Source organism: Siphateles boraxobius, unplaced genomic scaffold (assembly GCF_051911475.1).
Source record: "Siphateles boraxobius isolate OS27281-9 unplaced genomic scaffold, OSU_SipBor_1 19, whole genome shotgun sequence".
Taxonomy (NCBI): Eukaryota; Metazoa; Chordata; class Actinopteri; order Cypriniformes; family Leuciscidae; genus Siphateles; species Siphateles boraxobius.
The window spans coordinates 10,797,438-10,941,616 of NW_027508799.1; the positions used below are offsets into that span (position 1 = coordinate 10,797,438).

Consider the following 144,179-nt stretch of genomic DNA (forward strand, 5'->3'; position numbering starts at 1 on the left):
TAGAGAATTCTCTTGCTACCTAACCTTGGTAACTAACCAAGGTCCACTTTACTAGCCTCAGTGGGTAAGTAGCAGAGCGATGGGACGGTATGAAAATGTCATATCACGATTATAGTGACCAAAATTATCGTGATTAACAATATCATCACGGTTTTGTTAAAACGAGATGATAGTGTTCAAAAAGAACTTATGCTCACACTGAAAACATTAAAAAAAGTTTTATATTTAATAAATCTAACGTTATTTACATTGTAACAAACAACAAATAAAACAAGCAGAGCACTTTTAAAAGCAAGATTCTATTCTGTGGCAGTTCCTTATAATGACCGTCGTCAATAGAAACGCATTATAACACAGCGCACATCCATGCGCTCTCTCATTTTATTAAAATACAACTTGCCGTCTTGACTCTTGTGTCTCCGTTTTTGATTGTATTGAAAATGAAATCAGATGATTTATTGTTTACAGAGTTTGATAATATTGTTGTGATCATCTTGTCTGGACGAGTTTTGTACGCTGTAGGCCCTATGCCTACAAAATGGATGTAACAGGTAAGATTTAAAACATTAATCTCAATTCGATATGTCCCCGTAATTATGTGGTAAAAACAATCGGTATAATAAGTGTAACGTTAATTACAACATTATTATCTCTTAAATGTCACTCTTAATTGAACGTGTTCGTTCGTCTTTGGCTCAAAGCCACTTGCTGAGAACTTTTCTTCGCGGAAGCTTCACGTTTATTTCAAGTGAGTGAGATAAAATATTTCTACTCAAAATAATATTTTGTAAAATCAACAAGCTAGACGTCAGCTAGCAACTTACATTTATCCATGCACGTCAGCAGCAAACCGTTCTCTATCTCCGTTGCTTCTAGCCGCCACGGTGGTTAAAAATGGTACGGTCCACAATAGGGGTGTCTGAAATCGCTTTACATTAAAATGTTCCTACAGTGAAAATAGGAGTTGACTTGTATTGTAACTGTAATTATATTTTTTCACAATATCATAAAAATTATCTGACCCCCCCAGAACTGATATTTCTGCCCCTTTGGGGGGTACTGGGTCTTCATTGGGGGGTATAGTACCCCCCAGTACCCCCTGTAATTCGCACTATGAGTTTATTTTTTTTCAATGAAGGAAGGGGAATTTCAAGCAGAGTGTGTGTGTGTGTGTGTGTGTGTGTGTGTGTGTGTGTGTGTGTGTGTGTGTGTGTGTGTGTGTGTGTGTGTGTGTACCTGCCAGCTTTTGGTAAATGTGAACCGTTACGCGTAAGGTTACTTTCACTGTGTAAACATTCGAGCCAAAGTCTAAGTGAAAAAAAGAAAAGTTTTTTCTTAGCAAAGAAAAGTTTTTTCTTAGCAAATCTATCAATCATGTTCAGCAGCAGACCTGCTGAACAAGTGTGTTTGTGTGTTTCGCAGACTGTCGACACCACGTGGAGGGCAAAAAACATTTTAAGATTCTGGCCAGTACAGTACAAACTGTCTATCTTTTCTTTATTAAAAGTATTGTAATCAAAAATATAGGTTTTGTTTTTTTTAATAACCAATTTCTAGCCAGTGAATGGGGAAATTACTGCGTGCAAAGTAATGGAGTTGCAAAAGTCTGCAAAAAAAAGCTCTAGGGTTTAAACAGCTTGCCTGAAAGTTCGTCAAAGTGTGTGTCGAAGTAGTAGCTGGGGGGGTCAAACAGACAGGAATGTTGCAGCTGGGTGGGATGATCAATCTCACAGCCCTCGCAGTCGGCCTTCAGCTTGTCGGCGATGAGATGCTGCAGCAAAACCACGGTCGCGGCTTTTATGATTTTGAATCCAATGTCGCTGAAACATCCGTCTGTAGCGTTCGAAACCGGGTTTAGCAAGAGAGACGATGCGGATGATTTTAGGTGTGTCGCGCGAATCCAAGTCTTTGCGGATATTGATGAGGTAAGTCGGGTTGCGAGTTTCAAGGTTTTCGCTGGATGGTTGTGGTGGTGGTGATGAAGGTTTGCTGCAACCGCAGTCGTACTCGATGCACGGATCCCAGTCTAAGCGGCGTTTGATAGTTTTAGTCAGAGGCCAGTCGTTTTCGAGGTCCGATGGTTCACTAGGAGCCCAATCGTTTTCAAAGCACGGTGCCAAGGCTATGCGACGTCTGGTAGTTTTGGCCGGGGTCCAGTCTTTGTGGTGGTCCGATGGTCCACAGTCATCGGTCTGAATATGAGGGGCTGCGTTGTCGTCGGGTGGGTCGAGAATGCTGCCGAAAGAGATGCCGCAGCTGCACACATGCGCTGGTTCTGAAGTGCCTTCTTCAGCCATGGTTTATAAATGATGGTTGGGAGGGTCCGATCGCCGGAATTTATGAGCACTGTAGTAGAGGTGGGCGTGGACCATGGTTTAAAAAAAACGACGCTTGGGAGGGTCTGACAGGCGTGCTTTCGCATGGCTGTACCGAATGGGGGCGGACGGCTTGGTAAATGAACTGCTGCGCACGCATCTCTCAGGTTGGAACAGCTGCACTTTGATTTTGTTGTACCCCTCATGCATGTCGGCCCATTTGAACATTTTGTTGATGGTTGAAAAAACATTACTCATTATATTCAGATCGCCCCACTTGAACAAAAATTGCATTTCATACAGATTGTGATGCTCGTTAGGCAGGATAACTCCAGACCGAGTGCTGCTGAGCTTTGTCTTGTCTTTACAGCAGAATATGTAAACAAAATCATTAGGCTCCTTATTAGTATGGTCACCTACCACACGGTAGCAGACATTCGGAGTTACTCCATCCCACTCTGCAGTGTACAAAGGCTCTTCGTCGGCGTCATTCAGATCCTTCCAGACAAATTTGTAAAATTGAGGCAAGTCTTTTTCAGGAAATACAACACACGGGTCTTCCCCAGGCTGGAACTCTCCTGGTGTCTCCGTCAACAGTGTAGAGCATAACAACTCGTGATGGTTTGTGAAATTTGTACCCAAATACACAGTTACTAGACATCATGAATTCACCTTCGGTCCATCCCGAAATTTCATGGAGAAAATTGGTCAAACGGGTGTGACCGAAAGGCTTTCTCGGAGCCATAGGCAGACTTTCCAAAATCTTGCTGCTCAACCCCGCCTCCGGGGTTTTGGGGGAGGATAAACTGTCCATGCTTGTGTAGCTCATGTTTCTCTTTCTAGTTTTTGTAGAACACGGCTGACCCATTTATACATGCTGCTGCTCAGGAATGCAGGGGCGGTGACTAAATACCAACTTCAAATAATCAAACTAACTGTCACCATCAAAGCCAATACATCTCAAACTAACTGTCACACTTTTTGCTTGATCAAACTAACTGTCACATCACTTTGTAACTGTAACATAAAAGCTTATGTTAACATCAAAGCCCAATACCTCCCTTTTCTTGATTAAATGAACTTCAAACGATCAAACTAACTCACCATCCATCATTTTGACAGAAGATGTAACCGCAAGGGGCGGAACTAGGTCAAAGGTAACCATCCATCATTTTGACAGAAAGTGTAACAGGAAGGGGCGGAACTAGGTCAAAGGTAACCATCCATCATTTTGACAGAAAGTGTAAACGGAAGGGGCGGAAACTAGGTCAAAGGTAACAGGAAGGGGCGGAACTAGGTTAAAGGTAACAGGAAGGGGCGGAACTAGGTCAAAAGTAACAGGAAGGGGCGGGGCAGGAAGGGGAGAAACCGGAAGGGATGGGGGAAGATCAAAGGATAGCCACGCCAACCTGTCAATCAATCATTTTGACAGGTGGTATAGGCTATTTACTACTAAGAAAAACAGGTATACAGTGGCTAAACCATAGTTTTATAGATGATTTTATTTATTTCTTTCCATCTGATGCCACCAATAGATTTCTAAAACAAATTATGTAGAATTAAATGGTCCATAATTTACATATTTGGAATATTGTTTAGTAACTTGTTAATTCCTCCAAATTTCTAAACATTAAAGAAACATTACTGAAATGAAATGTAGAACATTCTTTTAATAAAAATAAAATAATTATACAAATATAATCTTGGGTCTGTTTTGACTGTAAACCATAAGTGTGGGTACAATATAAATTAACATTATTAGAAGGTAAAAAACTTTCTTTACAAGAAAACAAATAATTATATAAATAACAGTGTATTAGATGTACAATGTCAATATATATGTGAAAAATAATTTGCATTATTAATATTTTAAATTTACTAATTATTTCAAATTTATTGAATTGAAATGCTTATACTCGGCTTCAAGCTATAAAAATTGGGTTACCTTTTGTAAGGGCCTCGTTGTTTTGCATTCATTTAAAAATAGGGATAACTTCTTGTTTAGAGGAATCATTTGTGGTCACTGCTGTAGAAAGATTAAATATGTATAAAGTACTGCATATGAAAATAATACTAATAATTCTAATATTTTGGCGTTAGAAAGTCAACATAATAAAAATGTAACGGAAAACAATTTGTATATTCATACAGAGAACACCGCCCACAATTGACATTGTAGGCATGAACATTCAATTGCGCATGCGCATCCTTGCTCACTCACTGCAGCGCAACGGTCAGAGGAGACGATACAACGTTCTTGAAGACGACGAGCTGTGACAAACAATTGTAAGTAACATATTTAAAAGTTTCTTTATATTAACATTTGACACAATCTAGAAATATTTGTGTAAACCTGCGTAAAACATTTTTTCTTAACATTTTAAGCTGTGTGGTAAGTAACGTTAACTTAGTCATAGATCTGCTTTTCGATATAACGTTAACGTTATATAATTAGATGTTTGACGGTCTTACATTTATCAACTACTTACACCATAAGTAGAAACTTTTGAAGTTGAATTAACCATAAGTAGAAACTTAAGTCATTTCTTAAACGTTATTTTTGTTGTTAACATCACAATTCGCCTTTTTCACACGCAACCGGAAACTACGTCATGTCGGGTAAACGGATTTCCGCCACAGCTGAAACTACGGTGTTTTCATATAGAGTGAACATGGAGCATTATTTCACAACTTCTCTCTCGACACTTCCACGACTCAGATTTGAGGATGTTGACAGAATTGTTGGACTGCACTCAACAGTTAAAGAAGCGAGGCTGAGCAAGGGCTATAAATTCTTCGTTGAGGAATTTATTCACAATTATCAAGGTAAGTTGACAACTATCTGGCGCTAGCACTTGCAACATTATGAATGCTAATTGCTAACCATTTTTATGTGTTCAGTCTCCAATGTGGTTGATCGCAAGGTGGTAATAAGAGCTAGGTGTTATTGGTCTATGAGGAAAAATGAGGAGCCCCACACTCTTGAGGTTATATTTAAGGCCTGTTGGCTTATATGAGCTAGTCAGATCGTTCTGATATCAAGTTACTGCGGTTGCAGAATTTATTTCCCTTTATTTTAGTTTCACCTGTCTTAACGTTTTCTATGTTGGTTTTTAGTTATGTCTTTTTTACTGCTTCTGCGGTTGCAGACTACAGCTGTATTTCTTGCTTTTGCTGCTGTTTGCAGCTTTCAATTAACAGCTCTTAAAGGAATAGTTCACTTAAAAATGAAAATTCTGTCATTTACTCACCCTCAAGTTGTTTCAAACCTGTATGAATTTCTTTCTTCTGCTGAACACAAAGGAAGATATTTTGAAGAATGTCATTAACCAAACAGTTTACTGGTCCCATTGACTTTCATAGTATTTTTTTTTTCTACTATGGAAGTCAATGGGATTTAAGGCATAATTGAAATATCTTTCTCAGGGTAAATGATATCAAGACAGGAGCCTTAGTGGGTGTTGACAAATATGTCAACAAATACTATGAGGACAACTTAAACTTTTTCAGTATGAATTTACAATTTTGAAGTGAACTATCCCTTTAACCCTCTGGGGTCCAATGTGTTTTTGGGGTCCTGGAGCATTCTGACATGCTCTAACATTTGTGCTTTTTTCAGTTATTTATAAACATGTTAATGGCAAAGGTGTAAATTCACTCTATATAGCACAAACAGGGCTACCATAATATGTTAGCAAGATGTATGTACATGTTTGTATTTTTGAGAGAATATTGTTTATGCATGGTTATTGAAAAAACTAAAACTTAAAGTCTCTGAAATAAGGCCACAAAACACATACTAAATATGTGTCCACAAGACCTTTGACTAATGGATGTTCTCGCCTAGGATTTTTGCTTCAAAATGATCTGAAAATCTTCCTTCCAAATCATTCACATAAAACAATACATTGATTTAAATTTAGTAAAACACTTTTTGTTTGGAAAGGCAATATGCGAAATGGGCGTGACTCATGTATAATGGTCTGATTCACACCTGTGAAGACAAAAGACCTACTTAATGAGCCTGCATAATGAGCTTTTCACAGGTGTGTCACTGAGCCACAAGAAAGAATACAAGGACACAAGAAAAGAAATGTGTATATATACAACAAAATTGGTTCACAGTTGGAAACATCTATAAAAAAATAGTATTTTTCCACTTGTATTTTTGCTTGCAAATTGTAGCTCACAGCATAAAATTACAATTCATTAGCTAAACTATTGTCTTCTCAAACAGGTGTCATTGGAGAGAGAAGCGTCGTTTGTATTTCTGCCTATATGTGCAGCTGTGCAGCTGGTAAAGGGTTGTGCAACCATCTGACAGCACTTGTGTGACCATCAGACGGCCCACTATGTGCAGCTGAATTTACAGTCTGTCCCACCACCACTGGCCTGCACGAGTGAGCCACAGAGATGGCATCGTCCAAGAACACAGGCATGTATTTTTTCCTTTCTGGAATTGGTAAGAACACTATTGTATCAACTCAAACAAACAAGTAAGTACATGTTAACATCAAAGCATTATGGACTAATAATGCACAAGAGTGCAGATTAAGTAACAAAGGTATAAATGAACATCACCCAAGATTAATACAATCTGTTAACTGTTATTACTCATTATTATTTCATATTGACTAAATGCATAAACTAATTTCAATGTATATAACATTATTATAAAGTGTTTCCAGAATACTATAACACTGCATTTGTTTGTTTTATGCTAAGGGAGTCCATCCAGAGGCAGTGAGTGAACTTGTTGTCCTGAAGCCAAAGTCAGTTGAGAAGACTGGAATCAAGTCTACCCTATACAGGGCTTACACAGGTAATACACAACACTTAAGTGTGTACACGTATACTAAGCTACAACTTAATGTGTTCAAAACTAATAGTTTGTATTCATTTCTTTAGGTCCCCTTCTAGATCCTGATGTCTTGGCTTCTGGTACTAAACTGAATCAGATCCATCCCCGGCCTTTGCTGGCACACATACTAGAGGGCATGTCAAAAATAGAGTTGGTCCCCTCACAGTTTGGTCCTGTACCTCGTGGTAGTCCACTTTCATACCAATGGCCCCCTATAGCTGCAGATGTTCCTGTTGTTAATTTCCCCCCATTACCTGTGCTTGGTTATCAGTTTGGCTGTAATTTTAAATATGTGCCCACACACCATCAATCACTTCATCTGGAGTCTATAAAGGTTACCCATTGTTCCGCTTGTCAGATTGAAGAGGCCACAAGACTACAGTCAAAATGTACTGCTTGGGGACAAATGCGGCAATCAAGGGTTACTGCTAGCAGGTTCTGGGAGGTTTGTCATGTAGTTGGGGATTCAGCTGGTCAGTCATTAGCGGTAAGAATCATCAAGGGCACGAGGCAGACAAGTGCTATGAAACGTGGCCTCGAACTTGAGCCAGATATTTTGAGAAAATATTCTGAGACAGCCAGTGTTAGTGTCCTACCATATGGTTTTATTATCAACCCAGAAGCACCACATCTAGGAGCCAGTCCAGATGGACGAGTGCATGATCCATCTGAAACTTTCCAATTTAGACTAGTGGAGGTAAAAAGCACATCTGCTGATAACATTGCCCAGGTTCCATTTATGAAACTACAAAGAGGACAAGCCAAACTCAAAGAGACCCACAAGTACTACTGGCAGGTTCAAGGCCAGCTTGCAGTGACTGGTCTACAGTGGTGTGACTTTGTGACTGACACAAAATCAGACTTCACAATACAAAGGATGTGGCGAGATGATGGCTTCATAGCATCAATGAAAGACAAGCTAGACATGTACTATTATAATGTTATATGGCTGTGTATCTTTCAGTGGTATAAATGGACCGTTTCTGTTCATATAGTACATGACCTTTTGGATTCATTCTTATGCTTGTACATACAGTATATCCACATTTATGTACATAATGGTGAATGCATGTTTATATTTTGAATTTGATCTTGTGTAATATATATGATTATATATGATTATATGTATGCATACACATTTACTAATTGTATATGTGTTTATATTGTGTGAAATAACAATGAACAGCAGAATTGAGTTGACATTTGTTTTTTTAATAAGAATTCATAAAAAGGCATTTTGTTGTCAACTATTTCGATGTGTCTCTCAAATTACTTTCAGGAAACTTAGTATAAATGATGAGAATACATTTGATCAAATGTTACAATCCAAAGTAAAAACAAAATATTTGATGTTAAATATTGAAAGTCTATCACTACTATTGTAAAAATCAATCGCACTGTCAGTCTAAATATCTAATATATACATGTATACATTCACTGCTCAAGAAACATTGGTCCCTGGTAATTAACCATAAAACAGCAATTATGCCAGATCTGATTGATGCTTCCTGACAAGGTAAGTGGCTCAACAGAATCCCAAATGTGGTTTTCCTTGATCCTTCGAATTACCCTTTCCACCAGAATTCTGAGGCGTGCAATGGCCTGTGTTTTTTCACTGTCCTGCTTGCTGAACTGCTTAGCATGTTCGAAAGGAGGAATGATCAATCTAGCACCAACACTGGAGAGCATATCCTCGATTGTGAACCCCTTGTCTGCCATGACCTCATCTCCAGGTTCAAGCAGGTCCAAAATGCCGGACTTCTTTGTGATCTCTTTGTCGGAGATTGAACCTGTGTAAAGCTGTGAGATGAAAGTCATCGCACCACATGGAGCTACTCCAACCAGACCTTTAAATGTTGTAGTGCTCTTGTAGCTGGAGAAGATCTCTGAGTGGAGTGTCAGAGATGTGGGGCTCTCACAGCGGATTTCTGTGCAATCAAGAATGACTCGCAGGTTTGGACAGAACAAACTGTACTTCCTTGGCATGGAGGAGCATATTTGTTGCCTAGACATCCAAATGGGTACTGAACCCAACACAAAGAACAGGTAGTTAGCCCAGGTGATAATGGCCCTACTCACCGTGGCCACGCTTACCCCGAAAATGTCAGCGATGACTTGTTCCCTCAGTCCAGCAGCTACCCGACAGGAATACATGAACAGTTCATCTATGAGCTGGATCTTCCGTGCAGGGCTTGGGGATGCTTCCTGTCCCATCCTCTGTGCCTTAGTCCAGTACACAAGATTGCTGGCAGATGGACAAACAGACTCCCAGAACACCTGGAAAACTTCCTGTGAGGGAAACTTTGTATAGTACTTGATTGTGTGATCAGAAACACAAAATCTGCTCATTATTGTTTGTTTCTCTAGTGACATTTTCTGCAGCCTAGCCTCCAGCTCTTCAATGTACTTCAGAGCCTCATCTAATGCACCTATAAAAATGTAAATAATATAGTTAGCAACTAAGTATGTGTTTTTTGTTTGTTTTTGTTTTTCACGTCACAGAACAGTGTATACTGTTATCACCGAAATACACAAGCAAAAGCAAAAGTCAACATAAGTGCTTACCGGCAGGTGGGTGTGTCGCGTAGTCATGTTCCTCAATATGACTGGATTCATTGGGTGCATCTTCTGAGACCACCGACTGCTGCAGAACACGTACATCCGCGCCAAGTCGAACGGCAGATCTCTCAAAAGCTGACAGCCTTTGAGGGGGTACATAGAAATTTTTCCAAGGGAAATGACTGGGAATGGCACCAACCTTCAGCCGCGAACTTCCTGGAATGTAGTCGTTGAGGTCCTGATCGAACAAAACCTTATACACCTATAAAACCTTCATGTCTTTTTACATTAAACATCAAAGCATATAATTTTAGGATAAACACTCTCTGTTTTGCCCACACATCAAAAGCATGTGATTGACAGAATATTGTCTATTTTTTTAAATCCTATTTAGAAAATGAGGTTTATGTTAATCCAATGGATTGAAGATCACCCAACATGGGATGTGCTTCCAACTGAAAAAATTATTAATGGACGGTGTGAAATTGGTGGTGTATGTGATGTACAGTACAAAGAAGAATCCAGCCCTGCAAAAATTTTAAACATTGGTAAGTATGTTTTTTTAATATGTCTGTCTATTACTGTAATAAAATTGATGCATGTTGTGATAATTATTATTTATCATTTCAGGAACTAGATCTGCCATGCTTAAGCAGCTTCATTCTATTGAGAAAAATCAGTCCATCAAAAAATCCAGACCTGAAGGGAATGAAGAATTACGGAGAGGGCAGGGCCAGAAATATAGCAGAATACTTTCTGAATCAGAAAGCACTGAGGAATACGAGGTAACCCTAACCCCATTTTGTCTAATATCGAACACGATATTAACTTAATTAAATATCAATATTAATTTATTAAATATAAAAATTGACTGCTGGCGGTAGATCATTTTCCTATTTAGCACCAAAACTCTGGAACAGTCTTCCTAACATTGTCTGGGAAGCAGACACAGTCTGTCAGTTCAAATCTAGACTAAAAACACATCTCTTTGGCTTAGCATACACATAACACATTATAGACTTCTATAATTCAATGTTAGGCTGCATAGATTAGGTCAGCCGGAACCAGGGAACACTTCCCATAAATCCTGATGTACTCGTTACATCATAAAAAGAATGGCTTCCGAAGGACAAGCACATGACAATATATAATGTTGAAACCTGATAGGCTATTGTTGCTTAGACCCAGATGATTGCCACTTTCAGCTAATTTGAAGGTTACATTTGTAATTATATAATTCTCTTTTATTTACAGTCGGTCAGTAAACAAGTTTCTGAAAAGAGAGTCAAAAGGATGAGAGCCAAATCCTTTCTGCAGCAGTATAATCTAGAAAAAGTAAGATTATTTCAACAAAGTTACATATATCAGGGCTCTAGACTCATTCTTTCCACTGCTTTATTTTTCCAGCAACAGTAGATGTATTTAACAGTAGCATACAAAACAGAAATTAAATGAACAAATATAAAAAATAAAACACTAGACTTTACTGTATAAATTATACATTGATTCTTATTTAAGTTCTCACAAGACTCGTATTTTCAAAGCACCCATTCACTGCAGAGGATCCATTGGTGAGTAAATGATGTTATGCTAAATTTCTCCAAATCTGTTACAAATGATGAAACAAACTCATCTACATCTTGGATGGTCTGATGTTGAGTACATTTTCAGCAAGTTTTAATTTTTGACTGACCTACCCCTTTAATAACTACATACAAACTGTACTAACAAATGTTTTACAATTCCAGGAATCAAGCAGGGAGGCAACAACATCAACAAGGACAAGGGATGACAGTGGAGTCAATCAACAAATTTTGGCCGAATTAAAAGAGATTAAGAGTGTTCTTGTGGAAACTCTAACACTTTTAAAAATGGTAACCCTATGAAAAGTTTTTAGTTTTTCTAAGTGATTGCGTCAAAAGATATTAAAACCTATTTTGTTCTAGGATGCACTCCATTAAGGAATGCACCAGTCCAAACTCTCCCTGGACCCACTTCGGGTTAGCCAGCCCCAGAGTCTTCCCCTGTGGTACCTGCCCCTTCCTCTCTACTGCCTCTTCGTGTAAAGGAGACTGGGAGTAATAATGACTGCAAGTCAAGTCACCTTTATTTATATAGCGCTTTTACAATATAAATTGTTTCAAAGCAGCTTTACAGAGAAAACAGGAAAGTAAAGTTGTAATAGGTTTGTTAAATTCAAAATTAAATGTTAAATGTCCCCAACTAAGCAAGCCAAAAGCCAATGGCGAATGAAGGCGAAAAAAAGGCGACAGTGGCAAGGAACCAAAACTCAATCTGGTGACAGAATGGAGAAAAAAACCTTGGGAGAACCCAGGCTCAGTTGAGGGGCCAGTCCTCCTTTGGCCAACATACGAACAGTGTATGAATATGATTTAGGCGGCATAATAGCTCAGAAGTCAGAATGGATCAGAACTTTCACAATATTTATCCAGTTCATCTGGTTAGGGGTCGGAGTCATAACGCCGGTATGGAGATGAGTTTGTTGAGGTGTCCATGAGGCCTTCACAGTGTTGATGAGGCTGGCACTTCAGCGATGCGTTGTTGTCGTGATCTGGATATGGCCTGGATCCGGCGGACTGCGGTAAACCTCGGGATAAACAGAGAGACTAATATTAGCGTAGACGCCATCCTTCTTATGATGTACAAAGTACATCAGGATTTATGGGAAGTGTTCTCGGTTCCGGCTGATCTAAACTATGCAGCCTAACATTGAATTATAGCAATCTATAATGAGTTATGTGTATGCTAAGCCAAAGAGATGTGTTTTTAGTCTAGATTTGAACTGACAGACTGTGTCTGCTTCCTAGACAATGTTAGGAAGATTGTTTTTGGTGCTAAATACGAAAAGGATCTACCGCCAGCAGTTGATTTTGATATTCTAGGTATTATCAACTGGCCAGAATTTTGAGATCGCAATAGACGTGAAGGACTATAATGGGTTAAGAGCTCGCTCAAGTACTGCGGAGCTAAACCATTTAGTGCTTTGTAAGTAATCAGCAATATTTAAAAATGTATACGATGTTTAATACGGAGCCAATGCAGTGTTGACAGAACCGGGCTAATATGTTCATACTTCCTGGTTCTAGTAAGAACTCTAGCGGCTGCGTTTTGGACCAGCTGTAGTTTGTTTATTAAGCGTGCAGGGCAACCACCCAGTAGAGCATTACAATAATCTAGCCTTGAGGTCATGAACGCATGAACTAATTGTTCCGCATTTGTCAATGAGAGCATATGACGTAATTTAGATATATTTTTAAGATGGAAAAATGCGCTTTTACAGATACTAGACACGTGACTTTCAAATGAGAGATTGATATCAAAGAGCACACCCAGGTTCCTAACTGACGACGAAGACTTGACAGAGCAGCCATCAAGTGTTAAACAGTATTCTAGGTTATTGCGTGTGGAAATTTTTTGTCCAATAATTAGAATCTCTGTTTTTTTCTGAATTTAGTAGAAGGGAATTACTAGTCATCCAATTTTTTATATCAGCTATGCATTCCGTTAATTTTGTGAATTGGTAAGTTTCGTTAGGTTTTGAGGAAATATAGAGCTGAGTATCATCAGCGTAACAGTGAAAACTAATTCCATGTTTCCTAATGATATCTCCTAACGGTAGCATGTACAGAGTGAACAGCAGCGGTCCTAGTACTGAGCCTTGTGGTACGCCATACTGAACTTTTGACCGATAAGACATCTCTTCATTTACTGCTACAAACTGATAACGGTCAGATAAGTATGATTTAACCCATGCTAGTGCAATTCCACTAATGCCAACATAGTTTTCTAATCTATCTAACAGAATGTTGTGGTCAGTGGTGTCAAATGCAGCACTAAGATCAAGTAACACTAATAGAGAGATACAACCACGATTGGATGATAAGAGCAAATCATTTGTGACTTTAATGAGAGCTGTCTCAGTGCTATGGTGCGGTCTAAATCCGGACTCAAAATCCTCGCAGATAGCATTTCCTTCAAGAAAGGAACACAGTTGTGAGGATACTGCCTTTTCTAATATCTTTGACAGAAAAGGCAAATTCGAGATCGGCCTGTAATTGACTAATTCCGTAGGATCAAGTTGCGTTTTTTTAACAAGCGGTTTAGTCATAGCCAGCTTAAAGGGTTTTGGTACGTATCCTAGAGACAAAGACGAATTAATGATATTGAGAAGAGGATCTATGACCTCTGGAAGCATCTCTTTCAATAGTTTTGTCGGTATAGGGTCTAACATACAAGTTGTCGATTTAGATGATTTAACGATTTTGCAAAATTCTTCTTCTCCTATAGCAACAAATGAATCAAATTTTTCCTCAGGGAGACTACAATGCACTCCCTGATGTAATACTGTAGTAGACGGTTGCACAGTTATAATTTTGTCCCTGATATTATCGATCTTATAAGTGAAGAAGTTCATAAAGTCATTACTGCTGTGTTTCTTGGAAACTTCTGGGCTTGAAGCTTTCTTTTTCGTTAGTTTAGCCTTTTTTTCAAATAAATACCTAGGATTATGTTTATTTTCTTCTAATAGGGTTGAAAAGTAAGGAGATCTAGCAGCTTTTAAAGCTTCTCTGTAAGCAATCGAGCATCCTTCCATGCAATCCGAAATACCTCTAGTTTTGTTTTCTTCCAGTTGCGTTTCATTTTTCTGGCTGTTCTCTTAAGGGCCCGGGTGTGCTCGTTGTACCACGGTGTTGGACTATTTTCTTTAATCTTCTTTAAGCACAGCGGAGCAACTGAGTCTAAATTGTTGGAAAAGAGAGAGTTAAAAGTTTCTGTTGCAATATCGAGTTCTTCTAAGCTATCTGGGATGCTGAGATGATGAAACTGATCAGGAAGATTATTGATAAAGCAATCTTTCGTGGCAGAAGTGATAGGTCTAACATAATTATAACACGGAGTCGGCTTTGCAGCCTCGGCTACATGTAATTTACATGAGACTAGATAATGATCTGAGATGTCGTCGCTCTGTTGCAGTATTTCAACAGCATCTACATTGATTCCATGTGATAATATTAGATCTAGAGTATGATTGCGACAATGAGTAGGTCCTGACACGTGCTGTCTAACTCCAATTGAGTTTACAATGTCTTTAAATGCCAATCCAAATGCATCTTTTTCATTATCTACATGTATATTAAAATCACCAACAATTAGTACTTTATCTGCAGCCAATACTAATTGTGATTGATAAAAAAATTCTTTATGGTGCCCTGGTGGCCTGTATACAGTAGCCAGCAGAATTCTCAAACGTGATTTATCGTTTACACTATATATTTTTACATTAAGCACCAACACTTCAAAAGAAGTATTTTTAAAACTAGATTTCCTAGTGGTTTTGAAAATATTACTATAAATTACAGCAACACATCCCCCTTTGCCTTTCGGACGAGGTTCATGTTTATAAAAGTAATCTTGCGGGGTGGGCTGATTTAAAGTAATGTAATCGTTTGGTTTTAGCCAGGTTTCTGTCAAACACAGCACATATACGTTATAATCTGAAATCATATCATTAACAATAAGTGCTTTTGAAGTAAGGGATTGAATATTCAGCAACCCAAGCTTTATCGTTTGCTCATCTGTATTATATCTGTTTTTTATTTGTTGAACATCAATTAAATTTTTAACCTTAGATAGGTTTGGAAGGTCTGGAAGTATTTCCTAATTCGGGGAACAGACACAGTCTCTATATGATGATATCTAGGTGAAAGAGCCTCTATGTGATGGGATTTATCTGACCTTGGTGACGCTAGCAGACGGTTGGTTTAGCCAGTCTCTCTGCTTCCTGACCTGAGCCCCAGATTGTCATGTTTTATCTCTAAGACTATGAGCCAAATTACTAGAGAGAAGAGCAGCACCACCCCAGGAGGGATGAACACCATCTCTTTTCAACAGGCCAGGTTTGCCCCAAAAACTTTTCCAATTGTCTACAAATTCTATATTATTTTGCAGACACCACTTAGACAGCCAGCCATTGAGTGAACACAATCTACTAACTATCTCATCACTCCTTCGGACAGGAAGGGGGCCAGACCAAATTACAGTGCCTGACATCGTACTTGCGAGTTCAAACACCTCTTTAATGTTAATTTTGGTGATCTCTGACTGGCGAAGTTGAACATCATTAGTGCCGACTATAATAATAATGAATAATAATCTTAGATAATTTACGATTAACATTAGCCAGCACTTTTAAATTTGCTTTGATGTCAGGCGCTCTGGCTCCCGGCAAACATGTGACTATGCTGGCTGGTGTCTCTATTTTCACGTTCTGTGTAATAGAATCACCAATTACCAGGGCACAATCAACAGAATTCTCAGTGGGTGTTTCACTGAGTGGGGCAAATCGATTTGTTGTGGTAATCGGAATGGAAGAGTGGTTTTTTGATCCGTGACTAGAGCGATCCCTGACTGTCACCCATCTGCCTGGCTGCACAGGCAATAATTCAGCCGGAACCGAATCATGTAAAGGGTTCACTATGCTACGCGCATCCAAAATAGTATCTAAAGCTCTTGCAAACTTACTATCCTCAATTAAAGTTTGGATGCGTGTCTCTAGTTCTGAAATCTTCTCCGTCAGCCTGACTGTTTCCTTGCATTTATCACATATATATCCTATATTGCCGACGGGGAAGGCTATACTAAACATGTGGCATGAAGTGCAGGTGACAATAACAGGACAAGACATTACTCACCGTGTTTGTGCAAAATGGTATCGTTTTTAAGTAACATTCAAAATGCCTTACTAGAGCTGCATTATTTGGTCAAAAACGTATATTATGATTCAGTGTTTCCCACAGGAGTTTATATATTAAAAGAAGTCAGAATTGTTGGATTATGTTCAGTTCATATTTTCAGCCTTTTTTCTCTTTCCCGCAAAAAAACAAAAATGCCATTTTACATGAGACATGATACAGATTATGGTATGTAAAATGGACAGAATTGTAAATCTGAGACTTTAAAGGAACAAAAGTAGACAACATAATTCTGACAGCTTCATCCAAAGTTTTTATTATTATTTTTGTTCTAGAGATATATGCAAATTAGCGCATATTTAAACATAACATTTCAGAAAACTTGTATTACAATTTTTTTTGCAATGTAATCAATCATTTTGAGAAGTATGTCAAAAGAGGGTATGCGTGTGACGTCACCATCGGCTGGATTGACTGTGGTCACGCCCACTGGCACAAAGCGGCAGCATTGGTTTCTCCAATTAAAGGTTGTATGTGTGATTTCAGGCCCAAACAAATGATCACATTCATCTAATCTTTCTTAACGATCCACTAGCTGGCCGTAAAAAAATGCGTCTCTGTAACGCCCCGCCCTCACTCTCGCTAAATCAATCGCAAGCACACACCCTGCACTCTTCTTAAGTGGCCTGTCTGCTCCGTTCTGTCTAATTTTGATGTCTGCTGATTGCAGTACCTTGTTAAAATAAGGTAAATACAACTACTAACCACATAGTCATATTTAAAAACAGGGATTAAAGTTCTCCGTCGCTACGACGGATTTCCGTTAATTGCAGCGAGTCTATGACGGATTTCCGTCAATTGCAGGGTTCCCGTCTGTCCTTATGTTCCTTAATGTCCTAAATTCACTTTTCATAATTTTAAGGCCGTAAATAGGCTTTCATTTCTCAAATAGTGTGATAAATGTCTTAATTTTAGTTTGAATAGGTCTTAAATTAAGGAAAGACGAGGTTTATTCACCCTGCTGAGGGGGATGTGATAAAGCCTGGATTGGAGCAAAAGCACGTTCCTCTCTCCACTCTAAGCATTCTGTAATCACCTCGCTTACGGTCCAGTCCGAGTTTTCAATTCCCGCTCACGGAAAAACCGCTACGTGTTCACTCAATTAATATTTTTGGATAAGTGCATGTCAGGCTACAGCTGGTTTGCTGCGGTCCAAATCCGAGCGCGTTTGTTCCCGGCGCCCCCCGCAGCGTTGGTCTGTTTTCACACTCAACTTGATTCTATCCAACCCTTGTGCGTTTGCGTGCATATAACATCATCGCAAACGTGCACGGCGCATGATAGAAAACAGAACCCGAGTCATAGAACAATACCAAGTTCGACTCAGGAGAACAGGTTATTCTGCAAATGGAACAGCGCGTTCTTGATCGCGTCACTCAGCTTGCTCTGGCTACTCCGGTTATCTCTTTATGTATAATGTTATAGGCAACAATAAAACTAAATATGGTATAAAATACAACTCTGCCTCTTTTCATCAACAATAAAACTAAATATATATAAAAAACCTCTTTTCATTTATAAATGAACATATTATCATAAACAAACATATTAATGCCCAGATAGCAAAAATCATCTGGCCCAGATCTGGCCCCGACACTTCGTAAGTTCTGGGCCAGATCCGCGCAACGGACCCAGGCCGGTGTCTTTTGGCACAACGGGCCAATACCGGCATGGATCCGTTTTTTCCTCATCTCGACCAGAACTGGGCCAGCTCCGGATTCCTTTATGGCGATTTGGCCCAGATGTGGGCCAGATCTGGTCCAGCTCTGTTTTGAATCTGGTCCAGAACCATGCCGGATCAGGGCCAGCTCATTTTGTAGATCGTACACACACACGCTAGTAATATACATATCTAGAATTTTCAAGAATTCACTAGCACTAATTCACTAATCCACTACTTCACAATAATCATGCATTCGGAAAAAAACAAATATGACATTCAAGGACTTTTATTTTGATCCATCGTCCATTTATTTGAATAAACAAAATTCAAAAACAGTGCCACTGTGCATCTTTTCTTTTGATATTTTTTTCACAAGAGCTAAAATCAAAGTTCATACTCAGGAAGATAGGTGGTTTATTAGTGGCTTGTTGGTTTATGAAAGCAAGACATTCCTTGCAATTAGTGTAGTAGAAGTAGTTTCACATGAAAAATATAATAATTTACATTTGATGCAGTAAGTTTTCTAATTTAACAAGACAAAACAGACTGTAACTTATTCTCTAATTCCTCAGATAAGTTACAAAAACAAGCTTTAGATGTTATTTCATAAACCACTTAAGTACTTGCTGGGCTTACAAAGTTTCAAACAGTGGTACAAAAATAGTAAATCTCAGAACTTCTCAATTTACATTATAAAGAATACATTAACATGCTTGTACCACTTTATTTGTCCCAAAAACACAAGGTGATCTTGAGTAGCAAAGAGGCCGCAAAAAGCTGAATCCCAAAAATGTTCATCATACAACAAGAACCAAACAGAACGGGTAGGAAAGCCATGGAACTAAACCCCTTCAGAACTGCCGTTTAATTCCCATGAGGCATCTGCAAACAAAAGACAAAGAAAAAAGCTGTTAGTTTTGTTGAGATCTATTGAAGCAGAGTTCAGAGACAACCTATTGATTGACTATAAATGGACCTATTTTAAGTTGACTTGTATTGTCTGTATTTGGGCTAATAATATAATATTATGACACTGCTGTTTTTTTATTCGTAAACTAGTCTTTAAAGTCCCTGTAAAGTCAAAATTAAGTATGTGTTCTGAGTTTGTCATACCACAGAAAATGTGTTATTAGCCACCCAGCCAAATTTGATTGATTAAAAAAGCCGCCAAGAAAATAAAATAAGCTATCAAAATCTCGAATTAATGAGCAGTAGTCTCTGCTTTCAAACACTGGGGGCATGTCTGCTGGCTGCGCTGAAACCACGCCCACTCGCGTGAAAGATGACTCGCGCAGTCTCGCAGGCATGCTCTGCCAATGATGGCACCAGTTGACGGCGCGACGGGAGGATGAAGGACGAGGCGGGAGATAGTCGGTTCGGCCCCATTCACCACCAGTAACAACGGATCATCATTGAATTCCAGTTGTCTCCTACGAAAGTTTATAAACTATCCTGGGGTGCGTTTCCAAAACCATCGTTGCTAACTAAGTTGACTAACTCCTGATCTCTACATAGGCGGGTGTTGTTGGTGATCATCAGCTCTCAATCAAGGTAACGTTAGCTCTTCACAAGATTAATCCACCTCTTCTTGATATGATAATTTTTCGTAAATTTAAATAAGGACACCGATCTGTTTTGGAAGTGATCGCATTCTGGTTATATGCATTTATGTGACGAAGGCATAGCCAGAGCCTTTGGCATAGTAGCTAGTAAACTGTAGGCTGATAGTAACTCGCTTTTGAGCTGCGATAGGCTGAGTGACTCTAGTGCGTCATCAGGTAGGGGCGTGTCCAAGACCTTGGTGGCTTCAGTGCAGCATTGAGCCCCCGTTTTAGCCCTGCCCAAAAAATCCAGATCACAGCAATGGTGAAAAACTGTTTAACGGTCTAACTCCACAATTCAGTACTTCACAGTTCTCAGTCTTTGTAATATGTTTTAGCAATACATTTCTTGCATTTATAATACGTTTAGAATTTTTTTTATAGAATTGCCTTTACAGGGACTTTAACGAAAACAGTAGATGTAATTACCATTAAATGAGAAATCTGATTGCTGAGGGGCTCAACATGTCTCTGATTGGGCATTGTGTCCATGTGCTCAACATATACTGTATAATGTCTGTGATTGGCTACAATGATCAACGTTTCAAAAACATGTTGTCTTCACCGACCGCTTACCACCGATAGATGGATCCGCTGATAGACGCCTGCTTTCAAACGCTGTGTAAGCGCTGGATGAAAACATGTTTTTGAAACGTTCTGAATTAGACTGAGAAATCTTTCCAATAGTTCTTGGGAACCACGCTAATGGCTTGTAAAATGTGAACTCAGATACTGTATCACAAAAGTAGTTTGATGGGACTGAATTACTAAAGTAAGAAATTAATTTTAAGAAATAGTTATATCTTAGCCATAAATATTATTTGTGGAGATGGTTTACTATAGCCATGTCACCCTGTAGCCCAAGACTTGTTGCCCACTGAAGCTAAGCAGGGCTGAGCCTGGTTAGTACCTGAATGGGAGACCAGGTTGCTGCTGGAAGAGGTGTTAGTGAGGCCAGCAGGGTGCGCTCACCCTGTGGTCTGTGTGGGTCCTTAACGCCCCAGTATAGTGATGGGGACACTATACTGTCAAAGAGCACTGTCCTTCGGATGAGACGTTAAACCGAGGTCCTGACTCTCTTGTCGTCATTAAAAATCCCAGGATGTCCTTCAAAAAAAAAAAAAGAGTAGGGGTGTAACCCCGGCATCTTGGCCAAATCTGCCCCTTGGGCTTTGTCCATCATTTGTCCATCATTGTCCATCAGCTGGTGTGTGGTGGGCGTTCTGGCACAATATGGCTGCTGTCGCATCATCCAAGTGGATGTTGCACATTGATGGTGTTTGAGGAGATTCCCCGTTCTATGTAGAGCGCTTTGAGTGCCTTGAAAAGTGTTATATAAATGTAATGAATTATTATTATTATTATTATTTCTTAAAGGTATTATATCATACTTACTGATCAACAAACTTCTTGTTTGCTTTTCTTTTAAAGACTTCTTCCCATTGACTCCTTTCCAGTTTAGTTGTATAGCTACGGAGTCTGAGAACAGCCTGTGCAGTATGTTCCATGTGATGTTTTTGACGTTTTGTCCTCCCACAGCACCCAGAGCAGATATCTGAAAAGACAAAAATACATGACATAAAACTGTATAATTCTATTTTCTGTTTTGATTAATGATCTGAAAATATAGATGAGAGCAGTGAATACTATTATAGGCACAGAGTAAATTTGCACAGCAATCGTGAAGTAACTTTATGTAACTAGGGTCCATTGGAGGCAAGCACTTAGAACCCAAATGCAGTTTATTGAAACAAAATTAAACACCAAATCATGACACTTTAGATGATAAAAATAAACACACCATGTTTTGTTTAGCCCGTACGTTTTTTGAATCTTTCAGCCACTCCTCCAACTGCTCAACTTCAGGCATAGTGGCCAATGGAACACTAATACCGTGAGGCATTTCAGCCACAGGAGTTTCTGTCCCCAGTCGTGCAGCAAGATTATGGACCGCAAAGGCAAGCTGCGTTTGCTGTTCCTTAAGATTTTCTAACAATGTTAGAATGTGCAGCTGAGCAGCTACAAAAAGAGTTAAGGAAGCATTTAAAGACCAAAAAGTTTTCTTCATCTATATAATTGGAAAAATTTTACTCACAGAATGTTTTAAATTTAAAGGATTTTACCAGAGCGTGGAATAGGTCCAGTGCCCGTCTTCCCCAGTCTAAACGTGGACCTAAAGGAATGCTCGTTTGACGTTTGAGGTGTGGCAGTGATGTGGCCCATAGAGCGTGATGGCAGTTGAGAGGTAGGCATAGCAACTGGAGGCACTGAGACCAGGGAGAGGCAAGATTAACTGTTTTTGCCCATAAGTTATCATTTTGATGAGCAAAGCTTGCAAGCAAAAAAGGTTTACCTGTATAATATCCATCTTCAGGATGAATCAGATCTGGGTCATATCCAACAGAGCAGTGGCGCAGAGGACTGGAAGGCATTGCAGCTGTATTAAAGGGTGGTGGTGCTGCTGCTGTGAAACATGGAAATGACAGTAATTAGTTTTTTTTAAGTGAATAACACATTAACTAACTCTGAAGAACCATTGGGTTATGTGAATGTCTGATGTGTAATTGTTCAAGTTCAGACAGATAATCTTTCTCTCGAAGTCGTTCAATACTGTTTATGCAACAGTAAATCAAGCCAGTGACTAAACTATCAACTTCACGTCATTTCTCTTAGTAGGATGAAAATAATCGTACTTAAACTTTGATTAATATACAGATAGCGATCAAAGAACAATCCCTTTCCAATCACCCAAGCTGTCAATCACACAGCTGGAGTTTATCTGGACACTTGCCAAAACTCGTTATGAAATCAATGACGCTGTTACGCTGCACAGTGAAGCTCTTACTGTATTTACATCATGGGTGCATTGGTGAAATCATTAGCTAGAGTGCAGAAACTGCGTTGCAATTATAAGATATTCATTCACGTGATCAACAGGCTTACACTGAAGTCTCACAGCAGCCAATCACAGCAGTGGGCGTTTACACTGAAGTCTCACAGCAGCCAATCACAGCAGTGGGCGTTTACACTGAAGTCTCAAAGCAGCCAATCACAGCAGTGGGCGTTTACACTGAAGTCCCACAGCAGACACGCCCCTTCAAACAGAGCGTTCAAATCAGAGGCTAAAATCAGGCTAGGAATAATGCCTTTTATTTCTAAATTATAACAAATTTTGATCTAAATCTAACATCTAAAAACATACTAACATTATAAGGGCACCCCAGGAACATTCTAAAATAATAAAATAATCCATGCAAGGGCAACTTTAATGTGACAACTAAACAGCTAGATATTAACAAAAACATTGGTTAAAAAATGATTCAACGGAAATACAGGAATATACCAGTGGAAGAAGAAGATTCACTTAATGGTATGTCAGGAGTAGGTGGAGGAATAAGTGGCAGTAGACAAGTTGAGAGATTGTGGTATCTCCTCTTTATACCACCCTCTGGCTCACTGTCAGAATCTGTATCACCAAAGATTTGCCTAACAAACAAATTACAACGGACCATATTGATTATTTTGGGCATGGTTACAAACATTAACACATTTATTTAAAACTTTAATAACTGCGTACACTCAACTAGGCACACTAAATATTAAATGAGCCTACTAAGTCTGTACTACGAATCTTTGTTTCACCTGAGCTCTGTAGTACTGTAAGAAACAATATTCACTCTACAAAGAATACATTGCTTGCTTTGATAATTAAAGCTAATTACACCATAGCAAAAAATATGTTTGCACAACCTAATATGTGAGCTCTATAGTACTGTTGTCAAAACAAGTTCCGACTTTGGTACCAAGTCGGTACTGAAAATTAAAAAATGTGACGATAACAGCCTTTCCCTTTAGCATTTTGAGGGCTGTTGATCAGATTCTTTGAAGATTTCAATACCGACTTGGTATCAAAGTCTGTACTTATGACAACACTATAATTAACAAATATATTTCTAAATTATGCATATGTGTCAGTCTCGGAATATTATAATAAACCTTGGCTTAATTTTTCTCTTCCTAATGACTTCTTCCTCTTCTTCATCTGTTTGTAACTCAGAGGTATTACAAGTCAGTGAGGCCCTCAGTTTGTCTCTTGCTTTAAGGTAATCACCTGATCAGGATTAACAAAATATAAAAGAAAAAAAAAATCTGTTAAATTGGTTTACAAAGTTGGTGTATTTCATAACATAATTATGTTTCTAAAGCAGATCCTTACCAGATCTTGAGAGGACTCGAACATCAAACTTTGTCCAGTCTGCTCCTGGCTCTTCACATTTTTGGATAGCTCTATTTACACGTTCATCACTTTTATAATTTGGCCACCAAGTGACACCATCCTTGAACCATGACTCAGATGTGATGTTGACAGTCTTTGTTTCCATAAATTCGATGAGAAGAAACATCTAAAAAAAGAAATTGTTGCACAATTTGTTAAATAATTGAAAAGATTGTCCAAAAGACACACAATATTTGAAACACTCCTTTTGACATTTTCTTTCAATAAATGTATTAGCATTTTTGTATAAATCCATATTACTAGATTAACAGTTAGCTACTCTGTGAAGTTTAATCGGGAACAAACAAGTTTACATGTGTACATTCATTCTCAAGGTCTCACAAATACGTCGAAAGCATTTCCTTCTCCATTAATGGTAGGTATTATCAGTATTATCAGTAATCGATTCATCGTTTTTGCAGATAAATCGGTACAGATAGTTGATTGGTGGAACTATCGTTATCGGCAAATACTATTGGGTGAAGCTGGTCATGTGTTATACGTGGTGACGTGCAATACAGACGCGCTATGCTTAAACACTACGTGAAAAGACTCAAGGCCCAGAGAGAAGGAAATGAAAAGTGGAATAAAGTCGTTATTTTTGTTTGTTTTTGAGCACAAAAAGTATTCTCGTCGCTTTATAAATTTAAGATTGAGCCACTGTAGTCACTTGGACTATATTAACAATGTCTTTAATACATTTTCTGGGCCAGCAAGTTAGTGTTCATAAACCTGTGGAGGAGTGATCCAGCACTCATCTTTCATAAAAAATATCTTAATTTGTGTTCCGAAGATGACCGGGTCTTACGGGGTTGGAACAACATGAGGGTGAGTAATTACTGACAGAATTTTCATTTTTGGGTGAACTAACCCTTTAACAGTTACGTTACCTTAGAGCAGACATGTGTATGCTTATTAATCTTCGAGGCATTAAGCTGTGAGTGAGGTCTCCCACTGCTTAACGTTAATCCATTGTTGGCATCTTTCCGCTTGGGTCTTGGGCTTTGGAAAGGCAAAAAAAAACGACCCTCCTTCTAAACTTTTGGGGTACTTGGTGTCAGACTTGCAGGTGCCATAGGCACATTGTTTCACCATCTTGCTGAAATTGCAATGTTTGACGGGGGTCCTTCTCCTTAGTTACGGTTGCTGAGCTAGGATTGGACGAGGACTGTTCGAGGGCGGGGTTTTGCGAACAGTCAATTGTATTGCTCAAATATTCATATATGCAATAAAAATGTAAATTGAATAATGCATATAGTTCATGAAAGCTAGCTTAATACATCCTTGTTAACAAATGGGACTTGCAAATTGTTACCTATGAAGGTTAGGCTATAGCAAAAAAATAAATTATATGTATTTATATATATATATATATATATATATATATATATATATATATATAAAAAATATTGGTTGAATAAACAGTTATCGGGACGTACGGTCAAACCTAAATGTCGGTAAAAAATTCGAATATATATATATATATATACATATATATATATATATATAAAAAAGCACGAATATCACACTCACCAAATCTCAAAACTGTTGCCTTTTAGGATTGTCAAAATCCACAAGTTTCCAGAAAACCTTTGTGGAGTACTACAGCTCTTCGTAAGCTCTTCGTCAGTTCTGAGTGTTAAGTCAGTCTTTAGTCAGCATAAATTTTGTTTTGTCTCCCACCACTCTGCTCTTTAATCCTCACTTTTTACAGCCCCACCTACCCACATAACAACATTGTAACTGCTCAGATCTGGCCCACAGGGAATGATGATCTAGTCCACATGTGGTGTTGAATGACGACCCTTGGGTGGTCCACTCCTGTTTGCCAGATCTGGGCGACAAGCAGGCCATAGCAATGCCACATGTCAGCCAAGAGAAAATAAATAAACCAGACCTGGACTTTATCTGAGCCACAAAATCTGTTCTCATCTCAGCCTTAATATGCCTGTTAACATCATCATTCCATATGTGCCAGATGTGGGCCGGATCTGGGCCGTCACAATGTTGCTATGTCCTAGAACTAATCCATCTGTGCACTATAACTTTGGCTGTAAAAGAAGGGCAGGACAACAAATTTATCTTTGTAAGGAAGGAGCACACACTTGTGAGAGATCTGGGATATGTTGGCTACCCTAAACGGTCCTGTAGGTTGAGAAACAATAAATACTCTGAGAAAATCCATCCTCATTGGATAGTTGTAGAAATATTCCATCTGTGTTAAAACTTTAAATACTATATATATGCCATTGACAGACTGAACAATGTTATAGATAACACAAATGTCTTTGTCTACAGCAAAAACATTATCGCCGGTGGAAACTTTCATTGACCACTGTTCAGTCTACAGCTGCCTGTACAGCTGCCTGTACTGCCTTGTAGCGTGAAGGCCGTCAGGAATAGGTCCAACATAATGTTGCATTCTTAAAGCTTTACAGGGCAGCTCGACGGTCTTGATGTCTTCAACCTCTGATAACCTTCTTATTACCTATGCAAGAGGAAATTCTGGCTTTCTCACAAACTTTTTCAGTTTATGGAGGTAATTTTCATATGGAAAAGCTGAGATAGAGTCTAAAGAACCATGCAGTCGGGCATCAGCTGACAGATGGACCAAGCCATGCATATTATACATTAAGGCATCTTTTCCATAAAGCTCCCCAAAATGACTTACAAATGTTGTAAGTAGCGTGTTTGCATAATTGTTAAACAAAGAACACAGCTGAGGACTGACAAGGATGCAAATACCAGTATACAATAACATAAATTTATTATATACACCACAATCTAAATATGGTGCCAGAGCAACAGAGCCAGTATACAACAGAAATTGCCTTAGTTCAGTAGCTTTCCAACGGTCTAGCTCTCTCAGAGACCTCACCCTGAATTAGACTTTGAGAAATCTGATCAACAAATTTGGAGGACAAGCGAAACTTCACAGGACCCCTGAGCCAAATATTTAACAGTCTCAATGGGACACCTAAACACACAAGGTGCATGTAATCTAAAGGGAATCTAGTCACCATGCCCACATCTAGACCCGAAAATCCATGTGGTCCATGATGATGATGCTCCTCGTCAACTCTGTCTGAAAATGATAAATCAGTCCGTAACACAAAGTCATTTCTGGGATATGTCATTCTGTCGTTAACATAAACACCTGGCTGGCGACACTTATCACAACCATGGTATCCATTGTGAGCTTTTGTGTTTTTTACAAAAGATCTAGCAGGGGTATCGCATATAACAGAATCCAGTTCAATGAAAACCTTTTTTCCTCTAAAAAAGAAGCCTTCCTGCAGCTGTTTTAACTCATCGGTAAAGTCTCTCAAAAATGAATCAGGGGCATTTGGTTTTTTTGTACCACTAAAAAGCCCAATGACAACTGGTTCTTTCAGTTTGAAACCCAAGAAAAGTCCTAAAATGGGGCATAACTGTAAATTAGAACTCTTAAATAAGGTCAATATCCATCAATATTTATCTGCAATCTAAAAGTAAAGCCATCTGCAATCTTTCCAATTAGTTGGTTTAGGGTGTTATGCATAGCTGTCAGGATTGCTCTATAATGATACAAACCACCACATTTCTGCTGGATTTTGTATTCAGTTTTTGTTTTAAGGATGGTTCCCAGCATCCTTGGGCAGTTCTTGGTGGTACAATCTCAACAAACAAAGGAGGGCTGTGAGGGCTACTAAAGAAACACCAAACTGTACAGACCAATTGGCTAAACTTTCAACAAGGCTGACTGGCTCATCTGCAAACTCAGATTCTGATTCAGAGTCAGGCTCTGAAACATGTTGTCTCTCTGTCACTTCTCCAATGTCATCTGTGCAAACAGATTCTAAATGGTCATCTGTCCTAGGGAGTCTAGAGTCATAACTGCTTTGTGTATCATTTGTGATGGAATCTGTGTGAGTTTTGAGTTGGTTCTGATTCTAATACACAGTCTTCTGCAATGTCATGAACTGTCATGAACATGAACTCATGAACATGCACTATTAATGGTTTAGATCCATACGAAATTTGCAACAAAGAGTGGAGCACAGACGATGACTTGCTGCCGCAGTTTTCCATAAACGACATCTTCGGCTACTTTGTTTGTGGTGTGAGCGCATACACTACAGAACAGTTCCGAAGCTACAAGTCGTTTGAGTCTCATGTGCATTTCACAAACGGATGGGTTCAGGAGCTGGAGATCATAAAACCGGCAAACAGTGGGAACACAATAATCCGGACAAAGGTAAGCTACGCTCCACTTAGCTGCTACTTTGGTTGTTAGCACTAACAGTTACTATTAACACATGTACTTTTAACTAACTTATGTGTTTCAAAAGAGTAGTTAGTAGCTGTCAACCCTCCCGTTTTATTACTTTCATAACATTAACGTTAGCCCTTCCATCGGACCTGTAAGTCTCTGTACTGTTGTCCTGTTGCTACCCCCTTGCCCTTCCAGCGAAACAGATGTTTTCAAAGCATCGTTTTGCTTACTTGAAGGCAACCTTAGCGTGATGTTGGCCTTTTTAAGATAACAGCGTGGTGGTTGTGAGAGCACGATTTCACACCAATCTGTAAGCAAAGTCACGTTAGACCTAGCTTCACAACTCGCTTAGTTAATGCAGCAGTTTTTTAATACGAATTTTTGCTGTCAGCAGAGGGATAGGAACAGAAAGATGAATGTTGAAATTTTCACAAATTTTTAGGTGAGTAACTGGGAAATTTCCCTTATTTTTAATGTTGACTTAAGCTATATAAATTAATATTCAGATGTTATACTTTACTGTCGTTATATAAATGTAATTTATATGTCATGTCATGCTTTTTTTTTCAGTTTTAAGACAAATAGACAAATGTGTAATGTATGTATATTTATGTCTCCTCAGGTCTTGCACTCTCAACGCATCAATGAGACTCCTCTGAAGCCATGGGTCATCATTGCCATACCCAACAGCACTGTTAACTACACAAGACACAAGATGGGGAATTGAGCATGAGGAGACTGCAAGGAGTGCTTATCAGGCCAAACAAGCACCACACCACACTGACCTGAAAATTGAGCTGTCTGGATTCTACATCAACCCTGGGTTTCCACAAGTAGGCGCTTCACCCGATGGATTACTTCACTGTATCTGCTGTGGGAAAGGCTGCCTGGAAATAAAGTGTCCAGCAAAGCACAAGAATACCACTGTCCAGGAGGCTTGTGATGGTGACGGGGACTTCTGTCTCCAACTTGTGGACAACACATTTCAACTTAAACGAGGCCACAGATACTACACACTGGTGCAGACACATCTTTGTGACTGAGTCCAAATACTGTGACTTTGTGGTGTGGACACAGAAAGATCTCGTTGTTGTCCGAGTCATGCCAGATGTCAGGTTCTGTCAGTCATGTCTGCAGAAGGCACAGGAATTTTCCCTGAAGGTTTCCCTCCCTGAGCTCATTTGCCGCCACTACACACAAGATGACTCCACACCGCAGCCCTCAAAAGTTTTGGCTGTAAAATCTCGTAACACTGTAACAGTCCCACAAGTAAGAGGGCAAAAGAGAGCGAGGAAGAGGACCACAGAAAATAAAGAGAAAATGTGGTGCGTGTGCCAAGGGCCTGAGGAACTGTATGACATGGTTGCGTGTGACAACAAGAACTGTGCGCTGCAGTGGTTCCACCTTTCCTGCTTTGGACTTGATGCAACCACTGCAGCAGGTGACTCCTGGTTTTGTGATGCATGTAGGTAGTCACACAGCTGTCTAAAGACATATATTGTATATTATATATACATATATTATATATTGTATAGATACCTATTTATTTATAGCATGGAAAGAAATTATAAGAAACTTATATTTACTGTATTATTATATTATTAGTATATTATCCGTTATTGAATTGTTATTGTTTACTATATTTATAATTTGCACTACCTCCATTTTCTGTGTCCATTGTTATTTTATAGATACTTATTTATTTATAGTATTGAAATAATTGATAAAAAATTTTATTTATTATTATTACATAAGAAATTGCGCTGCCTCCAATTCTATTTGTATCCGTTATTGAAATGTTATTGTTTACTATATTTATAATTTGCACTACCTCCATTTTCTGTGTCCATTGTTATTTTATAGATACCTATTTATTTATAGTATTGAAAGAATTTATAAAAAATTTGTATTTATTATTATTACATAAGAAACTGCACTGCCTCCAATTCTATTTGTATCCATTATTGAATTGTTTACTATATTTATAATTTGCACTACCTCCATTTTCTATGTGTCCATTGTTGTTATTTTATAGATACCTATTTATTTATAGTATTGAAAGAATTTATTAAAAAAAATTGTATTTATTATTTTTATATAAGAAATGGCACTCCCATTTTCTGTGTCCATTTTTTATTTGTAACCTTTTACCTTGAAGCATTCCAACTGCACTGCACTGTTCTGTGTTTTCAGGTTGCACTACTTGCAAATAAACACTGAAAAACATCTGATTGTGTGACACCTCTTGCTTTTGCACATCGTACTGTTATTGTTTCTTGTTTATAAGACACATGCATTTAAGTATGTTTATTGTGAAGATTGTGGGATTGGAACAACAGACACTTATGGCTGTATTTAATGCACATTTATTTCAGCACAACACCAGGGCTCATGTTTGTCAAGGCACAACATACAGACACAATCTTATCGAGGAATGTCATGTTTTCATCCTTGCATGGCAACACCATGTGAATCGGTACTTTATTTGACAAAATAGTGTACTTGTTGCGGACAGTTCCAATCACCCTTTCCACATGAATTCGGAGGTGGGCAATTTTTCTTGTGCTCTCCAAATCTCTTGCATCCAGTTGACAGCGTCCTTTTGTGAAAGCAGGGATCTTTACCTCGGCACACATAAGTCCTGTATGTTCTGTATGTCAAACACTGTCCTGTATGTCAAAGCCGCGATCAGCCAACACCAAATCCCCAGGTAACAGTGTGTCCAGAATCCCACAGTTATCAGTTATGTGCTTATCACTGACGCGCCCCCCCAACCCCCCTATCCCTTGGAAATGAATGAAATTGAGCCCTGCGGTGTAATACCAATAAGGTACTTCATAGTTGTGTTGTGTTTGTAGTGGGAATATGACTGAGCTTGAGCTTTAAGATTTGATGGTCTCTGTATGAATATTTCAAAACAGTCCAGAATGAAGGCAACACGCTTCCCAAAGGCCTCCCCAAACTGATGGGGCATAGTTGCACGCAACGCATCTCGCCCTGGCCAGTTAATCAAAGGGCTGATGCGTGCATGCAAAAAATTGATGATGTTACTGGAGGTTTTGGAAACAGTTTTTCTGTCTACACAAAAGAGGTGGGCAAGGTGTTGTATTGGTAAATTTAGTCTAAGTAGCATGAGAGTCAGGAAAAGCATCTGAAAAGGTAACAGTACTTACTACTCTGTGTCATGTACGGTCTAACACCGGCTAGAACACCCATGACAACTTCAAGGTCTGGAAGTCCTGTGTAGTACTTCACTTTGACATTGTCATCCTTCAGGAAATGTTCATCCATTTTTCTCTGGCCAAGCTCACATTTCAGGGCCCCGTTCTCTTCCACCAGACGGTCGATTTCATCGCGCCGACACTGACAGAAGTCACATTCTGTCAGCAGTCTCTGGTCAGCTCCATCCTCTACTGGTGCTGGTGTCTCCACTGTGGATCAGATAAGGATTTTTTTTAGCAAAATGTGCCACATGCAGCTGCAACAAAAACAATATAAGGTCTTTTATCTGCTGGCTCTGTAAGGCTTCCCAGACAGCAGGCGAATCCGTCTCTAAACCGGCAAATCCGTGTTACAGTCACGTCCGTTTCACTGCTCTAATAAAGATCCAGCACGGGCCCGGGTTTTAGTGCGCGGGAACAACAATCGCATAGCAGATTCGGGCCGTATCCGTGATGCGAGCGCACGATTTTTCTTTCTGCAGAACGAAGAGGAGGCAGCCACAGTCGGAACTCGCGGGCATCCTACCTCAAAATCTTCACCAAGGTAAGCTCAAACTGCTATTAATGAATGAATTTCTTGATTATGTTGTATACTCGTTAACTTAAAAGGTTTTTTTGCTCCTTTAATCGGTTTTGAATAGTATTAGCTGACTCTAATGTTATCAGAGGAGAGCATGCTAACATGAAGACGGCCCAGAAGACTGTAATTATATGTAATTGACGAATTTAACTGCTTCTATTTATTATTATGAACTATTATACATTTTTTATTTTCTTTAAATGTGCTGCGTAGTAACGTTAATTTCAGTGATAGGCTTGCTTTACGTTATACAACCTAGCTAAGGTGTCCTGCAAGACCCTCATTTTAAAAGAGATTTGAGAAGTAACTGAAGGAATACAACTTTGTCAAATGTTTAATTTAGTTTCATATATAAACTGAGAAAGTTCTATAACTTGAATTTAGCATTCAGCTGTGGAGCACGAAACTCCTGTCTTATTCTGTGTCTCTATATACAGCTGTCAGACGGGTTTTCTTTCTATTGTAAGTTAAATGAAACATGTTAATGAAACTCTTGGAGACTCTCGCTAAGCTTTTGTCTTAGTAAGAGAGAGTCCTGTCACTCCTGTTCTGGAGTCTCAGGGTTTGAATAAGTTTTTCCCTCTCTCTTTTAATACAGGTTACTAAACTGGTATAGGAGTTTCCACCATCACAATGTAATCCCTCCCTCTTATAATGTATATATATTACAATGTTTGACTCAAGAAGTTAGACGATGTTGGAATGACTGCAGCTACCGACAAGCAATAAAAGAACTTCTGCTTGGAAAACTTCCTCCGTCTCCTGGTCTGAGCTTCTAACTTTTCTACAAGGAAAAAGTTCACTACAGTAACTTAGCTGCTACCTGCCAAAAGTTTGGAAACGTTTACATTTTTTACATCAGTAGGCTAAGTATGATATGATACCAAGAAGTTGAGTGTTAGAGTATTTCGTAAACCATCTTCACAACCTAAATCATATTTATGGCTAAGATATTTCTCATGAGTCTGGTATCCTTCTCTGTCTCCCTCTTCTGGTTACACACTCACATCACACCTCATGCACCTACAATCATCCTCAGCTGTTTCTAGTTACACTAATCACACCCATTCTCTCACACCTTTTCTCTCTCTCCTCTAATAGTTTGTGCTACTTCATGCTCTCCCTTTCCCTGTTTCTTTGCCAGATTATTTCGTACTCTACCCATGCTAGCGGCATCTTCCGACCTGCTGTTCCTGTCCTATCCGAGTCCTGTCTTGTTTGAGTTCCATCCGTCATCCAGCCTGGCTCAGGTAAATCTCTATTTATTCTATTCTAACCTTTGCTCTACACTCTGTCCAGCCCGCCTGCTGCCGACGAACGCCAGAGCGTCCATCTCTCCAACCATAAGAACGCTCCATCTCTAAGGAATCAGTGAACAGAGCCCGCCGAATCCTGTTCTCAGACTGTTTGCCGCTGTCTACTTGAAAGAGAGTCTTTCTCATTTTATGTTATTGGAGCGTCAGCATTTACGGCTGTTTTTCTGTTATTTATCTCAAGACATATTTCCGTTGGACTGTGTACACTCTCTTAATTAAAGACAGTTATTTGCATTTTGCTTTTGGGTCTTACCTTTCTTCACAACAATATTACTATTTCTTAAAATTAATTTCTTACTTTAGTAATTCAGTCCCATCAGACATAAAACTACTTTTGTGATATCTGATTCTGATTAATTTAGAGGGATAGTTCACCCAAATTTTTTATTTGCTGTTAATTTACTCACTCTAGGGCTATTCAAGATGTAGGTGTCATTTTTTTCTTCTTCAGTTTAACAGTAAAAATGTTTAGCTGAAAACAGTCAGTTCCTCTGTGATTCTTATAATGGAAGTCAATGCTACCCTCACTTTGAGAGTCATAAAACATACTGTATACTGGCAAAACAATAAAACCTCAATGTATCGTCAGGTGCCACAGATATTGATTTTTGTTGTTTGTTTGTGTATGTTTCCCTTTAAATTAACATTTAAATAGTTGAAATACCTGTTTATCCCTTAAATTATCTACATTACTGAAGAACTATCAATTAGGAGCTTATTAGTTTGAGGAAGTTGGAGATGTTTGTGGCCCTTTTTTGTTTTTTTTCCAACAGGAGCTGTAAGGAGTAACCAGTCCTCTACCGGTGCAGCAGATACTGACAAAGAGATTCTTACGCGATCCGTTGGTTTAATCTTGCCTCTGACCGTGGCGGCGGACGGAAAGAACGTGCAAGAGCCAAAGAGGCATTGACTGAGGTAAATTTCAGATAGAAGCAGCATAAGGGGGGCTTTCACAATTTACAAGCCATCAGGGTGCTTCCCCAAGAACTAATGGAAAGATTTCTCAAAGTCTAATTCAGATGCGTGCAGAACATTAAGCTCACATTCTCTGTGTTCATTAGTTTATGATCTGTCTAACGTTAACTATGAAAAGGTTGCTCCGGTGTGAAAGCCTCCTTAGTGGCAGTTTGTGTTTTTAGCTATTACTGTTTTTCATCAGTATAACATTACAATAGTGGCAAACTCCACTGCATTTATTCTTGTAAAATTACCAAATTAAAAAAAAAAATCTGGTCATTTTAATTTGCAGCATAATGTGTAATTATTATGGTAATGGTTAGCATAAGTTGCCTTTAGCATCCAATATAAATATATTTCTGCCTTATGGTGAACAGAATCCCCGTCAGATCGCAATCGGAAGCTATTTCAAACACCCACTGGTGTCTGAACTAGTGTTGTCAAAAGTAATGACTTCGGTACCAAATCGGTACAATTTTTTTTTTCAATTGTGACAATACCAGCATTTCCCTCTAGCATTTTTAGCGCTGTTGAACAAATTCTTAAACGCCTCTGATTGGCTATTGTGTTCTCACGCTCAACATTTAAGTCTGTGATTTGCCATTGCTCTGACAAGCTCAACATAGGTCTCTGATTGAATACAATGTTTCAAAAGCATGTCATCTTCCTTGAACGCTTACACAGAGTTTGAAAGCAAGCGTCTATCAGTGGATCCATCTATCAGTGGTAAGCGCTCGGAAAAGACGACATGTTTTTGAAACGTTGATCATTGTAGCCAATCATAGACATACATGTTGAGCACATGAACACAATGGCCAATCAGATACATACCGTAATGTTGAGCCCCATACCAGTCAGATTTCTCATTTAATGGTAATTACATGAGTATCTACTGTTTTCGTCTTAAAGAGTAGTTTACAAATAAAAAACAGCAGTGTCATAATATTATATTATTAGCCCAAATACAGACAATACAACTCAACTTAGCCTATATAGGTCAATTTATAGTCAATCAATAGTCTGTCTCTGAAGGCTGCTTCAATAGATCTCAAAACTAACAGCTTTTTTCTTTGTCTTTTGTTTGCAGATGCCAGATGCAGATGGGAATTAAATGGCACGTGTGAAGGGGTTTGTAGTTCCATGGCTTTCCTACCCTTTTGTTTGGTTCTTTGCAGTTCATGATATTAACATGTTTGTGATGCAGCTTTTTGCTGCCTCTTTGCTACTCAAGAAGACCTTGTTTTTTGGGACAAATAAATTCACAAGGCTTATGTTACTACTACACAGCACAAGTATGTAAATGTATTCTTTAAAATATACATTGAGAAAAGTTCTGAGATTGTTTAACTATTTGTGTACCACTGTTTGAAACTTTGTGAAAATGATGTAAGCCCAGTAGTAGAGACTTAAGTGGTTTATGAACTTTGATTTTAGCTCTTGTGCAAAAATTATTAAAAGAAAAAAGATGCACAGTGGCACCGTTTTTGCATTGTTTTGTGTAATAAATGGAAGGAGAAAATCAAAAGAAAGCCCTTGAATATGTCAAATTTACGGTCCAATTTTTTTTGTTTTAATGCATGATTATTGTGAAGTAGCGGCTGTGAATTAGTGCTAACACAGGTGGTAGTGTAAAGTGTACATTTTAGTGTAAACTTCTATAGCAGTACTTTCAACGCCTAAGCATTTCATGTTAAAACCTAACAGAAAAAATATCAGTGGCATAAGACTATAAGATATTAGATCATGTGAAAAGATTCTTGAAATTCTAGATATGTATACTTCTTAAAGAGAGAGTGAGTGTGTCTGTGTGTACAGTCTACAAAATGAGCTGGCCCTGATCCAAAACAGAGCTGGACAAGATGTGGCCCACATTTGGGCCAAATCGCCATAAAGAAATCTGGAGCTGGCCCAGTTCTGGTCCAGATGAGGAAAAAACGGAACTGTGCCAGTATTGGCCCGTCGTGCCAAAAGACACCGGCCCAGGTCCGTTGCGCGGATCTGGCCCAGAACTTGGAAGTGTTTGGGCCAGATCTTGGCCAAATTATTTTTACTGTCTGGGTTACCTGGTGGAACAAGGTCATCAATAACTGTCTCATCCATCGCAGGTGTACTGTCAGTCCTTTGCCGTTTTCTCGTTTCCTGTCTCTCATAGCGTGCAGTCTTTGTGACCTTTATGTCAGTGTGGCCCAGGTTTAGTGATGGTGCCCAATCCGGATGCGAGTTGTACATTTCATTTGCTGGTTTTCCTGGTAACACAATCAAAATTATCATCCCATAGCAGAAGTGTTTAAAATATATAGAACAATAATGTTGTGTTATGTTTGTGTGCGCGCGCATTCATGTGTATGTATGTGGTGTCGCAGTAGAAAGAAAGAAACAATTTATAAAAAGAAAATCGTACATCATCTTTAACTTACCAGAATGAAAATGCAGGGAACACACTCTCATCGACATTGGGATACTGTGGAAGGTTATGTTTGGTCGTCTTACAGCCGCGATCCACGCGAGCCGACGACTCTTAGATATACTTGGTCTCCGTGTTTGCGCTTCCAAGCAGGAAAGCGTGGGCGAGGGAGTGGAGTCGAACATACACTCTCTGGGTGTGGGTCCTGCAGTTGGTGATAAGGAGTCCCGGTTGTTCCTTCGGGACGCTGCCTGATACCGGACCTGGTGAGATGACCGACTGCGGCTGTCCTCTGGTTGGCTGGAGGCACAGGAAGACTAACCACAGCAGCATCCTGGAACATACAAAGGGGAGAGGGAGAGAGAAAGGGAGGAAAGATCTCAGCGACTGTCATCCTTTGTTGGCTAGGACAGTCTTTCCGCTTCGAGGACGCCGGTATGCCACTTGCTTCGGTGTTCTGGTGCTGCGGTGTGCAGCACATGGTGCGTCATGGCCATACACTGGCATGACCCCCCCCCCCCCCCCTTTTGCACTGTGGCACCACAAGCTTTGGCGCAGCGATGTCATCAGGTGCATAACACAGAGTGTTGTCCTGTGCACGCAGCGTGTGCTTTTTGACTACAGTTGTCTGGGGCACCGGTTGTCGGTGGGTGCAGACGGCGTTCGTGGGTGGTTGGAGGGGTTAGAGGTGGTTTCTCATAGTGTCCATTGGTTTTTCATAGTCTTTGGTAAGCTGGAAGGTTGGGGTCAGGTTAAGCAGAGGCTCTGTGACATTTTGGCACACTTGTGGTGAGAGACTAATGCATGACCCTAAAAGTTCAGAACCACTTGTTGTGGCAAAAATTCATCTTAAACAAACATCACTGCGTAAGAGACACTCAGAGTCAAATTATATAAAATAGAAGTATTTATTCTTGCAAGAATAGGAGCAGTCTAATACACAGTTGTTACCCTGTGCAGAAGAGTGACACACCCCCAGACAGACTGAACTAGCTTTTATCTTAGTTTCAAGGCCTTCTTCCCCCCAGAGCCTTCCTCCCAGTAGTTTTCCATAGACGTCACTAGTTGGCCCACTAAGCTCCCCTGCACCAAATGGCCTTCTGACATCTAGGTCAGAGGTCCTTGTTCGTCTGTTCTCTGGAGTGTCTCCCCCTTCTGCCTCCCCAGGTACATAAACAGAATCTTCTCTCACTACAAGTGAGAGACACACATGTGACATTATTTGAATCATCTATATTTTACTAAAGATCAATGAATATCATTAAAATTGCCACCACAACTCCTCACTTTTTATCATTATGATTACCCATAATCACAATAATAAACAATAAGACAAATTTTAAGTCATATCATCACACTTATACTCTTCATCTCTGGTTTTCACTGACCACTCTCTTAAACATTTGTGAAATAACATTTGGAAAAGTAAAAAGCTTAGGCTGTTTTTGTGGGGATAGTCCCTTAAGTATTAGCAAGCAAGTAAAGACTTTATCTGCGGCCGGGCTGAATGAATAAGCACTGTTATTGCACTCCCGACCTAGGTCGGACCCTCAGTCACCTCAGTATAAACAAGAAATAGTGTATAGTTTAAGTAGGAAACACATCAATTTAACACCCTGGTTATCATTACACATCTTGAAACCCACATGGCATTTCAACAGGCTAAGAAATACGAAGAAATAAAAGTAGAATAAAATCCCTCATTTCGACCCCTCTCCTTGTACGTCAACACATAGCGGATAACCACAGCTTTTAACCTTCTGTTCATATCAAAAACATTCATAGAAATAAAGAAAAAGAAAAGGAAACATACACTTTAACACATGTCACAGTAGCTCCCACTACTTGTATCATCATATTTTGTTCATCCAATTGAACAGACTCCCAGCTTTAACCAGTCTCTGTACTGAGCTGGAGACACATTATAATGCATGGTAAACATAACAATATTGATAATCCTATCGCTGAAATTGGTAGTACAGTACCCCCAACCCCCCAAAGATTAACCAATCTTATCCATTTACCATCAGTCCACGCCCATTTCCATACATCGCCTCCATTTTCCTAACCATATTTTCTTAACTTTTAACTCGATTCAGCCAATGGTTTTACTTAGTAAGCTCTATTTAACACCATATTTAATAAAATCTATCCAGAAAAGGTTTTATATTTTTTTTTTTCCATTCTTTTAACCAATGTAGTTGTTCGAAATTAACTCTAATATTTCCATTACGGACACAATCAATATATTTTCTACATTTACAATCAAATCAATACCTAGTTTGATTCAATCAAACAAAATCGTCACAAGAACAGATTCTTCTGTTAAACTTAAACCATCAGTTGTGTTGATCATCTCGTTCGCCCCACGGACGTTCCGTGTTCTTTTACCTTTAACTTTTAATTCAAACATGCTGTGGTTCTACTTAATAAGCTTCAACAATTATCCCTAGTGTTTACATTAATTAATAGATCTTCTCTTCCCAAAAACATTTTCCTTAAATATTTCCTAATGAATAAGTAACCAATCAAATCTTTTGATCTAGTGTATATCAATACTAAGCCCTATTTTGATTTAATCGAATCAAATCCTCAAAATAATCACAAAACCACATTCTTAAACCATTAGTTGGTTCACATCCTCCTCCAGGCGTGTTGATCATCTCGTTCGCCCCATGGACTATGGGATGGTTGTGGCCTGTTGGTGTAGGTGAGAGGCTTGGACCCAGGTGTCACACTCTCCAACCATTTTCTGATCCTTATAAGGTTTTCCCTTAAATCACGACCGCACCCCCACTGGAGTGAACTGTCACCTGTGAATGGAGACCTTAAGTATTTTGTTAGTGACCGCTTGACCGCTCCCCTTTGGTGTGACCTGTGGAATCAACAACCTGAAACATTATCTCCGGATAATTTCTTGCTCACTTAATAGCACTCGGGGTCCTTTTACCCTGAAAAACACTCAACCCCTGTCCTCATGTCCACACAATATTTATACATTTGGAACAGAATTAGTTCTGTTTGATCCAATCCTTCCTGACATTCTGTAAAAGGAAAATTTTAAGTTATGCGCTGCGCAGGTGTAGCACCTTTCTGCCACACTAATAACCCAGGCCAGGACAGTTAGCCAAATTCATCCATAACCATTATTTTGGTGGGCACATTTTGCCCTGTCTCCCAATCCTGCATGCTCTCTGTAAAGAGAAACAGATTTCGAGGTTATTGTCAGATAGTAAAGTACGTAGTTTCTTTTGTCTACTGTTCTCCCGTGGCCTTCGATGCCCTGGCGTTTCCTGTTGAAACAATCTTTGTTATTGGTGTGTGCGGCACACTCACAGACATCCATTTTGTTAGGCAGAAAAAATGGCTTCTTTCAGGGCTTTTATCAAATTACCCCTAGTGTTCTCCCAACATTTATTCAGCAAATGTGAACCCCTTAATAAACCATATTTGGCAATTGTTATACCATCTCCCTCTTGATGCACGACACAACTCGAGCATCAATTTAACATAACATTTAACATAGTGTTTTTATAAAGTTTGCCATCAACACTAACCCAAACGTTGTCCTTCAGACAAATTTCCTCCAGACATCTTTCTCTGCCTCTGAAACAAAAATATTACATTCTTCACTTAATTACCCTTTGTTTATTACACCTTCTCGGTGGGCATTTACAGTTACATGTTAGATGGTCCTGCTGACCACAATTAAAACACTCTCTGTCATCTAGTGGGTTCATGTGTCAGCCTCAACTACAGCATCAGACACCTGTCCTTGACTATAGTTTGATCACTGTGAGCTTGCAAACGGCTCCAACTTACTGCACACCCTTGAAGCAGTGTGTGTCCCATTCAGGAATGTAAACAGAGCCACTGATTAAGCAGTTCTCTGTATTCTTTTACAGTCCACCAGTGGCGGATTTAATCACAATAGCCAAATCATAATCTTCATCATTATCATTGGCCGCACATTAATTTTAATAAGCTGCATCGAAATGCTCAAAATATTCGAATTTGTTTTCTGTCTTTACCTTACTAATTTGGTATTATCATCAACAACACTAATTACAAGTACTGTTGCTGTTATCCCAGCTTATCTTTTACAAAACATCATCTGCAAATCTCTTCAAAATGAGATCTTCAGAGCAGAGCTGTTTACAGCATTTGCTCTCTTCTGTCTCACTATTTATTTATTTATTTATTTTGTAATAAATAAATGGTGCGTCTATCATTGTAGCCAATCATAGACATACATGTTGAGCACATGAACACAATGGCCAATCAGATACATACCGTAATGTTGAGCCCCATACCAGTCAGATTTCTCATTTAATGGTAATTACATGAGTATCTACTGTTTTCGTCTTAAAGAGTAGTTTACAAATAAAAAACAGCAGTGTCATAATATTATATTATTAGCCCAAATACAGACAATACAACTCAACTTAGCCTATATAGGTCAATTTATAGTCAATCAATAGTCTGTCTCTGAAGGCTGCTTCAATAGATCTCAAAACTAACAGCTTTTTTCTTTGTCTTTTGTTTGCAGATGCCAGATGCAGATGGGAATTAAATGGCACGTGTGAAGGGGTTTGTAGTTCCATGGCTTTCCTACCCTTTTGTTTGGTTCTTTGCAGTTCATGATATTAACATGTTTGTGATGCAGCTTTTTGCTGCCTCTTTGCTACTCAAGAAGACCTTGTTTTTTGGGACAAATAAATTCACAAGGCTTATGTTACTACTACACAGCACAAGTATGTAAATGTATTCTTTAAAATATACATTGAGAAAAGTTCTGAGATTGTTTAACTATTTGTGTACCACTGTTTGAAACTTTGTGAAAATGATGTAAGCCCAGTAGTAGAGACTTAAGTGGTTTATGAACTTTGATTTTAGCTCTTGTGCAAAAATTATTAAAAGAAAAAAGATGCACAGTGGCACCGTTTTTGCATTGTTTTGTGTAATAAATGGAAGGAGAAAATCAAAAGAAAGCCCTTGAATATGTCAAATTTACGGTCCAATTTTTTTTGTTTTAATGCATGATTATTGTGAAGTAGCGGCTGTGAATTAGTGCTAACACAGGTGGTAGTGTAAAGTGTACATTTTAGTGTAAACTTCTATAGCAGTACTTTCAACGCCTAAGCATTTCATGTTAAAACCTAACAGAAAAAATATCAGTGGCATAAGACTATAAGATATTAGATCATGTGAAAAGATTCTTGAAATTCTAGATATGTATACTTCTTAAAGAGAGAGTGAGTGTGTCTGTGTGTACAGTCTACAAAATGAGCTGGCCCTGATCCAAAACAGAGCTGGACAAGATGTGGCCCACATTTGGGCCAAATCGCCATAAAGAAATCTGGAGCTGGCCCAGTTCTGGTCCAGATGAGGAAAAAACGGAACTGTGCCAGTATTGGCCCGTCGTGCCAAAAGACACCGGCCCAGGTCCGTTGCGCGGATCTGGCCCAGAACTTGGAAGTGTTTGGGCCAGATCTTGGCCAAATTATTTTTACTGTCTGGGTTACCTGGTGGAACAAGGTCATCAATAACTGTCTCATCCATCGCAGGTGTACTGTCAGTCCTTTGCCGTTTTCTCGTTTCCTGTCTCTCATAGCGTGCAGTCTTTGTGACCTTTATCTCAGTGTGGCCCAGGTTTAGTGATGGTGCCCAATCCGGATGCGAGTTGTACATTTCATTTGCTGGTTTTCCTGGTAACACAATCAAAATTATCATCCCATAGCAGAAGTGTTTAAAATATATAGAACAATAATGTTGTGTTATGTTTGTGTGCGCGCGCATTCATGTGTATGTATGTGGTGTCGCAGTAGAAAGAAAGAAACAATTTATAAAAAGAAAATCGTACATCATCTTTAACTTACCAGAATGAAAATGCAGGGAACACACTCTCATCGACATTGGGATACTGTGGAAGGTTATGTTTGGTCGTCTTACAGCCGCGATCCACGCGAGCCGACGACTCTTAGATATACTTGGTCTCCGTGTTTCCGCTTCCAAGCAGGAAAGCGTGGGCGAGGGAGTGGAGTCGAACATACACTCTCTGGGTGTGGGTCCTGCAGTTGGTGATAAGGAGTCCCGGTTGTTCCTTCGGGACGCTGCCTGATACCGGACCTGGTGAGATGACCGACTGCGGCTGTCCTCTGGTTGGCTGGAGGCACAGGAAGACTAACCACAGCAGCATCCTGGAACATACAAAGGGGAGAGGGAGAGAGAAAGGGAGGAAAGATCTCAGCGACTGTCATCCTTTGTTGGCTAGGACAGTCTTTCCGCTTCGAGGACGCCGGTATGCCACTTGCTTCGGTGTTCTGGTGCTGCGGTGTGCAGCACATGGTGCGTCATGGCCATACACTGGCATGACCCCCCCCCCCCCCCCCCCCTTTGCACTGTGGCACCACAAGCTTTGGCGCAGCGATGTCATCAGGTGCATAACACAGAGTGTTGTCCTGTGCACGCAGCGTGTGCTTTTTGACTACAGTTGTCTGGGGCACCGGTTGTCGGTGGGTGCAGACGGCGTTCGTGGGTGGTTGGAGGGGTTAGAGGTGGTTTCTCATAGTGTCCATTGGTTTTTCATAGTCTTTGGTAAGCTGGAAGGTTGGGGTCAGGTTAAGCAGAGGCTCTGTGACATTTTGGCACACTTGTGGTGAGAGACTAATGCATGACCCTAAAAGTTCAGAACCACTTGTTGTGGCAAAAATTCATCTTAAACAAACATCACTGCGTAAGAGACACTCAGAGTCAAATTATATAAAATAGAAGTATTTATTCTTGCAAGAATAGGAGCAGTCTAATACACAGTTGTTACCCTGTGCAGAAGAGTGACACACCCCCAGACAGACTGAACTAGCTTTTATCTTAGTTTCAAGGCCTTCTTCCCCCCAGAGCCTTCCTCCCAGTAGTTTTCCATAGACGTCACTAGTTGGCCCACTAAGCTCCCCTGCACCAAATGGCCTTCTGACATCTAGGTCAGAGGTCCTTGTTCGTCTGTTCTCTGGAGTGTCTCCCCCTTCTGCCTCCCCAGGTACATAAACAGAATCTTCTCTCACTACAAGTGAGAGACACACATGTGACATTATTTGAATCATCTATATTTTACTAAAGATCAATGAATATCATTAAAATTGCCACCACAACTCCTCACTTTTTATCATTATGATTACCCATAATCACAATAATAAACAATAAGACAAATTTTAAGTCATATCATCACACTTATACTCTTCATCTCTGGTTTTCACTGACCACTCTCTTAAACATTTGTGAAATAACATTTGGAAAAGTAAAAAGCTTAGGCTGTTTTTGTGGGGATAGTCCCTTAAGTATTAGCAAGCAAGTAAAGACTTTATCTGCGGCCGGGCTGAATGAATAAGCACTGTTATTGCACTCCCGACCTAGGTCGGACCCTCAGTCACCTCAGTATAAACAAGAAATAGTGTATAGTTTAAGTAGGAAACACATCAATTTAACACCCTGGTTATCATTACACATCTTGAAACCCACATGGCATTTCAACAGGCTAAGAAATACGAAGAAATAAAAGTAGAATAAAATCCCTCATTTCGACCCCTCTCCTTGTACGTCAACACATAGCGGATAACCACAGCTTTTAACCTTCTGTTCATATCAAAAACATTCATAGAAATAAAGAAAAAGAAAAGGAAACATACACTTTAACACATGTCACAGTAGCTCCCACTACTTGTATCATCATATTTTGTTCATCCAATTGAACAGACTCCCAGCTTTAACCAGTCTCTGTACTGAGCTGGAAACACACTATAATGCATGGTAAACATAACAATATTGATAATCCTATCGCTGAAATTGGTAGTACAGTACCCCCAACCCCCCAAAGATTAACCAATCTTATCCATTTACCATCAGTCCACGCCCATTTCCATACATCGCCTCCATTTTCCTAACCATATTTTCTTAACTTTTAACTCGATTCAGCCAATGGTTTTACTTAGTAAGCTCTATTTAACACCATATTTAATAAAATCTATCCAGAAAAGGTTTTATATTTTTTTTTTCCATTCTTTTAACCAATGTAGTTGTTCGAAATTAACTCTAATATTTCCATTACGGACACAATCAATATATTTTCTACATTTACAATCAAATCAATACCTAGTTTGATTCAATCAAACAAAATCGTCACAAGAACAGATTCTTCTGTTAAACTTAAACCATCAGTTGTGTTGATCATCTCGTTCGCCCCACGGACGTTCCGTGTTCTTTTACCTTTAACTTTTAATTCAAACATGCTGTGGTTCTACTTAATAAGCTTCAACAATTATCCCTAGTGTTTACATTAATTAATAGATCTTCTCTTCCCAAAAACATTTTCCTTAAATATTTCCTAATGAATAAGTAACCAATCAAATCTTTTGATCTAGTGTATATCAATACTAAGCCCTATTTTGATTTAATCGAATCAAATCCTCAAAATAATCACAAAACCACATTCTTAAACCATTAGTTGGTTCACATCCTCCTCCAGGCGTGTTGATCATCTCGTTCGCCCCATGGACTATGGGATGGTTGTGGCCTGTTGGTGTAGGTGAGAGGCTTGGACCCAGGTGTCACACTCTCCAACCATTTTCTGATCCTTATAAGGTTTTCCCTTAAATCACGACCGCACCCCCACTGGAGTGAACTGTCACCTGTGAATGGAGACCTTAAGTATTTTGTTAGTGACCGCTTGACCGCTCCCCTTTGGTGTGACCTGTGGAATCAACAACCTGAAACATTATCTCCGGATAATTTCTTGCTCACTTAATAGCACTCGGGGTCCTTTTACCCTGAAAAACACTCAACCCCTGTCCTCATGTCCACACAATATTTATACATTTGGAACAGAATTAGTTCTGTTTGATCCAATCCTTCCTGACATTCTGTAAAAGGAAAATTTTAAGTTATGCGCTGCGCAGGTGTAGCACCTTTCTGCCACACTAATAACCCAGGCCAGGACAGTTAGCCAAATTCATCCATAACCATTATTTTGGTGGGCACATTTTGCCCTGTCTCCCAATCCTGCATGCTCTCTGTAAAGAGAAACAGATTTCGAGGTTATTGTCAGATAGTAAAGTACGTAGTTTCTTTTGTCTACTGTTCTCCCGTGGCCTTCGATGCCCTGGCGTTTCCTGTTGAAACAATCTTTGTTATTGGTGTGTGCGGCACACTCACAGACATCCATTTTGTTAGGCAGAAAAAATGGCTTCTTTCAGGGCTTTTATCAAATTACCCCTAGTGTTCTCCCAACATTTATTCAGCAAATGTGAACCCCTTAATAAACCATATTTGGCAATTGTTATACCATCTCCCTCTTGATGCACGACACAACTCGAGCATCAATTTAACATAACATTTAACATAGTGTTTTTATAAAGTTTGCCATCAACACTAACCCAAACGTTGTCCTTCAGACAAATTTCCTCCAGACATCTTTCTCTGCCTCTGAAACAAAAATATTACATTCTTCACTTAATTACCCTTTGTTTATTACACCTTCTCGGTGGGCATTTACAGTTACATGTTAGATGGTCCTGCTGACCACAATTAAAACACTCTCTGTCATCTAGTGGGTTCATGTGTCAGCCTCAACTACAGCATCAGACACCTGTCCTTGACTATAGTTTGATCACTGTGAGCTTGCAAACGGCTCCAACTTACTGCACACCCTTGAAGCAGTGTGTGTCCCATTCAGGAATGTAAACAGAGCCACTGATTAAGCAGTTCTCTGTATTCTTTTACAGTCCACCAGTGGCGGATTTAATCACAATAGCCAAATCATAATCTTCATCATTATCATTGGCCGCACATTAATTTTAATAAGCTGCATCGAAATGCTCAAAATATTCGAATTTGTTTTCTGTCTTTACCTTACTAATTTGGTATTATCATCAACAACACTAATTACAAGTACTGTTGCTGTTATCCCAGCTTATCTTTTACAAAACATCATCTGCAAATCTCTTCAAAATGAGATCTTCAGAGCAGAGCTGTTTACAGCATTTGCTCTCTTCTGTCTCACTATTTATTTATTTATTTATTTTCCCGGACTGTTCAGTTACTCTTCATAAAGTGTAACAATTTGTACATCATTATTTTCATTACAACTGGTTTGAACCCTTTTCCCTTCCATCACATGGTCAGTCTGCAGATTCAACTTAATATTATCATTATTGTCTCAGTCTTATCTCTACTGTTTCTCCAAAACAGATTATATTACTCAGTCCGTAAATTACACAGACAACCATTATAGCTACTTGCTTCAATACCCTTATTTTCTTAACATTAATAAAATAAAGCAGATATATCATCATTTCAATCATTATTTTATCAAAATCTAGAATTGTTCCCCATTCTGCTTAAAACATTCTTCATATCATGTTAATCCCTGTCAATCATACAATGCCTTATTTTATTCTAAAACTTTTCATATCATTTAAACAGTTAATTTGACTTCCATAAATTCTGTCAGACCATGTCTATTTTCATCACATATAGTTTTCTACTATATTTCTCCTTTCTTTTCCCTACATGCCAGTTCCTTCATTATCCTCTCCTTTCTTTTCTCAAACATGCCAGTTCCTTCATTATCTAACCAGTACATGATTGTTTGCACAATCCCCACACACACATGTCTCACTCACCACCTTTATGTTTTTTCACTTCCCTCTTCCACCAAGTCTCACTTACAGTTCCCTCTATTTCACACAGACAGCCTTATTGCTTCTTCCTACTTCAATATCTAAAACATACATTTCTCCCCATACTTTCCTAGTTCTACAGAAAACCGGTGTATCAAATTTGGCATGCTTACTCTGAGATTTTCCCATACTGGCTGTTTTCTGTTCCCTGTGGATTTCTCTTCAACGCGCGTTTTCTCTAATCTGTTTAGGCGTCCCCAACAGACCCGATTCTTTCTTTTAACCCAAATCGGTCGGGTTGCACTATTAGTGCCCTCCTAATTAAGGTTTACCAAAAACTGTTCTGGTTCCCCCTAATTAGCCTCAGTACCTAAAAACAATTTGCTCCGTCGTGGAACAACTAATTTTCAGGGTACCTATCTGTTTGAAATCTCTTGATCTGTTACAGTTCTCACTTAATCCCAGATTATTTATCTGCTTGAAATTTCTTGTTCTGTTACAGACCTCAATTAATCTCAGATCATTTTCCCTCGTATCTGTTTGAAATTTCTTGATCTATATAGATCTCAATTAATCTCAGATTACGTACCACAGAAACAGCCTTCAGCCAATATGGTTCAATTTCACTCTTCTCCCCAATTAAACTGAATTTAATTAACTTACCCAAAAGAAAATAAATTGAACTGTCTCTTACCAGAGATGCTTCTGTTGCCACCGGGTTCTTTCAATTGATTCCAGTGGAGTTTCTCCTGGCCCTGATAGCGGTCGGCCCCTCTCTCTGAAATTTACGAGGTAGAGCTGGAACTGCTCAGTCCAGGTGGCCAAACACCGTCCGCTCTCAGGTCCAGAAGGCACTTCCAAGGAATCCCACTCTGACACCAAAATTGTTGTGGCAAAAATTCATCTTAAACAAACATCACTGCGTAAGAGACACTCAGAGTCAAATTATATAAAATAGAAGTATTTATTCTTGCAAGAATAGGAGCAGTCTAATACACAGTTGTTACCCTGTGCAGAAGAGTGACACACCCCCAGACAGACTGAACTAGCTTTTATCTTAGTTTCAAGGCCTTCTTCCCCCCAGAGCCTTCCTCCCAGTAGTTTTCCATAGACGTCACTAGTTGGCCCACTAAGCTCCCCTGCACCAAATGGCCTTCTGACATCTAGGTCAGAGGTCCTTGTTCGTCTGTTCTCTGGAGTGTCTCCCCCTTCTGCCTCCCCAGGTACATAAACAGAATCTTCTCTCACTACAAGTGAGAGACACACATGTGACATTATTTGAATCATCTATATTTTACTAAAGATCAATGAATATCATTAAAATTGCCACCACACACTGTTTAATGGGTTCGCTAGATATGTAGCATAAAGTTAGGTGTTTCATGTGTATCTAGCTAGTGATCTGTCTCTTGTATCTTTATCATCTTAGCTGTGAATGTTAGGAGGCTAAGACTTGTGTGGTTCCTAGAGTATTTCCTGGAAAGGGCATAGCCGAGATAAAATCAATGACTTAAGATGGTTCTTATGACTAAATTATTTCTCTGGACTTAAATGGTGGTTCACTACGGCTTGACGAAGTGAAGGATAGGAGGAAAAGGGACAGCTTTCCTATTCAAATTATGCTTATTATCAATCCTCAGGACTATAGTTATGCCCTGGTAATAGTTGAAAATACTTGTGTTGCAGGATCACAAAAATGAGTTCACTTGTTGAAAATAAACACAATCACAAATAAAGGTGTCTCTGTTTCCTTTCTGGGCCCAATGGGAAATGGAACCAAATTCGAACAAGAGAGGAAATGGAATTAAATCATATGGATGACCGAATAGACAAGGGAATAGCTGACTGCTATTATTATCAAAGTGGAAATAAAAAAAATATAATAAAATACATTATAAAATAAAGTAATCAAAACAGCGGTAATGATCTGAATGAGAGAATAATCAGTAGCACAAGTGACTAAACTTTGGATTTGCCTGGACCAACACTGCATAGTGGGTTACAGCGGTTGCGTGTTCAAGACCACACTCTGTGTGTCCCTCCAAAGGTTTAGTCAAAATGCTGATGGAAATTCTCATTACTATACGAATTCTTCTCTAGCTACACAGTTTACATGTAGTTAAACTTAAGTTTAATTGACAGGGCATCTGCAAATTTAGCCTACAGCGCTCAGCCAGGACTATGCCTAACTAGTGAAGGTGAAATTTATCTGAGAAGAATTGAAAGTACGGAAAGTGAAGAATTAGAAACCCTAACAGGGGTTAAAGAAAGTATTCTAGAATAATTTGCACTGTGTAAACAAAAGCTGTAATTAAGGCTTCAAGTGAATGATGCTAACTGTAGAAGTTATTATTTAGCTTAGCCTAAGCTGGATGAATGCTAGGTTAGGTTAGCTTAGCCTAAGCTGGATGGACGTTAGTTTAGTTTAGCCACCTAGTCTGGTTTGTTTACAAAGTGACATCACAAGTTAGCACTTCCTGTGACCAGTTGTTGTCATGGGGACCAGAGCATGTCAGAACAATTCAACAGTACCTGAAGAATGTCTGCACATTTTACTGAGTTATGCATGTTTAAACGGATTAAAAGGGGGCGCCTTTACTTTAAGTCTTTCAAGAACTTGATGTTACATTCAGTAAAATGCAAATGTGTTTTGGCATTTGCTAATTTTACTCATGGAACTCTTCTCTTTACTTTACACAACTTATTCTATTTGTTTACAGAGAAAGGTCAAAGCTTGTCTAAGACTATATATCTATACTCCTATACTCCTGATCCTGATCGATTGCTCCTGTCTGCCTAGCTGCCTTCTGTGTTTTGTTTGCTTCGAGGCTGTAAGCTCCGTCTAAGCCTCATATTAGCTTTGTATTTCTTTCTGTTTTGAACCATCATTTACTACCATTTCTAGTTGTTTATATTACTAAATACAGCTTAGACAACATCTCAGATTAACCTGACATCGCTAGCTTCCGTTATTGTTAGAACAACACGCTAGTAACTCGCTAGCCTGTTAACGCGCCACCCGTGCGCTCAGTTATTTATTTATTTTTCTCTCGCGCGCCCGCGCCTCTGAGTTCATAAAAAGCCCAGGTGAGTAAGAATCAGTCAACAAACACGGTGAGTAATGTCTTGTCCTGTTATTGTCACCTGCACTTCATGTTACATGTTTAGCATAGCCTTCCCCGTCGGCAATATAGGGTTTATATGTGATAAATGCAAGGAAACAGTCAGGCTGACGGAGAAGATTTCAGAATTAGAAACACGCATCCAAACTTTAATTGAGGATTGTAAGTGTGCTAGAGCTTTAGATTCTACTTTGGATGCGCCTAGCATAGTGAACTCTTTACATGATTCGGTTCCGGCTGAATTATTGCCTGTGCAGCCAGGCAGATGGGTGACAGTGAGGGATCGCTCTAGTCACGGATCAAAAAACCACTCTTCCGTTCCGATTACCACAACAAATCGATTTGCCCCACTCAGTGAAACACCCACTGAGAATTCTGTTGATTGTGCCCTGGTAATTGGCGATTCTATTACACGGAACGTGAAAATAGGGACACCAGCCAACATAGTCACATGTTTGCCGGGAGCCAGAGCGCCTGACATCAAAGCAAATTTAAAAGTGCTGGCTAATGCTAATCGTAAATTCTCTAAGATTGTTATTCACGTCGGCACTAATGATGTTCGACTCCGCCAGCCGGAGATCACCAAAATTAATATTAAAGAGGTGTTTGAACTCGCAAGTACGATGTCAGGCACTGTAATTTGCTCTGGCCCCCTTCCTGTTCGAAGGAGTGATGAGATAGTTAGCAGATTGTCATCACTCAATGGCTGGCTGTCTAAGTGGTGTCCGCAAAATAATATAGAATTCATAGACAATTGGAAAAGTTTTTGGGGCAAACCTGACCTGTTGAAAAGAGATGGTATTCATCCTTCCTGGGATGGTGCTGCTCTTCTCTCTAGTAATTTGGCCCATAGTCTTAGAGACAAAACATGACAATCTGGGGCTCAGGTCAGGAAGCAGACAAACTGACTAAACCAACCGTCTACTAGCGGCCTCGCGTCACCAAGGTCAGATAAATCCCATCACATAGAGGCTCTTTCACCTAGATATCATCATATAGAGACTGTGTCTGTTCCCCGAATTTGGAAATCCAAAAAACGTCCAAACCGATCTAAGGTTAAAAATGTAATTGATATTCAACAAATAAAAAATAGATATAATACAGATGAGCAAACGATAAAGCTTGGGTTGCTGAATATTCGATCCCTTACTTCAAAAGCACTCATAGTTAATGATATGATTTCAGATTATAACCTAGATGTGCTGTGTATGACAGACACCTGGCTAAAACCAGACGATTACATTACTTTAAATGAGTCAACCCCTCATGATTACTGTTATAAACATGAACCTCACCTGAAAGGCAAAGGGGGAGGTGTTGCTGTAATTTATAGTAATATTTTCAAAACCATTAAAAAATCTAGTTTAAAATATATTTCTTTTGAAGTGTTGGTGCTTAATGTAAAAATATATAATGTAAACGATAAATCAAGTTTGAGAATTCTGCTGGCAACTGTCTACAGGCCACCAGGGCACCATAAAGATTTTATCAAAGAATTTGCTGACTTTCTATCAGAATTAGTATTGACTGCAGATAAAGTCCTAATTGTTGGTGATTTTAATATACATGTAGATAATGGAAAAGATGCAATGGGATTGGCATTAAAAGACATTCTTAACTCTATTGGAGTTAGACAACACGTGTCAGGACCTACTCATTGTCGTAATCATACTCTAGATCTAATATTATCACATCGAATCAATGTTGATGCTGTTGAAATTCTGCAGCAGAGCGACGACATCTCAGATCATTATCTAGTCTCATGTAAATTACATTTAGCCAAGGCTGCAAAGCCAACTCCGTGTTACAAGTATGTTAGACCTATCACTTCTGCCACTAAAGATTGCTTTATCAATAATCTTCCTAATCAGTTTCATCGTCTCAGCATCCCAGATAGCTTAGAAGAACTTGATATTGCAACAGAAACTTTTAACTCTCTCCTTTCCAGCACTTTAGATACAGTTGCTCCGTTGCGCTTAAAGAAGATTAAAGAAAATAGTCCAACACCGTGGTACAACGAGCACACCCGGGCCCTTAAGAGAGCAGCCAGAAAAATGGAGTGCAACTGGAAGAAAACAAAACTAGAGGTATTTCGGATTTCATGGAAGAAGAGCTCGATTGCTTACAGAGAGGCTTTAAAAGCTGCTAGATCTGCTTATTTTTCAACCCTATTTAAAGAAAATAAACATAATCCAAGGTATTTATTTGAAAAAGTGGCTACACTAACGAAAAAGAAAGCTTCAAGCCCAGAAGTTTCCAAGAAACACAGCAGTAATGACTTTATGAACTTCTTCACTTATAAGATTGATAATATTAGGGACAAAATTATAACTAGTCAACCGTCTACTACAGCATCATATCAGGGAGTGCATTATAGTCTCCCCGAGGTAAAATTTGATTCATTTGTTGCCATAGGAGAGGAAGAATTTTGCAAACTCGTTAATTCATCTAAATCGACAACATGTATGTTAGACCCTATACCGACTAAACTACTGAAAGAGATGCTTCCAGAAGTCATAGATCCTCTTCTTAACATCATTAATTCATCTTTGTCTCTAGGATACGTACCAAAAACCTTTAAGCTGGCTATGATTAAACCGCTTGTTAAAAAAACCCAACTTGATCCTACAGAATTAGTCAATTACAGGCCGATCTCAAATCTACCTTTTCTGTCAAAGATATTAGAAAAGGCAGTATCCTCACAACTGTGTTCCTTTCTTAAAAGAAATGGTATCTGCAAGGATTTCCAGTCAGGATTTAGACCGCACCATAGCACTGAGACAGCTCTCATTAGAGTCACAAATGATTTGCTCTTATCATCCGATCGTGGTTGTATCTCTCTATTAGTGTTACTTGATCTTAGTGCTGCATTTGACACCATTGACCACAACATTCTCTTAAATAGACTAGAAATCTATGTTGGCATTAGTGGAATTGCATTAGCAATGTTTAAATCATATTTATCTGACCGCTATCAGTTTGTAGCAGTAAATGAAGAGATGTCTTATCGATCACAAGTTCAGTATGGCGTACCACAAGGCTCAGTACTAGGACCGCTGCTGTTCACTCTGTACATGCTACCTTTAGGAGATATCATTAGGAAACATGGAATTAGCTTTCACTGTTATGCTGATGATACTCAGCTCTATATTTCTTCCAAACCTAACGAAACCTACCAATTCACAAAATTATCGGAATGCATAGTTGATATCAAAAATTGGATGACTAGTAATTTCCTACTACTAAATTCTGAAAAAACAGACATTCTAATTATTGGACAAAAAACTTCCACACGTAATAACCTAGAATACCGTCTAACACTTGATGGCTGCTCTGTTAAGTCTTCGTCGTCAGTTAGGAACCTGGGTGTGCTCTTTGATACCAATCTTTCATTTGAAAGTCACGTGTCTAGTGTCTGTAAAACCGCATTTTTCCATCTTAAAAATATATCTAAATTACGTCATATACTCTCATTGACAAATGCGGAACAACTAGTTCATGCGTTCATGACATCAAGGCTAGATTATTGTAATGCTCTACTGGGTGGTTGCCCTGCACGCTTAATAAACAAACTACAGCTAGTTCAAAACGCAGCCGCTAGAGTTCTTACAAGAACCAGGAAGTACGACCATATTAGCCCGGTTCTGTCAACACTGCATTGGCTCCCTATTAAACATCGTATAAATTTTAAAATATTGCTGATTACTTACAAAGCACTAAATGGTTTAGCTCCCCAGTACTTGAGCGAGCTCTTAACGCATTATAGTCCTTCACGTCTATTGCGATCTCAAAACTCTGGCCAATTGATAATACCTTGAATATATAAATCGACTGCTGGCGGTAGATCCTTTTCCTTTTTAGCACCAAAACTTTGGAACAATCTTCCTAACGTTGTCCGGGAAGCAGACACAGTCTGTCAGTTCAAAGCTAGACTAAAAACACATCTCTTTGACCTAGCATTCACATAACACTCTATAGCCTTCTATAATTCAATATTAGGCTGCTTAGATTGGGTCAGCCGGAACTGGGAACACTTCCCTCATATCCTGATGTACTCGTTACATCATAAGAAGAATGGCATCTACGCTAATTTTAGTGTCTTTGTTTATCCCGAGGTTTTCCCGCAGCCTGCTGGATCCAGGCCGTTTCCAGATCTGACAAAGGACTTTCGCCTGGACCTGATGACAATGCAGTGCTGAAGTGCCAACTAGCCGCTCCCTATGGAGGATCCCTATACCACTCTACAGATAAAGCGTTGTGGAATTTTTCGGTTCGCGTACCTATCCAAAGTGATAAGATAAAACAAAAATTCTGCATCAAAATTTATAGAAACCTGCACATATATATTCAAACGCACATAACTATAGAATCAATTCTTAATGCGCATGTGAACGCAATCAGCGTCTATCACAGGTTCAAGTTTAAAGTCTGTTTAGAGAGAACGGTGTCGTCTTAGCGGCCCCTAATTTAATAACAAATGATCATGACAATGCAGTGCTGAAGTGCCAACTAGCCTCTCCCTATGGAGGATCCCTATACCACTCTATACGGCCCCTAATTTAATAACAAATGATCATGACAATGCAGTGCTGAAGTGCCAACTAGCCTCTCCCTATGGAGGATCCCTATACCACTCTACAGATAAAGCGTTGTGGAATTTTTCGGTTCGCGTACCTATCCAAAGTGATAAGATAAAACAAAAATTCTGCATCAAAATTTATAGAAACCTGCACATATATATTCAAACGCACATAACTATAGAATCAATTCTTAATGCGCATGTGAACGCAATCAGCGTCTATCACAGGTTCAAGTTTAAAGTCTGTTTAGAGAGAACGGTGTCGTCTTAGCGGCCCCTAATTTAATAACAAATGATCATTTAGACGGAAGTGAATCAATCAAAACTAACTTTAGCTGGAAAAAACATTTTTCAAGAGCCACTATAAAACCAAACCAATCTCTGTTACCTTAAATTATATGTTTATCTCTGTAAAGCTGCTTTGAAACAATCTACATTGTTAAAAGCGCTATATAAATGAGGATGACTATAGTTACGTCCCTCTCATGCATAAATGCTGACTTTTCAGCGAGTGAACAGTTTTGATAGCTAGGTAGCTCTCTGCTTGTAGATGCAGCTAAAAATTTAGGTGAATTACATCAATCTAACAATAATTTGTAAGGCCTTTACATTGTAGAAAGGGGAGCATCACCCAGGTCTACGTATATATAACATTGTCCTGAGCTTTCTTTGTCAGAAACAGGTTTAGCAATACTGCAATTTGGATTTCTTTAACCAAAGCAGGATAGATATCGGTACAGTTTACAAGCTGCTGAGATGAGATTCCTTTGTCAAACAGACTTACGCTTTAATGCTGAACTTACTGATACCAGTTGGAAATCTAAGACTCTTTCACTTACAGTAGATATGTCAATTCCAGCTATCGTTTTATCTGCATTTAGACAAGCGAGCAACCAGTGATCAAAATGCGTATCGCATGTTGTGTTCAAGTTGGACCTTAATGGTCCAATGCACGTCTGTAGGTTAACAGTAGTTTAAAGCTCAGGTGGTTTTCACTCTGGCATCAAGGTGACGTATGCCCTATTTGGAGCTAATGTTTCCTGTAACCCTTCATTGTCATGGAAACTAATGTTTAGCAGTGCCAATTCAACCAGCATGTAGCAAATGTTTGTTTCAAAAGAGTCATGCATAGTCTGTTGGCAGGTGAGGCTTACACGTCCATTCAAGATTTTCTTTATATCAGTAAAATTCTACTTTTACTAATGCAGAGTCTTGCTGCTCTTTGAGCACACATTTTCATCTACTTTAAAATTTTTATGTCCTATGCTGACCAGGGACTTTTTAGCAGAGTCTTGCATTGTGTTCATGCTGTGTGCCTTCTGGTTTTGCAGTTCAGAATCAATGGGGTCTTAGGAACCCTTTCTGAGGAGGCCTTCTGTGTTAGAGGCCTTCTGCATCAGGTCATGCATCGTTGAGTGGGCATTGCGTGGGGGCAGGTGAAAATATGTTGACTAACTGGTTTTGGAGGAAAAGTTTCTTGAAGCTGGTGTCCTCCTCCGTCACAGGTTTGTTGTAAGTTCCACAGAAAACACGTTCGGAGTCGGTGGTGGTAGCACAGGCCCTTCTAGGTCTGTCCTGCTTGGTGTCTGGGCAGGGCCTAGCTGGGCTGGATGTGTCCAGATCAGATGGAGTCTGTCTCGGTGTGCCACATCTGTTGGAGACTGCAGGTGAAAATCAATGTCTCGTAGATTGGCAGGGATACTTCTGACCTTTCACTTGAGATTGTTGAGTGTCACTTCATGTGCCATTTCAGGGTTTGTCTGAGTAACCTTTTCCTCCTGCAGCTGCAGGGGCTCCCAGGACACTGGCTGGTGAAGTGTTAAGCTGAGTGCTTTGGCTCCTCCCCCCTTTGTGCAGGGCTGGGGAAGCTTACGCTGCTGATGTGAAGGTCAGCAGGGTACATCTTTCTTGTGTGGTCCATTTGCAGTGGGTTGGACTGTTGCAGCTCTCTTTGGACCACATGGAGTGCGTCAATAATGTTACAGCATCGCTAAGTCAGTGTTCGGACTTCCGCAGCACATTGATGGCTTTGAGTTCAACCATTTCTTTAAGTTCTTTGAGTGAAACAGTTCTTTGCCCGTCGGTTTGCAGGTGCTCAGAGCTGTCGTCCGCCTGAAAACTGATGATCTCTTTCAGTTGCTCTGCTCTGTCGGGGTCCTTGCATCTGTCCTGTGTCCTCTCACGCTGAGCAGGGTTTGTTCTCTGTGGAATTCTGTGGCTGGCAGCATTAGTTCATTTACCTCCTGTTTGAGGCCTGCGGGAGGGCGGCCAAGGAGAAGATGATTCTGGTCAGCTCTTGGTGGCTCAGGCCGGACGTCCGCTTTCGTTGTCGTCTAACTGTTCCTTTCTCTGCCGTGGCAGGTTGTTGCCTGCTTCAGGCTGAAGGATGTCCATGACACTGCTCTGCCGGGTCTCCAGGGGGTCCTGGTGGGAGGCAGGGCTGGATGCCTGAGGCCTACTGGCACACTTCTGGGACATGAGATAGAGAGGGCAAAGGCAAATGCAAGTTTCTACTGAGGTGGTGAGCTATGAGCTTACTCATAACAAAATGTTTTGAGTATCCTGGTTGACGTGCTTTAAGCAGCGTCGACTGATGACTGGGCTTTTAAATGCTGATGGTTCTTCTCACATGTTACAAATAGAATGAAACAGACAAACAAACAAACAGTTTGTATGGGCGAAGAGAGTGGATCTGCATACACGAAGAGCAGGTCTGTGCTACAGAGAGAGTTGGAGGTGAGTACAGCATGTTTATAGCCTATCGGAGATGTAGCTGCATGTTTATGTTTAGCTGATGGCAAAAATCACGTATTTACCCGGTGACCTCAACTCATGCCTTGCTGTGATTGGCTGTTGCTCATGACATCAGTGAGATTGAATTGTGCGACAGCTCTGGATATCTAGCATGCTAGATATTTTTCTAGGCTCTGTGACGCGTCTGCGAGTGTCTTTGATGCGTTGTTGGCTCTTTCATACTAACAGATTGGCGAGCGTTCATCGCCCGCTAATCCCCCGCGATTTGCACGCGATAACATCCTGACCTGTCGGCGAGCTCAACGATTTGCAAATCGGGCTTAAAATCATGTAGTGTGAACTAGGCTTAAGGAAACAACAGTCGCTAGATATTGTAATCCTATAGAGAGAGAGAGAAGATGAGGATAGTGACTAGTGATCTAAAATAAGGTAAAGGTAAAGTTAGAACATCCTTATAGCTCTGAGAAACTAAAAGGAAAGGGAAGCAAGTAATTTAATTAAGTTTCAAATTTAGTCAAGCTCTATTTAGCTGAATATAAGAATTCAGGTCGAAACAAAGGTAAATAAATTGAAATAAAATCAAAAATAAAAAGGTAAACATTGAATGTTCTCATAGCTCTGGTAACTTGCGTTGAAATTGAATAAGCAAATTGATTTAATTAAATTACACACACACACACACACACACACACACACACACACACACACACACACACACACACACACACACACACACACACACACACACACACACACACACACACCCCAACTGTTAAATACAATATTAAACATCCTGAACAAATCAGTCTGATTCACACAAACTCACACACAATCATTGTGGCGCCTTTTGACATTTTGCATTCATCTGTGCATTTCTGGGAGATGGCCTTCTTAATTATACTTGCTTCAAGAGGAGAAGTTAAAAGTATAGAGTTTGGCAATAAGGACCTGATGGTTGACTGTGTCAAAAGCTTTACGGAGATCTAAAAATACAGCACCAAAAACACCTCCCTTGTCAACCATTGCTCGAACAGTTTCTAAAAAGAGGCAGTTGGCTGTTTCTGCGGAGTGATGGGCCCTGAAGCCAAACTGCATTGGATGAAGAGTGAATGGACTATTATTAAGGAAAGAGACAAGCTGCTCTGATACACATTTTTCAGCAACCTTGGATACCACAGGTAAAATACTAATTGGGCGATAATTAAATATGTTCATAGGATCATTTGATTTAAATATAGGAGTTACAATTGCAGTCTTACAGGTAGTTGGAAATGTCCTCTCTAATACTGACTGGTTAACAATTTGTGTGATAGGGTAGGCTAGGTGTTCTTTCAGGGATTTAAGCATTTTAGAATCCATTCCATAAATATCTTTTGCTGTTGAGATTTTAACAGAATTAATAATTGCCTGGGTTTTAATTTCAGAGATAGGTTGAATGCTAAAAGAAGCCTTAGTTTCATCTAGTTTGACAAGTTCTCCGGTTGTTGGGTGAAAATTCTGTGCGATTTCATCCACAGAATTAATAAAATATTTATTAAAAGCTACAGCTATTTGTGCTGGATCTTGTGTCAATTTACCATTCATTTTAAACTCTAACTGGCTTCTAAGCCTATGTCTAATTCCCATTAAATTTTTAATCGGTTCCCATATCAACTTTCTATTACCCTTTCCCTCATTAATAGTTGTTATAAAAAAATTGGCTTTGGCCTTTCTAATCACTTTGATTACTTGATTACGTAATGAAGTGAACCTATGCCTATCGATATTTAAATTGGTTTTTAATTATCTTTTTAAAGCAGAGTCTCTTTCTTTCATCAGATTAAAAATTTCAGTATTATTAAGCCAGGGGAGTGCATTTGTTTTTTTCTTTCCTTTTACCTTTCTAAAGAACTCCTTAACTACACTTTGTAGCTTGGTAGTAAACTTCTTGCTAACTTCTATATCATTCCCTATAAGTATATTTGTCCATTTAGTCTGCTGTGCTGTCCTTTGAAAATTATACATTTCATTCTTTGGAATCCTGTGTTGCTCTAACGGTTTATTAGAGTGATGGAAACGGGTTTTTGTAAGTTTTCTTGACAGTAATGTCAGATTATGGTCAGACAGTCCAGTAATAAAATTAAATGTTTTTACAATTCGTTCAGGCTTGTTACTGAATATTAAGTCTAACTGTGACTTAGATGATGTAGTTATTCTAGTAGGACCTTCCAACAATTGAGTAAAATCCAGACTGTCTGTAATCTGCTTAAGGGATTTCCTATTAGTCTTATTAACCAATTGCAGTTTAGATCACCAAGTAATATAACCTCGTTTTTAAAATCACATGCTTGAAGTAGCTTTTTAATAGTAATATAAAAATCACTATTAGAAGACGGTGGACAATATACAACGAGCACAAAAGACATTTCAGATGAGAGCACTATGTTCAACCCAATACACTCCAAATCATGATCAAAAGGCCAGCATAACTGATGACAATTAATGTGATCTTTTATGTAAATCATGACCCCCTCCACCTCTTCCTTCAGATCTATCCCGCCTAAAGATATTATACCCTGGTACATGTAATGCAGCAGATGGAGAATTGTTATGCAACCACGATTCTGACAAACCTAAAAAGTCTAAGTTAGAGTTACTGAAAAGATGATGTACTTGTTCAGACTTTGGGGTGAGGCTACGGATATTCATATGTCCTCCAAAGAGACCCCTAGATTTAAGTTGTTGATCCCAGATCAGACGAGAGTGATTGACAGTTTTAAAGTTCAGTTTGCGGTGTTTTTTTCAGAGCATGGTTTATGATGCTTTTGAAAGCACTGCGGGTAGTGCCGTGCGGATTTTCACGCTTACCTTGAGCGCAATGACCAGTTACCGTGTCAACAGGACAATATAAACCAGTAGGGACAGAGAAGTAGGGCAAGGAAATAGATGTTTCCTCCTTGACGGTGTACGACCTGTTGTTGTCGATCCACGCACCATCAGATGGCCAACCCAGGCCAACGGTGCTCACCAGGCCCGGCTTCACAGCCCTCTTTGACCGAGATCTCCGCTCCCCGCCGCCAATAGGTCCACCTCCCGATCGATGTTGAATGAGCCCCATCCACTGGGGAGCAGGGATAATGCTCCCTGCATTCCTGCAGTTAGCACCACGGGAAGTCGGACCCGGGCACGGGTGCACATCTCCAGATAGCAACAGGTAAAGTATGATAATGACCCCACTGTCACTTTGGCGTTTGCCCCGGACTTCATTACTTCGCTTGTGTTGATCCCGGCCAGCCGCAGTGTTTACAAACGCTTGCATCAAAATATGCTTTCCGTGACCAAAATGCTTTACTAACAATGTTTCTTGGTACACCGTTATATTTTGGGAAACTCGCTATGTTTGCAAACGGTCTCGAATCTGAATTTAAAATAACATCAAAAACTAAAATCGCCAGGAGAGCTCCTGACACACAGGATTTTGCCATTGTGTTGTCGGCAAAACAGGGCATTGTGCGCACTAAGCAACGACTGCACAATCTATATTAGTGGCCGCGGATGGATGAGACAGTCACACGCTTTATCTTATCATGTCAACTTTGTCTTGCTTCGGACAAAACCGCTAAAGTACATTCTGCCCCACTTCAGCCTGTGCCCTTTCCTGCTGAACCATGGAGAAAACTAGCAATGGATCTAGTGGGCCCATTCGAGTCGGCTACCTGGGATTGCCCCTATGCCCTTACTCTAATGGACTACCATAGTAAATGACTTGAAGTTACGTTTGTGTCTTCAGTGAGTTCGAAACGTGTGACTAATTTCCTCACCTACGTGTTTAGTTGTCATGGGAACCCGGAGTCCATAGTGACGGATAACGGACTTCAATTTACAGCTGGGGAATTTTCTGACTTTCTTGAAGTGAGGGACATCGCTCATATGCGCAGGCCGGTATACCATCCAGCTGCCAATGGATCAATTGAGCGTTTCCATAGAGTGCTTAAGAGTTGCATTCAGTCTGCAATAATTCAGTCGAATCCATGGAAAAGAACTGTCACAGAATTTCTCCACGTTTATAGAGTGACTCCTCACTCCACAACTGGCATGACTCTGTTTGAATTGCTGCATGGGAGAAAAATGCACACTCGCCTTGATGTCTTGCCCTCTCTAACTTCTGGAGTCCCTACGGATGTTTTGCGCGAGCGAGTGACATGAAGAGCAGAGCACGCCATACTCTTCATACAATTATAACGAGAACATCATAATTGTGTTCTTGGGACATGGCTTTTAATGGTGAGACTTTTGATTTTATATTAATTTTTTCAAAAATCATATAAAAATTTTGATTTTGTCAGCCAATATATCGGCTTTCAAGTACAAAGAATTATCGGTTATCAGCATCACCCAAAATGTTCATATCGGTGCATCCCAAATTTTTTTCATGTGAGCTTTGGTGTGCATAGTAGTTCTGTATTATATCTTTAGACTTTTTTTCAAAGGACACCTAAACGTAAGTCGAAAAAGTGTATTGTGTAAATACACTGACTTGACTAATGATTCTAGGTATTTCGTGTTTTATTCAGTTAGTGTAACAGTATCAGTAGTGAGACACCCGGAGCTAGAATAAGCTCAGATTTAATCAGATGTTCCTCAAACAGCAGCCATATTCAAGACCAGATTGGCAACATACCTTTACCTGTACATTCTTTCAAAAATAAATATATAAATGCAATGAAATGTTCATAGTTCCTTTAATTCCTTAATAATTAATTTCTTTTATTTTCATTTATATTGTGGCATTTCCCAGCAAGATGGAAATGTTTTTAATATTTTGATTGGAAGGTTTTAGACAATCAAATACATGAGACATGCATTCAAACAACTGAATTTAGAGTCAGTCTTCCATAATCCCTCAATATTGGAAGCTATAGCATCGGAGATGGTCAGGCATTCATATGTAAATACTCACAAAAAATAATAATTTGAGCAGAAAATCACTTTCATCTGCAGCGTGAACGTAGCCTTGATCTCACACAGATACGCATTTTCTGGTGACATTTTAAATTGCTGAGCCATTTAAAACTCTTTCCACACAAGGAACACAAATAGGGTCTCACATCTGCATGAGTTTTCAGGTGTATCTGTAAGTGTGATTGCAAAAGAAATCTTTTATTACACTGTTCACAATTAAATGACCTTCCTTCAGAGTGATTGAGCAGGTGATTTTTTAAATTGCTCCTTTTTCTAAACCTCTTACCAGATTCAGAACACACTAGTTTCTTTCCAGAATGAATTAGTGAATGACGTTTCAGATCTTTTTGAAATGTGAAACTCTTCTTGCACTGAAGACATCTAAAAGGCTTCGCTCCAGTGTGAACTCTCATGTGAACTTCAAGGTTTCCTTTAAATGTGAAACTCTTTCCACACTGAGGGCAGATGAAAGGCTTCTCTCCAGTGTGAATTCTCATGTGACTCTTAAGGTTGCCTTTAAATCTGCAACTCTTTCCACAGTGTTGGCAAGTGAAAGGCTGCTCTCCTGTGTGAATTATTGCATGTCTCTTAAGTTTTTTTCTGTCTGAGAAACTCTTTCCACAATGAGGACATTTAAAACAGTTCTCTTTTGAATGAATCTTTAGGTGATAATCAAGAGATTCTTTGCGTGTGAAAGATTTTCCACAATGAACGCATTTGAATGGTTTCTCTCCAGAATGAACTCTCATGTGAATCTTAAGATTTCCTTTTTGTGAACAGCTCTTCCCACACAGTTTGCAGGTGTATGGGTTCTCTCCAGTGTGACTTCTCATATGGGCTTTAAAGGTTGCTTGATATTTGAAACTCTGTCCGCAATGTGAGCATGTGTAAGGCTTCTCTCCAGTGTGAATTCTCATGTGACTCTTAAAACTTTCGTTAAATCTGAAAGTCCTTCCACAGTGATGGCATGTGTAAGGCGTCTCTCCAGTGTGAATTCTCATGTGAACCTTAAGGCCAACTTTAAATCTAAATCTCTTTTCACAATGTTGGCATTTGAAAATCTTCTCTTTAGAGTGAATTATTACATGCTTGTTAAGGTGCGTTATGTCTGAGAATCTCCTTCCACACTCATGACATTTAAAACAGTCCTCTCTTGAGTGTACTCTCATGTGGTAACTAAGGGTTTCTTTACGTCTGAAACTTTTTCCACACTGATCACATGTGAACGGCTTTACTCCAGTGTGAATGTGCATATGACATTTAAGACTTAAGCTCCAGGTAAAGCTCTTTCCACACAGTTTGCAGATGTAAGGCCTCTCTCCAGTATGAATTCTCATGTGCCTGGTAAGGTTTGATTTTTGGGCAAAACTTTTTCCACACTGTTGGCAGGTAAAAGGCTTCTCTCCAGTATGAACTCTCATGTGGCTTTTAAGATGTGCTGTTTTAGGAAAATCTTTTCCACAGTATTTGCAGGTATAAGGCTTCTCTCCTTTGTGAATTCTCATGTGGACTTTAAGGTCTTCCTGTTGATTGAAACTCTTATCACACCTAAAGCATGTGAAACAACTGTTAGGGTCAGTCTTTGGCTCTCTTTTTTGTGTAGAAGTATTTTCGGTCTGCATGAAATCATCAGTATGAGAAACATCATCTTTCTCTTTCATTTCATTCACTACTTCACTCTCCTCTTTCAGTGGCATCAGGTCTAAGTTGAAAAGAGACAAAAACCTCAGTTTAAGGGCACAAAGCAACAGAAACAACATAAATAGGCATTTCCTGTAAATCCAAAAACTCTTTTCAATATATTTAACTCAATATTTTCTTAGTTTTAAGGATTTGTTTTTAATAAAGTGTTCAAGTTTGTAAAGAAAAAAGTAGTAAGAAAGTCTTCTCTCGTGAATTTGTAACACTTGCAGATAAGGATATAACTGAAAAATTAAAAGTTTTGCCACCACGAGGAATCATATCACACATTAAAAAGCACATGCATCTGTCAAACCGCCTTAAACATTACACTTATGCATTAGCTTAAAGCTATCAAGAATTATCATGTTTTGGGCAGCTTGGATCATGCACTTATTCCATAACAGCTCACTATGTTTCCCCCACTATTATTAGATGCATTTTGTCCAGAGTTGTAATTTGACAATTGGCAGAAGTTTTCCGTGCATGGTGGGCAGATGCGACTAATCGATAATGACATTCGTTGTCGATGATTTTCATTATTGATTATTATTGGTTTTAAAGATTAGTTAAAAGAGTAACCCTTGAACTTGCCGCACAACGTAATGACGAACGCTGCTGCCCAGCCCTGTTTGAACCGCGGGAGGTGTCAAAACTTGTCATAGCTACTCCTATGTCATACATCGTGAAGTGTTACTCTTTTGGCGTAGGTCAACTTGCGTACGGCTGTCTGCTGGAAGCTAGTTATTTTAGTCATTAAAGTTTTAAATATGGATATTTTTCTTACACAAACAAATCGCTTCGCTTCAGAAGGCCTTTATTAACCATAATCAGACACACCTGAACTAGTTAATCAAGATGTTCAGGATGACTTAAATTCCAGGCAGGTGTGTCTTTTAGGTGGTTGGAACTAAACTTGACAGTATAGCGAGTCTCCAAGAGTAGGGTTGACATTAGTTTTATTACATTCTGACAAGACAGAGCTTTTATTGCGGTGCTTCTTAATCCTGGTCTTGGAGACCCACCGCTCAGGGCTGTGTTTCTCAAAAGCATCATAAGCCAAGTTGATCATTGAGACTATTGGTGGCAACGATTTTATCTACTTCAACCTACAATGCGTTTCAGAAAAATAGCCCTGCTCATTCTGCATTTTGTCCCTCTTATCTGACGCACCCAGTTAAGTTCATGGAGAGCCCTCCATGGTGTGCAATCAGGTGTGTAAGTAAGGTAGTATGCAGAGAGAAAAAAAATTCTGTCTGGCTCCTAAACTTTTAAGTCCCCCCCTGTGGTGAAAATCAAGTTTCTAAATGTTTATGTCTATGCGGCAATTTTAATATGCTTTAAGACAAACCATGAACAAACTCAAAAGTCAACACCATTGCAGAGTATTTTCTCCTCAAAACTGCAGTGAAAAAAAGTCTCAAAAACCCAGTTTGAAATCGCTGGTGTTTCTGACGTCACAAACTACCTTGTAATCAATTACAGCACCGTGCGGGCAGCATATGAAATGTTATGATGAATTATATTCTGAGAGAGTCTGGGTTTGGCGGTTGCCAGGAGAATGGTACTTGCCTGACTGCATTGTGTCAAGTGCAAAATTTGGTGGTGGTGGTGGTGGTGGTGGGGGTATTATGGTTTGAGGTTGTTCCAGTGAAAGGAACTCTTAATACTTCAGCATACCAAGACATTTTGGACAATTTCATGCTCACAACTTTGTGGGATTAGTTTGGGGATGGCCCCTTCCTGTTCCAACATGACTGCGCACCAGTGCACAAAGCAAGGTCCATAAAAACATGGATGAGCGAGTTTGGTGTGGACTTGACTGGCCTGCACTAGGGATGTGCATCTCCATAACTGAGGCCGATGCGATACGCATCTCGATGCATAGCCAACGATATGATACATTAAAGATGGATATAAGCAGCTACCGATGCGATTCAATACAATTCACTACTATTACGATGCGGTGCGATCCGATTTCGATTAGATTCAACGCGATGCTATTCAATGTAATACATACAATGCAATGGAGAAAAATATGATGCTATGCAATTCAATATGGTATAGGTAGTTAACTTTTATTTCTTTTGTTCAGACATATAGCAAATCATAAAGTAGCTTAAAGGTCCATCTGACTTTTAACACATGGGTCTTTAACAAACAAAAGATTTGGTTTTCACAAAACCAAAAGATTAAATAAAAACAGACATTATTTTCCAGTCCTGTCTCCAGTTACACTTTTAAGAGCTCACACATTTAACAGTGAAAAAGGTTAAGGATGCTTAGGGATAAACAATGAATAAATGTTTCAGCAGGTAGGCTAACTCCGTGAGCAGAAAGCAGGTGCTTTCTCCTTTTTTTTGCCAAAACTCAGCGTAGGCCTATAATATACTTCTCACATACCTGATAAGTATATCTATAGAAAGCTTGAAGAAAACTAAAAACTAAAAGAAATTGACTGCTCTCTGCTTATGTAGGCTAATTCATATGTAGTGTGCATTTCTCTCTATAGGTGAGTTCACTACATGCGAAGATGGCATCGTCAAATTTATCTTTGCAGCCACTGACATAGAAAACTATGTTGAACTGAACACTGCCAGACCAAGACAATGCATGCACTGAGACAAAAATGCATTTGCCAACCTATCTAAATGTAGCGGAGACAGTGAATAACCCCAATTTCAAAAAACGGTGGAGTGTTCCTTTAAACTGTGTTGAGCCTTTTAGTCGTTCTTATTAGACACTGTAGATGAATACATTTCCCTTGGTTGTATGTATAATTTTGTATTCGATAAAACACCTCTTGACCGTCGACTGTGAGTGACGTCACTTCTCAACACAAACACGCCCCATAGCATAATCCCACCCTTGACACTGATTGACAGGTTTCAAAGGCATCGGAAATGGAAATACTCAGGGAATTAGAATTCCATTTGAGTTTTGGCTGGCTACATACACGACGCTGAGAAAGTGAAAAAGCAGACGTGGTAATTGAAATTGCTATTTAAATATGACAGGGACAAAACTCGTAAGATATGGGAAACACTGTTGCAAACGGACTTTGCTTTTCCATTAGAAATTTGGCAGTCAGTGTGCGTTCGCTTAAACGAAAATGCAAACAGTAATGCGCGATTTGCAATTGCGTTTGGATTATGTCACATTTTATGCATCCACAAATTGAAAACGCAATTGCAAATACAATTTGTAATTCCTTTTGAATAATGTCCGGAATATCATTCCATAAATATCCGGATACAGGTCGCATGTTAATGCCAAGTGTAAATGCAGGCTTATTCTCGCTGTGTTTTCAGTCATGTGCTGAATCATTGTTTAATGTTACCTCTTGTGTCAAGTCTTGTCTTTTGCTTTCCCCCTCAGGGTTTTTTTTTTTTTTAAATAAAAGCCCATCAACTCTGAACCTGAGTCCTTGCTCCTTCACCACCCCCACACCTGACAACTATAATATTAAAGGTTAAAAACAGAGCTCGAGCTATTAGCCTAAATTCAGTTGCGAAATATTGAATGCAAACATGTAAACTGCACATAAGGCAGTTTTTGCATTAAATTCTAAATTTAATTATATGTTTTTGACTTTAAATATAAATGTAAAAACAATATTGACTTTTAAAAAAAAAGTATTTGATTTATTTGATGTGCCGGACCACCGATCAATTCCAAAGCAATAACGTCAGCGGCGTGTTCTCGCTCTCTTCTCTCCGATGGCAAAGTGACACACACCCGACTCATTCACTCGGGGTAAATAGTGCTTGTATTGCGGAAAAGTACACCAAAAGCGGGCGCACCACAGATCTATATAAGGGGTCCGCACAAACCGCCTCTCAGTCTCAAGCAGCTTGTGAGTCACAGGTACCAAAATGAGTGGCTTACTGTGCTTGAATGGACAAATACACACAAAACTCCTGGCCAGATGGCCAGGATACACACAAAAGTCAGTTTTGGAAACAAATTAGTTGAGAAAGATAACGCATTGTGTAACAGTATATTGGATCCGTGCATATGCTCTTAAAGTGACAGCAGCCTAATATTCCAGCTGCTGTCTGTCACGTTAATCAAAGAATAAAAGACAAAGACACTCTCTGCTCTTGAAGGAATAACTTTTGTAACTAAGTGTTTCTCCAGGTTTCCACGTCAGCGCTGTTTGATCTGATATCTATCGTTTATAACAAAGAACTCTGCGCTGAATCGGAATGTTTCTCACTGAATGTCGCATCGATGATGTTATTAATCCTGAGGCGAATTCAATGGATTTCTTCACTGGATCTCCACAGTCTGGATCTCCTAGTAACAGTGTGCGCTGTCCATTATTGGTCCGAACTAATAAACGGTCTGTGAAGCATAAATGAGTAGCGCATTTTCGGTCCGCTTTCATTTTGTTTGCATTAACTGCTCGGCAACCTTGTGGTCGCACCAGCGCGACCTTAATAAATATTTGGTCGCACCGGCAGGTAAAATGGCACAAAATGCGAGCAATTTAATTTATTAGAATTTATTTATAAGCAATAATAAGAATTTATTTATAAGCACCATAATCGCTACAGTATGTACCCCCAGATGCTAATGCTAAGCTAGCCATGAAATAACTTTGTATTGTTATTAGTGAGCTGCAAACACATTCAGATGGAGCCTTTGTCAATGCTGGTGACTTTAATCACACTAATGTAAAGACAGAACGTGTTATCAGAACGTTTCCAGCTCTACAAAAGACAACATTCTAGATCATGTTTGTACAAATTTGAGGAATATAAAGCTACACCCTCCTCATTTTGGACAATCGGACCACGTATCCCTGTTCCTGCTACCCAAACACACCCCCATCATTAAACATGTGAACCCCACAGTAATGACTGCAGGAGGAAGCAGACTCTTTATTACAGCACCAGTTCCAGGACAGAAACTGGGATATGTTTGTCTTTCAGGCTACACTGAATTCCCAGACCGACGTTAATATTTACACCAGTTATGTTCTGGATCACAACAACGTGTGTTGACACGGTAACAACCCAAAGAATAAACCAAAACATGCTGCTGCAATGACCCTCAATGACTTACACCATGTCATTCTTACCCCCATCATTGCCCAGTGTTTCTCTCATCAGAAAACATGCCTGCCCCCAACATTGGACCCATGCCAGTTTGCCTACAGGCAGGGGTGGTAAAAGTACTCAAAAATTATACTCGAGTAAAAGTATATTTACCTAAATATAAAATGACTCCAGTAAAAGTAGAAAGTCCTCCATTCAAACATCACTTGAGTAAAAGTACAAAAGTATCCGATTTAAAACTTACTTAAGTACCGAAAGTAATAAGTAAATATTCAAACTGTTAATATCAATAATTAAACAGATCAATTGTTTTGGGAGTGATATGCAATGTTTTAATTGAACAAATTATTAAATACTGCAATTAAGTATGTTAGATTTGCAATCATAAGAGACAATGAAGCACCTTGCATCAATTCTAAACAATTTCATTAAGTTTAGTGACAGCATATTATGGTGCAATGACTGGTAGGCTATTGGTTTATTATTTCTTTGATACAAATTTTACAATTTCAATTCAATTATTGTGGTTTGATTCCGATCTTGATTTAATATAGATTAATTTTGATAAATATTTGGTACAGTAGATACATGTTAATTTTTACACACGATTTTTCTCTGAGTTAGAAAATGGATGTGTCGTGAGAGCGTGTGGAAAGTGTCAATTGCTTGAGTCTCACACTGAATGAGTGAGAGTTGGCAGCTCTGCAATAGACATGTTCCATAACATTAGCTGCATCAAACAGAAGATGTGCAAGATACAGTGTAAGCGGGAATCTCGGGATCATTGCTGGGCAGAGCTGCACCTTCACCTGTTTCTGCGGTCATCTTCCACAATGGCGAACTGACTGCTATGTGAGCGTATGCTGGCTAAGAGCTTGCGCGCTCTTTTTTTCAAAATAAAACCAAGTTTTTCATTGGTTTGGAAAGCCAGTGTAATAAATACTTGGAGCGGGCATGGGGAAATGTAACGGAGTAAAATGTAAACTTTGTCTTTAATATTGTTGTGGAGTAAGAGTAAAAGTAGATGAAAATAAAACATACTCAAGTAAAGTACAGATCCCCGAAAAAAATACTTAAGTAACAAAGAATTTTACTTAGTAGTTACTTACCACCACTGCCTACAGGACGCCATTACTTCAGCTTTCCACGCCGCCCTCTCTTGGACAATAGCAACAGCAATTTAAGGATGCTTTTTGTTGATTTCAGTTCTGCCTTCACAGTGCGTACATGAGTGGAAATAACTGACTCCATCAGCAAGTGGTAAGTAGTTTATACTCATCTTTACAAAAAAAGTAACCGAAACTAGGACTCCAGATTTTAGGGATGTGCATCTCCATAACTGAGGCTGACGCGATACGCATCTCGATGCATAGCCAACGATACGCCGCTGCTATGCAATTCAAATTCAATTCAATTCAATCAGGGATAAACAATGAATGAATGTTTCAGCAGGTAGGCTAAATCCGTGAGCAGAAAGCAGGTGCTGTTTTAACAAACAATAATAAATAAAAAACTTTTCACAAACAGGTATTTCATAACTGTATGAAACAAATAGCAGTGGTGCTACATAATTGTTACAAAAAAAGTTACATAAAATATTGGTCACTTTCTAAATAGTAAAAGTACAGCGCATCTACTAATAATTATATATGAATAAATCGTTTTTTTTCCGATGCAGATATGTTATAAAACGATGCATCGCGATACAAATGCCAACTTGTATCCGATGCACACTTATTTAAATTGATGAATTGCATCGTAATTTTACGATCCCTACCAGATATACAAACCATAATCAACGCAGTACTTCTTTACAATTTTTAATATGAATCACTTATCTTTATTATAACATGGATGTCTGGAATGAAGAATTTGCATACTGAGAGATTAGAAGAAAAATTGCGTTTTCCTTTGACTTCATCATTTACTCGCTTTCATCACTTTTGCTTTTATTCTTGAGTGAACTGATTCACTAATGCTGGTCACACAATTTTTTTTAGCACGATTTTGCACGCCACAACGATTGGAGGGGGTGGGGTGGGTAGGACGTAGCCAGATTCGAGACTTGTCGAAACCAACTTTGGTCTCAATTGTGTGGTGTCATTACGATTATTTTACTGCTCTCGATCGAATCGGAGCCTCCCCGATAGGGTTGTGCCGATAGACGATAGAATCGACGTTAGTCAGAGATATCGCCGATGGCAGATCCCTTTGACGATATCAATACGATAATTGGCTCGTTTTACCATATATATATTAAATTATTATTATTATTATAAAGCTAGTATTGTTATTAAATTAATATTAGGAACTACAATTAATTTGCCTTGCCTAAATTCATAACGACATCACCACATAACACTTGTGACGACACCGACACACGCTTATGAGGACGTGTTTTAGTTTTTAAATGTTTTTAAAACGGACTAAAAAAAACTACATTCCACATCAAAATTGACTTGCAAGGTGATCCATTCACAAATTGTCAACAGTGCTTGTTTTTAAAGGGGTCATGACATGGTTTTGTTTTTTGTTTTATTATGTTCTCTTAAGTGCAATTACAGTATTACTATAGTTTTTTTTGTCTGAGTGGCCCACATGTTTTAATACGGGGCCTGAACATGAATGATTCTGAAAACAATATGCAAGTAAACTAAGTAAAAACACTGTGATTATTCATAATGAATGAAACTGCAATTAACGTTTTAAAAAGTAGTTTTAAGATGAAATACATTACTTGCAGTGTGCGGCGTCGTTGTTGGGCCTAGAATAGTAGGCACGGTCTGATCTTTAAGCAAAAGTTTTCTGGCAAAGCCAGCATCATACTGCGATTTGTTCTCAAAACAGTCATCCTTGAAATGTAGAGAAGACAGCTTAAATTAACACTGCCGTGACTGGGACGTCCGCAAAAAATAAACTGCAACCATTTTTCACTGACGGCTGGATCTTTCGGCAGCGTATTCAAACATGTTGTTTGTCCACAGCCAGGAACAGCACATCTGCGTGGCATCGCGATCTTCTTGTAAACAGACACACTCGCTGCACATCGACTGAATGCCTGTGGGCGCGACAATGATGCGATGATGCGAAATGAGGCGTAGTTGTCTTGCGCTTGAGGCGGTCATATGCAAACGACTGGCACGTCACTTCGTACCGTTACGTCACTTCGTACCATGGATCCCCAACGAGCTGTATTTAGAGCTTGATTAAATAAATTGTTCGTTTATAATGGGGAGGACGTCTTAAGCTATGAAACCTATGCAGGAAGTTTTAATGGTACAAAGACCTCTTATATACCAAAAGATCAAGGCAAATTTGGTTTCTCATGTCATGACCCCTTTAACAGACGCATCATTCTTATACAGATCCAAGATGAAAACGGCATTGTTGTTCGTCAGTTGGCCATTTTGTTCCATAGCACATTAACAAAACATTTAATGACACTAATAACACTAAAAACAATACAATTACTAAATATTAATAATAATAATAAATATCACTAAAATGATATAGGCCTAATAACAGTCTTTAGTTCACGAACAGCACAACTCTGCCATCTGTGAAAATCAGAAGCAGCTTCAAAGACTTGTTTAACAAGAAATGTTCTTCTAATTTTTTAACTATCATTAATGTAGGTCCACAAGAGGAATATTAATCCAGTAAATTAAGATAGTCCGTTATATACCGTTATATCCATCGTCGTCTCAGAGAATGCGGCGTTAATGCAGCGACAAATGCTGAAAGCTCAGTCCGTTTCTACTTTCACTTTCAGGGAATGAGCGCATTTTACATGCAAGTTCTTAACCCGATTATGCTGAATAAACTGACAATGCATGTGGTCATGTAAACGCATTTAACCGATTTCCTTTATCGGAATCAAGTCATAAGTTTAAGTATAATCGATCGACTCAGCTAGATTTTTGCCCCTTACTCTAATTTCTCTCGCGATTTAAACACATTAACCGTGTTCTTTGGGCTTATTGAAGTGCGCATATGTGAAGTGCATCCAGACAGAGAGAGCACTGGTAGGAGGACATATATCGCAAACACCGACTCTTTCTTAACCCAAGAAATTATTAAAACGTGTTCTCATCTCGTGCAGAATAATGCTGGTCAAAATGCTGCATCTGTAACGGCATGAGAGGATAATGTGCCCGTAAATTTCACGCTGACATGTTGAAATACTCTGAGTCAGATACAAAAATGATTAGGATCTTTTTTTTTTTACCTCACTATACCAGCAAATAACCTGATCTAGCCTATTAATAAACACCACCTTTGCTAGCAAAATAGAAAAAGATTCTCATGTATAAAATGAAGTAATAAAACAAGCAAATTAATGAATAAATAAGCAAGTTAAGTAAGCCCCGCCCCCCTCGCGATAATATCGTGTGTCGCCGATCTCACAGGCTGACGATAGGACGATATGAAAATGGATCATATCGCCCAACACTACTCCCCGATCCCAAATTGTACGTCTCTTGATTGGGCTGCCTTCGATGGGATACCCACAATAGCCAATGAGAGCGAGCAAGCATCACAAACCAGATGTTGTGTGCTTTTATAGCTGAAACATGAAAGCCACAAACACGTCACTAGAGCACCCTCTCAGCCAAGATTTCGCTGCATTTTTTTTCCCGCAGCAAAACAGAAAGAACGCCAGCAGAGCCAGCTGATGACATCAATTAGGGCTGCACGATTCGGGGAAAATGTCATATTGCGATTGCGATATAATAAACAAGTGGTTTCATGGGTCAATTTGCTTGGTTCTCAAGGAAACTGCACACAGATTAGTGATAATGCTGAAACTTGTATTTCTCAACTCAAACTAGCAACAACAACTAAATGCACAGTGTTTTCAAATTAAAATAATATTTTTTACTAAATTAAATAAATACATCTTTGCATTACTGCAAACTTGTTATTGACTCAATGGTGCAATAGTATAAAATAAATAGAACAATAAATAAGAACATTTGTATGCTCATGAAAATAAGATATTTTGAACATTCTGTCCAAACAAACAGGGACATTTAAGCAGGATGTAACATATATGCTTTGTCTAAACTCGGATAATTTTTGGTGTAAGTGTATTGTGATTGTCAAAACATTTGGTAACTAAACGGAATTTTGTTAAGTTTAGTGACAACATGTTACAATGTTTACATGGTACAATGACATGTTTGCCCTACTGTTTTTATTATTGCTTGACAGAAAATTCACGATATCAATTAAAATCTTGTGATTTGATTCCGATCTTGATTCAATATCGATTCATTTGGATAAATAGTAGGTAGCCAAACAGTAGATACATGTTAATTCTTCTCAAGAAAAAAAAATATTTCGCCTAATCCTGTAAACATACAGAGAGCCCTGTCAGCTGGTATTATTATTATTAAAGGTTACAAATAACAACTCAAATTAAACATGTATTTTTTACTAGGCTACAATAACATTACAATATTTTAATTATGGCCCCTCTAGAACAACTACACCGCTTTACAACTATAGGACAGGAAGAGCTAAATAAACTTATCATTGCATCTAAACCAACAACATGTTTATTAGATCCAATACCCACTAAACTACTGAAAGAAATGTTACCTGTAGCGGAAGAGCCTCTTCTTAATATTATTAACTCATCTTTATTTTTAGGTCATGTTCCAAAAATATTCAAGCTGGCAGTAATAAAACCTCTCATTAAGAAACCGCAATTAGATCCAAATAACCTAGCAAATTACAGACCCATTTCAAATCTTCCATTTATGTCTAAAATACTAGAAAAAGTTGTGTCCGCTCAATTGTGCTCTTTCTTGCAAGAAAATGATATCTATGAAAAATTCCAGTCGGGATTCAGACCGCATCATAGCACAGAAACTGCGCTAGTAAAAATTACAAATGATTTACTTTTAGCTTCTAACCAAGGCTGTATCTCAATACTAGTTCTACTCAATCTTAGCGCTGCGTTCGACACTATAGATCATAAAATACTCTTGGATCGACTACAAAACTACACTGGTGTTACGGGACAGGCATTAAGCTGGTTTAGATCGTATTTATACAGACCGTTACCATTTTGTCTGTTTAAATGGGGAAAAATCAAAGATAACGTCAGTAGACTATGGAGTGCCGCAAGGATCGGTGTTAGGCCCTCTGCTATTCTCAATATACATGCTGCCACTTGGTAATATTATAAGAAAACATGGAATTAATTTCCACTGTTATGCTGATGACACTCAATTATATATCTCATCACGACCAGATGAAAACACTAACTTATCTAAATTGACAGAGTGTCTAAATGATATAAAATGCTGGATGACGTGTAATTTCCTGCTATTAAATTCAGATAAAACGGAGGTACTACTTATTGGTCCAAAAAACTACCCACAAAATCCCTTACAATACAACTTTAATTTAGAAGGATGTCCTGTTACTTTATCCACATACATATACAGTAAAAGACCTGGGTGTTATACTAGACCGCAACTTGACTTTCGAAAATCATATTTCATATATTACAAGAACAGCCTTTTTCCACCTTAGAAACATTGCTAAGCTACGCAACATGCTATCTGTTTCTGATGCAGAAAAGTTAGTTCATGCATTCATGACCTTGAGACTAGATTATTGTAATGCTATATTAGCTGGCTGTCCTGCATCCTCAATAAACAAGCTACAGTTAGTGCAAAATGCAGCCGCTAGAGTTCTTACTAGATCAAGAAAATATGATCACCTATTTTATCATCTCTACACTGGTTACCTATTAAGTTACGTATCAATTACAAAGTATTCCTACTGACCTATAAAGCCCTAAATGGTTTAGCTCCTGTGTATTTAACAGACCTTCTATCGCCATAAAATCCATTGTGCTCTTTAAGATCACTAAATTCGAGGCTTCTGGTCATTCCTAGGATATCTAAGTCCACTAAAGGAGGGAGGGCGTTCTCGTATTTAGCTCCTAAACTCTGGAATAGCCTTCCTGATATTGTTCGAGACTCAGACTCGATGTCCCAGTTTAAAACTAGATTAAAGACGCATCTCTTTAACCAAGCATTCACTTAACGCTTAACCTTTAATACTACTGCTGAATCAGTTCAAATGCATTAACATTATGAACATCAGCTATGCTAATTATTTCCCATCTGCCTTTCTGCTGTTATCTCGGGACGCAAGTCCCGAGGTAAATAGCGTTCGTCAGCTCCAGTTTGTATCCAGCCTCTCACGGAGACTTCAGATGCCCCAACGCCTGTGAAGAGACGACTCGACGCCTGTGAAGAGACGACTCAAAGCCGGCGATATGTTATGCCATAAATTAATACATGATTAACTAACTGTATTTTTCTATGTACATTTCCGAAATGCACTTTCTGTAAAGCTGCTTTGAGACAATGTGTATTGTGAAAAGCGCTATACAAATAAATTTGAATTGAATTGAATAAGTAAAAATATAATAAATATCTTAATATAGTGCACATATTTAGCAAAATACTCCTCTCTCTATATAATTTGTCTAGCCAACTAACATGCTATTATATGACTTTCCTAAGGTAGCCTAAATGTAACGTTATGTGACATTATTCTCCAGCTGTTTTATTGACCTCTTTCAGCAGTTTAAAAAAAAAAAAAAAAAAAAAAAAAAAAAACTGATTGATCGATATCATGTATGAGGCATAAACATTTCGGTAAGTTGTACTGTATGTTTCAAAAAACCTATTGTTCATTTGTGTTTACTTACTATTAACTAAAGAGTAGGCTAAGAGTAGGCTATTAGATGTTCGGTTCACGACACAATCTATCACGTCACATTTACAAGCGCCAAAATGCTAGTGTTTGAATTTCGTAATGAAATGCTCTGCCTAGTCTGTCGGTGTCAGTGGCCTCTTTATTTCGCGATTTTTCTCTGCACAAGTAAATGGATGTGTGGCGTGAGAGCATGTGAAAAGTGTCAACTGCATGAGTCTCACGCTGAATGAGTGAGAGTTGGCAGCCCTGCACTCTCTGCTCAGTGTTTGTTATATGGCGATGTTTTGGCTATAAGATAACCGAGGAATAATTTTTTCTGGCCACCATTTCAGTGTCCATCTGCTCGGCATCTATCGTCACCTGTTCTCCGCGCTGCACACCGGAAAAAGTCATGACGTGAACATATGCGCCACACGAGCCACTGCTTAAACTCAAACTGACTGGTCTTTTTATTAGCGGTGTAGAAAATGGGCAAACAGAATGGGTTGTCATGTCCACACATGCATTTATTTATTTATTTCATAAAATCACAGCATTTTGCATCATATAATTGCATAGGCTTGACATCGCGATTGATATAATCATGCTGCACTAACATCGATAGTCCTAAATATTTGATTTCTTGTGAAGTTTCTGTGAGATCTTGTGTCTGTAGAATTGCCACCGTGAAACCGTCTTCCACAGTTTTATAATCTGGTTAAGATTTGAAAATCTTCTAGTGTCTCAGGCTGAATAGCCAATCAGAGTGATCCGTCTTACCGGCCGCTCAATGCCGATTCAAAATGCCAATTTAATTGGCCAAAAAGCTACGGCGGGATCCAACTATTGTTGATGGTACGGAATACACTGCAAAAACTAAACTGACAGTCTTTCAACAATGACCCGAATTTGGCCAATTGCTGACCGTCAAAACTTGGTGTGAAATGGGCTTAAGATGACCCTCCACTGCTCAAACAATTTTTTCAAATGTTTTCCTTTTAAAAGCTCTTTGAGGCAGGCATGCATTATTAATGCACGCTCGCATGTGACTACTCCTTCAAACTACGCAACCAATCCCGGCGACTTTTAAACGCACTATATGCCCCCCCAGAAATGTTAGAAAACATTAGAAATGTTGGTAACAATTTACAATAAGGTTCATTAGTTAAAATTAGTTACAGTATTTATTAATCTTTGTCAATGTTAGTTAATAAAAATCTAGCTGTTCATTGTTTGTTCATGTTAGTTCACTGTCCTTTAACTAATAAAAAAAAACACAAAAAAAATTTGTGTCAAAATAAATACAACCTTTGATTCTAATAACGTGTTATTAAATGTTGAAATTAATATTAACAAAGATTAATAAATGCTGAAGACGTTTTGTTCATTCTTAGTTCATGCTAATTAAGGTACTTAACTAATGTTAACTAATTAACCTTATTTCTGAATTTAAGTTGGAGGATCCTGGGGTATCCTTTGGGAAAGTTTCATGGTGATATCTTCTAGTTAAAATTTTTACCCTATTCACCTGTAGTGTCTCACCTTAAGGTGTGCCTCTAAATGTTCTGTTTGCGCTCCTAGCATGCCAAATAAAACCCCTTTAATAAGGACACACATCAAATCTATGATTAATTTCTGTAAAGGCATATTAATAAGGTTCAAATGACAGAGTTCAGTTTTGAGAATGAAACCTACCCGTTTGTTCCTCAGTATCTTCTTTCTTCACTGTGAATGTTTCTTCAATCTTGAAGTCTTCACTCTCCTCTTTAATAAATGCCATCTTTATAACAGTATGTAACGTGGATCTCAGTTGTTTCACCAGGAGATTTCTGTGTGTTTGGACACTGTTGTGCATAAAACGAGACAAAAGAAGAATAAAAAGTAAAATAATAATTCCAAGCTGAATCTCATTCAGCTCCCTAGTTCAGTAATATGAGAGTCAGTCATAGTGATGATGGTCATAAATAACCTGATTAGCCAAACCCTACATAAAAACGTAGCCTAAGTAGATTCCTGTTTCATAAAAACATTTGCAATTGGTTTGTAAAAGTTCTCATTACAAGTCTTGTTGCATGTTCAGAGTTTTGACCAGTAATTTTAGATAAAGCATAACTATTATACACATTCTTTGCCGTTAGAATAAAACGGTAAAAATTCTAAAGATTTGCATGGGCTACAATGAAATGCTTTAAACCACAAACCTTTCTTCAGCCGAATCAAGACGAATGAGCGGCGCAGCCTTATGACGTCATACCGCCAAACCAAAATAAAAGTCCTGTTCAGTTTTTACACCCCTTGTCAAAAAATCCTAAAGGATTCCAATAAGAAAATTATACAGAATTCTAATTATAATTTCTATCATATTTTGGAACCATTCCTATAGGACAATACATATCCTGTATGATACCGATAGGAATTGTATAGGATGAATATAATATCAAAATGATTAACACGTGCAAGCACAAATCCACGAACTTGATGAATGTTGCAGATATGCTTTACTATCCACAAAAAAATGCCTTTCAACTTGCGAGTGTAATATTCAAAATTAAATGAATGTGTAGCAATTTGTACAAATAGAGACATTTTATGTGAATATAAATGTTTTCTTCTGTATTAGTGTAGCCTATCATAATTTGCGCATGCAACAAAGAAGATGTGCATTTGTGGATCAAGTGACACGCGTTCATTCATTGACGTCTTTTCTGAGTCAATCTCATTTGATTCATTTGGATTTTGAGCCTTCCTTTTTGCGGTTTTTAAAGCATTTCACAACCCACACACAAACAACTACAAATATATGGGGTGAGAATTGTTGCATCATTCCAAATAAATAGATTATGATCCACAAAATAAATGTAAAGAGATTCACAAAAATATATCAAATTCACAAATAAATAGATTAAAGGGGTGGTAAAACCCATTTTTTCGAAGGCTTGATTGTGTTTGTGGGGTGCACTGTAACATGTGTTCATGTTTCATTTTTAAAAAATTTCATTGTTTTTCATATATTTTACCTTTATTCTACACTGCTCTGTCCCTCCTTGTAAAAACGGTCTGATGGTTTCCGGGTTCTATGAAGCCAGTCCCTCAAAAACACGCAATGGGCTCAAGATTGGTTAGCTGGCCCAGTGTGTTATGATTCGCTAACCGCCTAGTGCACGTTTTCCGGAAACGTCGCGCCCTTTAAAGGAGCATTCAGCAACTTTTTCAACTTAATAAAACCATTTAGAAATAATTTGGATGGTTTAATAACCTGTTCTGATGAGAATGGTGACTTTTTTGAGTAAAGACTGTGGATCTGTAGTGATTGTTTCTGACTGTATGGCACCGTTACTTTTGTATTTTTAGAACGATTGTAAACAGATATCTGTCGCCAGAACTATTAACCCAAAACGAACAATAAAAATTGGCTTTACTGCAGTAAGTTAGCCAAATCAAAGACAGAAATGTTTAGCATGCCTGTAGATAAACAAGAATGTAGATAAACAATACATAAAAGCTCTAATCAAAGAATAATTTACACTAATTCCAAGTTCGCTGTTGAAATTAAAAAAAAAATTGTAACGTTAGGTGTTTGTCGGATAACGTTAAGTATGAATGAGCATTTAACAACCTGGTTTGCAGAGCCACACAGCGTTGTCATTTGTTTACTTCCTTACTGCAATGTACAATTAACAATACGAACTATTGCAGGAAAACACATCGACGAAAAATAAATCATACTTACAGGTTGTGGCCCGTAAACAACAGCTTCTGTTCTTAAAGTTGGAACTGCTCCATCTTTCAGGACAAGCACAGAGAGCGAGATTTGGGTATGAGGGACCGAGTTAAAAATAAAATTTAAACCATTGATCCCTAACTTCACCGTCCCTAGGAAGGCTGAACAAAGTGGACCAGATAAATCCGGATAAAAATAACAGCGTTTCGACGGAATTGCGGCAACAGCACTCCAGCCTACTATACCACAACAAATCTTCTCCAAAGCAATATAAAATGGCCTCGCCCCCCCCCCCCCCCCCCCCCTTATTTAGTATTCTCGGAAGAGGGGGTTTATTTAAATATTGGGGTTAGTGATGTCAGCAACCCTGGAGGAATGTCGTGTAGTCCCTACCGGCCGTTTGCTGTAATCCTTAGAAATTGATTTCTTTAAAAGCAAATATCTCCCTTTGCTTTGAACTTTGAGCGCTGTAACTTTGCAGATGTTGTTTATGCTCAAACAGCAACATTACACACTAGCTAAAGTTAGAAAAAAGAAATCGTGTTTTACCACCCCTTTAAGATCCACAAATAAATGTAAAGAGTTTCACAAAAATTTATAAAACTCACAAATAAATAAAATGAGATTTGCAAATAAAAAAATATATTTATAAATTAATTGGTTTTATGCCACAAATACAACTCTGCCTGGCATTTATTTGTAAATCCCCTCACGCATTTGTGGATTTTGAAACACTTCTAGCCAATCAGATAACGGCCACATTGAGCTGACCAATCGTAGCACGTTCTCGCTACAAGTAATCACGTTAGGCTTTACAATCAGAGTGGTCTTGCCCTGAAATAACTTTGCTCATTCATCTGCATTGGCTCAAATAGGAAGTGTAAAGATAAGGCCCATAATATTGCTTCAGTAAAATATGTTTAAAATTTGGATTTCGTTAGAGTTAGACCATTAGACTGTATCAAGCCAAGACACATTTTTATGAGCCTTTGAAAATGCCAGAGAAACAGCGCAAACGTTATGGGAACAACGCGTTATGGAAGCGTCATGTTATTCATGATAAAACAGAAAAGCATCAATATGTAGCTGACTAATGAATAACTGAATTCAACCTTGTGATAGATATGCGAGTTTGTGTAATATAGGGGAAATTACTACCACAACAGCTTTTCCCACTTCTTCAGTCAAGTTTTAAATAGTAGGTCCGTGAATCTAATGATTAAATATGTATCATGCACATATTTAATGTGCATATTTAAAAGTGAAATGCCCAGCAGACAAGCGATTTGAATTTATCCATTAAAACAATTGATCACACAAATAATATTTAATATGAATCAGACTTAATAATGTTGTATTGTAAAAGTTACTTACAGCATCCAAAATAAATGCAAAGATGTATTTTTTCAGCATTTGATTATCCACTCAAAACCCCAGTAGCCTACACGCTGTAACATCTTCAGTGATGGTCATTTGGGCTGATATTTTGTCTTCTACATAATTTTTATGTCCTATAGCTAGCTATTTGTCACAACGATTGTGCTTTAAAAAACAAAATTATCCATTTTGTAATTTCTTACATCGTGTCTACCCCGTGCGAGGCTGTCTACATTGGACAAAGCAAATGTGCAAATGATGTGTCCTCCGTGTAGTTGCGTGTAGTAGCCGCTACAGAAGAACGGGCATTCGTTTACTATCAATTAATCATTGTATCGCCCTACGCCGCGTCCAGTAGACACGATCACGAATTATGAATTTTCATGTAGCCAGCATAGTCAATAAAGAAGATTATAGACGTGTCATATATCTTCAGGTAAGAAAACAGACGTCATGGGCAAAATGTGTTAACATTGCAAAAATGTTAGTTTAACATGATATGAAACTGCTACGGCAGCAGGGAAGATAATCGCTATTTGCTTTTGACGCGCTGCTTGAGTCCGGTAGAGAGGGTGTTATATGATGCTCGGGATCTGTGATGATCATAATTTGTACGTAATCCTGAGTTAATAATAAAGAATAATAAATATAAAGCCGGCGGCGCATGTGCCAGGCATTCTGAACCAGGGTGCGGATATGTTATCCAGAGACAATGTTCCCCCAGGGGAATGGTCTCTTCACCCACAGACGGTTCTGTCATGATTCCTGTTGGTGTTCTCCTTGTCTCATGTTGACTTTAGTTATTTCCTGTTCTGTGCTATGTATTGTAGTCCTTTGTAGTTTTTCTTGTTTATTAGCCTCTCCAGGTGTTTCTAATTAGCCCCGCCCCCTTGTTATCTTGTTTAGCTTGTTTGCCTGTGTATTTAAACCCCTGTGCTTCAGTTGTTGGTTGTCGGTCATTGTTTTGATGTTGTTAGCTGTACAGGGCTTGTTAGCCCTGTAGCTGTCTCCTTGTTCCTGTTCTGAGTTTCTGTCGATTACCCTGAATTACCTGTTTGTTTAATTAAATTTGTGCTTGCATTTGGATTTGCCCTCCGCTTCATTCCTGCTCCCGCGTTACAGAACGACCGACCAACGATGAATCCAGTTGCACAAATTATGCTCCTCCGTCAGGGAGATTGGCCCATTGAGGATTACGTGAGAGACTTTATTGAACTGTCAAATGTAACTCCAATGGATTCTTTGTGCCTCATGATTTTCTTTAGAGGAGGACTATCTGAGCCACTTGGGTCAGCCATGCCACTGCACAATCCTCAATGGACTTTAGAATTTTATATTGATTTGGCCCTGTTACTGTGCGACTCAACCTTTACAGTGGGTTTGGCGGACAAGGAGCCCTACAACCCCATAGTACCCGCCAAGCCTGAACTTTACGTCACGTCTGTCGATCCAGAGACTGTTCACGTCACGTCTGCCGATCTGGAGACTAGGGATGAGCGAGTACAGCATTATCTGTATCTGTATCTGTATCTGTTAACCATATGAATTATCTGTATCTGTATCTGTACTCGGACTGGGCGGGGCCTAACCCGGAAGTGGGCGGGATTTAACCCGGAAGTGGGCCGGGTTGTCTTGAAATGGGCGGGGCTTTAACCGGTATGGTATTTTAAGCATGCAATTGATATGGGTTGTTCAGAAATTGTTATTTATTGCTGATTAGAAAACTATTTACTCATTATTCTGTATCACTGATCATGAGAGGGGGGGGGGGGGTGTTTGTGTTTTTGTGAGTGTAGCAGCTTAATTTGTAATATTATTTATAACACAACTACCTTTATTTTATTTATAAAATACAGCAAGAAAGTGTCACTCAGTGCGTGAAGTAAAAAAAAACTGGTTAGAGCCAGCAGACGGTTTAAAAAAAAAACTCAGATGACCGGCAGAGAGAGAGAGAGAGAGTGTGTGTGTGTGTTGCTAGCTAATTCATTTGTAATATAGTTTTATACCACTACTTCCTTTATTTTTTTTAATGAAATCCAGCAAAAAGTGTCAGACACTCAGTGCATGAAGTAAAACAAACGGTTTAAAAAAAAAAAAAAAACTCCGACTGGCAGAGTCGCATTCTATCAAGCACCACGTCTGAACAAACCCCACGTTTACCAGAACTCTACTGGTTAATAAGTAAGTGTACTACAAACCGAAGTAAAAAACAAACCTGAAGCTGAAGAAACCCTAAACGTTAACGGAAAAAAGATCCGCGAACCTGAGTGACTGAGGGAGAGACAGAGGGAGAGAGTGTTCTGTGTGAGTGAGCAGAGCGGGACACAGCAGCACAATAAATCAAATCTGTATGCGTGTAGGGGAGGGGCGTTGTGACTAGTCTATCACAGAACGCAGACACAGTCAGCTACCCAATGAGGATTTTTATTCAATCCGAGCACAGATATTGACTCGTATTACTCGTATTATACTCGTACTCGGCAAAAGTGCTTTATCCGTACCGGATACTCGTTTCAGCCGAGTATCCGGCTCAACTCTACTGGAGACTGTTCAGGTCACTTCTGCCGACCCAGAGACTGTTCACGTCACTTCTGTCGACCCAGAGCCCTCACCGCTGGCGCCGTCCAGCCCAGAGCCCTCACCGCTGGCGCCGTCCAGCCCAGAGCCCTCACCGATGGCCCCGTCCAGCCCTGAGCCATCACCGGTGGCCCCGTCCAGCCCAGCACCCTCTCGGAGATGGAGGAGGAGGAAGAGGACTTCCTGCATCCTGCAATGCCCGGAGGCCCTTCCTGAGCCTCTGGTCATACCAGAGGCTGTCTCCAAGCTCCTGGCGCAGCCGGCGCCGCCCAAGCTCCTGGCCCTGCCGGCACCACCCATTCCACCCAGCAAGGCCAATACTGCCCAGCCTGAGCCGGTGTCTGTTCCTGAGCCGGTGTCTGTTCCTGAGCCGGTGTCTGTTGCTGAATCGGTGTCTGTTCGTGAGCCGGTGTCTGTTCCTGTTCCTGGCCGCCTGAGGGGTCTTCACCGCCCTGGCCACCCGAAGGGTCTTCACCACCCTGGCCGCCCGAAGGGTCTTCACCGCCCTGGCCGCCCGATGGACTGTCGTCTGCTTCGCCCTGGCCACCTGATGGGTTGTCTGCTCCACCCTGGCGTCCCATCCTGCCACAGTCTCCAGGTCCTTTTCCTCTCCATGGACCTGGCCCTCCACCCCTCCCCAAGACCACCTCCGCTTCACCACCCTCATGAACTCGTGTTTTTTTTTTTTTTTGTTTGGATGTTGTTGTTTTTTTGAGCGTCTGGAATCCGCTCCTTAAGTGGGGGGCTATGTCATGATTCCTGTCTGGTGTTCTCCTTGTCTCATGTTGACTTTTGTTATTTCCTGTTCTGTGCCATGTTTTGTAGTCCTTTGTAGTTTTTCTTGTTTATTAGTCTCACCAGGTGTTTCTAATTAGCCCCGCCCCCTTGTTATCTTATTTAGCTTGTTTGCCTGTGTATCTAGACCCCTGTGCTTCAGTTGTTGGTTGTCGGTCGTTGTTGTTAATTTGCCTGTAGCTGTCTCCTTGTTCCTGTTCTGAGTTTCTGTCGATTACCCTGGATTACCTGCTTGTTTAATTAAATTTGTGCTTGCATTTGGATTCGCTCTCCGCTTCATTCCTGCTCCCGTGTTACAGGTTCAGCTAATATGGAGCATCTTCGGAGAGGCAGAGGTCGACCTTTTTGCCTCAGAAGACAACGCTCATAAGTTGGTTTCACGTGACGTCACGTTGCTGCATCGCGAGAGCGCGAAAATTCAGATGGAAGGCAGGAAGTGAAATAGCTGAGGATCTGCCATTAATGTTGTGTAGTTTACGGCTGCTCCAATCGTTCTAATCGAGAAAAGGGAAAGGGTTTTTATAGAGTACCAAAGATTGTCATTGTGTACAGTGCTACTGATAACGCTTCTCTGGAAGACCCAATTATGGTTCTCCGAGCTGGCACAGATACTGGAAACAGCCCCATAGCCGGTTCCGCTGAGGAGAGACCTCCTCACGCAGCCAAACCGATTAATCTGCCGTCCCGTCCCGATTTGTGGGCCCCTCATGTATGGCCCCTCAACGGATACCCGGGTGTCTCCCGGAAAGGGTGCTGAAAACGATCACTGAGGCAAGAGCGCCGTCAATTAGATGCCTCTACGCTCAGAAATGGGTGGTATTTTCTGGCTGGTGTGCTGCACGGAGCCTAGACCCCTAATCGTGCGAAGTATCGAGTGTAATCGCCTTCTTACAAGAGCTTTTAGACGCGGGTCATACCCCCTCCACGCTCAAAGTGTATGTGGTGGCCATAACAGCTTCTCACGCTCTTGTGTCCGCTAGGAAGAAGCGGCCTCGTCGTACGCTTCCTTAAAGGAGCAAGAAGGCTGAACCCTCCGGGACCTCCTTCTGTGCCAGTCTGGGACCTCTCCACGGTCCTGGAAGCACTGAAAGGTGCCCCATTCGAGCCGCTACTGTCTGCGGACCTGAAGCATCTCTCGTTAAAGACCGCTCTCTTACTGGCGCTCGCCTCAGTCAAGAGAGTGGGTGATTTACAAGCGCTGTCAATAAGCGCTTCCTGCCTTGAGTTTGGGCCCAGCGACTCCAGAGTCATCCTTAAGCCAAGGCATGGTTATGTTCCTAAAGTGCTCTCGACTCCGTTCAAAGCGCAGGTCATTTCACTAGCAGCTCTTTCCTCACCAGAAGACAAAAGAGACGTGAGTTTACTCTGTCCCTTCAGGGCTATCAGAGTTTATGTGGAGCGTTCAGCCTCATTCAGACATTCAGAACAGCAATTTGTATGCTTTAGCGGCCGCACCAAAGAGCTCGGTGTGACAAAGCAGAGATTATCACGCTGGATAGTAGACGCTATTGCGTTGGCTTATGAGTCTAAGGTCCTGCATTGCCCCTTAGGTGTCAGAGCCGATACATATCTGTTTTTTGGTTAAACTCGGACTACAGTCCTTGTAATTATTTATATACATACATTATAAGTATTTGGCCCTATTAGGCCCATTTCCTTGTTTTTCTTATACGAGACTCGTCAAATGACCGGTTTCTATTGGGATTCATAAACTTTACTCATCTATTAGCTTCAGGCATCTGCTACGGGCTACTGAATGGGGTGAAGTTAAGCACACACAGCATTTTGAAGGGGGTTCCCATAGCGTAAGCTAACCTTACGCAATACGAGAGACCTCTCGAAAGGGAATGTCTCGGCTACTTACGTAACCTCGGTTCCCTGAGAAGAGGGAACGAGTATTGCGTAACCCGCTGTGCTATTGTGCTTTGATCATGGGATCGCTTCAGTCGACTTAACCTGAATTCCTTTTGGCTGAATGGGCCACTATAAGGGCTTAGGCCATGCCCATTCTGGCGGGCTCTGACGAGCCAAGGCGTGAAGCAGCCTGATTGGTTCCGCGTCTAAGCCGCCTCGCCATAGGTTCGTGCAGTTGCCGCAGCACAGCCAATGACGTGCTATCCGCTCATCTGTGTCTGCTGTGCAGCTGCACTGCGTTTTCTCTTCTTAGGGAACCAAGGTTACGTAAATAACCAAGACGTTTTCCTGGATAAAAACAATAATAACGTTTACATTTATCAACTGATTTCAGTGGTTGGTATGTGGTGTACGTTACTTATATAATGACCAAATACAACCAGAAAAAAATTTCAGTCTTGTTTGTGAAAGGTAATTCCCCAAGACCTGTTTTCAATAGGGTGGCGATTTGTACAGCCCCAACCAGCACACGAAGCAGGCATTTTTCTCGATTCCCATAATGAGAGGTATGGGAAAGTTGCCCTCTGTAATATGGTGGCGCCGTTGACGTACGCTCCAGCGGGCGTCTATATATTTATTATGTCTACGACATACATGCCCCCATCCAGGATCCAGCTAGCTATAAGAACAAGGGAGGGATGGAGTTTTTCACACTATCGTCATGGCTAAGCCGGCATATAAGAACACGTTGTAAAGAGTAAATGAGCGCAATTTGCAAACTATTATGATAAATTGCAATAATCATGTCTAAAGACATCATAACGGACATTGTTACGAAATATTGGGACGTACATGTAACTCTATTGATGTCATCTGGCATTTTGTAATGTTTACATTACATTCAAAAAATAGAAATGAAATTATACAGTAGGCCTAGGCTATAGGCTATTTACTTGTAATTAGCCAAAAATTTATATCAAAAGCGGTGGGCTACTTTATTATTATAAAGTGCAGAGGCCGCAAGTGCAGAGACTCTCTGTGTGAGTGATCTTTACGACAGTAACGTTAAATACAAGTACTCTACAGTGACTCTAGGGGTCGCTGTTTTACAAAAACGGAATTCCTGCATAGTGTGCCTTTAACCTGCATTTTCTTTATTAACAGGCTCTATGGGAGCCTCACAAATACTAATGCTGCCTTCAAGAGCACCTGAGAAGATCAAACTTCCAAGTTGGTCATCATTATTTTGACACGTCATTCAGAAAACCAGAATAATCATACTGAGGTAGCCTAAGAGCTAATCGTAATGAACTGCTACAACCTTACACGCCGTCAAGAAGTCTGAGATCAGGTGAAAAAAATCTGTTACAAGTCCCTCAATGCAGACTTAAACGTTGAGGGGATTGAGCTTTTTCTGTGGTTGGGCCTCGGCTATGGAACAATTTGCCCTTGGACGTTCGGATAGCCCCTACTGTGAATTCCTTTAAGTCAATTTTAAAAACGCACTTGTTCTCTTTGGCCTATAAATAAGGTGCATGTACATGTATATATATGTGCATATGTGTACATATATGTGTGTGTATGTATGTGTGTTTGTGTATGTGTATTTATATGCACATATGTATGTGTGTGTACGTGTGCGTATGGGTAGATGTATATATACTTATATATTCCTTTCTGTCTATTTTTATATTTCTCTCCTTTGAGTATGATACTAGTATTAAACCTGTTACTGTCTTTTCTGTTTTTATTTTCTATTACTGATAATCTCTGAGACTGCTTGGACGTCTACAGTTTTAAGCTGTTCTTAACCTTTTTGTACTGTTCTATGATGTGCTACTACTCATTGTGCTGGTGTCTTCTAATTTTGTAGTTCTGTAAAGCACTTTGGTCAGTCAGTGACTGCTATAAAATGTGCTATATAAATAAAATGAACTTGAACTTGAACTAATCATTAATCATTTAAGCTTCTCATTAAACATTAAACATATCAACACTGACCATTCCAATCATTAATTTTTATCACTTAACCCATTTGTGCCCACATTTTTCTGAATGGTTTCATGCATATAGTTGTGTTAATGGTGTCCTCCGTGAACATGTTCTGCATTTATTTTCCCCAGGTTTTTTTTTCTTTTCTTGAAAATCGTATTTGAATTATATTTCAAATCGTATTTGCAACTATAGTTGCCGGTGGGCAAATATGTTGTATTCACCCCTTCAATGTCAGATTTGAATAGGAGGAGAACATTTGGCATCTAACACAAAATAACTGCTTTCAACCGATCAATCTTTATTCATGAACACATTTATTATGTATAACAGTCAAAGAACATTCGATGCGAACCCAAAAAAAAAGCTTCATCTAGCTTATAATCTCTTGTGTATGATAAACAAAACAAACAACAAATATATTTGTCTTAAAGTGGTGGAATATAGTGCAGAACAAAGTGCAGCCATTAAGTTGCCCCAATCATACATTTTTATCACTTAACCCATTTGTGCCCACATTTTTCTGAATGGTTTCATGCATATAGTTGTGTTAATGGTGTCCTCCGTGAACATGTTCTGCATTTATTTTCCCCAGTTTTTTTTTCTTTTGTTGAAAATCGTATTTGAACGAAGAACAAAACAAAATGCAACAAAGTGGATCAGAACCAGAACAAAGTGCAGCCATAAAGTTGCCCCAACAGGGCATTGTGTATCAAAAATCTAAAAATTAAATGAAAAAAATATGACAATAAATCAATAAAAATAAATAGAATGAAGAAAAAATTACTTCTATACGTATAACAAAAAACAAAAACAAATAACAAAATACCAAACAACAAAAATAGCAGTGCATACAGACAATTTTTTTCAAAAGACATTCGGAATGGGAAGTTATGTCACACTGTAACGATGTGGTAGAAATGAAGCGAAGAGAGAATCCAAATGCAAGCACTTTAATAAAACAAACAGGTAATCCAATGGACTCAGGACAGGAACACGGAACAGCTACCAGCAACATCAAAACAACGACCGACAAACAACAACTGAAGCACAGGGGTTTAAATACACAGGCAAACAAGCTAAACAAGATAACAAGGGGGCGGGGCTAATTAGAAACACCTGGAGAGACTAATAAACAAGAAAAACTACAAAGGACTACAAAACATAGCACAGAACAGGAATAAACAAAAGTCCACACAAGACAAGGAAAAGGCAGGAATCGTGACATAGCCCCCCACTTAAGGAGCGGATTCCAGACGCTCCTCATGAACAGTCCAGGAGGGAGGTGGAGCAGAGGCGGACCCGGGGGTGGGATTGGAGGGCCAGGCCCATGGAGCGGAAGAGGACCTGGAGACTGCGGCAGGACGGAAGGCCAGGATGGAGCAGGATGTGCAGGCGACCAGGGTGGAGCAGGCAGTTCAGGTGGCCAGGGCGAAGCAGACGACCCATCGGGTGGCCAGGGCGAAGCAGACGACCCATCGGGGGGCCAGGGCGAAGCAGACGACCCATCGGGCGGCCAGGGCGAAGCAGACGACCCATCGGGCGGCCAGAGCGAAGTAGACGACCCATCGGGCGGCCAGGGCGAAGCAGGCGACCCATCGGGCGGCCAGGGCGAAGCAGACGACCCATCGGGCGGCCAGGGCGAATCAGACGACCCATCGGGCGGCCAGGGCGAAGCAGACGACCCATCGGGCGGCCAGGGCGAAGCAGACGACCCATCGGGCGGCCAGGGCGAAGCAGACGACCCATCGGGCGGCCAGGGCGGTGAAGACCCTTCGGGCGGCCAGGGCGGTGAAGACCCTTCGGGTGGCCAGGGAGGTGAGGGCGGTGAAGACCCTTCGGGTGGCCAGGGCGGTGAAGACCAGGGCGAAGACGACCACTCGGGCGGCCAGGGCGGAGACGACCCCTCAGGCGGCCAGGGCGGTGAAGACCAGGGCGAAGACGACCACTCGGGCGGCCAGGGCGGAGACAACCCCTCAGGCGGCCAGGGCGGTGAAGACCCTTCGGGTGGCCATGACTGTGAGGCTCTTTCTGGTGGCCGTGGGCCCCTAAGTTGCCATGGCGAGGACCTACTGCCCCCCAAAAAAATTTCTTAAGGGTAGTTACGGGGTCATAGGCAGGAGCAGTCACCAGCTCAGGAACAGACACCGGCTCAGGAACAGACACCGGCTCAGGAACAGACACCGGCTCAGGAACAGACACCGTCTCAGGAACAGACACCGGCTCAGGCTCAGGAACAGACACCGGCTCAGGCTCAGGAACAGACACCGGCTCAGGCTCAGGAACAGACACCGGCTCAGGCTCAGGAACAGACACCGGCTCTGCTGAGCACTCAGGTTCAGGCGTGACTTGAACAGTCTCTGGATCGGCAGACGTGACTTGAACAGTCTCTGGATCGGCAGACGTGACTTGAACAGTCTCTGGATTGATAGGTAGCACAGGCAACGCCGGCAGGGCCAGGAGCTTGGGCGGCGCCGGCAGGGCCAGGAATATGGAGACGGCCTCTGGGCTGACAAGAGGCTCAGAAATGACCTCCGGCACTGTGGGACGCAGGAAGCCCTCTTCCTCCTCCTCCTCCGTCTTCGAGAGCGAGAGGGCTCTGGGCTGGACGGGACCAGCGGTGAGGGCTCTGGGCTGGACGGGACCAGCGGTGAGGGCTCTGGGCTGGACGGGACCAGCGGTGAGGGCTCTGGGCTGGACGGGACCAGCGGTGAGGGCTCTGGGCTGGACGGGACCAGCGGTGAAGCTGCTGGAAGCTTTGCTGAGACGTGGCGAGGCTCAGAAAGCTCTGCTGAGACGTGACGAGGCTCTGAAAGCTCTGCTGAGACGTGACGAGGCTCTGGAAGCTCAGGCATGTCATGGGGAAGCTCAGGCATGTCGTGGTGAAGCTCAGGCATGTCGTGGTGAAGCTCAGGCATGTCGTGGTGAAGCTCAGGCATGTCGTGGTGAAGCTCCTCAGCCTTGTCCACCAAACCCACAGTAAAGGCTGAGCCGCTCAGTCGCAGGGCCAAGTCAATGTAAAACTCAAGAGTCCAGCTAGGGTCATGTAATGGCATTAAGGAGCTGAGCGGCTCAGATAGTCCTCCACGAAAAAATATCATGAGACATACCTCATCCATCCAGGTCAAGTGAGCCAGCTCCAAAAAGTCCATTACAAAGTCCTTAATGGGTCGATCTCCTTGACGGAGGCGCATAATTTGTGCTACTGGATTCATATTGTTGTCGGCCGTTCTGTAACAATGTGGTAGAAATGAAGCGAAGAGAGAATCCAAATGCAAGCACTTTAATAAAACAAACAGGTAATCCAATAGACTCAGGACAGGAACACGGAACAGCTACCAGCAACATCAAAACAACGACCGACAAACAACAACTGAAGCACAGGGGTTTAAATACACAGGCAAACAAGCTAAACAAGATAACAAGGGGGCGGGGCTAATTAGAAACACCTGGAGAGACTAATAAACAAGAAAAACTACAAAGGACTACAAAACATAGCACAGAACAGGAATAAAAAAAAGTCCACACAAGACAAGGAAAACATAAGGCAGGAATCGTGACATAAGGACTACAAAACATAGCACAGAACAGGAATAAACAAAAGTCCACACAAGACAAGGAAAACATAAGGCAGGAATCGTGACACACACGTGTCCTCCCCGCTCCCCTTTTTCTATCTCTCTTCACCCTCTGCTCCTCTCTCTCCTGAGTAGAGTCTTAGTGGTTTGCATGGAATTTCTTGGAGCATTCAACATGCAAGGCAACACCGCATTTCTCACATGCAAAGAAAGTGCATCCCTCAAGTTTTCGACACCTCATGTACTTTCTCCCTGTGTTTTGGGGCCAGAGGTTCAAGTTGTCAAATCTGGCAGCCTCACATCTTGCAGAAGCCAATACTGACCTTCTTCCATGCCCCTGTGGCCTCATCCCATGGCGCTGGAGGAGACTCTGGGCATCCAGTCTTTGGAAGGAGAGGAGATCTCTGTCTCCCTCTTTACATGACCTGTATGAATTGATGAATGAATGAATTTTCAATTGGTGGGTATTGAATGAAATAAATACTTAATGAGTTTGTTTTGTTTTTGTGTCATGCCACTTAAGATTTAGACCCCATCCTTCCACTCTGCCACCCCGCAGCCTCGCTTCCCACTTCCCATTACACCCCATGTACCTGTAATAACACCAGGCGTTAACCATGGCACTGTTGAGTGCCCAGCTGTAGCATGGCCACCACCACTTCTTTGATCGGATGCCAATCCGGTAACGGTTCACACATTGGTCGTGCAGATCAACACCTCCCATATGTGTGTTGTAGCTCTTTATACAAGTAGGCTGTTTCACTTTATTCATTGCATGTTTCTGTTTGTTCCATCGTTGAGTGTCGACATCGGGCCACAGCTGCCGTAGCCCCTTTTGGTCATCTCATCAACCAGGGTGAGTATTGTGAATAGGTTGTCATAATAGAACTTGCATCCAGGTGGCACTCCAGCTTTCTCTGCCAAGCCAAGAACCACACTTGGACCCTGACCCAGTCCAGCTTCAATGAGACGAGTGTGGCTAAAACTGCCAGATATTCCTGAATAGTCATGGTTTTGTTGACTTTATTCAGCTCCTCAAACACGGGACACACCTGGAAGAAAGGGTCATCTGTGATTTTCATGTTATCCACAACATGAATGGAAGCCATTATCTCATCAAATCTGTTCCTCCACATGGCATCTTTAATGCTTTTGTTGTTGACATTGTCGTCTGACCAAAGAAGACGTCGTCTTGGGACTGAGTTGTACCCAGTGGTCAAAAGAATGCCATTGAATGTTAGGAGCTCTTAATCAGTGAGATTTAGGGTGGCACCTTTCTGTGTTGAATATATATTCGACATTTCCAGTGTGATATCCCGTAGTGATTCTGGATACAATGTGAGAAGATGTCTGCTGGATCATTTGATGCGATGATGGGATTGGCTGGCTTGGGTTGATAGGGAGGGAGTTGATGACGCTTAGCCTGTATTGGTTTTTTGGTATTTGCCTTAAATTTCTTGAAATTCTGCTCTTTGTTTTTTATTTTCTTAAGCATGGGTCCAGGGGTTGTTGGACTATTTTCCTCAATAGCATTGATGATGTTTGGCTCTGTAGATGCACTCACTAAGGCTGCAGGGCATTGAAGTACATCTGCCATGTCAATGAAGGGTAGTTGAAAAGAATTATCAGAGATTAAGCCCTCCCCTTTCAGCAACCTTGATGGTAGGCACTTCTAATCGCATGCCACCTCATCATCAGATCAATTGCTGTCACAATCTGTGTCATGAGCTTTCTTCTCAGACTCTGGCACAACTGTTACATTACAGAAATTTGCAGGGGGGTTATCTGCATCAAGAAAATCCAAAAGCTCTGCCGAGGTATACCTAAAAGAAAATTACGCATTTTTTAGGCCCATCATATTAAATGGTTGATTGTAGTATTGGTGATTTCATATAATAATGTAAAAATAAACTTATTACTTGTCTGAATTTCAACATTATAATGGAATCATAAGATACTAGTCCTAAAAAGAATTAGGGTCCTTGACTGATTAGAATGAAACGCATCCAGGCTGGATGAAGAGGCCTCAATATTTTGCCCCTTACAAAACAATATCATAAAAGGGAGAAAAAAAAATCATCTACAGCAATTAATCCCATGCTTTAACTCTTTATCTTTAATTCTTCCTTTAGTGTGACTGACTGAAGTTTGGAAACTGCTGCTGTCACTTGAAAACTGGAAAGCCCATCCCCCCATAGCAACAGCAGACATGGGGTTGGGGCAGTAGAGCTGAAGAAAGATTGCTCTCTCCTCACTTTTGTCGCCTGCCCAACCCATTGGTATAGTTGAGGACTACTTTTACAGAGTGGAGTTTCAAGCTAGAGGAAGCCCACATATCAATCTTGTTTGGATAAAGGACGCACCCAGTTTGAAAAGGACTCTGATAAGGATGTTTGTGACTATTGACTGCAACATAACCTGCCCTATTCCTAGGCTGATCCTGAGCTTCACCAAATCGTCACAGAGGTTCAGCTCCACAGCAGGAACCACTCAAAGTCCTGTAAGAAGGGAAATTTATTGTGTCGATTTGGGTTCATTGTCCAATTGTCCAATGCCAACGTGATTCTGCTGAAGCATGATCCAAAGAAGTCTTGGGTGAATCGATACAATCTCGATTTGTTGAGGGCATGGAATGCTAATATGGACATGGACATTCAGTTTGTTCTTGACGCTTTTAGCTGCGTTATGTATATGCTTTCATATATTTCCAAACCGGAGCATGAAATGGGTGATTTACTAAAGAACGGGATCAAGAGTGTGCGCGAGACAAACGTTAGCGAGGAAGATGAAATGAAGCAGATAATGCAAGCCTACACCAAACACAGGCAAGTTAGCGCTCAGGAGTCTGTGGCACGAACATGCAGCTTACCGTTGAAGTGTTGTGTTTCTACCGACGGATGATGACGCGCTAAAGATGAGTCTTCCCCCAAGCGTCCTACAAAATAAAAATCCTGATTCAGAGGATGTGTGGATGTTAGGGATGATAGATAAATACAGAGCAAGGCTTCAAACGCGTGACTTTGAAAAGATGTGTCTGGCAGATTTTGCTTCGGAGTGCCGCATTGTGAACAGTCAACAAATGAAAGGCAAGAATGGCAAGAATGGCAGCTGCTCAACGGCATGGGTTTTTTTCAGAAAAGAATGTCTGGGAAGGCTGCCGTAATTAGGTATGCACGTTTTTCAGAGGAAAAACAACCCGAAAAGTTTTACAGTAGATTACTTAAGCTTTATATGGCACATTGTACCAACGACCAACAATGTCTAACAACAGATCCTTAACAAATGTGGAGCGTAGGGGTGTCCTGCCTTATTTATTTTGAAACTAGTTTGAGCTCTGTTTCTTTGGTAGGGAGTTAGGTCAGCTAAATGTATTTTCTTTTCATATTGGGTTATTCTACTTATTCTTCCCTTTTCTTTTTATATTTGTTCTGTTTGTTATTTTGGCCTTTGGGCCACCCTTAAGAGATGCTCTTTATTCCACTTGTTATCTCTTAAATAAATGTATTATCTTTTCTGCTTAATTTTGTGTAATTTGTTTGATTATCAACCGGAGTGATTCGTTGCTGGGATTCCATACCACAACTCAACATTATTTATTACGCCTCTTAAAGGTTTTCCGATTTCCCCTAGACACGGGGCATAATACTATCTATCTCTTTCTAGCTATCTATATTTTTAACTAATCTTTCTTTCTAACTAATCTTTCCTTCTAACTAATCTTTCCTTCTAACTAATCTTTCATTCTATCTAACTAATCTTTCTTTCTTTCAAACTAATCTTTCTTCACTATATATCTTCAAACTTTTTCTTTCTATCTATTTTCAAACTTTTTCTTTCTATCTGTCTTTCTAACTAATCTTTCTAACTTTATCTATCTATCTTATTAACTTTTCTATCTAATTACATTTTTTCATTCTAACTAATATTTCTTTCTAAATAATCTTTCATTCTTTCTAACTAAACTTTCTTCACTATCTATCTATCTTCAAACTTTTTCTATCTATCTATCTATCTATCTATCTATCTATCTATCTATCTATCTATCTATCTATCTATCTATCTCTTCAAACTTTTTCTTTCTATCTATCTATCTATCAATCTTTTTTCTTTCTTTCTAACTAATCTTTCTTTCTAACTAATCTTTTTTCTTTCTAACTAATCTTTCTTTCTAACTTTATCTATCCATCTTATTAACTTTTCTATCTATATCAATTGACATTTTTTATTCTAACTAATATTTCTTTCTCTTTCTTTCTAACTAATCTTTCTTTCTTTCTAACTAATCTTTCTTTCTAACTAATCTTTCTTTCTCTTTCTAACTAATCTTTCTTTCTAATTATTCTTTCTTTCTTTCTTTCTAACTTTTCTTCTTTCTTTTTAACTTTTCTTTCTAACTTTTCTTCTTTCTTTTTAACTTTTCTTTCTAACTAATCTTTCTTTCTTTCTTTTTCTTTCTAACTAATCTTTCTTTCTAACTTATCATTCTTTCTTTCTTACTAATCGTTCTTTCTAACTATTCTTTCTTTCCAACTAATCTTTCTTTATTTCTTGCTAATTTCTTTTTCAATCTATCTATCTTATAAAATTCTCTTTCTTTCTGACTAATCTTTCCTTTTTTCTTTCTAACTAATCTTTCCCTTTTTCTTTAAATCTGTCTAACATGCTTTCGTTCTTTCTAACAAATCTTTCTTTTTTTCTAACTAAGCTTTATTTTTAACTAATCTTTCTTTCTAACTAATCTATTTTTCTTTCTTTCTTTCTCACTAATCTATCTTTCTTTTTTCTTTCTTTCTTTCTTTCTTTCTAACTTATCCATCTTTTTTCTTTATAACTAATCTTTCTTTATGTCTTTCTAACTTTCTATCTGATCTTTTCTTTTTTCCTTTTTTTCTAACTAATCTTTCTTTCTAATTTTTTCTTTCTTCCTCTCTTTCTTTCTTTCTTTCTTTCTCTTTCTTTCTAACTAAACTTTCTTTCTACCTAATTTTTCTTTCTTACCAATCTTTATTTCTAACTAATATTTTTCTTTCTTTCTTTCTTTCTTTCTTTCTTTCTTTCTTTCTTTCTTTCTTTCTTTCTTTCTTTCTCTCTCTCTTTCTTTCTTTCTTTCTACCTAATCTTTCTTTCTTACTAATTCTTTATTTTTTCTTTCTTTGTAATCTGTATTTCTTTCTTTCTAACTAACGTCTCAGGTTACGACTGTAACCATAGTTCCCTGAGAAAGGGAACGAGACGATGCGTCAACGACGCTTTGGGAACGCTCCCAGCGTGAATGCGTCTGAAGCATCTATGTCAACTAGTCCAATGGAAGGAATGAATGTCACGGGCGGGTGACGTCATGACCAGGAAGTGATAAAAGAGCATCCGGTGCAAACCGGCATTAGCTTCAAAAATTGCCGAAGCAAGCCGATCACAGGGATGCAGGAAGTATGGCAGGGTGACGCATCGTCTCGTTCCCTTTCTCAGGGAACTATGGTTACAGTCGTAACCTGAGACGTTCCCTTTTGAGGGAACTCGCGATGCGTCAACGACGCTTTGGGAACGAGAATACCCAAAACGCCAGACTTTCAAATGCCTGAGTGTCAGCCTGTTGTCACACTGCACCAAGCACCTGGGATCCTGGGGCAGCATCCAGGTCCAAGCTGTAAAACCTCATGAATGTGAGCGGTGAGGACCAGCCCGCCGCATCACAAACGTCTTGGAGAGAACTCCAGATAATACGCTTAGAAGCCATACTCCTAGTGGAATGAGCCCTGACCACCAAATGGTTGGCCAGAAGACTCACAAGCAAGAAGAATAGTCTCGACTATCTATATGCTCAATAGGTTGGATTTTCTCGACAGAGAAGTCCGATGAACATAAGTGTCCAGTGCTCGCACTGGCACAAGAGGTTCAGCTTTTCCTGGTCCGAAAAATGGGGGAGGACAGAAACCTGCAGCACAATAGGCCTCGGAATAATGGTAGGCACCTTTGGAACATATCCATGTTTCGGGTAAGATTGCCTTGGCCATCCCGGTGCACTCAAGGCAGGTGGGGACCGAAAGGGCCTGAAGGTCTGACTCTTATAGGGACGAAATAGCTAGCAGAAAATAGTCTTAAAAGAAAGGAACTTCTCTGAGACCAAATCTAAGGGCTCGAAGGGAGCCCCAGATAGGCCTTCTAGAACTATTGCAAGGTCCCAAGCCAGCACCTTAGTGCAAGTTGCATGCCTCAGCCTCAAAGTGCCACGAAGGAAACGAGTGATCAGGGGGTCTCGACCCAAAAATTTACTACCCACCAGGGCGTGGAAAGCCGCAATGGCCGCCACACATATTATACCTTAAGCGTGGAAGGACATAGACCTGATACAAAGCGTTCTTGCAGAAACTCGAATACTGTGTTTACTGAACAGTTAACCGGATCCCACTGACGCTGGTAACACCAAGAAGTGAAAAACTCTCGAAATAGTGAATATAGTTTCCTCGTAGCGGGAGCTCTGGAGCTTAGAATGGTCTAAACAACCTCGGTTGAGAGACCACTCTCTATGAGTTGGGCCCCCTCAGAGGCCAAACCCACAGTTCCCAAATCCCCTGCCGGGGGTGCAATATTGCATCCCCTGCCTGAGACAGAAGGTCTCTCCTGATCGGGACCTCCAAGGGAGGTCCGTCGAGGAGAAAAATTAGGTCCGCAAACCAAATTCAGCTCGGCCAGGGTGGTGCTACTAAATAGGCTTATTCCATCCTGGCGGATTCACTCCAGAACTCCTGGGAGCAGAGCAACGGAGGGAAATGCGTACAGACGTAGCCTCGGCCACGTCTGCACCATAGCATCCAGCCCCGAGGGGACTGGTTGAGTGAGGGATAACCAGAGTGGACAGTGCGTCGTATGCTGAGACGAGAACAAATCCACTTCTGCCTGGCCGTAAAACTCCCATATTTGCTCCACCGCCTCGGGGTGGAGTCCCCTAGCCTCAGCCCCTGCCTCGACAGGGTGTCTGCTCCAATATTCTGGCCCCCCCGGAATATACACTGCCCTCAGACAGCGTAATTTCTTGAGGGACCAAAATAAGAGGCCACCAACGTGTTGTCTGTGGGTCAAGAACCAGAGTTTCCTCCATATAACCAAGGCGCGGGGATACTGCCGCGTGATCTTGATCGTAAGGAGTGGGTTTCCCCTCAGGGAGAACCCTCTGGTCCTGAGCCACCTCTGTAAAGGTCTCACGTACAGCAGGTCAAAGGGTATCACATTGGACGCTGCTGCCCTGAGGCCTAACAGTCACTGTTCCAGAACAACACATGATGGCCCCTCAGGTCTGGGAGGAGATGTCTCAACGCATTGAAGACGACCATCATCTCTAGGCAATTCATGTGCCAAGAGAGATGATGATTCCTCCACAAGCCCTGAGCTGACCGGCCTTCCAATACCGCTCCCCAGCCGGTGAGGGAAGCATCTGTCGAGATCACAACTCGATGGCAAAGAGCTCCCAACACCGGACCCTGGGTTAAGAACCAGTGTTTCCTCCATATAACCAAGGTGCGGAGACACCGCAGCGTGATCTTGATCATACGAAGTGGGTTTCCCCTCGGGGAGAACCCTCTGGTCCTGAGCCACCACTGTAAAGGTCTCATGTACAGCAGGCCAAAAGTTATCCCGTTGGACGCTGCTGTCACAAGACCTAACAGTCTCTCTAACTGTTTTACAGTGCGTGACTGGCCTAGCCTCAGCTCTTTTGTGGCTGTTAGGATAGCAGCTACACGAACGGGCGACAGAGTGGCCCGCATCGTCACTGAATCCCATACCACACCAAGGAAAGTGGTTCTCTGTACTGGAGAAAACACACTCTTCTTGGCATTGAGCCTCAACCCCAACATCTGCATAGGAGCGAGAACGACACCTCGGTGCCGAACCGCTAACTGTTCTGATTCCGCTAGAATCAGCCAGTCATCTATGCAATTCAGAATGCATATGCACTGCAGCCTGGCGGGGCCAGAGCTGCGTCTACACGCTTCGTGAATGTGCGGGGTGATAGAGCTAGACCGAAAGGAAGTGCCTGATACTGGTGTTCTTTGCCCCAAAGAAAACCTCAGGAACCTCCTGTGCTGAGGGAGGATGGAGATATGGAAGTATGCGTCTTTTAGATCTATCGTGACAAACCAGTCCTCGGATCTGATTTGAGTCACGATCTGCTTGAGTGTCAGCATTTTGGACTTGAGTTCCAGCACCAAACACTCCAACAGACGAAGATCTAGTATGTGACGCAGCTCTCCATCCTTTTTTGGAACAATGAGATAACGACTGTAAAGACCCGACGCAATGTCGGGTGAGTACACCTGCTCTATAGCTTTCTTTGCTAACAGGGCCTATACCTCTTGCTCCATTACCAGAGCCTGCTCGGAATGCACTAACGTGAGCAACACCCCGTTGTAGCCAGGAGGACGAGAACCAAATCTGCCTCTTACTACTAACTGCAGGACCCATAGAGATATATTTGGCAGTAGCTTCCGCGCTGCCAGAAAATCTACCAAGGGAACCAGCCCCTCGAGGCTGGCCTCTGGTGTAATAAAGACAGCCAGTTCGGGGACCTGAAGCATACTGGCAGGAACCACCCGAACTGACTGTTTTCGAACCCCCCTCAGAGGGCGCATTCCGACGCAATGTCGAGTTGACGCTGCGCCAGAAGCTCGCTGGAGACCGCTGCGCCCCGAAGCACCAAGGGTGGCGGGGTTGGCAGAACGGTCCCCTGAGGGCACCGAGATGGAAAGGGCACCGTATAATGAGGTGTACACCATTCCACCCCGGCTGGGGGCTGCCGGTGGCGCCAGACCTTTTCTTTTGAGCCGCAGCCTTCTCAGCGTGAAGAACGGTCCTCGGATCCGGCTTCTGCTTTGAAGGCTTTGGCTGCTGTGTTGTGTATGAGAAACTAGACGGCTGGAGCTGCTCACGCCCAGCAGCCCCAGGGGGTTGGACATAGCGAGGGAGAGATTATCTTGTATCTTTCTCTATGATTCCCATCAAATTGAGCCAGAGGTGTCTCTCAGTGACCACAAGGGCTGCCATCCCTGAGAGATAAATCTGTGGCCCGACGGAGTTCTCAAACCCCATCGGGCCAAACTCCCTCACTTCTGTCCAAATACCGCAGCAGGTCAGCCTGATATGCTTGTAGCACTGCTATGGTGTGCAAGCAGGCCCATGCTAGACCCACTGCCATATATGCTTTTCCCACTAGATTAAAAAATAGTTTTCTTTAATGGTTTAGTGAGAGAAGCCGACGCCTTCAGGTACGATACTGAACCGGGAGACAGATAGCTCGCAAGCGTCTGTTCTACCCGGGGTATTGCCCCATAGCCATACCCTCTTAACCCCCAAATATCTGAATATACATGAATGTGGGGGCTAAAAGACAAGAGGAGTAAGGCTTTTTCCATGATCTAGACAGCTCGCTGTGCAGATCGGGAAAAATGGAAGGCCCCGTGATGGAGGTGGAAAAATAGAGGGAAGGAAACTCGTTTAATTTATTTTATTTTTAGGACGAGTGCCCCCTTATTTCTGCTGGTCATAAATATTTAATTTATCTACAGCCTTAGTAAACACTTCCACCAGCTTATTATTTTTTATATATATTTTTTATATATATTCACTTTATTTTATATATAATATATAAACTATCATATATATATATAGGCTATATATATTTCTCATACGCTGGGGAAAGAGATGGCAAATTCACTTCCCCCATGATTGTGTCACTTTCAATGCCCAGCACATCTACCTCCTCGGAGGTAGAGCACTGAAGCATTGATTTCTCTCTCTCCCCGGGCGGAAGAGACCGCAGCGCGGGCTTCCGAGACCGGCGAGAGAGCACTGGATCCCTCGTGGAAAGGGAGGAGATAAGATCCGCGGACCCGTCTCCAACCCCGTAAAGAGATCCTATTCGCGATCCACAGGAATGCATTCTCCGCGCTGCCTCGGCAGACGCGGGACCTGTCACCCTGAGAATTGCGAGCCCGGCCACTTTCCTCGAAAAGTGACAGGCGGGAGCGGAGCATGCGAAGCGAAAGCTTCTCACAATGTTGGCAATCAGCCCCCTCGGAGGCTGATACCGCATGCTCTACTCCCAAACACATCACACAAAGCTCGTGTGTGTCCCTACTCGTTAAATAGCGCGAGCAGGGAGAACACAGAGTTTGTGCAATTGTTTAGTTTCCATAAATATATATATCAGACAGACAACAGTAAATATAACAGACAGTTTGACACAGATCGCTTGCTGAGGCATGTAGGATTACAAATTTTATTTTAAATGTATAATTGAGCTTCCAATACAATAGCATAGAAACTGAGAAAGTTTACTAGTGTGAATTTTGTATCTAAGGTAAATTATGTCACAAACCTGCCTGTTCCTGTCTGTCCAGCTCTCTATTGTAAGTTAAATTGGTCAGAGCACTGAGACTATCACCTTTTGTCTTTATGCACTGCCTGGCCATTAAGATAATGTGAAGGTATCGGTGAAGAGTCTGGCTGATTGGATTAGGATATTTACATTACACTGTTATGCTGATTGGATTAGGATTGGTAACACTCTCAGTCTAGGGCACATTCCTTAACCCAGATGCCTCATTTACATGCTTTTGTTTCCACCTTTATGTAACTCCTCCCCCTGAAAGGGTATATGAACTAAATGTATACTGCCTTAGACTAGACTTGATTGAGATGACTACAGCGACGAAATAAAGAACTTATACCTCAACAATCTCCTGGTCTGCAACTCTATCTTTTCTACACTTGAGAAGAAAAAGTTCACAACAGATGGTGCCCTGTGACCCGGATGGAGAAACTGAAACTCAACAAAGAATGAACTTTTGAAACTTCAAAGCTCAAAGATCTCAACAAAGATCTGACTTTCCAGTTCCAGACTGAATCTTTTGAATCCAGAAAGATCTCAACAAAGCTGCCTGAGTTCGCGAACTGAATCTCAACAAAGATCTCAACAAAGCTGACTGTGTTCCAGAACTGAATCTCAACAAAGATCTCAACAAAGCTAACTGAGTTCCAGAACCAAGCTCAACAAAGATCTCTGACTGAGTTTCCAGACGGAATTTTTTCCATACAACAATAATTTGGTGAGTTTCACTCCATTCAAAGAACCGTTGAAAAACCAGTAAAAATTATCCTCTGTGCCGTCAGAGAAAGAGTTATCAGACAGCTGTAGTGTTTGATTACCCAAAGTTATCCTTTAGAAGTTGTCTTTTAAAGATGAAAATATATCCTCTGTTCAGGCAGGGACGTTTTTAACATCACATGTTAAAAAGATATCCTCTGTGTCAAGCAGGGAAGATTAGTATTATTTTGCTAATTATTTGTTTTGTTGTTTGTTACCTTGTGGTGTTACCCTCTAAAAAATTTCTTTTAGAGAAGAGAGTTTGATCCTCTGAATAGTCAGGGAAGTTGTTGGTATCCTCTGTGCAGACAGGGAAGATTTTAGCATTCAAGTTAAAATATTGTTAGCCTCTGTGCAAGCAGAGAAGAGGTAGTCTTACAGGCTATTTATTTTGGTTACCCTTTTAAAAGTTTTTCTTTTAGAGAGGAAAGTTTGATCCTCTGTTTCAGGCAGGGAAGAGTTAGCAATACATGCTAGTAATTTTGTTTTATCCTCTAAAAAGTTAGGAAGGTGAAAGATCCTTTCCGTTTCTTTCAGGGAAGATTAGCGTAACGTGCTAATAATTTGTGTTTTATCCTCTGCTTTGCCAGGGAAGTGGAAAAAGTTTTTTTCAGGCAGGGAAGATTTTAGTATAAATTGCTAATATTTTGTGTGTTACCCTTTGCTCTGGGCATGGAAGGTTAACTGTGTTATCGAGTGTAGCCTCTTTTGATCAGAGAAGATTTAGTGTTTTTGTTTGTTTTATCCTCTAAAAGTTAAGAAGGTGAAAGATCCTTTGCATTTTTCTTTTAGGGAAGATTAGCGTAACGTACTAATTGTTTGTGATCTGTTGATAACAAGGAAGTTTAACAATAGTTGATTTGTGTTAACAAGCGTACCCTCTGTGATCAGAGAAGTTTAGTGCTTCTTTGTGTGGTAACAAAGAAATCCACAAAATGATTAAGAAAAGTGCTAGACTAATCTCCACAACTAAAAAAGGTGGTCTTGCTAATCCTTTGTGGTCAGATAGCGAATTTAAAACACTGTTAGGAGAACAGATGGATCTAATAGTCACTGAAAAAGTTAGACAAGAACTAACACAGAAATATGAGATTCATCCAGATAAGATTTGGTCTATTGAAGAATGCAAGAAGGTGTTAGGTGCATGTATCAGAAAGAAAAACATGAAAGGCATAATCTGTTGCCATAGGGAATTTAGCTTATCCATTGCACAAGAACAATCTAGGTGTATAGCTAAATTAAAAGAACAGAACAAACAAATGCACACTAAGGTGGGCCATAACAAGGCCTCAACCAAATGTGACTCAGAAGACCAACAGTCAGATGAAACTTATCCTGACTTAAAAGCATTCTTTGAAACAGATGTAGACATCCCATCAGTAACTGATAAGCCTGTAGATTCAGTAAAGGTTTGTGTTGCAAGAAGATCTCAGGGAATTGAGGGAACTGAAAGTGTTCCTACCAACTCTTCTGTTGTCCAAAACCAAACTGTTGCCAAAGCACTCGGACCTAGAGATATAGAAAGCCTATCCCAAAGCTTACCTTCAGTACGCACTGATGTTTCTGAATTTAGAAGGGCATTGATCAGTCAAATGCGTCTTTACGACATGTCGTTGGCAGAAGTCACACAGCTGATGTCACAAATTCTAACTGAATCTGAATTCAACAGTTTTGAGTCTGCTGTTACTTCTGAACTACAACATGCCAGAAAAGATAAATTGAGAGAGGGAGTTCTGAAAGCGTTGAAGAACATTGTTGGACCTAAAATTGACTGGTCGAAGATCACTAGTTCTTTACAGAAGAACGGTGAAACTGTTAGTGAGTACACTCAAAGATTTTGCCAGTCAGCAGCTGCATACAGTGGTATAGCTGACACTTCAGAGAAGGTGCTAGAAGATAATGGTCCCCTAGTTCGCACATGGTTTGATGGTCTGTTGTCAGAACATAGAAAAGCATTGCCTTTCTTAGACTTAACATGGTCCACTAGAACCATACAAAACAACTTAGACAGTTTGGCTGCATGGGAAAGAGACTCTGATGTCAAGGAAAGAGTAAAAATTGCAGCAGCATCCTTTAAGGTCAACACAGAGAATCAACAGAAACGCAAATGTCCTAAGAGAGAGGGCAGTAGTTGTTATTATTGTGGTAAACATGGACATTGGGGAAAAGAGTGTAGGAAAAACAAAAAGAACTTTAAACAAGTTAACAATGTTACTCAGCTCCTACTCAGTCTGCTGGCTGCTCTGAAGCAGCCCGTCCCCTCGTCATTAAGCTCGTTGGGCAGCTGTTTTAGTTGTTAACCAGTTGGGCTGTGAGTGCTTTATTTCCCCACTAACTTGCAACAGAGATAAAATACTTCTTTTTTTGTTTAATAGAACAAAAGGAAAGTGACTATCTCAGTTTTTTTCCTTTGGGGGACACTGGTTAAAGTAGACTCACAGCCTTAAATGTTATTTTACAGCACAGGCCTTTCATCATTAATAGTGTTAGGTTAGACTGTAAACGTAAAAAAAAAGCCCTCATGAAGTGTCCACAATAATGCCAAATATTGTCTTACAGCGTGCACCTGTCACAAATCCGTCCTCATGTATGATGTCTGCTATGACTGAAGTTTTGTTAGAGGATGAAGGAGAAATTACTCACAATTGTGTTACGCTTACATATACACCTATGAGTGAAGTAAAAGAAAAAGGTAACAGACGAGCAGGTTATGCAGTAACGTCCACCACGGAAGTGTTAGCTTCAGGACGTCTTCCAGATCATTTTTCAGCTCAAGCTGCAGAACTAGTAGCCCTAACAAGAGCATGCACGCTAGCTTCAGGATCAGTTGCTAATATCTACACAGATTCCAGATATGCTTTTGGGGTAATTCATGATTTTGGTGTCATTTGGCAAACCAGACAGTTTCTAACTTCTGCTGGATCCCCCATTAAGCATGCTGAATTAGTGAAAGATCTAATGTTTTCCATGAAACTTCCAAAGAAATTAGCAGTGATCAAAGTGAAAGCACATCTCACAACTAATACTACGGAAGCTAAAGGTAATGCTCTTGCTGATATGGCAGCTAAACAGGCTTGTTTCTATGCAACTGTACAAGTGTGTTCAGGTAGTGCAGCACAGAAGACAATTATGCCTCCTGAATCAATAATTGATCTGTACAAAGACGTTCCTCTGTATGAAGCATGGACATGGTTAGACAAAGGAGCCACAGTGGATTCATCTGGTTGCTGGACCAAAGGGGGAAAGTATGTCGCTACCGAATCACTGCTGCCATATTTGGCTCAACAAATATACAGTTTAGGTCACAGTGGTCCAGCAACGATGAATCACAGGTTCTCAAATCAGTGGTGGAATCCAAAATTCAGAAATGTAGCCACAGAAACAGCCAAGAGGTGTGTTACATGTCAGAAAAATAATGATATACCAGCAGCCACTACACCAGCAGCACATACCCCAGCTCCACCAGGACCATTTCGTCACCTGCAAGTTGATTACATATCATTGCCTCGTTGTAAGGGAAAAACTGATGTTTTGGTAGTAATAGACAAGTTCTCAAGATGGGTAGAAGCTTATCCAACAGGGCGTGCTACAGCTGCACATACTGCTAAATGTCTTGTCACTGATTTCATTCCCAGATGGGGATTACCAGATTGGATTGACTCAGATCAAGGTACACACTTCACAGGACAGATAGTCAAGGAAGTGTCTAGAATGTTGCAGATTAAGTGGAACCTCCACTGCCCCTATAGGCCACAAGCATCAGGACAGGTTGAACGTGCAAACAGAACAATCAAAATCAGGCTAAGCAAAATGCATCAGGAAGGAGTACCATGGGTTGAAGCGTTGCCAGCAGTACTGTGTAGTATGAGAGCATCACCTAACAGAACAGTAGGACTGAGCCCTCATGAGATTATTACTGGACGCCCCATGCAGATGCCAGGTGTGATTGATCTTAGAAATGCTGATGTACACATTACCTCAGATGCCCTGATTGCTTACTGTGAAAACCTAACAAAGGCGGTACAGAGTGCCAGAGGGAGAGTTGAGTCATGTTGGCAGACTTCACCAGAAGGGGGACACACAATCATCCCAGGTCAATGGGTCATGATAAAGTCATTCAGAAATAAGCCATTAGAACCAAAGTGGCATGGGCCACATCAAGTGATGTTGATTACAGCCGCTGCAGTATTGTGTGAGGGAAGGAAAACCTGGACTCATTGTACACACTGTAAGGTTGTTCCCCCACCAACAGGGATAGGTTAGGACACAGAACCAGTGAGGAGCCCCGGGAAGAACCGAATGCAATAGGCTTCGGGGTTAACCCTGGGGTGAAGACTTCCCTCATAGGCCCTATCCTAGTCCATCCTTACCTCACTGTTCTTTAGGTGTCAAAGGAATTAAGAAATAGGGAGAGATGGAACGACAATAGCAGACCCAGAAAAAGTTTACAACCCTAGTGTTTGAACAAATACTGCTCTCCTGTCTTTTGTTTTCTTTCTTACTCTGTGCAGATACCACTGATGACTTCCCGAGACCCATACGCACTGACCTCGTCATCTGCGTATGAAGCCACAAGAAAACCTCAAGAAACAACTTGACCCACTTCCGAGACAACTATCACAAAAGGATAAAGAAAAGAAAAAGAAAAAAATACACAACGCAGAGACTACGAAACCTTCAGTCATCCATCGACATGATCAAGATTGTCCTACTACTACACATCATGAAGATCGCACAAAGTCCGGACTCCAGAAACAACATATTCTTAGAGCTGATGAATATGTCACAAATGCCTTGTTTGCTGGAAAGTAAGTGTGCATGTCACATCCGAAGATGACTGCATTCCAGGACTCACTTGTGCACAAACATGTTGGTCCCACAAGACATTCTTGATCTTTCAGCAAATTACACCAAGATGACTGAAGATAATTCTTCATGGTTCAGAAACTTGATTGATCACGAGAAAATTGAGAAATTGATCACGAGAAATTGATCACAGTTCCAACCAGAAAAGACTCACGGACCCTATTTGCATGTTTTGTTTCTGTGTCAACATGCAATTACAGAAAAGCAAACACAGAACATGAGTTATGTGCCTGTAACGACCACAAGTTACAAGAATGAACTTTTAAGTGTTTAAATTTGTATATAATGTGAGAGTTATTTAGAACTCTCAAAGGGGGAACTGTAGGATTACAAATTTTATTTTAAATGTATAATTGAGCTTCCAATACAATAGCATAGAAACTGAGAAAGTTTACTAGTGTGAATTTTGTATCTAAGGTAAATTATGTCACAAACCTGCCTGTTCCTGTCTGTCCAGCTCTCTATTGTAAGTTAAATTGGTCAGAGCACTGAGACTATCACCTTTTGTCTTTATGCACTGCCTGGCCATTAAGATAATGTGAAGGTATCGGTGAAGAGTCTGGCTGATTGGATTAGGATATTTACATTACACTGTTATGCTGATTGGATTAGGATTGGTAACACTCTCAGTCTAGGGCACATTCCTTAACCCAGATGCCTCATTTACATGCTTTTGTTTCCACCTTTATGTAACTCCTCCCCCTGAAAGGGTATATGAACTAAATGTATACTGCCTTAGACTAGACTTGATTGAGATGACTACAGCGACGAAATAAAGAACTTATACCTCAACAATCTCCTGGTCTGCAACTCTATCTTTTCTACACTTGAGAAGAAGAAGTTCACAACAGGCAACAGAAGCTAATGCCGGTTTGCACCGGATGCTCTTTAATCACTTCCTGGTCATGACGTAACCCGCCCGTGACATTCATTCCTTCCATTGGACTAGTTGACATCGATGCTTCAGACGCATTCACGCTGGGAGCGTTCCCAAAGCGTCGTTGACGCATCGCGAGTTCCCTCGAAAGGGAATCTTTCTTTCCTCCTAACTAATTTCTCTCTCTTTTTCTAACTAATCTTTTTTCTAACTAATATTTCTGTCTTTCCAACTAATCTTTCTTTCCTTCTTTCTTTTTTCCTAACTAATCTTTCTTTCTCACTAATCTTTCTTTCTGTCATTCTAACTTTTCTTTCTTTCTTTCTAATCTTTCTTTCTAACAAATCCTTCTTCCTAACTAATTTCTTTCTTACTAATATTTCTGTCTTTCTAACTAGTATTTCTTTCTTTCTAACTAATCCTTTTCTTTCTACCTAATCTTTCTTTCTAACTAATCTTTCTTTTTAACTAATATTTCTGTCTTTCTAACTAGTATTTCTTTCTTTCTAACTAATCTTTTTCTTTCTACCTAATCTTTCTTTCTAACTAATCTTTCTTTTTTCTTTCTTTGTAATCTTTTTCTTTCTTTCTTTCTAACTAATCTCTTTCTTTTTTCTTTATAACTAATCTTTCTTTCTTTCTATCTTTCTTTTTTCTTGAAAACTAATCTTTATTGTCAGTTAGAAAAACGGCTTCCTTCCGATCTTATCAGAGAGTGGTCCAAACAGGACACTTCCGATCAGCACACCCGCAAAGAACAGGGACACAGCCAAGTTCGCTTTGTAGGCTTGATGTTTAATTAGGTAACAGTGCAAGAGATACACTGCAAATAGTTTGAATATGCATTAATTAAATAACACATTGGTTATAATATAAACACAGTTCTTCCTGATGTGATATAAACGTCCCGGGTTACGTATGTAACCCTAGTTCCCCGAAGGGACGGACGCTGCGTGTAATCGCAGTGGGAACGCCCCCCAGCGTAACGCGTCTGAAGCATGAATGAAATCAGTCAAAGGAGAAAATGGAGCGTCACAGCAAGTGACGTCATTGACCAGGAAGCTATAAATATCCCCTGAATACACAAGCCGCCAGCTTCTAATGTTACTGAAGCAAGCGACCCAAGGGGACGCCGGGAGTATGGCAGGACACGCAGCGTCCGTCCCTTCGGGGATCTAGGGTTACATACGTAACCCGGGACGTTCCCCTTCAGGGACTACCGCTGCGTGTAATCGCAGTGGGAACGCAATACCCACATCCCCATACGAACAGGTCCCCGTAGTGTGTGACTAGGAGACACAAGCCGAAGAGAGAACCTGAGCCCCAGGAGTGGAGCTAAAATCGAGAGAATAAAACCTGACGAAAGTGTGCGGTGAGGACCAGCCTGCCGCATCACAAACGTCCTGAAGAGAAGCCCCTGAAAGAAGAGCTGTAGAGGCAGCCATACTCCTGGTAGAATGGGCCCTGACAGCCAAAGGTGAAGTTTGACCGGCCGAAACGTAAGCGAGTGAGATGGCCTCGACCACCCACTTGCTCATCCTTTGCTTAGATGCAGGACACCCCTTCTTAGGTGACCCAAAACAGACGAACAACTGTTCCGCTTTCCTCCACAGGGCAGCTCTGTGGACATAAGCATCTAAAGCCCTAACGGGACACAGCAAATTCAATTTTTCCTGGTCTGACGTCAAAAAAGGCGGAGGACAGAAGGCCTGCAGTACTATAGGTCTAACGGAAGTGGTTGACACCTTAGGAACGTACCCTGGTCTAGGACAGAGAAAAGCCTTAACCGAACCAGGAGCAAATTCCAGGCACGAGGGAGCCACCGAGAGTGCTTGAATATCTCCAATTCTTTTTAGAGACGAGATAGCCAGAAGAAGGATAGTCTTAAGTGTAAGGAACTTTTCCGAAACTTCCTCTATGGGCTCGAAGGGAGCTAGGGAGAGACCCTCTAAGACAATGGCCAGATCCCAAGATGGTACCCTCGTGCGAACTGCAGGCCTCAGCCTCAGGGCACCACGAAGGAAGCGAGATACAAGTGGGTGTCTCCCGAGAGATCCTCCGCTTGAAGGAGCGTGGTAAGCAGCTAAGGCCGCCACGTACACCTTCAGTGTGGAGTGGGATAACCCTGTGGAGAGACGGTCCTGCAGGAAATCCAGCACTGTACCAACTGGGCAGTTAACTGGGTCCTGCTGGCGCTCTCTGCACCAAGAGGTGAAAAGTTTCCTCCTCGCGGCATATAACTTCCTCGTGGTGGGAGCTCTGGATTGGAGGATGGTCTCAACGACCTCAGTCGAGAGACCAGAATCTACGAGCTGGGCCCCCTCAGAGGCCAAGTCCACAGCCTCCATAGTTCTGGGCGGGGGTGAAGGATCGACCCACTCGCCTGAGAGAGTAGATCTCTCCTGATCGGTATCTCTAGGGGAGAGCCGTCGAGGAGAGACACTAGGTCCGCAAACCATACTCGGGCCGGCCAGAACGGGGCTATTAACAGAAGACTGAGCCCGTCCCGGCGAACCCTCTCCAGAACTCCCGGGAGCAGAGCGATCGGGGGAAAAGCGTACAAGCGTGACCTCGGCCATGGATGTACCATCGCGTCCAACCCCAGAGGGGCTGGTTGGCTGAGAGAGAACCATAGTGGACAGTGAGATGTCTCTCGGGAAGCAAATAGGTCTACCTCGGCACGACCGAAATACTCCCATAAGAGCTCCACCACCTCGGGGTGAAGACTCCATTCCCCGGGCCTCGGGCCCCTGTCTCGACAGGATGTCTGCCCCCTGATTTAAATACCCCGGGAGATAAATAGCTCTCAGAGAAAGAATTTTCCCCTGGGACCATAGAAGGATCTGACGTGCCAGTTTGTACAGCGGGCGAGAACGCAGACCCCCCTGATGGTTGATATAAGAGACCACCGACGTGTTGTCTGTTCGGACAAGGACGTGGTGGCCCCTTAGGTCTGGGAGGAAGTGTTTCAGAGCCTGAAATACTGCCAACATCTCTAGACAATTTATGTGCCATAGACGGTGATGGTCCTTCCACAGACCCCGAGCTGGGCGACCACTCATGATCGCTCCCCAACCCGTGAGAGAGGCATCTGTCGTTAGCAAAACGCGACGACAAGGAGCTCCCAACACAGGTCCTTGGGACAGAAAGCAAGGATCTTTTCACATAACCAGGGCGCGATGACACCGTCGCAAACTCATGATCATGCGAAAAGGATCTCCCCTCGGGGAGAAGCCCTTGGTTCTGAGCCACCACTGTAATGGTCTCATGTGCAGGAGGTCAAAGGGTATCACGTTGGACGCAGCCGCCATGAGACCTAACAGTCTCTGGAACTGTTTTACGGTGGAGGAGTGGCCTAGCTTGACCTGATATACTGCGGCGAGAATCAAAGCAACACGAGCAGGTGACAGTCGTGCCTGCATCGTCGTCGAATCCCATACTACACCGAGAAAGGTGGTTCTCTGTAATGGAGAAAGAACACTCTTCTTGGCGTTGAGCCTCAACCCCAATCTTTTGATGTGAGCAAGAACAGCATCTCGATGCCGAACCGCCTGCTGTTCCGACTGAGCTAGAATTAACCAATCGTCTATATAGTTCAGAATACGGATGCCCTGCAGCCTGAGCGGAGCTATAGCAGCATCCATACACTTCGTGAACGTGCGGGGTGATAGTGCTAGGCCAAACGGAAGAACCCGATATTGGTACGCTTCGCCCCCGAAAGCGAACCTCAGGAACTTCCTGTGTTGAGGGAGGATTGAAACATGGAAGTAGGCGTCCTTTAGATCTATCGTGACAAACCAGTCCTCGGATCTGATTTGTGACACGATCTGCTTGAGAGTGAGCATTTTGAATTTGAGCTTCCCAACAGTGCGATTTAAGAGACGCAGATCTAGAATGGGACGCAGCCCTCCATCTTTTTTCGGAACGATGAAGTACCGGCTGTAATATCCTAACTCCCTGCTGGGTGGAGGAATCCGTTCTATAGCCTCTTTCTGCAGCAAAGTTTTTACCTCCTGTTCTAATACCAGAGCCTGCTCGGGGCCCACCACAGTAGGCAGAACTCCTCTGAACCGAGGTGGACGCTTTCTGAACTGAATAGCGTACCCGTTCTTTATGATATTCAGGACCCACTGAGAAATATTGGGAAGCATTTCCCATTCCGCCAGGAACTCTACTAAGGGAACCAGCCTCTCGAGGCTGGCCTCTGGATGAACATCCCGAGTGACAGACGCAGCGCCCTGTAACATACTGGCAGGAAACAGCTGGTCTGAGCACTTCACAACCCTCCTCAGAGGGGGCGAGCGTCCCTCGGGAAACCGCTCGCCGAGTCTCTCAACGCCCTGTATAGGCAGGGTTAGTAGAACAGACCCCTGAGGGCATCGAGAAAGACAGGGCACCGTGATCTTGTGCGGTGAACTCAAGTCTTTCCCGATGGGGACCACCCTCAGAGTCCTGACGTTCAGCACGTCAGGATTTTTTCGACGCGGCCTTCCTAGCGACAATGACTGTCCTCAGATCAGTCCTGCCCCGAGAAGGCCGCGCCGGAGAGCGCCCCGCCTCGTCCCTCCAGTCTCTCTGCGGGGGGGCCCGAGACGCGACACTCCGTTTCTGCTGTGCTCTCTTGGAGGTAGAACTCGACGGCTGGGACTGCCCACGTTCAGCAGCCCCAGTGACACGCACTTTAAGAGGGATGTATTTATGAAAAGCAGCTGCCTGTTTTTTCTCTTCCTGGAACCTCTCCGTGACAGAAAGAAGAGCGTCACCGAAGAGGCCCGCAGGAGAAACGGGAGCATTTAAAAGGAGAGATTTGTCTTTCTCTTTCATGGAGGTCTGACTCAACCATAAGTGCCTTTCTGTGGCCACCATGGCTGCCATAGACCGACCGATAGATTTTGCGGTCTCTCTGGTAGCACGAAGAGTGAGATCGGCAGTCTGCCTGAGTTCGCTAATCATATCAGCGGAAATTTCCCCCCCCTCGCACGCATCTTTTAGCAGGTCGGCCTGATAAGCCTGCATAATAGCCATCGTATGTAGACAAGCAACCGCCTGCCCAGCCGCCGAGTAAGCCTTGCCCACCAGCACAGAGGTATTTTTTAGTGGTCTCGATGGAAGAGCCGGTGCTTTAAGTGAAGACGACGAAGCCGGCGAGAGATAGCTCGCGAGCGTCTCCTCTGCCTTCGGCATCGTCACATAACCAGCAGATTTAGCACCAGAAATGTTACCATAAGCATTAGACTGATTAGTGTAAATCCTGCTAGAAACCGGTCTAACCCAGGTCTTTGAAACCTCAGCATGAAGGTCTGGGAAGAACGGTAGGCACCGGCGAGAAGGTTGAGGTGATGCAGACAGAAATCTATCGTCTAGTTTACTTTTATTTCTAGACTGCTGTCTATCAGCTGGCCAATCGATACTAAGTTTTTCAACAGCCCGAGATAACACATCCATCAAACCTTCATCATTTGCAGTATAATGTGGCAAGCTAGTTTCCTCAGATGCAAAGCTTTCGACATCCAGCTCCTCAGAACTGGACAATCTTAAATCAACATCATCATGTGCCTCCACCCGGGCAGAAGTAACCGCCGCAGCGCGTGCTTCCAGAGCCGGGTGAGAGGCACTGGATCCCGCCGGAGAAAGCTGAGATAGGACGGGGCCCGTCTCAACGTCGCCGGTGAGATCCATCTGCGAGCCCCAAGACAAACGCCGCCGCTCTGCCTCAACAGAAGCGGGACCCGAGCCTCGGGGTGCTCGCAGCATACCGCTCTCCTCGAAGAGCGATCGCCGCGAGCGCAGAGTTCTCAGAGGAAAACGCTCACAATCGACTCCCTCGAGAGCCGACTGGGCATGCTGAACTCCCAAACAAGCCACACATAGCTGGTGTGAATCCCCACCCGTGATGTATCGTGTACAGGGGGAAACACACTTCTTGTACTGCTCGCTCATATTCTTGGTTTTTTTATATATATATATATATATATAGTGATAAACTCCTGACAGAACAGACAAACACAATCGAGATTTCAGTTCACACACACAGAGCGCTGCTGAAGTAACAGAAGCTGGCGGCTTGTGTATTCAGGGGATATTTATAGCTTCCTGGTCAATGACGTCACTTGCTGTGACGCTCCATTTTCTCCTTTGACTGATTTCATTCATGCTTCAGACGCGTTACGTCTGACGTTACGCGTTACGTCTGCCATTTCATGCATAGTGAGTTTTTTACACTGTTAAAGAGTTGGATTCCCATGCTAAACATGGACAAAGTAAAAAAAATTAATTTGTGCGTTTGATGGGAGTATTTCTGTGCCACAAATACTCCTTCCGGTTTGTCACATGTTTCGGAAAGTTTTTTTCGAGTATGGGCGTGTGTGGCGTCAGATGCGCGTCGGAATTTCCTTATATGGGTCCTAAGGGCACTTCTCCCGGAAGGGCGCACGCACCTGTAGCCTAGAGCGAGAGAGTGAAGGCAGCATGTCCATCAAAGCGCTTTGCTCGGCTTTTGCAGATCGTCTAATGCTTAAGGATGGAGCAGTCTCGATAAAGGTTCACGGTCGTGCGTTGGAACCGCAGGCGGTGAGTAAAACTGCTTCATTTGTCTGTGTGTTGTTAACTATCGGCGTGTAAGCACAGCAAGTAAACAACATTGTCAAGCGTTTCTGTGACTGTGCGTTTCCCCACACTTGAAAGAGATAGGTTCTCACTATTGAAGTTATAAACGCGATTCCACTCAATGATTAGGCCTTGTGAATTATTTCTATCCATTTATTTATGTAGGTAAAAAACCTTTAAAGACAAACATACAGTGTTAATCACAGGAAAACACAATAAAGTGCATAAATTGGCAGGTTTAACATGACTTAATTTTACTCTTGAGCAGCACTACAAACAAACACATTACCTTAAGTTAATGAACCATTTAAACAAGAACATTTCACCAAACCTAAAATATATTTCACATAGGTCTGAGTTGGTAAATATTACACATTCAATTAAAGGTGGTAGGCTAAGTATTATACATCTCAATAACAATAAATTACATCCGTAATCTAATCCACATTTCAAAAGTACAAAATGAATGCATTTTAATACCCTTACACATTTGCATGATTTAAATTGACAGATCATTTTATGATTAAAGCTTTTAACCATATTTATAAATTAATTGCTATCTATATACAACGATATAATCAAAACACTTATTTCTATTTATATCAAATGGGTTTAAAACCAATATTTCATATGATTTAAACAGCTGTTAAATCTTAAACATACAGCAACTAACAAACATAAAGTTCTGCGTTTTATCAACCAGCAGAGCTTCAAGCTTAAGGCGGGCATACACTGTGCGATGTCTGTGCGATTTCAGCAAGGTACCTACTCACACTGAACGAGTAAATCGCATGCAATGTAAAGGCAAAGCTTGGGATTTATGTGCTCACACTATACGGTCCGAACGTCGAGCTGCGACTTCACTGCTCACACTATACGTGTGAAATATGTGCGATAAACCCCCGTGCTGGGTTGCGCCTTGACCATATCATCCAGAGAGATATTGTCAAAACAAGCATCAGCTATCAATATCAAGATGATTTAGCACTTCCAATGTATGTATTAAATTATTATTAGTATTATTGTATTAGGGAAGGCTAATTTTATTATTAAATTGATCTGCTATAATTAATTTGCCACGCAATAATTTTACAGCACATCACCGCAATGGGCTGTGAGGAATGAGGATACTAAAATATTACATATAAGCTTACTCCACGAGGAATAATAAAATAATAATAATAATAATAGAATTATATGCCTATAATTCATTGTAATCGACCTAAATGTTTTAGACAATTTTCAATGAGGATCCTCATTGAAAATTGTCTAAAACATTTAGGTCGATTACAATGAATTATAGGCATATCATTATATTAACAGTCTATAATATGTCCGAAAACTGCAATAATTAGTCATCAATGAAAATTAAAAACAGGTTTATTTCAAAAACATTGTTTAACAAATTAATAAAAGAGGCATGGTGCTACATCGCAGCTTGGAAGACGTGGGAAACTGGAGGTAAGCAACAGTAATTTGTAGCTAGTTTGAACTACAGAACTTAAAGAGTTCCCTCTTTTCGTTTTTTTATCTTTCTGCAGATTGAAATGGTTAAAATCTGTTTTCGCGCAGGCGCAGTGAGGGAAAAAACACTGAGTTTAGGGCAATCGGTTCGTAGCTCTGCTTCAACTGTGCGATATAGTCACGAGGAGTGACCAAAATTTCTGACATGCCAGAAATTCATCCGACCATCCGATTGCCGATCGGGAGAGGTTAATCGCCTCTCGTTTCCCCTTGTATTCTGCACGAACACTGCATGAAAAACGACGCCGACAAAGCAGAAAATCGGCCCGACCCGAAAAAGAGTCGCACGAGTCAGAATTCGGCTCAAAATTGGACGAAATTTGCACAGTGTATGCCCGCCTTTACCGGCTGTCACTTCAGAGTTTTTTTTGGTGAGTAGCCTACCCGATCCCGCACAATGTTCAAACAGACATCAACCTCGAACACTCGAGCCAGCACTGCTGTTTGCCGTAGCGTCAGCTCCCAGTCCACACAAACAAGAGCAACAGTGCGCTGCTTTATCCGGCCTGGGCACGCACAACTGATTGCAGATTAGCTTCACCTGGTACTAATGAGGGAATGCGAGTTGACGTGCGATTTGCCGAAACAAACATGATCACGTATAGTTAATGCATCTATGGAGCATGCGATGTATGGTGTGTGTGTGTTTAAATACATTTGTTTAGCTGGCCACTGTAGGTGTCTGTTTGTTTATTGTAAAACCAAATCATGTCCTCATAAACCACAAGTAAACACACACAAATGTTGTAAAACTCGCGCATGACATGGTGTTCTACAAACACTAGGCTCAAGTTCAAATCATTTCTACTTTTAAAAAACTCTCGAGACCTTGTGTTTTTCCCCCATTTCACTGCCCATCTCACGGGATCTGATTCGGGATCAAAAATGTATGGCTGAATCTGATTGTTAGTCATGGTTTGTTTTGGGATGTCACAGCTTCCAGATGCACTCAACGCAAAAGCTTTGGGCGTTCGTGATTATTTAGCTCCGCCCACACCCGCTTGTTTTTTTCCAGAAAGACTCGGTACAGCCTATCTTTATTTTATAAAAATAATAGAACTACAGAATTTTTGGAGATATGAAGGATGCAATACTACTCTATAGGTACTCAAGATTAACATGAGATTGACTGAAACGGAGTGTTTCATCCCCCCTTTAATGATAATAACTAGAATGTTCAGAAAAAAAGCAATTTTTCTTTCAGGATAATCTTATACGTGGCTTGAGTTATGGATCCTTCGCAAAGACGTATCTTCCCCGATTCTAGCCTTACTGAAGAACCACCAGATCATCACTAATCCTCCAACAAATTACACAATGGGTGTAATTTGAGAGACTGTGGGTTGTAGGCTTCTCCAGTTCTCTGTCTAAACATTAGAGGTCCAGGTGTTGGGCAAAGCTGAAAACTGGACTCATCAGAGAAGATCAGAATCAGACAGATCCGTCTATGTGAATGACGCGTGACATAAGCCACGTACAAGGTTATCCTGGAAGAAAACATGCTTCCTTCTGCTCTGTTCCCCAAATCGAAGTTTCAAGTTTAATTATTTTAGCCTATAAAGCACATTTAAAGCAGCCACAAGACTGACCAAATTGCTGTTCAAGACAACTAAATACAGATCCTAATACACGCTAATATAATATACAAATTTAAGTCTAATGTGTAATTTTTTTTTTTTAATCAATACGCCAGAGAAAACAAATACGTTTTTAAAAGAGACTTAAAACTTGTCATGGAAGATACAACTCTAATCTCTAAGGGCAGGTTGTTCCATTACCGTGGCCCAACCACAGAAAACGCTCAAAGGATTGGCTTTTCCTACAGGAAAATGCTCCATGCCACACAGCCAGGCCAATCAAGGTTGAGGACAGAGTACCACCAGAACAAGACTCTGTCATGGCCATCACAATATCCAGACCTGAACCCCACTGAAAACCTCTGGAATGTGATCAAGAGGAAGATGGAATGTCACAAACCATCAAACAAAAGCCGAGCTGCTTGAATTGTTTTGCCAGGAGTGGCATAAAGTCACCCAACAGCAATGTGAAAGACTGGTGGTGAGGCATGAAAGCTGTATTTGGAAATTAGGGTTATTCCACCAAATATTGATTTCTAAACTCTTCCTAAGTTTAAACATTAGTATCATGTTTTTAAAAAAATTAATATAATGTTGTTTTCTTTACATTATTCAAGGTCTGAAAACATGGCATCTTTTTTTGGTTATTTTGACCAGTTGTCATTTTTCTGCAAACACATGCTCTATCCTCATGTAATTAATAATCTTTGAATAATTGTGCTTATATGTATTGTCAGTGTCACAAACATGATATGTCAGCTTCAATCCTGGAATTTTATGGGACAGAGTTGTTTTATATTTTCTTTAAAGGACAAGTTCGGTATTTTACACTTAAAACCCTGTTTTAAGATCGTTTCTGATGAAATAGACAGTTAAGATTGAAATTTGGACAAATACTGCTGTCACGAGAGTTTTCGGTTTCTGTACAACTCCATTGACTTTTATTGGATATTCTGTGAGGTACGGTATTACTCCGCCACTGGAAATGGAAATGGGGTTGTTTGTATTCTTTCTGTAGTTATAGTCGCGGTACCGTAGGCTACGCTATCCAAACATTGGCAAAAGTGCATTATCGCCACCAACTGGGCTGGAGTGTCCGGTTGTGAGGCGTTTGGAAAAATAGGTCCACAGTTTTACAACGAATGGTAAAACACCTGTTGGAAAGGGTCTTTTGCAGCGATTTTTGTGTGAGCCTATCAGTGAACACCCCAGACCACTCGGTGAGTTTCACGTCTTTGTAAACTAAAGTTTAATGCGTTAAAGTTTACAGATTTACATTAGTACATTTTCATTAGTTACCTGTAGGAAAACCAGGATGGCGATCATCTGCTTCTGGGGCCTCATTTATAAACGTTGCGCATGCACAACAGGCGGCGCAATAATTGGTATTTCTAAAAAGCAAACTTGACAGGAAAATGTGCGGTGCTTCACGCAAACTCTGACCCAGGTGTACAAACAAAAACGGGTGAAATGAGAAATGGCGACAGCGTCGGTGTTCGTCGGAAGAAACACGTGAAAGTGTGTGAAACTGTAGACAAAGTTCACAAAGCAAGTCTTACAATTAAAAGCCTACACAAACACCTGTTTGATCGATCGGCAGTGTAAAACAAACAAAATCAAACGAAGATCAAAACCGAAATGCAAATTAACACATATTTGCAAAAATATTTTTTTTTTTGAAATATAAAAAAAAAAAAATTGAAATACATTCTGCAATAATATTGGCATGTTATGCAATTCATCCTCATAACACATCTGTAGCTTGTCAGATGCAATCAAATGGATGGTAATAAAATGCCATGATGCTATCACAATGCGTAATGACGCATGTGTAATGACGCATGCGTAATGACGCACACACAATGGCTGATCTTGCGCTCTTAGAAGATGTGGCAAATGGAAGGATTCGTAGTGAACGCATCTTCAGACAGCAAGAAGACTTGCTGGCAAACGAGGACGAGTGGCTTATGAGACGGTTCCGACTTCCTAGAGCTGTCCTGTTGGACCTCTGCGGTCTTTTGGGCTCAGCGTTACAGAGGAGCACTCGGAGGAACCACACCGTGCCAGTCTCACTTCAAGTCCTGACAACACTAGGATTCCTGGCGAATGGTACTTTTCAGAGGGAATTGGCTGACAGGTCAGGTATATCTCAACCGGCCCTTAGCCAGGTAATGCCAGACGTTTTAAAAGGCATAATAGCTTTGTCCCATGATTGCATAAAGTCTACATACACAGCGGGTGAACAGGCAAACAAGAAAGCTCAATTTGCAGCTATGTACGGTTTCCCAAATGTAATTGGTGCTATTGACTGCACTCATGTTGCCATAAGGACACCGAATGTTAATGAAAATGCTTTCATTAATCGAAAGCATTTCCATTCGATCAATGTCAAAATTATTTGTGATGCAGACATGTTGCTCACTAATGTAGTAGCTCGGTGGCCTGGGTCAACCCATGACTCATTAATTTTAAGACACAGCAGTGTTAGGGGCAGACTCGAGGCTGGTGCTGTGCGTGATGGCTGGCTTCTAGGTACGTTTGATTAATAGACATTTCACATTTTACTGTACTTCAATGTCTTAACCCTTTCACTATCCTTGCAGGGGCCAGTGGATATCCTCTAAAGCAGTGGCTGCTTATGCCTTTCCTCAACCCACATAGTGCAGAGGAAAGGCACTACAACATGTGCCACAGCCGAGCTCGCGCTATAGTGGAGCGCTCCATCGGCCTGTATTAGGGCAGATGGCGCTACCTCGACTGCACTTGAGGGAGGTTATTGTACACTCCTGAAAACAGGGTACCCCGCAGGATCCTCCAAATTAAATTCAAGGATTTTTAAGACCTTTTCAATACCATTTCAAATGAAAATCAATGCCAACTTCGTACCCATTCCGACAGAAGTATTAGGGGAAAAAGTCAAATCTGTATAAATTTTGAACCCTAGAAAATAATTATGTACAAGTACTAGGCTACTTGAATTAAATAAAACATTTTATTTAAATGATCAGTTATATGTATTACATACGCAACAGCCTAACACCTCCCTGGACTGATTACACCAAACACCATACACCTGCACTGCACTGATTGCACACACACCTGCACTTCATTTACACACACATAAAAGCCACTTCCACACACCACTTCTCTGCGAAGTATTGCATTGACCTGGTTTTCAATTCCAAGCGTTCATCTCTGTGTCTGCTGATCTGATTACTGACCTAGGACTCTGTACCCCGACCTCTTATCGTTCTCTGCCTGTCTTGACCTGGATTGCTCTTTGGACTTTGTCTTTTGCTGCCTGCCCTGACCTTTGCCTGTGACCTCATCTTGCTCTTTGCTCTCTTTGTTGATTCTGTCTGCTGTTGATTTACCCTGCCTGTTGACCATTCTCTGTAAAGCTGCAAATGGATTCCTCTGCATCTGCGCCATCCTAACAGCTGCTTTGGTTGCAATTTTTTCACCCAGGCTCTCAAGTTCTGTCAACTTCTGCTTGTGGCTTCTTCTCAACGCGTTTGACTTGGTAATTAGCTCTGCCATTTTGCTGCCTTGTTTGCCCTCAGCCTCCTCTGCCATATTGTCTGCATCCCTGCTCAGATGCTCTGCAACTTCCTGGATGGTCTGTCTTGTCTTTTTTAGCTGCTCAAACTCCTCTTCAATCATTATTATTATTATTATTCTTTGACTATGTGCTTGAGATTCTTTTTTCTTTCGTTCACTTTCAAGATGCACCCTGTACCTCACCCTTGCTGATGTGACTGAAGACAGGAGCTCTGGTGTGAGGGGCACCTTGGTAACTCTCCCATGCTCTTGGATATTACAAGTTTCTACTTGCTTATTGATAGAGAAGCCCCTCTCCACCGTAGCCTGTCCATGGAAGAGGAGCAGAAGTCTTCTGATGAAAGCCCAGAGCTGTGGGTAGGGCTGACTTATATAAGGATGGAGAAACACATCCAGCCTCTTCTCGAGGGGCTTGAAGACAGGAACTTCTCATTTCTCACCTCAAGGGACATCAATTGTGAAAATTGCTGAATGATCAGATCACCTAAATAAAGAAAAAGCACTCATATATATATATATATATATATATATATATATATATATATATATATATATATATATATATATATAAAATAATCCAATCAATGTACATGTGTTTTTTTTGTAAATTGTATGCCTAACGTCAGGACTTAATCTTATGTACCAGTAGCCACCCCATCTAACTGCTTTTCTTGAAGAAACCTTTTGACTAGACAATTCATCTGGATCCTAATACATCACGGCTGGGTTAAGACAAGTAATTTGTCTTACAGTTGGGAATTTCAAAAGGCTCTTCTCTTAAAGCTTCTAGCAGGAACAGCCTTGTCACACATTATGTATTTCCTAAATACCTTATTGCAGCCTCAGCTCCAATGCCAATATCAACAGCTCTTGAAGATGAACCCTGGACTACATGTCACTAACATCAAGCCGGACCAAATGCTAAGGGGTGGCATCATTGAGAAGTTCTTGTTTGATTAATCGCCTTAGCAAACTATATGAAAAGACAAAAATATACATATTTGATAATACAAAATATTTTACAATACAATAATTTATCTGAATTTATCTTCAAAATATTTGCATTTTCAATTCATTCAGTCTTAGCTGTAGTCTTAGCATAATTGTGAACGAGAGGAGATTTTAGAAATCACTATGACAATAAAATGAGAAGATTCACCTCACCTTCAGCGGTTCAGCCAAGTTATTACCAATGAAAGGCAGCACAGGCTCATCAGTCTGATATCTGGTGAGGAAAGGTGTTACACTTCGACACACTGCCATGAAAAGTGAAGCTTTGCCAGAATGAGAGGGTCTTTGGTTGCCGCCTCAATTGTATCATAGGAGGACATCCTAGGGTTAGGAAGCTTTTTGGTGCTAACAGCCTCAACATACTTCATGTCTGGCCAGATGACAAGGGCCCTCTCCACCACAGGGATGTTCTCGATCCAGCGATGACCACAAAAAGGCAAAGCGAAGATTTTGGACTTTTTGAGATTACAGAAATCCTCCCTTATTGCTGGCACATTGTGGAAAATTGTATGCAGAGCTCTTAGGAACTACTCAATATGCCAGTCGGTGAATCCATATTTGACAGCATTAAGGAGAGTATGCAGGCCACAACTCCCCACCACTGCCAGCTGAGCAGATGCTGGCAAAGATGCTCCCCCAAAATGCTCTGCATGCTCCTGCTGCAGCATCTCAAAAAAACCCCCCAATTTACATTGGGTCCGTCCATAGACACAGAGACCATCTTCCTCAAGTCAAGGCTACATACACACTCCTAAAAGACATGAAAAGCAAATTTTAAACAAACACATATTATATAGCCTACACAATAGTTACTGTGATGGAGGTTTGGGCCTCAAGGTTAAAGGGTTCAGACCTGCAAACTCACAACTGGTGAAAAAGGTAACATGTTTACGAAGTAATTTAGTGTAGGGGGGTCTGGGGCAATACATTTTTATGACCTAAACATGTAAATAAAGCATTCTGGTGCATTCTGACATAATAATAATCAAAACAATTTGATATCATATTAATTAAGTCGGGGCCTATCATGTACAGTACATAACAAGAAAATAATCTCTCTCAACTAATGCTGTAAAGTAAACCATAAGGAACCCCAGATGGTACATCTGTAATAGTGTTTCCCCCCTTGTTCATATAATTTGGTTTAGTCCTGTTCAGTTTTCCCGCTCCTCATCATCCCTCAGTTAATTCACCTGTGTTTAGTTAATCATCTTCATCTGTGTCACCTGTGCCCCAATTATGTTCCTTTGTCTAACTGTGTTATTTAAGCCCTCTGTTTCTCCCTTTTCCTCACCCGTTCACGTTGAAGTATAATGTATGTTGTGTTTTCTTTGAATAAATTCCTGTTTTCCTGTTCTCATCATCTTCCTTGTGATTCCTCAACAACGTCTCGTAACAGAAGAACGGACCAAAGAAATGGACCACTTTGCAGCGGTCGAATTGCCCTGCCTAGAGCAAAAGGACTGTTCCCTAGAGGAACATTTGGAGAAGTTCCTCAACCTGGTACCAGCTACAACCTTCCCGGACGACAGTCTCTGTTGCTTCCTGTATGCCGGCCTCAACATCGCTCCCAGAGAGCATTTGTCCGTGAAGTGTCCTCTATGGAACTTCGTTGAATATGTAGAGTGGGTACTGGTGTCCTGTAACTTGCCGCTCACAGTGGGTCCCGTCCAGCCCAGAGCCTTCCCCGCTGGTCCCGTCCAGCCCAGAGCCTTCCCCGCTGGTCCCGTCCAGCCCAGAGCCTTCCCCGCTGGTCCCGTCCAGCCCAGAGCCTTCCCCGCTGATCCCGTCAAGCCCAGCGCCCTCACGCTCTCGGAAACGGAGGAGGAGGAAGAGGACTTCCTGCGTCCCGCAATGCACGGAGGTCCTTCCTGAGCCTCCTGTTAGCCCAGAGGCCATCTCCATACTCCTTGCCCTGCCGGCGCCGCCCAAGCTCCAGGCCCTGCCGGCGCCACCCATTCCATCTATCAAGGCCAATCCCAACCTGAGACTGCCCAGCCTACGTCTATTCGTGAGCCTGTAACTCTCCCCAAGAAATTTTTTTTTTTGGGGGGGAGCTACTATTCTCCGCTGTGGCCGGCCAAAGGGTCTTCCCGCCGAGTGGTGCTCAGAGATTGTTTTAAGGACCCACATCACCTCTGCCCGCAGAGTTGGTGTCGAGCCACAGTAAGATAGGATGTTCCTTGGCTGTGGTGGTAATGCTTCTAATGTAGAAATTTCTTCATTATTGATAGCCAGAGCTGTTTCAGTAACCGAAGAGGATTGATAACCTTAATTTGAGATTATCAAATTTAAGACTTTTTCTATGCTTTTAAGACCCGCGGGTACCCTGTGAAAAGGTGTGCCAAATCATGCTGGCATGTGCTGTGCTACACAATGTGGCACAGCTTCAAAACGTGGTTCTACCCCATGACGCCGATGGCTGTGTCGGCCCTGACCCCCATCCCCAGGCATTTGAGCCAAATGCTGCTGCGCGCCAGCGTTTAATTCATTAATGTCCTTCTCTGTGGGCCTCGAGTCAGTTCACTAGTGTAACAGCATAAGCTTCTGTCGTTGTATGTCACACGCATCACACATATGACCAGCGTCAGCCAATAGTGAGCCTACGTGTGACGTAGCTCTACGCAATCACACTACGTTAACTGACCAGAGGCCCACAGAGAAGGAAATGAATAGTTGAAATAAAGTCGTTATTTTTGTTTGTTTTTGCACACAAAAAGTATTCTCGTCACTTGATAAACTTAAGATTGAGCCACTGTAGTCACTTGGACTATTTTAACAATGTCTTTAATAACTTTTCGGGGCTGGCAAGTGTCAATCCCTTAAGAAGCCTATGGAGGAGTGATCCAGCTCTCAGATTTAATCAAAAATATCTTAATTCGTGTTCCGAAGATGAACGAAGGTCTTACGGCGTTGGAACAACATGAGGGTGAGTAATTACTGACAGAATTTTTTTTTGGGTGAACTATACCTTTAATTCCTGGAACATTTAGTTATACATAGAGGTACATGCCAAAGTGTAGTACTTAGTGTAAGCCGGATTATCCAAGGACTACGCTTATGGATTTACGCTCATAAACTACGCTTTCAAAAGTTTGGGGTTCGTAAGAATTTAATTATTCTAAAAGAAGTCTAATGTTTACCAAGGCTGCATTTATTTGATAAATACAGTAAAATTGTAATATAAATGATTCTGATATCTAGACTTGGTGCTCAAGAAACATTTCTTATTAACAACAATGTTGAAAACAGTTGTGCTGCAAAAATTGTGTGGAAGCCATGATAACATTTCAGGATTCTTTGATGAAAATTTTTCTTTTTGGTAATAAATGAAATTTTGCATCATTGTAAACATCACTTTTTGGCAATTTAATGCATCCTAGCTCATAGTTATCAAGAGAGAGATACACTCCATGTTTGTCATGGGTGGCAGCCAGATCTCTTTTCAGTCGCTCAATCTCCTCAGTGTATTCCTGCAACATTTATTTTAGAAACACAAATTTGTCAGTGCTGATGCCACATGAACATGAAGAATTTGGTAAGAAAAAGGACATCAGTAAAGAAACTTGCCTTTATCAGAGTGCCCTTGGTGAGTTTCTGGAGTTTCTAGTCCATATTTGGCCACTGCGTGGGGTCATTAATCCAGTTTTCGAGCATTTCAAAGGGACACCTCTGTAACCCCGTATCCAGTAGTTTCTTTAAATACCGCTCATGGTCCTCGGCTGGCAAAGAGAGTGTGTATGTTTGTGCCATTTTTGCTATCAAGAAAGTTTGCAGATCTAGAGTGAGTTCTGTTCTCAGAGGAATCCGTTTGTTTTCCCCAAAAAAGGGGCATTACCATTCGATGACGCAAAAGTAGCGTTGGTCTATATCCCTGGTGAACACTCTTATGCCAGTAGAACGGAAGTAATGCTTTATAGTTCATTTACAATTTTTTTTGTTTTTCTTACACAAAAATAAAATGAGTTAAAAATATTAATATTTTTATTACACACATCTAGTGTTTGGCTTCAGAAGACATTGATTCCCCCTGTATCAGAACACAGGAACACAGGCAAGGCAATGAACACTGGATGGGCTCTGTAGAGTAGCTAACACTAGGGAAGCGCTAAACACAATACAATACTCGGCAACAGGGAGAGAAAGTCCAAGGCTTATAAAGAGTGTGAGATAGTTCTCAGGTGTGAGCGTGATTAGTGGAATCAGCTGTGTGTGTTGTCAATGTAATGAATGATGGGGATTGTAGTGAAGTGCAAGAATCCATGCTGTGAGTGGGTGACCTCTTGTGGTGACCAACCGGAAGTGCATGGACCAGATTCGTGACATAGCCCCCCTCCAAGGAGCGGCCTCCAGACGCTCTTACACAATCCAGGATGCCGATGGAGCGGAGGCGGAACAGGGGCCGGAGACAAAGTTCTCCGCGGCAAAGCAGAAGACCCCCAGACCGGAGCAGAAGACCACCACAGTAGAGCAGACAAAATAAAAGACCACCACGGCAGAGCAGAGCACCACCACGGCGGAGCAGGCTGTGCAGGCGACCAGGGTGGAGCAGGCTGTGCAGTCGACCAGGGCGGAGCCGGCTGTGCAGTGGGTCAAGGAACCCAGGGTGGAGCAGGCTGTGCAGATGACCAGGGCGGAGCAGGTTGCGCAGTCGACCAGTTCAGAGCAGGCCGTGCAGTTGGTTCAGGAACCCAGGGTGGAGCGGACAGAGGAGAAGAGACTGAGGCCGTGGCAAGAACTGGGACCTAGGGAACACAGAAACACACGAAACCGACAGAGTATCTATGGTCCGAAGGACCAAGGCAGGGAACACAACAAGTTCGTCAGTACTTTCCCTGATGACAATTGAGGTGGCAAACAGTTCATGAGTATGCTTATTGACTCTAACTAGACTGACAGACATTCCCAAATCAGACTCTGTGGTAGAAACAGGACAGACATAGAGTGCAATCATGGTTTCTGAGTTCATGACGGAAAGGGTTAAGAGTTCAACGGCAGGTCTTTGGGCTGTGACAGGGCTACTAGAGCCCAAAGAGAGCTCGGGTAAGGTTTCTGGGGTCATGACTGGACAAGTGGGGCTAGAAACAGATTCACAGATTGAAATGGGACAAACACATGGTTCGACAAACACAATGCTTAAATCAGGACTGACAGAGAGTTTAAATTCAGATTTAACAGCAGTACTAGGACAGACACATAACTCCAGTTTAGATTCCTTGATGGAATCAGGCAGGACAGATCTCAGTTCAAAATCAGCTACCTTGGCTAGTTCAGAACACAATGATAGTTCAGCATTGATTGGAACTGGACAGGAAGACGTAACGTGAGCAGTCTCTGGCTCGGCAGACGTGACGTGAACGGTCTCTGGCTCTGCAGACGTGACGTGAGCGGTCTCTGGCTCTGGGCTAGACGGGACCAGCGGTGAAGGTTCAGGGCTGGACGGGACCAGTGGTAAAGGCTCTGAGCTGGACGGGACCAGCGGTGAAGGCACTGGGCTGGACGGGACCAGCGGTGAAGGCTCTGGGCCTTGTGTGGTAGGCACGATGTGTACAGTCCCTGGTTTCGATGGCCATGACATGAGGAGTCTCTGGATTGGTAACAGGGTAAGACGAGGATTTACAGACAGCCTCCAGAACCGTGACAGGACAGGACAGGAATTCATAAACGGCTACCTCTGACACCTCCGAAGGTTCTGCAGCAGACGCTGCCACCTCTGGAGGTTCTACAGTGGTAGCATCAAGAATCAGGTAAAGTTCATTAACAGGACAGATTCAGTTCTCCTCTATGGTTCCCTTGACCGTGACATTACAGGCTGAGAGGACATTGCTGGGCGCTACCACCATACAAGGGGCAGAAGTGAGTACAGCCGCTTCGGGAGGTTCTGCAGCGCGTGCCGCCACCTCTGGAGAAACTGCAGCGGGTGCCATCGCCTGGGGCAGTTCTGAGGTGTTATAGAGTTCCGGGGGATGACGTTGTTACGGACCGGAAACCGTGGGTACCGCCATTTTGGCAGCATTCGGCAGACTGGCAAACTGTTGTGGTGAAGGCGGCTAAACATGGTCAATAACTGTTGTGCACCAGGTTGCACAAATAAACGAGGGAAAAAGAAAGGTACGCCGTTTTACCTCATTCCTAAAGATGCGGAGAGGCAAGCTAAGTGGATCAGCGCCATTAAAAGAGCCAGGAGCAAGCAAAACAAGACTGAAAGATGGGACCCCCCAGCCGTTGGATTCCGCTTGTGCAGCGATCACTTCATATCAGGTGTAACCGCAAGCAGATGGCCAGTTCTGCCATTTTGATTCAATTACTGACAATCTAATCTACACACATAGCTCCACTGTTCTCTGATCGGGACACCAGCAAATGGGTAGCTGCCATTTGATTAAATTACTAATGAATACACAAAGCAGTGTCCTGTTTTACCGACATGTGACCAAAAGGCGCCGCTCTAACTACAGATCCCGTGTGTAAACTCCCCAGGGTCCCCCTCCTGAAGATTGCCCCTCACAAACAAGACATTGTGTAGCCAGATAATCAACCACTATTCTGGTGTTAAACTCATCAAATTCACAGAATACGCACACACGGAACAATCCCCCGCAGGGGATGAGCAAAAGTTCACCTCCCGCCAACCACGGGATGAACTTATACACACACGCACACACATACACCCACAAACACAGAAACACTCATTTTGACCACGTGTGAGACAAAATACCTTGTTAAATGTTTCGATATTTGTATAAAATGTTTCTTGTTGTGTTGCACTATTCCCATGTGATTTTCATTGCTACAACCATCAGCTTTAGGATATGTGATATGCGTTTAATCACGAATAATCATGTATCTTTATCTTACTAGCACACAGAAGTACCGTGTGTGGTATTGTTATGATCCAAGAAATTCAATGGTATCGAATACTTAACCCAAAGTGCAACATGATGCATTCTTTTATTAATACTAGACTAGAAATGTTTTATGATTCAATTCTGTCTCCTCTGTACATTGACCGGAACGAAGTGTGCCGCCACGCCTCCTCCCAAACGATTGGATCGGGCACGTGAGAAAGGCGTGCCACTGCTCACTTTAAACATGAAGCGCCACTTCTGTTCTGGGCAGTCCTACGCCAGAGAGAGTTTCACTTCTTCAACAAGAACTCCAACCGGAGCTCTTCGTTTGCTTTCTAAATTTCGTTTTAATCTAAGTTTTTCTTTCCGTTGATCTACCTCAGTTGATAGTTTTCTTTCGTTCAGTGCACTCACGAACGAAACAAATTTAAGATTAAGCATCTGTCGTACGAGCTGAAGAGATCGCAACATCTACCTCCGTCCGAACCAAACTCCGGACATTCAGCCTACGTTTCTTTTCAAACCAGCTGCACAAAAGGGGCCATATCAATGCAAGTATAATCTAAAATGGAATGCTGTTTTTAAGGTTGTCTAGAACTTCCTAAAAGCCTTTGGGTCTCATTTTGAAGTAACTGTTTGAACTGTTCTGTCCTGAGAAGATTTCTCTCTCTCTCTCTCTCTCTCACCCTCTAACTTTCTCTTTCCAATATTTTCGTATTGCAATCATTTTCTGTTTCGTTGTAATTGTTTGTTTTGCTATGCATATTTACTCCTGCGTGATTTAAGGTTTTATGTAATCTTTAGTCTTGTTTTATTAAATTCCATAATCTTTTGAATTGAATCTGTCTCATTGTCCATACTTGAAGTCCCTGAAAATGTCGATTTAAGCTACAAGCTCTATTTGGTTTAACTATTGAAATATCTAAAGTGCTTGACACGACAATATCCTTCCTTGTGGCCACAGGAAAGTGTGTTTTCGTTGTGCACCGGCTAGTAAATTGTGATAAAGAAAGTCTTCTCCTCCACGTCCGCTGGACGGACAGGTTGTGTGATAACTGAACTTGAATCATATCAAAATTTACTCTGATAATTTATATGATTTTACCGACCTATATTAATAATTAATACAAACAATCGTGTTAATTGTTCATATACGGTGAGGTTTAGTCTATTCCCTATTTGGGATAATTTAATGTGTGTGAATATTCATGGTCTGATGAATGTAGCGACAATGACTTGTTTTGGGGAAATTATTAGCTTAAATGGGGAATAATATTCATCAGATCATGAATATTCATTGTCTACATACATTAAATTATCCCAAATAGGGAATAGATTAAACCTCACCATATATGAACAATTAACACGATTGTTCGTATTAAATATTAATATAGGTCGGTAAAATCATATAAATTATGCGAGTAAATTTTGATATGATTCAAGTTCAGTTATCACACAACCTGTCCGTCCAGCGTGGAGGAGAAGACTTCCTTTATCACAATTTACTAGCCGGTACACAACGAAAACACACTTTCCTGTGGCCACAAGGAAGGATATTTTCGTGATAGGCACTTTAGATACTTCAATAGTTAAACCAAATAGAGCTTGGAGCTTATATCGACATTTTCAGGGACTTCAAGTATGGAACCATGAGACAGATTCAATTCAAATGATTATGGAATTTAATAAAACAAGACTAAAGATTACATAAACTACTTAAAATCAGGCAGGAGTAAATATGCATAGCAAAACAAACAATTACAACGAAACAGAAAATGAAGGCAATACGAAATATTGGAGAGAGAGAGAGAGAGAGAGAGAGAGAGAGAGAGAGAGAGAGAGAGAGAGAGAGAGAGAGAGAGAGAGAGAGAGAGAGAGAGAGAGAGAGAGAGAGAGAGAGAGAGAGAGAGAGAGAGAGAGAGAGAGAGAGAGAGAGAGAGAGAGAGAGAGAGAGAGAGAGAGAGAGAGAGAGAGAGAGAGAGAGAGAGAGAGAGAGAGAGAGAGAGAGAGAGAGAGAGAGAGAGAGAGAGAGAGAGAGAGAGAGAGAGAGAGAGAGAGAGAGAGAGAGAGAGAGAGAGAGAGAGAGAGAGAGAAAGAGAGAAATCTTCTCAGGACAGAACAGTTCAAACAGTTACTTCAAAATGAGACCCAAAGGCTTTTTAGGAAGTTGTAGACAACCTTAACAACAGCATTCTATTTTAGATTATACTTGCATTGATATGGCCCCTTTTGTGCTGCTGGTTTGAAAGGAAACGTAGGCTGAATGTCCGAAGTTTCGTTCGGACGGAGGTAGATGTTGCGATCTCTTCAGCTCGTACGACAGATGCTTAATCTTAAATTCGTTTCGTTCGTGAGTGCACTGAACGAAGGAAAACTATCAACTGAGGTAGATAACGGAAAGAAAACTTAGATTAAAACGAAATTTAGAAAGCAAACGAAGAGCAAGTTCCGGTTGGAGTTCTTGTTGAAGAAGGGAACCTCTCTCTGGCGTAGGACTGCTAGCACAGAGGAGACATGGCGCCCCTGGTTTTGAAGGCGCTCGAGACGCGCCTTTTGTACGCGTCTGATCCAATCGTTTGGGAGGAGGCGTGTCGGCAAACCTTGTGGTTCGCGAAGTACACGCCTTCTGGGTCATGTGCATAGAAACCACAAATTTAGTAATAATACACTTCTAAACTAGGATTTAATAAAATATGCCTCATACTGCATTTTGGGTTAGTGATTCGATCTTATTTGATTTCTCTGATTCCAATCATACCACTCGCGGCATTCCTAGGGCTAGAAAAATGCAGATACATGATTTTTCGTGATTAAACGAATGTCAGACTGCTCACATATCATAAAAGCTTACAGTTATATCAATTAGGTCACAAGGGAATCCTGAACACAACCAGAAAACATTTGTACATTTGAAATGTTACGTTTAACTACACGTGGTTCAGAATGATTGTCTCTTTGTGTGTGTGTATGTGTGTGTGTGTGTGTGTGTGTGTGTGTGTGTGTGTATTCAGAGTTCGTCGCGTGGTCAGTCACGCTTTGGACTCCTGATCGTCTTCAGTTCCTTGTATGTGTGTGCGTCCTTCGAATTTGATGAGTTTTAAGTCTGGATTACAATGACCAGTGTGGTTCGATTACACAAGGTTGTCTGTGTTTGTGAGGTGTCGTGCAGAGGGGACACCACGGGATCTCCGGCCAGAGAGGCGCCCCTGTTGAGTCACATGTGGTAAGACAGAGGATCCTGTGATTACTTATCAGAGATAAACACCGCGGGGGCACTTCTGGCATCGGTAATTTAATTAAGTCCAAGCACCATTTGCTTCGTGTGTGAATCGGTAACTTAAAAAGTCCCATGACATCTGTTTTTGTCACAATCTGAAGAATGGAGGAGTGTTTACTTAATTAGAATCTAGTTGATTAAAACCACACGATTGCGCTGATCATCTGATTATTGCTACATGAATATTATTCCCCATTTAAGCTAATAATTTCCCCAAAACAAGTCATTGTCGCTACACAGGTAAGTTACCGAATACAACTAACATAAGTATCTTCATTATTTAATAGGCTAAAATTGTGGTTTCTGATCAGTTTAATACTAGCTAGTTGAATTATAGCATGCAATGTCATGTTTTGTAAGCTAGCAAGTGCTAACTTAACGTAGTAAACAAAACCCAGTTCGATACTGAAATGTTTCTATTTATTTTGTAGGGAGAAAGAGTGATAATCCCTTGAGTCCGGACTTTGTTCCATTTATTTTCAACTACGTTCCAAAATCAGAGAAGAGGAAAAGAAAAATGAGACTGGAGGTTTTCAACAGACGACAATCTGCGAAAGCCATCCCTCCCAGGTGAGTTTCTTAACCTGTTCAATCCCACTTCCATAGACTTTAAAATTATAAACCAAAAAGTTTTCGCACAATTCATTGTAGGTTTAACTTAACACCCAATGAGAGAGAGAAGCGGGCGCGATCGAACTGTGTGTGTGTGAGAGAGAGGCGCGGGCGCGATCGAACTGTGTGTGTGTGTGTGTGTGTGTGTGTGTGTGAGTGAGAGAGAGAGAGGCGCTGGCGCGATCGAACTGTGTGTGTGTGTATGTGTGTGAGAGAGAGAGGGGGGGGGGAGAGGGGCGCGGGCGAACAGTGGAAACATAAAAACATACTCCGTCACTTTTTTCATACAGGATATCATTCAAACTACAGTGTTTACTTGTGTACACTCGCAATTAAACACAACATTGTGCCTTTGTCACACTTTAAACTCTTTGTGCTTTTTCACACTTTAAACTGTCATCAGTTGTGTATACATATACTCTTAATCTACTACTTTTGTTTTCTCACCAGAGCATCAACCGATTGTCCCCAAGACATCAACAAGGATCCTACTGCAGACCAAACTCCCACCACAGAGCCTTTGAAGGAATCTACCCATGAAGAACCTGGAAATGATGTCCAGCCTGTTCTCCATGAGGATGATCCAGCATCTCCACCATGCAGCACTGAAACCTGTGGTAAATTCGTCCAATCTCTTGGGCAAGAATGCCAAGCTCTGAGGACTGAAAATATGTTGTTGAAGGAAAAAATGAATAGGACTACACTGAATGAGATGAGCTTGCATGACAATGATAAAAGGGTCTCACTGGTTTATCAACATATTCAATTCTAATGACACTTTTTCATATTGTGGCTCCTTTTCTCAAACTTAAATCTGGTTTAACATGTTTTCAGCAGTACATGTTAACTTTAATGAAGCTTAGAACTTGTCCTCTGAATTTTTGGCTTTTTTTTTTGGCATTGACTCAACCACTGTTTCAAAGCTCTTCAAACACTGTATTAATGTGATGCATTGTAGACTGGTGCCAAGTCTAGTGTTGTGGCCTAACTGAGAATACTTAAGAAAATCTCTTCCATATGCATTTCGAAACAGCAGCTTTGAAAAGACAGTTTGCATTATAGATTGTTTCAAAATATTTCAAGAGAAACCCAGTAGATTGCTAGCCAGTGCTCAGTGTTACTCATCATACAAATCGCACCACACAATGAAATATTTAATTGCAATTTGCCCTCAAGGTTCCATTTGTTTCATTTCCACTGGATTGGGAGGTCGCACAAGTGATAAGTTCATCACAGAACAAAGTAACTTTCTATCTCATTTGCTCCCAGGGGGCGTAGTTTTAGCGGACAGAGGATTCCTGGTTAAAGAGTCCATTCAGAGATGCCAAGCTGAATTAAAGATTCCAGCATTTACTCGTGGAAAGAAGCAGTTAGATCCTGTTGTCTTGGAGAACACCAGATGTCTAGCCTCTCTTAGGATACACACTGAAAGAGTAATAGGAGTTCTCCGTCAAAAGTACAAAAGTACTCCGTCTTGCAAAGCACTGTCCCCCCCACAAAAATGATGTGACCTACCTTGACAAGATTGTGAGCATATATTGTGCACTTACAAATGTGTCTGAATCTGTGGTGCCCTTCCAGTGATGGGGATGTCCAGTAAATTGAACTGATGTGACTGGCTACAGATGTGCTCAACCAGGAAATAAACCTTTTTGACTCTCACTTCTTGCTTCCTTGTTGTGACATTACATTTGATCACTCGCTATTATCACATTCTGTTTACAGATCAAGCTGCACATCCACCCATTCTAACTGAGTCCACCCAAGCAGATATTTGTTCTGGTGTGTTTGATATGAATGACCTACCCATGTTTCATATCCTGGATTGCTACAGATACTTAATACTAATGATGGGGAAGAGAACAATATTGGTTTCAACAACTGTTTATTCATAAATAAGAGAGTACAGTATCAGCTACTACTATTTTCTCATTTCACAGTCTCCTCACTAAGGTTTTTTTCTTTTTTGGGCATTGATTACTTTTCGGCAGCTGGGACATACCCACTGTTTTGGGACCCCTTTCATGCAAAGGCAGATTTGGTGAAACTTTTTAACTGAACAAAAACCTGATGCACAGACCAACATGTTCCCTGCTTCTGGCTCACGGCAGTAGCAACACTGTTGTTGACTATGATCAGCAAATGCTGCTGGTTTTGGCGCAGAAAAATACTTGGCTAGCAGCTCTGGAATGATACATTTTTTAAAGAAGTCACACGCACATTCCAATTCTTTGTCGAAGAATGCCACATCAGGAGTGACACGTTCAACAAAAGGTGAAGTACTTCCTCTTTCAGTCCACAGAATGAAATCACAATATGGTTTGTCAGTAACAAATAGCTGCATCTGCACTTGATAATAGTATGCATGGTCCCGCTTCAGTCTAATTTTTCCTTGCACATCTTTTTCAAGGCAAAAGTGTGCAACAAAATTTGCTGCCTCATTAACAGAAAGGTCCTTTACAGAAAATGGGCACTTAATTTCTGTGACACCTGAACCACAGCAGCTGCAGGAAACATATCCATCAGGTGAGGCCCCAACAAATGGGTGCAGGGGTGAAATCCTGAATCCAGCTGTTCCTACCATGACATCCGTGTGTGAGAGGCGATGCTGCATTTCATAGTATTTTCTTGCCAATTCCTTGTGCTGACATCCCCATCTGAAGAAACAACAAAAACATTAGTTTTGGACAATAGTAATGCCACTCCACATTTGGTACCTCCCTGCTCTTTCAAATTGATACGACTTGGTTTTACACTCCTGCTTTTTTTAGAATAGTACTTCCTAGATTTACCCTCCCTGTTATTTTACATACATCACATTCAATTGATTGTACACCATCTGGAAATGACAATTTTATACACAGGAGCAGTTACACACTGCATGCCCCATTTTACCCTAACCCTTCTATGCTCATGAATATCTGGTAGCCTCACTGGTGAAACTATGTGACTTTGGGTAGCATATTTGTCTTATCAGAGACACTGCATGCTTTCTGACATCTGTCTTTGTGGCTGCTCTGAAGGTAGATCCTGTTACCCTACCACTCCTTTGCTCAAACCAGATTTTGGACTTGGACTGGGCTCGGGTCTCCTCCTCTACAATATCACTCTGAAAACATGACAATCCAAACTGTTAAACTATTACACATAATATTTTCAATTTGAAGGGGGTGGATTGGAATCCACTGCTGCTTCAATGTATATGTAATGATTGATTATAATTAAGGTATTAATCAATATTTTTCCTTCTAAATATCAAATGAGTTGAATGACTTCTCTGGAGATTTTACTTTATTTATATAAGTTACCAGTGTGATTACTGAAATGTTCTTTTCATGTATTCTTTAATGTCTGTATTTGATATCTGAATGCAGTGCTTGCTTATTTAACCCAGCTTCCAGAAATGAAATAGGGACTTGTTTTGTGTTTGAGAAAGGTCTTCAATGTGTTAAAACATATAGGGGTCATTGAAGCCAATAGTTTAAGGGGCCATTTCTTTGTTAAAGCCTTTCTTTCCAGTTAGACTAAAGTTTAGCTATCCTTGAGAGAAAGAACGCATTATCTTGATGTTTTGAGAGGACTCTCCTGTTTATAGTGAGAGCCTGGCCAAATCCAACCTTGGAAAAGCTGTGTGTCGGTGTGTGAGTTAGTCTTCTTGGTTACAGGTTAAGGAACCACTGGCATTATTGGAGATTGACTGAGTTGTTGTTCTGGACATGTTGGCGCCCAGCAACCCAAATCTGCGACCTGGAAGGTCATGACGTGCCTAACTTCAGCTGCATAATCGATGGAGATATGCTTCAGTCTATCTGTATATGTGTGGAAAATTACTGTGTTTATCTATTTCATAGCCAATGAGAATCATTCATCCTGTAAGCAATGACGTAGCTTAGACCTTGGAAATCGTATAACTGCTGTGATCTTTGTAACTGTAAGCGGGGCGGCCTACGAACTCCTGTGTGAGTCTTGAAGCTGACTTCTGCTGATGAAACTGCAAACTATCTTCAGTAAATATTTTCTTTAATTTTTTATAATTCTGACTCTGGGTCTTCATTCTTCATATCTGGTTCTGGGTCTTTAACTGTACACCCCTTACAGTTTGGTGGAGGATCAATCATTCCGGGCAATCATTCCGTGGTGACATCTCTGGCAAATCAACACACAAGGTAGTAAGCTTTTATTAATTGTTAGGGCTGTCTGACTGGAAGAGATTTTGAAGGAGAGCGGGAGAGCCTTCACTCCGATGAGGCGAGTGAAGGAGTAAGTTGTAATGCTGAGAGGATAAGAAGTCGCTGAGAGCGTCATTAAGGGTAACGGCAGCAGACAGCGCAAGCGAAGCGTGCTCTGTGGGGGCCCCGCTGGGCATTAATGGTGTAGCACCACCCCAGCAGAGTACGTCCCTGGACGGGAGGTCCAGTGGCACCGTAAACCTGCTCAATCTCTTCCATCTCAGATAGGGGATCCCCGAATTTAGTGAATCAGGCAGTTAGGGATACTAACAAAAAGAGGGTTGTTTGCCAGGGATGCATCAGGAACGATCCCGAGAGAAAAAAAAAAAAAAATTGTGACCCAAATTGGCATGGACCAGTATATGTAACTGTGATTTTGGAGTATACTTTGCAGTTTCATCACGGAGAAGCCAAGCTGTGTTGTTCAAAGATCGCCGCCTCCATTTCTGCAATGACTTCAGGTGAGTTTGAAAAATGTATCATAAGCAGAGCATGATAGCCTCGTAAAAGTTAGTGTGAATCCTAACTGGAGATTGATAAACTCCTAGGAAAAAAAAAAAAAAAAAAAAAAAAAAATTATATATATTTTTTTAAGTCAGATATTAAACTATGGTAATTGAGAAATTAACAACTAAAATCGAGTACAGTAGTATGGTTGCTAAAATGTAAAATGTGTAGAAAGGCATTTGATTGAACAAACAGCTTGAAAAGTGTTGACCAGGAAAGAACTAGAATCTGAAGTTTTACTTTCAAAAGAAATGCTTGTGATTTGGCTGAAACAGTTTGCTTATCTGAATCTGGTGTGTGCTGTGGCTGAAAGTGCCAGTGCGACAGACTCAATCTGAGTGGAAATTTGTTACGTCTAAATTCCCTGATGTATGGGCAAAAGACAACTATAAAATTATGTTTATTTGAAAACGTATGTAATTTCTGGCAAAGAGGCCTTATGCTGGGCTAGAGTTAAAAGATGGTAGATAAAGTTTGATGTTAGAAGTTTATGAGAGGGCAGTGTACCAGTCTTGAATGCCTCAGAGTCTCTCTCATTCAATGTCAGCTAAAAGCTGTTATCTGAGCCTGTGTCATAAGTGATAATAAGCTATTTATAGTAAAGCACAGTGTTTCAGTTGAAAACCATAGACACAGAGATGTTAAAAGAAATCATTACCATTCAGAGGGCAATTTGTATTTGTAAATGTTTTATATGTAAAACTGAATGACTTTAAAGAAGTGTTTAAAATAATAATACAGACCTTAAACGATAGAGGTGACATTTTGATTAGCGTATTTTAGGACCAGTAACAACTTTGTCTCATTTAGTCTCCACCATTCAGGACCGATGGCTCCGGCTACAGATGAAGTACACTGAATGTACGGTTGTGATCTAAATTCACTGAGTATAGTCTAAGTAGCTAAGTTGCTGCTTTTAAGATAGTTAATGGATTTAAGTGATTAAATACTGTTGTTATTAACCTGTCTCCCTGTGAACACTATTAGGCAATCGGAATGGCTCTGGTGACTCTTGAACGTGCCTTTCCTAAGCTCCAGAAAACAGCTGAGTTCTGTTGAAGAAAACTGATTGTATTGGGAAAGAGCGGTCACCAGTGTGTACGTGTGTACGAGTGGCTACTCAATGACGGGATGATCTTCCTGGCCAGGGGACAGCCTAACGCAGGGGGTCACGGACATTGGGCACCTCCGGATGGAGGTGTTATTTGTGAGAAAGGTATGAGAGTTGAGCGCTGATTACTGGAGGCCACCGGGGTCAGCAGAGCATTGAGAGGTGAGATGCGCTGTGAGGTTAAAATTAATGTTACGGCAGTCTGACCCAGAAATGTGAGTTCCTCTATACCACTCACCAGAAACCGCATTGATTGAATGGCTTGTTTTTCATTGTGACAAGTGTCTGTAACTATGCCAGGGGACGACACCCTGAAGAGAAGAAAATTAAAGATATATAGCTAACGGGAGTGGGCTTTCAGGAGCTAGCTGATTCCATGAGGTGATTGCCATTATTTGCTGCGGAGACAGTAACAAAACTTAATTATATGAGGGACATGATGTTGGTTGCCAAATGGGCAAGAAAAATGTATAGAAGAGTTAATTTTGAGCTAATATGTCTATAACATAGTTTTAACTCGTGAAGGTCGTTGGACACGGTGGTGGCTAAAGATGAAGACAGCTTTGTAGATTTGAGAAAAGTCTGGATAATAAAGCTGAATGGTAAAAGGTTAATGTAATGACTTTAATATTACATTTTGTCAAAATTACAGTCTTAGGAGGCTGTTGAAAAGATTATTTGTTTGTAGTGATAGAGACTGCTTGAGTGGAGGAAGGGATGGTAACTGTGTCTGTCTTTTTGTTATCGGCCTGTTAAAGAACAAAATAGTGATAATGAACCAAAACAACCCAGCTGACTTTTCTAAGATGAAATGAGTAATGAACAATACATGTTTTGAAATGGTTAAAAGACTATGTAAAAGTAGGTAAAAAAAACTAGAGGAAAATGTGAAGTTTGAAATCTAATTTAAAACTTAAATATTTTTAAAGTAAAAAAACAAAACAACGAACATTGATAATGAGCAGTTACGTGTGTCTATTATGAGTGCATGTGATGGTGACTGCACTTTATGTCTTGTATGTGTTAGTTTGGGGTACTATTATTTCCTGATTTTGTGGATATAGTGTCATTAACCTCTGGAATGAGTGTTTTATCATTACAGATGGGTTAAGTGAAACGACAAACTTTAAAGAAGATGAAAAGACAATACAGAACATGGGACACGCTTTAATTGAATTGGTTTTCCAGCTCTGTCTGCTACTGGTAATTGATTTGAATTACTCTCTGTATTAGTATTTTATATAAATTGGAATTGTGAAGTTGAAGATTGCCGTCCATTATGGGGTAAAAGCTCTTGTCTAAATTCAACTGAGGGTCTAAATTTAAATAGACAACTAGGTGGGATCATAATGGTAAACGTAAAAATAATAGAATTGACGGCAAAGAGACAAAGTGACACATTGGCTAAGTCACTATCCAAATTATCCAGAGTGAGCTCCCTCATTTTTATGAAAGGCCGGTGGGCAAACAAAGGAGGAGTGAATATAACTTCTAAAGTTTTATTTCTCAATCCATTAAATGGATGTATGACATTAGATGTCTAAGAAAACTACAATTTAGTTAAATAAAGGTTAAAAGTGAAATCAGCTACAGTATATGGCTGTCTTAGGGGTTGAGATCTGAGTAACTTGATATTTTGGTTTCTGTAAAACTGTAAAGATAAGTGGGACTGAGACAATACTGATTATATTTGTTGGATCGTCAGACTAACCATTTGATAGAGCAATGCTGTGAGAAGTAGTTAACAAGGGAACTTTAAGTGTCACTAGGCTGACAGTGGTGAGAGACTCAATGGAAGAGGGAAGTGAAAAACAAAAAGGTTGTTGTGTGAGAGATGTTTGTGTGGATTGTGAGCAAACAATCGTACTGGTTAGATGAGGCAAAGAAAAGAAAGGAAAGTGATGCAGAAGGAACTGGCATGTAGGGAAATATGGAAATAGGAGAAGAAATATAGTAGATAAATGTATGTTATGAAAATAAAATTTCTGATAGAATTTATGGAACTATTTAATAACACCTGTTAAGTCAAATCAAGTTGAAATGGTATGAAAAATGAGTTTCAGATAAAAAAATAAAATAATAATAAAGGCATTGAGTATGATTAACAGGGATTAACGTGATATAAAGATAAGGAATGAACAAAAGTTTTATTCAGCAGAATGGGGAACAATTCTATATTTTAGGGGTAAAATAATGATTGAAATGATGATTTGAATTTGTTTTATTTTATTTCTATTTTTGAAAAGAGTAAAAAAAAGTATAAGATGTTGTATAATTAAGATGGTGACTGTAAACTGAAGGATGAATTCATGGAGAGACTTAAAGTGGATTATTATGGGTCTTATTTTTTTTTTATGTTGTTTATTTTCAGTTTGACAACCTTTGTGTTTTCAACCAGTGTTTTGAACCTTTTGGGTCTATAAAGGGGAGTAGTGGTAGTGGAGTTTGCTGTTCCGGTTGGAAGGGTACGCTGGCCCGTTTTGGCTGCCGCTCCTTTCATCCGTTTGTTTGTTTTTATTGTTTTTATTATTATTATTGATGAGCATTCATTAAGAGTTTTGGAGTCTGCGAAGAATGCCTATTTTATCGTGAGGAGGAATTACGCTTCACCCGTTGGATTACTGCTTCTACGATGTGGAATTACGTTTCACTCATTGGATTACTGCTTTTATCACTGACTGTTCTTCGCTGGAATCGCCTCTTCTGCTGTCCCTCCCAGGATTTGCACCACTGTGAAGTCCCGGCTGGTGTGGACTTCTCCAACATGGCCCTAAGGTACACTGTTCGCCAACTGTCGAACCTCAAGGGTAACTTTTATCTGGCGAATGACACATACACTATCTGCAGTCATGCTGGAATACTACGACCGACGCGTTATATTCATCGCTCGTCAAGACGCAGCTTTTCCTTCTCATCTGTTGCATCCTCCGTTGCTTGTCCTGCATTTCTGCGCAAATCCCAAACGCTGTTGGGCAGGCCTATGGGGGTTAATTCCAACAACTTGTCGTTTCCCAAGCGCGAGGTTGCTTCTCTGGTTTTAACTGCTCCCCGTCTGGTAAACTCGGCGCTTTTCAATACACGATCTGTCAGTAACAAGGCTATGATACTATCTGACATTATTACAGAACGTAAACTGGATCTTGTGTGTCTAACGGAAACCTGGCACAAAGAGTCTGATGGTGTTCTCTTTAATGAACTTACTCCTGCTGGATATGGCTTATTTGATC

The 144,179-nt window shown here is 40.8% G+C and overlaps 2 protein-coding genes and 1 pseudogene across 4 annotated transcripts; 1 reads left to right on the top strand and 2 right to left on the bottom strand.

The window, feature by feature from the left end:
- Positions 1–4,536: 4,536 nt before the first annotated feature.
- LOC143742518 (uncharacterized) lies at positions 4,537–11,823 on the top strand. The gene is made up of 6 exons (XM_077235401.1): positions 4,537–4,601; positions 10,130–10,283; positions 10,366–10,520; positions 10,990–11,070; positions 11,254–11,306; positions 11,484–11,823. Exons 2-6 carry the CDS (start codon positions 10,133–10,135, stop codon positions 11,560–11,562), a joined length of 519 nt encoding a protein of 172 aa, XP_077091516.1. The 5' UTR covers positions 4,537–4,601; positions 10,130–10,132; the 3' UTR covers positions 11,563–11,823.
- Positions 11,824–30,669: 18,846 nt separating this feature from the next.
- On the bottom strand, positions 30,670–61,003 carry LOC143741419 (uncharacterized; annotated as a pseudogene).
- Positions 61,004–62,613: 1,610 nt separating this feature from the next.
- LOC143742446 (uncharacterized) lies at positions 62,614–79,575 on the bottom strand. 3 transcript variants are annotated; one of them, XM_077235307.1, is made up of 4 exons: positions 79,517–79,575; positions 79,011–79,159; positions 63,134–64,549; positions 62,614–63,017 (listed from the first exon to the last, which is right to left on the bottom strand). In XM_077235307.1, the coding sequence occupies exons 2-4, from the start codon at positions 79,093–79,095 to the stop codon at positions 62,953–62,955; spliced, it is 1,566 nt and encodes a 521-aa protein (XP_077091422.1). In that variant the 5' UTR covers positions 79,096–79,159; positions 79,517–79,575; the 3' UTR covers positions 62,614–62,952. The 3 variants fall into 3 exon arrangements, with proteins under 3 accessions (XP_077091422.1, XP_077091420.1, XP_077091421.1); XM_077235305.1 differs by having other exon boundaries at positions 62,614–64,549; positions 79,517–79,573; XM_077235306.1 differs by having other exon boundaries at positions 62,614–64,549; positions 79,011–79,144; positions 79,517–79,559.
- Positions 79,576–144,179: the final 64,604 nt, after the last annotated feature.

Bases quoted from the DNA above. Each gene is read 5' to 3' on its own strand.
- LOC143742518 (XM_077235401.1), top strand. From the start codon at position 10,133: ATGAGGTTTATGTTAATCCAATGGATTGAAGATCACCCAACATGGGAT. The intron at 10,284-10,365 runs GTAAGTATGTTT...TTATCATTTCAG, and splicing joins TGCAAAAATTTTAAACATTG to GAACTAGATCTGCCATGCTT. The intron at 11,307-11,483 runs GTGAGTAAATGA...TTACAATTCCAG, and splicing joins TCACTGCAGAGGATCCATTG to GAATCAAGCAGGGAGGCAAC.
- LOC143742446 (XM_077235305.1), bottom strand. From the start codon at position 79,095: ATGGCATTTATTAAAGAGGAGAGTGAAGACTTCAAGATTGAAGAAACA. The intron at 64,550-79,010 runs GTAGGTTTCATT...TTTTCAACTTAG, and splicing joins AGATACTGAGGAACAAACGG to ACCTGATGCCACTGAAAGAG.